This window comes from Monodon monoceros, unplaced genomic scaffold, assembly GCF_005190385.1.
Source record: "Monodon monoceros isolate NGI ecotype Baffin Bay Population unplaced genomic scaffold, NGI_Narwhal_1 Super_Scaffold_18, whole genome shotgun sequence".
NCBI lineage: Eukaryota > Metazoa > Chordata > Mammalia > Artiodactyla > Monodontidae > Monodon > Monodon monoceros.
The window spans coordinates 94,427,992-94,572,170 of NW_021703774.1; the positions used below are offsets into that span (position 1 = coordinate 94,427,992).

Below are 144,179 nucleotides of genomic sequence, written 5' to 3' on the forward strand. Positions count from 1 at the left end.
TTACTCATGACAATGACAGTCCTCATTTTGGTAACTGGTTACATGGCTATGGTTGTAGCTGGTATTTACAACTACCTTCTTCCATTACCCACTCTTTATTCCCTTTGCCTTCAGCAAGCACCTTAGCTGGTTGTGGTTCTTTACCTGGTGGGTGACCAAAACCTTCATTCTTAAAGGGTCAAGGCCATTGGAATCCCTCCCTGAACTGGGTTGTCATAGTTTTCCATTGACCTTAGTCACAGGGCATGGCAATATTAAGATGCCCTAATTCCAGACGTACTCTTACTTACCTACATTGTGGAATAGCAGTCCACTTTCCCCTTCATAGTCAGGATCAGCCAGCACAGTAACTCCCTTCTTTGCCTATCAAAGGCATGAGGAGCCCAAAGTGGTCAGGCAACAGTCTAAACTTGCAGTTCAATGGAATCGTTGTGTCTCCTGATGGAAATATTCCTCCCTTTGGAACTAATCCCTCTAAGCCAGTAGAGCATAAAGTCATGAGACCAGAAAGCAAAAATTTTGCTTGTGTTTCACTAGGAGTAATAGTGAGTGGTGCCATTCCCATTTCTGTCACTTGATTTTTGGACCTGTGAATCCTGGCTATGAGTGAAATAGCACCCTGTACTGGATACTAATTCAGAGCATATACAGCCTCCTGTGAGGCTGATCCTGACTGAGACCCTGCTTCACAATTTCTTCATAAACTCAGAGACTAAGTTAAATTATCCCCATTGTAACTTACAGCTTTTAGGGTCCTATATCATGACTGTATTATACTTCATGCTTCTTAGATTAAAAAGATTATAATGTTTACTTGTTATAGAAGAATTTTGGGATCTTTTTTCTTTAAAAGGAATTACCCCCAAATCTTCAAGTATTTGCAGCCTAGCCTTAAGAGGAGAAAAATATTGACTTCCTAAATGGGATTCTCAATGATTTTCATCACATTATTAATGGAACATTCAACTAATCTAACCTGTTACAGAGAAAGCATCAGTATAAGACCTTCAGAAAAAAAAAAAAGAAGAAGAAAATGCAGCTATTATATATTTTCAACCTTAATGTTTAGAAGTGGGTAATTATAGTTCTTTGGCTTGCATTTCCATTTTAGCTCTTTAAAGTTTACTGGAGGATGCAAATTATGCCATCAAGCCATCTTGTGCTCTTTAGGGCTTTGTGATAAAATAATTAAACAAAAAACGTTTCTCTCCAAAAACATATTGATTATGGCATAATTCTCCCTTCCTTCAAATGTTAGAATCTGAATTCCTTAGGTCAGAATGCATTCCAATATGACAGAAATACATGAACATGAAACTTCAAAAAAATAATGAGTGTAAGAAAGGATGATAATGAAGGGAAAAAGGAAGGAGGAAAGGGGAAAAGGTGAGTTACTATGATGTTACTCTAAGAAATATTTATATTTTATAATAATTTCAAAAAGCAAAATTGACTGCAATGATAATTTAGAGGAAACAAATAATGGGGAAAGAAACGATATGGCCTTCAAGAGTGGCTCTGGGCAAGGTTACTAAGTCTGGCATCAAGCTTGAAGACATCTCAGAACCCTCAGTCTTCCATCTGTTATCCATTGCAGCAGACTTGTGGTGATGGGAAATGGAATTTCTATACTGTTCACCCAGGGTTCTGACTTACTTCAGATACAGTTAGTTATTCACCCCATATCTAGCCTTCTCTTTTTCTTAGTAATGAAACTTTGATTTTATTCTATGGAAGCTGCATATACAAATAAATAGTAAATTCTCCAATCTTCCTTGAAGCTAAGTGTGGTACTTGACCAGCCACTGAATTGTGCTAAATTCTGGCCATTGAGTTATAAGCAGACCTGTTTGTTAGCATTAATTTCCTAATTGCCAAGTTCAGTAGGTCCATTTCCTATATGTTGGCTCTGAAGCGATTCACCTTATTTTGTTTTTTATTTATCCTGAAACTCTGTCCTTCCTTTGCTTTCAAAACAAAATTCTGTATTTTCTTCCCTAACATTTCAGCAACTCCTTTCAACTTCTACTGCCACTACTTTAGTTAAGATCTGAGTAATCGCTAATCTGTGCTATAGCAACAAATTCTTAATTAATCTTGCAGCCTCCAATTCAAATGTAACTTCAGTTTTTTATGCACAGAATCACCTTATTTTCTCTAATCACTTTAAATTAGCACAGTTTGAGGCTGAGACTATGAGGCAGAGAGCTAGAGAATAATTATTATTACTGTGACTGTATTCTCAGGATGACATAGACAAGTAGATTTCACGAACAGTGGGACATGACAAGAAATAAACATTTAAACTCATGCATATGTGGTCAATTAATTTGAAGTCAAATAGTCTCTCCAATATACGGTGTTGGGAAAACTGGAGAGCCACATGCAAAAGAATGACACTGGACCCCTATCTTATACCATACACAAAAATCAACTGAAAATAGATTAAAGAATTGAACATAAGACCTGAGACAATAAAACCCCTAGAAGAAAACATGAGGTGTAAGTTCCTTGCCATTGGTCTTGGCAATGATTTTTTTGGATCTGACATCAAAAGCAAAGACAACAAAAGCAAAAATAATCAAATGGGATTACATCAAACTAAAAAGCTTCTGCACAGCAAAAGAAAACACAAAATGACAACCTACAGAATAAGAGAAAATATTTGCAAGCCACATATCTGATAAATTGTTAATATCCCAAAATAGAAACTCATACAACACAATAGCCAAAATCCAAACAATCTGATTAAAAAAGGGGCAAAGGACCTGAATAGAAATTTTTCTAAAGAAGATATACAGATGGCCAACAGGTATATGAAAAGATGCTCAATCTCACTAATCATCAGGGAAATGCAAATCAAAACCACAATGAGGGGCTTCCCTGGTGGCGCAGTGGTTGAGAGTCCGCCTGCCGATGCAGGGGACATGGGTTCGTGCCCTGGTCTGGGAAGATCCCACATGCCGCGGAGCGGCTAGGCCCGTGAGCCATGGCCGCTGAGCCTGCGCGTCCAGAGCCTGTACTCCGCAACGGGAGAGGCCAAAACAGTGAGAGGCCCGCGTACCGCAAAAAAAAACCCAAAAAAACCACAAAACCAAAAACCACAATGAGATATCACTTCACACCTGTTAGGATGTCAAATCAAAAAGACAAGCAATAACTACTGCTGGCAAGGAGAAAAGTAAATGTCTGTACTGTTGGTGGGAACATAAACTGGTGCAGCCACTATGGAAAACAGTATGGAAGTTCCTCAAAAAATTAAAAATATAACTGTCATATGATCCAGCAATTCCACTTCTGGGTATATATCCATGAAAAGCAAAATCACTATCTGGAAGAGATATGTGTACCCCTATGTTCATTGCAGCATTACTCACAATAGCCAATATATGGAAACAAACTAAGTGTCCATCAACGACTGAATGAATATACAATAGAATATTACTCAGCCTTAAAAACAAAAAAGGAAATCCTGCCATTTGTGAAAACAAGGATGAATCTTGAGGGCAGTATGCTAAGTGAAGTAAGCCAGATAAAGAAAGATAAATACTGCATGGTATCACTTATACATGGAATCTAAAAAAGCTGAGCTCATAGAAACATAGAGTAGAAAGTTGTTGCTGAGCCTGAAGGGTGGGGGAAATAGAGAGAGGTTAATGAAAGGGTACAAACTTTCAGTTATAAGATGAATAAGGTTTGAGGATATAATGTAAAGTGTGGTGACTATAGTGATAACATTATATTGTATAACTGAAATTTGTTAAGAGAGTAGAACTTACATGTTCTCACCAAAAAAAAAAGGTAAATATGTGAGATGATGAATGTGTTAATTAACTTGACGGAGGGAATCCTTTCAAAGGTACACATATATCAAATCATCATGTACACTTTAAATATCTTACAAATATTATGTGTAAATTATATCTTAATAAAGCTGAAAAAATTTAAATGAATAAATAAACCTAGCTATAATGTGCCATGGGAGGATAGAGGGAAGAGTGACTCTTGGAGATGATAGGAAAATTCATCAAAGATTGAATAACGTTAAGGTCAGTCTTAAAGGATGCGTATGAGTTTGAAAGGCAGAAGGGAAGAACTCATCAGTAGAAAGAAAAACGAGCAAAATTGCAGAGGCATTAACGTGTACCAGTATTTGGAGAATGCCAAGCAAGTCCATGCGATTGGAATTTTCAGTGGGTAGGGAGAAAAGCACGGAAGGTCATATAGGCCACAGTCTTCAAACTAGCCTGTGGCTACAGAAGAAAATTTCCCAAAGGTGAACTGGCATGGGTGACCTTTTTGGTAATCAATTTTTAGATACTTTTTTGCTAACGTGTTTTTAATTACTTGCCGTTTTAGCCTAAGTATTTTTTTTTTTTTTTTTGGCCAAGTGACGTGACATATAGGATCCTAGTTCCCCAACCAGGGATCAAACTCACACCCCCTGCAGTGGGAATGCAGAGTCTTAACCATTGGACCTCCAAGGAAGTCCCAATTTCTAGATACTTTACTTAACTCCTAAACATACTCTTCTAAAACTCCTTCAGAATGTCTCTGTTGTTTAGAAATCATGCCTAATTTTCTTTCTCATCTTCCTTTTACAATAGACCTTCTACCACTTTACAAAGGAGAGGCATATCTCTTACACAGTTTACACAGTTTACTTCAGTTTACACAGTAAACTGAATTTTACTGTGGCTAACTTCCCAGGGGTACAAATCCACTGGTCACTGAACAAAGAGACTATATATATATGATGTGTGTGTGTAAATAAAAATGCTGTATTCTTGTCAATGCTGAGATGTTCAGCATTTTGGGTGAGGCAGGATTACTTAATTTTTATTTAATGACTTTATCTTATCCGTCTCTGGATGATTATGAAAGAAAGCATGGCTCCAGAGACTGTGTCTCATGAGAGTAAAGCAAAGATTTTATTATAAGAAATGCTGAAGGTTGTGATGCTTTATTTTATCCAAATGACACACTGGTAGCAAGACTGATCTATTTATCTATCTGTCCACTTATCCTTCCATTTATCACTTATCTCTCATGCAACTATCTTAGAATTCAGAAGGGAGATGATTACGGTAAAAATACAAATTTATATGTTTATTTGAATTGAAAAATAAAGACAGGATTTCTTACAGAAAGTCTGATTTGACAATGAGGGCTGGCTTTGCTAATTAGGTCATATGGTAGACATTTACCATAAACTGAATGAGCTAAGTCTGTAACTCCAAAGTTCTGACAAAGACATATTTAAGATACATCAGATTAAAGCACTTTATCAAAATTTATTGTAAGGGCCAAGTTTTATTAAAATTAGCAATAGCTAAAATTTCCCAAACCTTTCTGTTTAACTAAGTGCTTCTAAGTGAAAGAGTAAGAGAATTAGTAATTGTCACTGAATAAGTTTGGGTAAAATCTATTTTTCATATGTTCCAGAAACTGAAAAGTGAAGAAGGACTCTGTGTGATAGCCATGTAAACAGCAGCTAAGTGTGCCGTGTAGATCTCCTTCCAAGAGCGGACCTGCTGTGAGCAGTGTAGTTAGCAGATGCCTCCAGCTGCCACATCTCCAGTTCTACCGTGATGTTCACAAGAGGTCATGCTTTCCCTAGGCTGCTCACAGCCAGTGACTGAGCCTGGCAGAGTGACTAGAGCTGGGCCATTTCTGCCAACACCAGACTCTCCCAACAGTCATCTTTGCTCTGGGGATGCCTTCTGACCTAAGACTTTTTCAGGGCTGTTCTGTATCCTGAGGCCCTTCAAACCCAGTTTCCTTTCCTTCCACCTCTTAGGTTTAGATCTGCGTTGTAGTCTGAAGCCTTTCTCTGTTCCTCGCTCCTCTATCTCTTGTAGGTATATCCTATACAAATCTTTGACGTTTCTAATGTTGTCTTGGTGTCTGTGTCCTTATCTGACCAACTCTAATACTAGGGCATCAAATCCTTTTCAGATTCTTTGCTTTCAAAAAAATTTGAGAGAGGACCTAATCAAATTGCCCACTCCCCAATAAGTGAAAAATAAATTTTGTTAATAAATCTGGGATTGGGCTAATCGGCGTAAAGAGTAATCTCATATCCCATTTGGGATGAATTCAGACCAAGGCCAATTGTTGCATAACTAAACAGACACAGGGGTTGGTTCAAGATGGGCATACATTCCAATCTGGAGAAATGATACACAAGGAGAAGTTTGTTGGGTAGTCTGGGAAAGAGTTTTCCTGTTCTTAAAAATAGATAACTACTGGAAGACAGCATCCTCCGGATGCTCTGTATATGGATATGAAACCAAAAATCATCATTTTCACTCGGTGAGGAAAGCAAGCAGAGGAAAGGCCAGCAAGTGAAGTGCTCAACGAACAAGGGAACTGCAGGGGGGCAGAGGTGGGGTGATCTGAATAAGTAAGTTGATCCTAAAGCCCTCCCCTTCTTCTGGACCTCCTAATTAAGGGAGGATATATTTCTTCTCTGATTAAACCTCTTAGGGTCAATTTTCCTATGTATTATCATCAACGTGTCCTACTTCCTTTGTCAATGTTAGCCTCCCATTCCTCTACTTAACATCGGAACCTGTCCTGAATCCAATGTGGGCCAGTCCCCTCCCACGTGGAGTGGATCCTGTTCTGCATCCCCAGTTCCTTGGGCTGCTCTCCTGAAAATGGCATGCAGTTATTTTTCTAGCCTTTGGGCACTGCCTCTGTCTGAAGCCTCCCACTTCTAATCTTTTTCTAGAATGAGACCAATTTGGATGTGGATACCAGCCTGAATCAGAGCCAACTTAGTGACTGTTTGCTGCATTTTCTGCTGCAGAGTTCATTTCCCCAGCTACACCTGTCTCTAGCCTCCACAACTTCCAAATCAGCCAACACCTTGAGTTTCAGTGGATGGCTAAGATTTCAGAGATTATGGCTCCAACAGGAGTATAAAATAAGTAACTTTTAAGCTTATTCTCCTAGGTAATTTTCACAAATATATAGTTGTGTACAAACACATATTATGCAACCTCTCTCTATATGCACATAAATAAGTATCTCTCTATATTTATCATATGTGAACCTTTCTTACTAGGATATGCCCAGTACGTTATGGGTAGACCAATCAGAATGGAGAACAGTAAGTAACAGAGTGAATGCAGGTAACTTCCAGGCCCCAACCATCTCTTGAGCTAACACTTTCACTTCTGAAATTTGGGGGCAGTCTAGGAAAGGTTCCAGGAGAGAGGCCAGCAAGGTGATTGGAGGCCTATGGCAGGGGCTATTTACCAATTGTTATCAAAGTAATCAAATATTATAATGGTCAGTATGGCTGGATTAGTTCAAATCATCCTGAATATCAACACTGGTTATGACAATTTGCAGGCTTTTCTTCAAGTTGTGAACAATTCCACTGATGTTGTTATTTATATTCCAGCCTTTTCCTTCTCCCTGTTCTTCTGCTGTTCCTAGCTTGCAAATATCCTCCAGTGTCCTCACCTTTTTCACTTACTATCAAGGAAGTCATAAAACCATACTGATTACATCCTTAATAAGTTCATGCTATCTAACCTCAGTCTGTTCTGGTAATTACACAGTTCCTAAAAAACAAAAATTTGGATAAAGTTAAACTACTTATCTTGAGACCTTTTCTCTCATTCACTGCACTCCAGACACCCTGGCTGTCTTTAACTTCTTTTTGTGCATCAAGCTTTTTCCCACCTCAGGACCTTTGCATGTGCTGCTTCACTCAGCTGCATCTACTCCCCTTTGCCTACTTGGCTAATTCTTATTTTCTGGGTCCTCAGTAGTCCTTCCCTGTTTACTCAACTTAAAATAGAGGCTCCACGTTATTCTCTCTATTGGTGGTTAGACTACATCATAGCACTTGTCGCTGTTTGTAATTGTGCATTGTTATGGGTTGAATTTTGTCCCCCACCAAAGAAGGTATGTTGAAGTCCTAACCCCCACTACCTCAGACTGTGCTCTTATTTTAAAATAGGGTCATTATAGAGGTAATCAAATTAAAATGAAGTCATCAGGGTGGGCCCTAATCCATTACGACTAGTGTACTTGTGAAAAGAGGAAATTTGGACTCAGAGACACTAATGAGGGAAAACTATATGAAGACACACAGAAAGAAGATAGCCCAGTGACTGCAGTGGCATATCTACAATCCAAGAAACACCAAGGATGGCCAGCAAACAGGAGAAGCTAGAAGAGGCAAGGAAGGATCCTCACCTAGAGCCATCAGGGAGAGGACGGCCCTGGTGACACCTTGATTTCAGACTTCCACCCTCCAGAACTGAAAGACTAACAATTTCTATTGTTTTAAGCCACCTAGTTTTTGATACTTTATTATGGCAGCCCTAGAGCCTAACATATGCATTAAATGGAGATTTAATCTTTATTTATGTATGATGTCTACCTCCTCATTAGACTTTTAGCTTACTGAAGGCAGGTTATGTTTATTTTATTTAGCATTACCATTTACAACAGCACAGATGATGGTATCTGGCACCTATGAACAGTGGAATATTTGTGGAATTAGTGAATTACTGTTATGACTGGATGCACGGATGATGGATATTTGAATGCAAAGTGTTTCAAAAGATTTGAGAATCTCAGATTGCTTAAATAAACCACTTAGAAGCAATAATAATTTAACCTTAAAATCAGTAATCATAATACTTCAAGTAGGAAGAGAAAATTGTTTTTGCATAATTAACAAATGCCTAATTTAACCAGCTCTGATTAGCTCTTTAATTGCATGCTCTGGGATGATTTGCCTTAAAATGAGAAAGCATTGTTCTTCTGATCTTACCGAAACATTACCCTAACTGTCATGTTTAGAATAAAAAATACAAACAGTGTCTCCGATCTCCATGACTTACATTAAGACAAATATAAACAGGAACTGTGGACGTTCAATTTTTCTGTTTTGAACATATGTAATTATAGCCTTAAAGAACTGCACTAGCCAAAGTGGTGGTAAACACACACAAATACCTGTCCTATTTTAAAGGATCTCATCGCTCAAGAACATTTTGAACATGAACATAAATACATTTTCAAACCTGGGGAAAGTGTAATACATGAAAAGAAGGGAGGAAGATAAGCAATAGTATGCATGCAGTTGGCTTCTGCTCCAATGATTTTTAATCCATATGTCTTTCCACTAATTACCATACACATTCACACACTACACATGTGTATGCACACATCCACACACACACACACACATCCGTGTACATAAGTACGACCTTAAATATGTATCCATATCTATCTATATTCACACACATACATCATATTCTGAAACTTTCTTAATATACCTTAGTAACTATGACCATTAGCATGCTTTATCTCAGGATATCCTGAATTCGTGGATGGACTGAAAGTTTCAAGTATTTGGGCAAGTAACAAAGGAAAGCTGATGTAGAATTTAGTATTTTTTTAAAGTAAGTAGTCAAAGTCAGCTGTGTATGATTTATTCTAGTACTTCCCAGCAATGTAGATCTGGCACATTAATTCCCCCTTTCCACAGATGGGAAACTGGGGCCTAGAATACTTAACTAACAAGCTCAGAATTTTAAATGCTAAAATGCTTCTTCTTCTTCTTCTTTTTCTTTTTTACAGTATGCTCAGTACTTAATTCTACCTCTAACAACTCTAAGAGTTTATCCAAAGCCGTTATTAACACAAAAGAACATTATTTCTACATTTGTAAGCTAGACGTCAGAATTGGGTTGCCAGAAAAAAAATCTGTTTCCAGACAACTTCTATTTCTCTCTGAAGTTAGGCTGTTCATGGTTCACGTTGCTATACCCCTACATCTGATGTGTAAAAGCTAGAAATTAGGAAACTTTTCTTGATCGTTATATTATCTATGAGTTGATCAGTACCTAATTGTTGCATGTTTCTATTTCACATTATGTAGCGATCAAATTGATTCTTCCGTTTAGGAAAGAAGCCTATGCTGTAAGGTAGGTCTCTCTGGGAAAAGTCCTAAGATCCGGTTTCTATCTTTTATGTTTAACGTGCACACTTAATATATACAGACCTTTACATAAATTATTTTATGCAGTACTATATTAGTAAAGTACTATTATTAGTCTTTTTATAGAACAGGTAAAGCAGGGTGGATCAGGGCACAGATTCTGGACTTCTGGTTTTCACCAACCAGTGCAATTTCAAAAGAACTACGGGGAGACGAAATGATGGCCTATTAGTCAGGGCTCTCCAGAGAAACATAACCAATAGGATGTGTGTGTGTATAATTTATTATATATAATAAAGGTATCATAAAATTTATATTATATCATAAATATTATATATAATAAATATACAATTATTATAAGGAATTGGCTCACACAATTATGGAGGCTGACAAGTCCCAAGATCTTCAGTCAGCAACCTGGAGACCCAGAACTGTTGGTGTAGTTCCAGTTCGAAGGCCAGCAGGCTCAACTTCACCAGTCCCAAAATCTGGGAAAGCTACAGACCAAGGAAGAGTTAGTGTTTCAGTTCAAGTCCAAAGCCAGAAAAATAGCCAGTGTCCTAGTTCAAAGGCAATGAGGCAGCAGGAGTTTCCACTTTTTTGTTCTATCCAGGCATTCAGCTGATTGCATGAGGTCACTCACATTAGGAAGGGCAATCTGCTTTACTCAGTGTATGGATTTAAACGCTAATCTCATCTGAAACACCCTCATGAAAACACCCAGAATAATGTTTGACCAAATATCTATCTGGCCACCCTGTGGCCCAGTCAAGTTGACACATAAAATACAATTAAATTTTATTTTAATAAGTACGGACATTTCAATTATCATTACCTCATAAAGGAAGCATATTCATGACTTTAAAAATGACTTTAAATAGGACACAATTTCAAAACAATTCATAAAGAGAATTAAGTTTGGCTATATAAAAACTACAGTAATTATCTTTCATTTTCTCATTTTAATGTGGACCAAATAAAACTGCCAAGATGAAATGAGTCAGAAAATCGAGATTTGGAGGCTACAGGGAGTATGCAAGGGAGTGAAATATTGAGGGGGATGTCCACTGAAATCCAGGGCTGCTGTGACAAAGACCTGCTTTTCTGCAGTTGAGAGTACAAAAGGAGTGATGAAATGGAGAGCGCAACCAGCTAAGAGTCATTAGGCCCCTTTGAACTTTTCTTTTCTCACATGACAAAGGCTGACTGAGATACTGTTAAGAACTGGTTGTCAAATGCCCTGATTCTAGATGTTCAACCTAAGTAGATCTGTGAAATGACAGAAATAAAACAATTTGTCAAAGCTTAAACCTCAGAGATCTGGTGCAATATGGTGCTATGGACAGAAAATTTGGAAGTCATACTGTGCTTACCAGGTGGCTCTAGTCATTCTACAGTTGTATGAATTTCATGATTTGTTCCTTTCATTTTCAGAAGAAAAAAAGGACTAATCCTATTTAAAAACAAAGCAACATAAAATAAAACAGCAAATTAAATCCTTTGTAAAATACCTATGGAGAAGGGAACAAATGGGCCTAATTCTACTACTTTAACTGTGAATGCTTTTTCGGTACTGTTTGTATGTGAAAGTTTCACTTGAGATGTTATGAAAAAAGTAGCTGCCTTTCAAATGAACATTCTCTGTCACAGGTGTCAGAATTAAGAGGTGCACTGCTAAAGTGAGTCAGCATATAACATGGTAGAGGAGTCCAGGAACAGACTGATCAACTACAAGATCAATTAAGGGCATGTTGGCGTCCAGAGCATCTCCTTCAAGGCTGGTCTGGGAGCTGTGGGAAGATCAAGGTAGCCAGGCCCCAGGAGGCAGGGGTTGAAAAGCTTCTCCCCCAGTGCAGATTTATATATATATATATTTTCCTTCACTGTGTCAGGTGGAAACACAAATAAAATTGAAAAGAAAATACCGGGGACAAATGGATACATTAATATGATTCTGTTTGTGAAGATTAAAAACTTTCTAGTGACCTGTGTATCAGTTCTAAATAAATTACTGGGTAGCATTGTTTGGGGAGGGAAGTCCCTGCCATACTTGTTTAGTCTCTATTAAGGAAATCTGTGTCTTTTTAATATTCTTGTGATGTTTTAAGAGCTATAGGTCTCTTCTTGCATGTTCCACAGTAATGTGTTTGTGGGTTTTACTTTTGAACGCTTGCTTTTAGAGAGAAAAGGACATTACCCCTTACCCTTTTCCTCGATTCTCGACAACCCCAAGGGGGATGATTTAAAGGGAAGGGGTGATGAAACACCAAAAATGAATTTATTTTATCTAAGCTCTGTAGCAGGATTCATGTTGTCCCTCTGGCATTTCTTTCTTTTTCCTGTATATGCAACAGCAAGGTTTAAAAAAAAAATGATAAAGAAGCGAGACTATTAGACAAAGTATTTATGTAATTATTTGATAACTCTTGTAAATAGGTGGAATATGAATGCTCGGAATATTAAACTTTAATTTATTGACATTGTACATCGCTCTGTGTAAATAGGATTGCCACTGTCAGGTTTTGTGGGTTTGTTTTCCTATAGTCAGTTTTATTTCAGGGTCACAGGATCGCTTTTAAAAGTAGAAAACACACTTTCTGCACCGACATCAACACAATTTTCAAAAGAGTTGCCTGCAAAGAATTTTTTTTTTCTTTTTTAATGTCCAAAAGTGGGTAAAAGTGCTATTGCCTATTTTACCAAAACTTGGAGAGGTGGGGCTGGGAAGCAGCCCCACCTGAAATTTCTAAGAGTGGTTCTGAGATTGCTTGGGGGCGGAGGATGTGGAGTGCAGAGGCTGTGGTAGGACTTTCTAATTTTTCTTTTGTATTTGTATTTGCTAGTCTCTGATTTCTTCAAAACGAAGTGGAATTGACTACTTACTGTCTTCAGTATTGATGGTGTTTTGAATTGGTGCCTATAGAGATGTACATTCAGAGTTCGAAAGTCAGGTGCCGAGAGCTGGTTTAAAGACAAAAATTCATGAAGGTATATTTTGTGTTATAATTTTTGATGAGTTCTTTGGTTTTCTGTATTTTTGCCCCCTCTCTTTAAAATATCATTGAAATTTCAATAAATTTTTATTGAAATGTCAAAAAAAAATTACGGGCATGGGCACTTCAATTTAAATTAAAGGTGTTTAAATGCCATTTTTCACACGCTAACCTGGCTTAAGAGACCTGGAAATCTCCACATCATAGACTAAGTTCATTATTCTTAACTTCCAAATCTTCATGAAACAGTGAGAATACTGAACTTGATCTTTAATGAAACTGGGTGCAGCAGTCCCTCATTACTCCATTCACGTTACAGTATTCATATAGTTGGTTAAACATATTTGTAAAAGAAAGGATCACAGCTTTGTCATTCAATATATCCTTCACATCAGTGTGCTTTGATGGAATCTCAATGTAGTATTTCAATACAGGAATATATTTTATACACTGGGCTCAGTCAAATCTAATGTAAAGGTTGTATTTTCAGTACAGATGTGTGCACTGTCAACTCTAATTTCAGTCTTGTGCTATTTCTTAGCCAATAAAATTATGATTGACTTCCTATGTAATTATATGTGCTGGACTAATGGTTTATTTATACTTGTAATCTCTAATCCACGTTCCTTCAAGAGCTATTTTTACGTTGGTCCTTTCTTGTTGAAGAATTCTAGGCATAAGAACAGAATATTGTTAATTATATGTGTATAGAACTTATACCATCTAAATGAATAAAAATGTAAGCTTATTTTAAAATTATAGTGTGGACATAATTACTCTGTCTTCCCCCAACCTCTTCTTTCTTTTGCATAAAGCAGCTCTCTTTGTTTGGAGGATGAACATCTAACATGGGGTCTGAATGAAAGCTGCCATCTTCCTTTGGCAGTAACCTCCCTGCCTGCTGTAATTTGTATAAAAGTGAGAACCTGACCTAGAATATACTGATAATAGCACCCTGGCTCCATATACTGATAATAGCACTCTGGCTCCCAGCTGCGAAGATTGGCTTGGGGCAGGGATGTGGGGAAGAGGGAGTTGGCTGTATCCCAAACCACTTTCCTGGGGTTTTTCAAATGAATTGAAGCTGGAAGGGAAGAGCTTTTTCCTTCCTAGCAGCAGAGCTGGGGACTCGTGAGCCAGGAGTTGCTAGGAGACATTAATCTAGCCCATGATTCCCCAACTTCAGCGACCTTGCATTTTGGGTCAGACAGTCCTTTGTCGTGGGGGGCTGTCCTGTTTATTTTAAGATATTTAGCAGCAACCCTGATCTTTATCAACTAGATGCCAGTGGTACCTTTACCCATAATGTGGTTTCAAAAAATATCTCCAGACTCTATTAAATGGCCCCCATCTGAGAACCACAGAATGAGTCTCATGTACGAGCAGGACTAGGTGGAAGTGAGGTCAACCTATTCAAGCAAAGTAGGAGACAAAGACAGAAGCAGAAATAAACCTGTTCAGAACCAGGTATGCCCAAGTGTACCCTTTTCCTTTTTGGTTATATAAGTCCATCATTTCCCATTTTTCTAAAGTAGTTTCTTTCTTTTGTCAGGTGGAATAAGAATTCTGAAACAATATCAGAAAAAGAGATGGGAAAACTGGGCCAAAGGCAATAAAAATAATCAATCAATAATAGGGTTTGATCAAGGCATAGATTTAACTGTGAGTTTAAAAAAAAAAAAGAACTTATAAACCTGTTTAAAGCAAAGAAATTGATTATGAAACAGATGGTCAACAGCACAAGTAGAATCCTAAGAGTTCCAGAGTAATATAAAATTATCTTCAAGGTAGTAGTCTTGGGATGAGGCATAAGAAACGGGGAAAACACTTTTATTTGCATCTTCTTGAGATTATACACATGTCCAGTGATAATTTCCTATTTAAAGTGTGTGTCTGTGTGTGGTTCTCTAAAAAAGGAGCACATACTGTTTTCTAGTCAATCAACTGCCAATAATAAAAAGAGAGAAGGGAAAGTACAAACTGTGAACCAGACACGTTAAGTAACATCCCTCAAAATATCTTAAACCTGAACCCACTGACTCTAAAATTCACATGAGTCAACCTCTATGATGATGACTTTCACCCAAGTACAACACAGGAAATAAGTTTCTTTCTTCCTAGGACTTTAGGTCAAAACAACAGAGAAGTTCATCATTAATGTTTCCCCTTTGAATAGCCAGTTGAGGCAAAAAGATTTCAAATTCCCCTCCAGGTAACTGGAATGAAAGGAGGGAGTGGAATCCTTAGAAAGAAAGAAACGGTATTACCTGGTTAGAAGCAATTGTACAAGATGGACTTGAACCATTTTCAAAATGTGCCAACTCTATCACCAATTCCATATAGCAGCTACTGGCCTGTCTCACTTGAAATCCTTGTCTTTTTGTAAAGGCTATGTACCGGGGGAAAGGTAACTGAACAGCAGGAAATCTGGTTTTTTGGGAAGCAGTTATTGAAAGAAGGCACGTGTGGAATGAAAAGTACCTATAAACTTTAGGGTAGATCTTTCCTTTAAGTAAAAGTCAAATGTGTTATTTTGTTGTTAAATCTTTTTTTATGCTAAGGTATCCAGTAATCATATTTTCATATCACTAACAACCCAACCACCACCTCAGCACACATCACAACAACCAGTTCAAGAAAGCTACACCAGGAGTTCCACTTCCAGGATGACAATACAAGGAGCTCTGAGGACCCATTCCCCAGCAGTGAAAATTATAAAACATAGTCTCTTCAGCAAATATCCTCATGTAAAAGAATGAAATTGGGCCCTTTCCACACATCATATGCAGTAATTGACTGAAATTGGCATCAAAGGCCTACATCTAAAAGTTAAAACTCTCTTTAGAAGAAAACATAGATCTGCATAACCTCTGATTTGGCAATGGCTTCTTAGACATGATACCAAAAGGATAAGCAACAAAAGAAAAAATACACTAAACTTCACCAAAATTTAAAACTTCTATGCTTCAAAGTGCATTATCAAGAAAGTAAAAAGAAATATTTGCAAATCATAATCTGATAAAGGATTTGTATGTAGAACATATAAAAAACTTTTACAACTCAGTTATTAAAAATGGACAAAGGATCTGAACAGACATTTCTCCAAAGGATATATATAAATGGCCAACACACCCACAACAAAAGATGCAACAGGAAATGCAAATCAAAACAAGACACCTCTTCACCCATTAGGATGACTACAATAAAATAAAATAAAATAAAATTTAATTAAAAAAATAATAAGTGCTGGTGAGGATGTGAAGAAATTAGAACTCTCATACACTGCTGGTAGGAATGTAAAACAGTGCAGCCACTTTGGAAAACAGTCTGGCAGCTCCTTAAATGGTCAAATACAGTTGTGATATGGCTCAACAATTCCACTCCTAGGTATAGGCCCAAGAGAAATTAAAACATATGTTCACACAAAAATTTACATACCAATTTTTATAGCAGCATTATTTATAATAGCCATAGCTGAAAACAACCCAAATGTCTATCAGTGAAAGAATAAACAGATAAATGGACACATACACACACACACACACACACACACACACACACACACACCAGAATATTTTTGGCCATAAAAAAGAATAAAGTACTGACAAATGCTACAACAGGAATGAACCTTGAAAACATTATGTTAAGTGATAGAAGACAGTCACAAAAAATCACATATCATATGATTCCATTAACATGAACTACTATCTAGAATAGGCAAATCTATAGAGACAGAAAGCTGATTAGTGGTTCCTCAGGTCCGGGGACATGGGGGAAGGGGTTATGGATATGGAGTGTTAACCAAAAGGTATGGGGTTTCTTTATGAGGTGAGATGATGAAAAACCAGAAGCAAAGTAAGTAACTATAAACAAGAAAATGGCTGCACAAATCACTACAGATTCAGACTATGAAGTACTGTGCAGCCATTTAAAAAATGTATAAGAGCTATTCTTGGCTTTGAAGGATTTCCACAAGATATTGTGAAGTGAGGAAACAAAAGGCAAAATAGTATGTATAATATGACCTCATTTTTATAAAACAAAGCTAAAAACTGTGTGTGAGGGAGTGTGTATGTGTGTGTGTAAGTTTGTATAGGATACTATGAGCATAGAGCAATGTAAGAAAGGATACGTATTAGTTAACATGTGTAGCCTGTGTGTGCATGTGGTGTATACGGGGGATAGCAGTCGTGGATAGAAAGGGGGAGAGAAGGGAGGAAAGGCACACAAAGCTAAAGTTTTGTTGAGATATAATTGATACATAACATTTAAATGTTTAAGGTGTACAACATAACGATCTGGTTTACATATCGCAAAATGATTACCATAATAAGATTAGTTAACATCCATCACCTCACAGATACAACCAAAACCTTGACAAGAACTTTTAAGATCTATTCTCTTGTCAACTTCAAACACGCAACAGTATTAACTATCTTCATCATGTTGCACATTACACCCCCAGGCCTTATTTATAACTGGAAGTTTGTACCTTTTGACCACCTTCACCTAATTCCTCTACTCCCACCACCACTTCCCTCTGGCAGGTGTTCTAAGTTTCTGTATCATTTAACAACCTGTGAGTTGGAGATTATTATCTCTACTTATTATCTCCATTTGAGTTCAAGATTATCTCCGGATGCGGAAATGAAGTTTGGAGTGGTTAAATGGCTTGCAAAACAATACGGTTGGGGCCATCCTGATAGGAAGGACTCTCACCCAAAATTTGTTTTGTATGTTAAGACCGGTGATGCCATGAACACACCAACAGGGTATGAAAAGGTTTATCATTCATATAATGAGGCTTCCTGGGGAGAGCAGGGCTGGCCTCTCAGGCTGTTTGAAAATGTCTTGAGACCTGGGAAAGGAGACTGGCTTGGGGTTTTTATGATGGTTAGAGGGTGAGCCCCTGCATGCTGGGAGGAGGCTGTATGGTCTGAACTTCCTGTGAGTGCCGAAAGAGGGAGCACTCTTTTGGCCTTAGCAGCTTGTCCAGACACAGGGCAGGAGAGGAAAAGGGAGGTGAGGCTTAAAAGCTGTCAGCAGTCAAACACCAGAAAATGAAGCCAGGGCTTCCCTGGTGGCGTAGTGGTTGCGAGTCTGCCTGCCGATGCAGGGGACACGGGTTCGTGCCCCAGTCCGAGAAGATCCCACCTGCTGCGGAGCGGCTAGGCCCGTGAGCCATGGCCATGGAGCCTGCGTGTCTGGAGCCTGTGCTCCGCAACGGGAGAGGCCACAACAGTAAGAGGCCCGTGTACCGCAAAAAAGCGATTCTTTATCACAAATGGTTTAAAATTTGTACATGCCAGTATTTAAGAAAAATGTTTAGTTTTATATTTATATAGGCGTTTGTGTACCTCTTGTTTTAGTTAAGATCATCTAAATGTCTAGTTTGTGTGTGTGAGATACTTATTTAAGTGCTAATAACCAAACGGTACTTAAAAGTCATACATGTAAGGTAACAGGCATGACTAAATACCTCAAACTTTACTCAAAGTCTTGAGAAATATATATTTCCAAAAACTGCCAAATATTAGGATAACCAATACATTCAATTTTTAAATACAGCCATAAAATGAATATAAAATTACTCTATATGATAAATATTACTAGAATGTAAGCCTGGAGAATGAAGTGAGTGTAATGTGTCTTTAGCATTATCATCATAAGCACCTGCAATTGTGCCTTACAAAGAGTAGACCCTTAACAAATAAATTTGATAAACACTGTGTACATTAAAAAATAAAGCTAGATACGAATTGTGAAGGGTATGTAAAAAAAAAAAACCAAAAAAAAGAATAAATTTACTAGTGGGAAAATGACTGTATAAGGAATTCTAAATAGTAACTCAAAAAATAATTTAAATTTATCTTGGTCATCTTTAACCAGTTACTTAATTTTAATAAACCAACTTTTGAAGTTATCATTAATGTTTAATAATATTTAATCATTTTTGCATATTCACTTTGAATTCCTAATATCAAAGTAAATAGCATTTCAGAGAAAATTATGATGAAATAATGATGAATACATAGGACACTTGTTAACATACACTGGATTCATATTAGAATCTGCTTCAGAGGCTTGAGCTACTAGTAGAAAAAGAATACACACAAGTCATTTCATATTAAACTTTTTATTAAAACTGAGTCTTTACAGTATATTTAAAATGACATGTTCCACAGACAAATATTTAAGAAAAAAACTTTTTAATGTATAATTATTGGTATACAAATTTAAGAACATAGTTAAAACTAAGCTAAATATTTATATGTATATATATGTATATATATATCCAAATTCATATGAATGCTCTGGAACACCTGAGTTTTAAGTTGTTGGTTTTCCAGATAGTGTGAAACACTTTTCGTCCACTTTAGAAAGGACGCAGCCCATCCAGAAAGAATAACTTTGGTTAACCTTGGTTATCTCCCAAAGATCACAGAGAAGTCTTCAATGCGATTACGATTTATCTTCAGAGGCTTCTTCCAAGTGGAGATCTGTCTGTGATGTAAGGAAGGATTCCCATGTAGCAAGGCACTAAATAATGGAAACACACCATGAGGAGGTCAACAGTAGTTCACTTTTACTGTTAGAAGGATTAATAAATCCTTACGTATCTGTTCCTATAGCAATCTGCCCTACTCCTCTCTCCCACAGGCTTCCCAGGATCCCTGTCATTTTCTACATATTTTAATTCTTAATGAGGGAAACTGTTGCTAAATAACAGGAAAACATAAAAGGTGAAAAAATTAGCATGGATTAGTTTGCTGAAATAATCCACTATTCCCCCATTGTCAGGATAGAAAACAGATCTATAATAAACTGTAGAGGGAAAGATGGACCATTTGGATCTGAGGGGGCAAGCATTAAGCATCTAGACAGAAGAGTAGTGATACAAGCATGGCTTAATCAGATCTGAATCCTACTATATCAAGTGTGAGTTTGTGCAAATTGATTAATCTCTATTATAGTTTCTTCAGCTATAAATTAGGTTAATGACAATACTTACCAGTAAAGCAATCATGAAAATTAAATTTACATAACCTGTATAAATCTCTATGCAGAATGCCTGGCTCAAAGTAAGTATTCAAAAAATTAGCAATGATTATATTATGGTCTGCTGGTGGTGAGATAGTCATTAATGTGCCCAGGAAACGAATCAAGGTGACCTAATTGATATCTACAGTACAAAAGAGAATATGTTTTTTTTTCCATGTGCATATAAAACATTTACCAAAACACACCATATTCCAGGTTATACAAGACATCTCAATAAATTTAAAAAGAATCAAGTTATATGAGGTTTGTTCTCTGAACATAATGAAATTAACTTAGAAATCAGCAATTGAAAGATATCTGAAAAATCCCCAAATATTTGAGATCTAAACAGGACACTTATAAATAAGCCCTGTGTCAAAGAAGAAATCAAAAGGTAATCTAGAAAGTATTTTATTTTAAACTGAATGAAAATGAAAATACAATGTATAAAAAATTTTGGAATGCCACTGAAGTAGTACATAAAGAGAAATTTATACCACTAAACACCTTCATTAGAAAAGAAAAAAGGGTCTTAAATGACTTCAGTTTCCACCTTAAAAACTAAAAAAGAACAAATTATAACCGAAGTAAGCAGCAGAAGAAAAAAACCAGAAAAGACAGAAGTGTGACTCAATGAAAGAGAAAAACAATGAAACCAAACATTGAATCTTTGAGAAGATTAATAAAATTGATAAACTTTTAGCCAGACTGTTCATAAAAGAAGAAAGATGACACAAATTACCAACTGTTAGGAATGAGAGAGGTGACATCCCTTTAAATTCTACTGAAGGAAAAAAAGAAAATATTATTGAAAACTTTATACCTATACATTTGAGAACTTAAATGAAACCAATGAAAAGATACAAACTACCAAAACTCACTCTAGAAAAAATAGATAATTCAAATGAATTTGAATTTGTTGTTAAATATCTTTCCACAAAGAACACTTCAGGCCCAAATGGCTTCACCAGTGAATTCTACCAAAAACTTAAGGAAGAATCATATTAATTCTACATAAACTCTTCCAGAGAACTGAAGAGAAAGGAATGCTTTCCAACTTACCAAAGGCATTACCAAAGAACAAACTACAGACCACTATCCCTCATAAACATAGATGCCAAAATTATAAACAAAATTTTAGCAAATCAAATCCAGCAATCTATAGAAAGAATTATATTTCATGACCAAATGGAGTTTATCCCAGGAGTGTAAGATTGGATTAATGTTCAACTATCAATCAATGTAACTGACTGTATTAAATGTAATTTATTATCATCTCGACATGGAAAGACATTTGTCAAATTACAATAACCATTTCTTACTTAAAAAAAAATTCTCAACAAATTAGGAACAGATGAGAATTTCTACAACTTGAGGAAGAACATCTACGAAATACCTACAATTAACATCATATGGAGAAATGCATTAAATATTAGCAGTTATTAGTATTTTATTTCTTTTCAATGCCAAGAAAACAATTTTTAATTCAGCTTTACAGATACTCAAAAATCTCCTTCACCAAATTTTGACTATAAAAAAGAAGGAAATACAAAAATACCTAAATACAGATAATGTTTAAAAATCTATCCACAACATTTACAAAACAATGAAAACTATGAACTGGGATTGAAGGGCCGATAGAGAACCATGGTTCACCTTTGGAAAGAGCCCTGTTTTCCCTTGAGAACCTGATTTCTGGCCTCTTCTGCAAATCCATACGTTATCTACTATCTGGTAACCCTGCAGGGCAGGCCAAAGCAATTACTGCTTTCAGGAGATATCATATCTTTTTGATAACTCTGCCAAACTATCATTTAAAAAATCTTTGAACATATTCAAGGTAAAATTCAAAATAAAAATCTGAGCAGTCTACTCTATTTAGAATTCCTGTCAAATAAGGGATCCAAATTGCACCAAAGATGGTATTAATCCTAATGTAATGAAACTTCTATCATTGTCATATTTTTCAACTCTCCTAGTTTAGTGTCTAAGGAAGATCAGCCCTCCATGCGGATTAGTGTTGTGAATTAACATTTTCATTTCTAAAGCAAATCCTAAAAATGACAGTGAGACATGGTAAAAGAACTATCTCCCTACCATCCACCATACGAAAGGCAGAAAAACAATTTACGTATTTTGAAATACAGATTATAGAACACTAGCACAGAAAATCAAGAGAAGTATCATGACAACGGCTGAATATCTGTATGAATACTTGGTCAGGCATTGTAATGGTTGTTTTATCACATATTACCTTCTTTAAACCTCACAGTGACTACTATGAATCTTATTTTATAGATGAGAAAGCTGAGGATCAAACGGTTAAGTATGTCTGTGATATTACAAACCTGATAAGAGGTATAGCCATTCATTAGCAAATGGAAAATAACCAATCTCTTGAATGACCACCAGGATACATTTAATAAGTCACTGGCCCATCAAGATGAGACACCTTTTTTTTTTTTTTTTTTTTGAGACACCTTTCTTTTACATAGTGAAAGAAGGACCGTTTTGGAGGGCAGGTGAATAAAAAAAAATGCATAATTGCAGGGGGATCAACTTTGTTTTTAAAAATTTATTTGTTTATTTTGGTTGCATTGGGTCTTTGGTGCTGCGCGCAGGCTTTCTCTAATTGTGGCGGGCAGGGGCTACTCTTCGTTGAGGTGCGCGGGCTTCTCATTGCGGTGGCTTCTCTTGTTGCAAAGCACGGGCTCTAGGTGCATGGGCTTCAGTAGTTGTGGCGTGCGGGCTCAGTGGTTGTAGCGCACGGGCTTAGATGCTCCGCTGCATGTGGGATCTTCCCGGATCAGGGATCGAACCCGTGTCCCCTGCACTGGCAGGCAGATTCTTAACCACTGCGCCACTAGGGAAGTCCCAGGGGGATCAAGTTTTAGGAGAGAGTATATATGCAGGTTGAGTATGTAGAAATTGATTCCTTACATACCTCTTGGAAATTTTTATGTATTTCCAGGAGCATGTATACCCTTTGAAGATGACTGAGTTAATACATGCCAGGCATATAGTAAGTGCTCAGTAAATGCAGAGGCCATAGAGAAGAAATGTACTTTACTACTGATGCAAATATGCTGCTCATCATAAACACTGCATTTTTCAATCTGAATATTCATCAACTGACATCCTGGCTTCTACTGATCCCTAAATTTGTTAATGTTAAGTTTTGCTATAAAAGCCTGATCCCTACTCAGGCTGCTGACCATCAGATTTCTGGATCTACAAAACTGAGGACATGCTCTGAACTGTGTAGCTCCTGAAGCTACCAATCTTCTTTTGGAATTTTGATAGCAGATTTTTTTACTAACTAAATATGTTAACTGCCTCCTCCTGCCAATGTTTAATATTAACCTATTACCTGATATGTTGCTCATTTACCCAGTTAATGTACATAAATCTATTTTAAAATAATGAATGATAATCTCTACAACTCCTTAAATCTTTTTAGTCTTTCTTGCTTTTCTTTGATTTCTGAGTATGAAAAACTAAGTAAAAACTCAAGAAAGGGATTGTTTATACCACATAAATAGTTCAGTTCAGTATTCACTGCATCCAGGACTGTGATAATTGGAGGATATAAAGAATCATCAAAATGACAACAAAAAAAATCTCAAAATCTAGTGTGAAACTCCTTATAATTGTAAATTATATATATATATATATATATATTTTTTTTTTTTTTTTTTTTTTTTGCAGTACGCAGGCCTCTCACTGCTGTGGCCTCTCCCGTTGCGGAGCACAGGCTCTAGACGTGCAGGCTCAGCGGCCATGGCTCACGGGCCCAGCCGCTCCACGGCATGTGGGATCTTCCCGGACCAGGGCACGAACCCGTGTCCCCTGCATCGGCAGGCGGACTCTCAACCACTGCGCCACCAGGGAAGCCCGTAAATTATATTTTTAAAAAATGTATTTCTGCAGACTTCCCTGGTGGTGCAGTGGTTAAGAATCTGCCTGCCAATGAAGGGGACATGGGTTCAATCCCTGGTCTGGGAAGATCCCTCGTGCCATGGAGCAACTAAGTCTGTATGCCACAACTACTGAGCCTGCGCTCTAGAGCGCGTGAGCCATAACTACTGAGCCCACTTGCCACAACTACTGAAGCCCGTGTGCCTAGAGCCCGTGCTCTGCAACAAGAGAAGCCACCGCAATGAGAAGCCCACACACCACAACAAAGAGTAGCCCCGGCTCACTGCAACTAGAGAAAGCCCGTGTGCAGCAATGAAGACCCAACGCAGCCAAAAATAAATAAATAAAATAAATAAATTTATTTAAAAAAAAGAAGAAAAAGATGTTAAAACAATTATTTGAAAAAAATGTATTTCTGTTATTTGGCTTCTCACTGTTTTCTATCAAGAAATTGATTTTTTTCCCACTTTTAAATCATTAAAATTAGTAAAGCAAACTAATATCAAAATTAGAGTAACAATCAAAAATACCCAGTGTCACGGGTGGCCTGACCTTCAATCATACCCATCAGCTCATTCTAGTTTTAGATTCTCATATTGTCATAAGAGAATCAACAACTATTCCACTTCTAGTTGAATAATGTGTCATGATTTTCCATACACATTATTTTATTTGATACAACAATACTTTGACAAACTCAAGTAACTGCATCTTATAGTTAAGGGAACTGTGATCCACTGAGTCCAGCACTTTTTTCTAGTGCCCCACGCTTCCACTGCAGTAAAAGTAAGTCCATAAATATGTTGAACATATTTATTGGCAGGATGTTGGGTGACCAGAAAGCAAGTTGATCACAAATCCTCGTTAACTGAGAATGCAGTGCACACTTTTTTCCAGGTGGCTCCAGTTTTTAGACAAAGACCAAAAACTGTAGCTTCTCTATAAAGGGCAGGACTGGGAAAGAGGCTGTACCGTTAGAAAAGTGAGCCAGAACTAGGGCAAACAGGCCTGACAGGTAAACAAAAGCCCTTTTGTCCCAAAACACATTCTTAAATACTTCTCAAATACACAGACAGAATATTTAGAAAATAAGTTTTAATTCCAAAACTCTTCTTGAAAGTAAATCTCTTGCTACCCCAGTAAAGTAGTGATGACATTTTGCCATTAGAAAAGGTAAATGTCTCTTTAGTTCTCATAAGTAGGTAGTGATCACACAAGCAGATGTGATCAAGTGTTCTAAAGAATGAATGATAACAAAAATGGTGTTTCTGTAGATATAGCTTCCAATGAAAACTTCCACATTTAAGAATCAATATTTTCTCAAGATGGTGGGATATGAAGAGGTTCTGTTCCACAGTCTGACTTCAGGCAAATCTTTTCATTTCTCTGGGCCTATTCGCCCATTCATAGAATAGGGGGGTTGGACCATGTGTGTCCGTTAACTTTCATCCTAGAACCTAAAGTGGCCAACACAAAAATAAACAAATGCAACCTAATTATTAACTTAAAAGCTTTTGCACAGCAAAGGAAACCATAAACAAAACGAAAAGACAACCTACAGAATGGGAGAAAATATTTGCAAATGATGCAACCGACAAGGGAATAATCTCCAAAATATACAAACAGCTCATACAGCTCGATATCAACAAAACAAACAACCAATCAAAAAAGGGGCCGACTGAAGATCTAAATAGACATTTCTCTAAAGAAGACATACAGATGGCCAAAAGGCACATGAAAAGATGCTCATTATCACTAATTATAATTAGAGAAACGCAAATCGAAACTACAGTGAGGTATCACCTCACACTGGTCAGAATGGCCGTCATCAAAAAAGTCTACAAATAATAAATGCTGGAGAGGGTGTGGAGAAAAGGGAACCCTCTTACACTGTTGGTGGGAATGTAAATTGGTGTAGCCACTATGGAGAAGAGTATGGAGGTTCCTTAAAAAACTAAAAATAGAGCTACCATATGATCCTGCAATCCCACTCCTGGGCATATATTTGAAGGAAGCCATAATTCAAAAAGATACATGCACCCTAATGTTCACTGCAGCACTATTTACAAGAGCTAAGACATGGAAGCAACCTAAATGTCCACTGACAGACGAACAGATAAAGAAGATGTGGTATATATACACAATGGAATATTAGCCATAAAAAAGAATGAAATAATGCCATATGCAGCAACATGGATGGACCTAGAGGCTATCATACTAAGTGAAATAAGCCAGACAAAGACAAATATCATATGATATCCCTTATATATGCAATCTTAAAAAAAAAGATACAAATAAACTTATATACAAAACAGAAATAGACCCACAGACATAGAAGACCAACTTATGGTTACCAAAGGGGAAAGCGGTTGGGGGGTTGGATAAGTTAGGAGTTTGGGAATAACATACACACATTACCATATATAAAATAGATAACCAGCAAGGACCTACTGCATAGTACAGGGAACTAGACTCAGAATTTTGTAACGGCCTATAAGGGAAAAGAATCTGAAAAAAAAAAAATATATGTATGTATAACTGAATCACTTTGCTGTACACCTGACACTAACACAACATTGTAAATCAACTATACTTAAATAAAAATTTAAAAAATGAAAAAAAAAGTTGGCAAATGAGATCACATACAATTTGTAAATATGCCTTGTTCTATTTGGCTTGACACAGTGTGAAAAGGCATCAAACATAACATTTTACTTCTCCCCTCTGTATTTGATATTTATAAGGTAATTGTCACTATAAATAATTTCCAAAGGTAAGATTCAGAAATACATGAAAAATATTTTCAATTACTACTACTGCTACTATTACTACTAATAGTTTACATTTATCAAAACCTTACTATGTGCTAGGCACTGCATTAAGAACTTAACATATATTTTACTTATTTATTTACTTATCTATCCAGCAGCTTTCAAACATATTTTCTATATTGGCTATTTCGGGCTCAAGTAAAATAAATAGTGATTTAAGGGATAAACTAGTTGAGACTCCTGGAAAGGTATTTATGAGTATAAAAGCTTCAAAATGATTTACTTTTAGTGACTTACTGGGAATATTAAATTTTGCTTCTAAGACTTTCCTTTCATCTTTCTTTATTCCATTATATACATACATACATATGTGTACATATATATTTTAATACCAAATAAAGCTGATGTATATACTATTATTTTTAGCACTTTATAGATAAGGATGCTGAGGTCCACTGAAATAACGAAAAGTCTTCAAGGTCTCTGAGCTTAAAAGTCACAAGTTATGCCTGTCCAAAGCCCATGCTCTTAGCCACTAGATGATAATGCCAACATAAAGTCTGATATCTCCATAGGTAATGCTACCACACTGTTCATGGAACAGCTTAGTCTCATCCAAATTATCACATAAGTCAAATTAATAAAATATTATCTATATATCTCTGCTAATAAAGTAAAATAACCATATATTTGCCTAAAACAATAACAATGATATCTATTATTGTAAAATGTAATAAAAGCCAAACCTTACCATGTACCCCTTTTTAAACCAGAAATTTCCATATTAAGTCAAAGTTGTTGTGCTTCTAGTTTTCCTACTAATCTAAAAGTATCTTTTATACAGTGCCATAATAATTGCATCTCTCTTAATAAACTAAAACTGAGAAATATGACTGAGTGTCCTTTACGTACTTTAATGCTGTCTCAAATGATCTTGGGCACAGACGACATCACCTACATTTGAGGAAACACTGAAGCTCAAATATGTAAACATCTCCATACTAGGCCAATATCACTGCAAAATAAATTACATTATAAAAATTGTAGGCTATGCCTAAAATGAGGGCAATGGAGTGTGTAACATTTTAGTAATTGTTTTTTTTTATCATCTAAACCTAAGATCCAAACAGTAATGAAAACTTTCAGGAGCTGCATATTTAAACATTTTTCTGAAATGTAATCAATCCAGAAAGAAATTAGAGATTATGTTACAAATGGAAAGCAACTTCTATTATTTTGCAATGGCTCAAAATTATTCATTAAATTTCATTTTTGAAAACGTCTAAATTCAGAATAACCTGCCAACTTATAATTTGAGAAATGTCAATAACTTCAAAATAATAAGACTTGCATATTTTTTTCTAAAATTACTTTTACATATCTCTCAAGAACATAAGTAATAAGTTTGGATTTGTAAATACTGCAAATACTTCAATGACTGCAACAGAGTTAACACAAAAAACTCATTAGCTACAAACGCCATCTTGTGGTCCATTTAAAAACTAATTTTGTAGTATTAGTCTGTAGATCTCTAACTCAAGATCTGCTAAAGATAGAAAAAGCCTTAGATACGAATAACTCCACTTCTGTCATTGTTACATGTGGAAAAATTGGGGCTCCAAAAGATCTAATACATTGAAAATCTTTATAGAAAGAATATGAGAGCCAAATTTTCGTATCTTTTCAACTCATACTTTTCTATACCATATCATCATTGTTTTTTAGCAATAACAAACCAATTACATGAAGTTTGTCCAGTTTAGTACCCCAGGCACTTCAAACACCAAGCTTTTCTGTGTTTGCTTATCAAACATGGAAATACAACAAACTAAAAAAAAGAGCACATTTACTTTCGGATTACTGGAAAACTATCAAGGCACAGCTATGATGTTTAACTACATTATTTTAAAGCATTTCACACATGTCTTCTAATTTTATTCTCCTAAAGACCTGTGAGGGATGTGTGTGGATAGGGCGTGGAGGAAGAGGAGGACCATCAGTACCACTTTTTTTTTTTTTGCTGTACGCGGACCTCTCACTGTTGTGGCCTCTACCGCTGCGGAGCACAGGCTCCGGACGTGCAGGCTCATGGGCCCAGCTGCTCTGCGACATGTGGGATTTTCCCGGACCGGGGCACGAACCCGTGTCCCCTGCATCGGCAGGCGGACTCTCAACCACTGCGCCACCAGGGAAGCCCGGTACCACTTTTTGACAGATTAGAAAACTGGGTATAGAGAAGATATGATGAAGATTTTACAATTAGTGGCAGGCACTCTGATATACAATTTTAATTTTTTTCATTAGTAAACCCACCTTCTTTTTTCAAGATGTTACATCATGCAGTGTGTGCATGTGTGTTTTAAATCATTTCTTCCTTTTCTTTGCAGGAACTATATATTGGTCCATAGTATATAGTCTGCCATTTATGAAGAACAATAAGAAGAAAATTCTTGATTCAGAATCTAGATAATTTTAGAAATTATTTCATTATCATATATAATCGCCTATTCAAGTATTTGATAAACTTAACTACAGAAAAAGTTATCCAATCCAAAGGGTGGGAAGAGGCACAGACTGTCTATGCTATGGCATAACTGTCCCTTTTACATCTAAGCTCAAATTCGCTTGTACAGATAATTGAGAAATAACTATCTCACAGAATAAGACTGGTGAAAATGTTTTTAATACAAGTTTTTAAGAAAGCAGAAACCTGCAAAACAACAAAAGCTTTAAAATTACATGAACTATAATAAAAGATGTACACAGTTATGTGGAAACATGAGCTATAGCTATGGCTTTGGAATATGCAATTCAGAACAGAAATCATCACTTAATAAAACAGCAAAATAGTTAATTACATAATACTTTAGAATTCTAAAAATGATAAACACTCGATTTTTAAGATTTCCTTAGAAGTACATAAAAGTCAGAACCTGGTGCATTTAAACTGAATTCTATAATTAACTGTGCTTTATATACATTATAATACTTGAATATTAATCAGATTATAAATGTTTAAATGAGAAAAGACACTACCTATGTTAAGTGTAAGAGATGAACAGACTTTTAGAAAACAGAAGGAACTTTAGAGCAGCGCTTCTCAAACTATGTGCGATGATGAGTAAGTCTTTTTCTTTCAATCTGCTGAGGACCATTAAGTGAACCTACTGAGCTGACTAGTTTGCACTTCATGCCACAAGAAATCACCACAAAAGCTGGATAATACTCGAATTGGCCTATACCTTATTCAACAAAAGTCTAATAATCACCCACTTGGATGTCATGACAATGTCTAATTGCTATAGAAGATTTCAACTGATTACGTTTAGTTTCTGAATCTATCATGTTATAAATCTGTAATTAACAATTTATGAATTGGACATTAGTCCACAGTTTAAGTTGCATCACTTTAGAGATCAACATAATTACCTGAAGTTTCCTAAACTGTGTTCCATGACAGGCTAATCCTATAAGAAGAAATGCTGACCTAGTCAAAGAAATTATGTCTTCAGATTCATAAACCATATAAGCACATAAAAGACTCTGAGAACTTTAGTAAAAACGCCTGTTTAACTCAAACTTATTTGACTACAGAACCTATCTTTTCTTTCACGATTAACACCCATTAACATTACAAAAACTAATTTCCTATAAAATGCATTGAGAAATTCTAGTACAGACAGAATTTCTGATGTACATTATTCAACAATTGCTTAAAAACTCCCAGTGGCAGAGAACTTATTTCTTTGCATTGCAATTTAATGTAATTTAGAGAATTTTAATACATAGGAAATAATTCCTTCTGTGAATTCAAATTATACAATTTCCAAAAGTTGGTGCTAGATATGTTTTCTGAAGCAACAATAAAACATGTACTCCTTCCATGACTGCCCTCCAAATACCTTTCTTCTTTTCCAATTCCTTGAATGAAGATGCATTTCTTAGACCACTATCACCATGATAACCTTATTCTGACTACATCTTAGTTTGCTAATATTACTATCAAAATGCATCATCAAGTCTGAATTCAGTATTTTGAATAGCTACTAAATAATGGAGATCATTATTTTGTTCTAATTTTTCTTAAGTCAAAAGTGTCTTCTAATATAAAAAGACCTCAATATGCCTCTTATGAAAGTCAAGTTTTGAAAAAAGAAAATTTCAGTGTGGTCACCAAGATAAAGACCCAGTAAATTAAATGACTTAACGTCTGAAAAGTATACTGTCATTCTACATGCTGAAGATAATCTTATTGCAAAGTAATTTTGGCTTGAGTATAAGGATTCCTTGTGGTGGGTGGTGGTAGAAGTAGTTAGAAGTAGATTTACTACTTGGAATACGACCTTGTCATCAATGTAGAGGATAACAATTAACCTTATCTGCTATGACAGAGGAGCATTCATTTGTATCACTGAAAAGCTGCATCAAATTATTGAGGTGTAAGTTTAAAAGGTCAGTTGGCTACAACAGAACAGTGTTTTAAGCCAAGTGGAACTGAAATTTACTGTCAAGAGCTCATATTTACCTAAACTTCTTCAGATGGCTTTACAATAAAAGTTCTAATGAACATTTTTACCAGTTTCCTAAGTATTTTCTAGAGACTATTTCAGACATTAATTTCATAAATGACTTCGGTGAACAAATAAATCTGAGATCTTAAACAAAGGTGAACAGATGTTTTTCCTAGGGAGTTTCTTAGAAACTTTAATGTGCTAAGATGCATTGCCAAACTTCTCCGTAAAGTGAAACAGTATAACCTAAAAGGAAGACACTTGGCTATGAAGATGTCATATCCAATGACAGCCAAAGTAAAATCAATAGAAGCAAATGATTGTGTGATCAAGTATGTCCTTAAATATACAACAATTAGAGACCCAAAGAACTATGCCCTGGGACTTCCTCTGCCATTTGTAATAGCTGATTTAAAAAATTTATAAAATGTCTTTAATGTAGAGTTCCCTCAGCTCAATTTATAATTCTCACCTCTTCACTCATCCAGGATTCCTGGTACAATCTATCAAACTGAGAAGGCAGCTCTGCAGCCTCTGTGATAGCTATTCTCCATAGATGCCTCCCCCACAACCAATCAACCATAACAGAGGACCATAATAGCCTCCCATGAGCAATCCAAGCAAGTGTTTTATTGATGAGTTTGTTTCCATAATCGATGGTGAAGCTTCTTATCAGACAGTGAGAATAAAAGGTTTTAGCCTTAGGATGACACAAGGTTATTCCATCTGTCTCCATTGTTCTAGTCATTATTACCGTGTACCTTTAGATTCTATTTGAAATAGGAATTGATTGCTCCCCCCAAAAATGATCTCCATAGGATAAATGGTAAAGAGGACAAGATTAATCATTAAACAATCAATAGTGTTGGTCTCTTTACTCAAAATACAAAGGGAAAATCCCCTAGGTATTCAATGGATTGTCATTTAACAGCATTAAGAAGATGAAAACTTGGTGTTTTTCTTTTGATGAAGATGACCATCCCTAAATGAATTGGATGGTGCATAGAAGAGTAGTGTAATGCTGCCTGAATTTGCTAATCCAGACATTCAGGCTTCTAATGAGTGCCTCCCATTGAGTAAAAAAGTAAATAATGTGGACACAAGAACATAATGAATTGGAAAATTTAGCTGGCATAAAAATGGTCAGGTTGAGTAAATATCTAAGCATCTTAGCCTCTCAAGCTGGTGGTGTGTTTACTTTCCGGGAAATCTATCCTACCCATTAATGGAAATCTACTGAATCCCCTAGGGTATATAATGTAGTCCTGAAACATTCTTCAAATAGTTCCAAAGATAGACTGCTATTTTCTGAAGAGCTGTTTTAGCACCATCAGATCTGTCTTCCTCGGTCCTAGGGATTAGGTCAGGTACCAGCTTTAGTAAATGTTACGAGGCATGACTGTAAAAAGAAAAGTACCCTGATATGGATTCAAAAATCCCTGTCCTAGATAACTTTGAATTATTCCAGCTCTAGCTAAATTCTTTATTCTTATGATTTGGAAAGGGAGTTGAGACACATTAACCTTAAAGAAAGTATCTGTTTACTCTGTTTCATCCTAAGAGACTGTCAATATAAAAATATAATTGAAATGGTTCAACATAGACCAACTTTTATGCCTCTCTCCCAATATGTAAAAGGAAAACTCAAAAACTACAGGTCATTCCTTAGGACCAAAATGATACTAAACAACTACAGCTGGTTAAATCCTTACTCAGTTCCATCCTTCTCTTTACAAGAAAGGCTGTTACTAAGAGTTGAGCAGTATAAGGTGATTGTGTATGGTGTGTAGAAATTACAGAGGTTAACTATTTTGGAAACAGGTGTCATTGTTTCAGTATCTCCCAAAACCTTCTCTGGAGCTAATCTGAGTATTCACCTAGGAAAGAAAAGTAGCCTGCATTTCTCCTGGGTGAGCAGAAGTCTGTCGATCTTTCTTTGCGTAAATCAGTTTAAAATTAAAGGCTTCATCTAGGGCTTTGTAAGCACCGCTTTTGGGCGGATAAAGGAAAGGCTTTGCAAGGGTCATTGTAAAAAGAACACGCTAGCCTTCTCTTTTTGTGGCAATGGATAGCTAATGTTTTATTATCTCTTCAAATATACTGAATTTTAGTTACCTTTTATTTGTATTTGCCTAAATCTTGCAACTTACATTTTCATTCTCCTTGATGGAGAGAACAGGAGTGAAATAGAAATGAAGTAGTTCTGTTTTCTCAGTTTCCGTAACATGGTTTCCATTAGAGATTCACTTTATTAATTTTATTAGAGTTTATTAATTCCTAATTTTCTTGCTTCCAAAAGAGGCTCCTCACACCTACTTCCATTTGACTTTGGTACTATTTGTAAGTCATTCCATTTTTTTCCAAAACTTCACTTCTTCCTGAAATGTGCCCTTCCTGATACTGTTTCTCTGTATTCATCTCTGACTGTATCTCTCTCTTTACATCTTTGTCTTTCATATTTCATGGTCCACAGATGTAATCGTATCTGATTCTTTAACTGCTTCACTCCTTTTATGACTTTTTAGAATTGTTCATTCCTCTTATGTCATATTCTCTTTTTGAGTCTGTGATGTTGAAATTATACTTTTCTGTAATTTTTTCAAATCACTTTACTAAATTCTACGCAATATGACTGAAAATGGCCAGGGTTTCCTTCCTTTGCTTTCCTTTGACCTCCCAGATTTTGAAAATGGTACTTTCTCCCCAAGTTTCTGTCATGTTACATAACCGTTCCTCTTTGTTGGATGGAATTAGATCTAGAGAAGCTCTTCCCTCTAACTGTTCCTTTTAATTCATGTAGATGAACAGAAAGTCCATAATTTATCTGAGTCCCAATTTTTTAAAAAAGAATGAAATTTCAGACAGAAATCTAAATGCCACTCATCAAAATCTTGCTTAGCTGGCAGTTTTATAATCATTACCAATATAGATTAACCTCTTAAAGTCACAATGCTTGGGAGCTATCTTTACTTGGACCAGGGTGTTTTAAATATTCACAAAAATTTTAAAAATGTTCCAAAGCATGTAGTGCACCACTTAATTTAAAACAAGCAACTCTTTTGCTAGAGTTTATTTTACCATTCCCCAATGTAATAAGGAATACATTTCTAAATAAGAACAACTATACTTGAAGAACTTCTAGAACATTCAATGCTTATCTATTACTTACTTTGTAGAAGAACTGCTATGATACCTATTTTTTAAATTTTCTCTACTTTTTAAATGGTCCATATATAGCTGGACTTGGAATTTAGGAAAGCATTAGTTGTACTATTGATTTGGCTTGATGGTGAACGCTTGTAATGATTTTTTTTCTTCATTTATCTTAGAGAAAACGTCCTATACTATAATTGCTTTTCTGCTTCCTAGATGTCCATGTAGATACATATATTTTTATTATTCAGTAATGATAGAACCCTTCTATTAAGCCAGCTCATTACCATTCAAGTAAAAAAAAACTAATTTAAATATTCTTCCATTAAAAAAAGTAATACATTGTAAAGCTGTATAAATCAAGTGAAAAATACATATACTTATTATTCTTCCCTAAGGGCAAGATTTAATTTTGAATTTGAATGTTGCTTAGCATAGGGTTTTGACGTTAATTGAATCTTAAATGAATGATTTTACATGAGGCAATTGACATTCTTAAATAAGACTGATAGCATTTGAAATGAAGCGACCTCTAACCTGGTTATTTCTTGAAATTCTTATCAAAAAAGATTTTAAGTCTAGTGTTCATAATTATTTTTAATAGTATTATTTATGAGAGCAAAAAATTTACATAACTGCTTAATTATTAGTAGTTCTCTTCACTAATAAAGGTATGTTAACATAATGTACTAGAAGATTATGTCATTATATAGAGAAGTGTTTAAACAAATAAAAAATACGGAACTCAAAATAATACATATCCACTATAATCATCATGACACAAATAAGTAACATATGTTTTTATGTTGACACATTCGAAAAGAACCATGCAGAAATTTTAAAATATTTTTATCTGCATATAGCAAATTATTTTTCTATAATTGCATTTAAGTGTAGCCTTCTCTAGGAGATAAGGTTATGGGCATTCTTTATTTCTTCTTTATACATTTGTGTACTTAGCTCTTGTCATTTTTTTGTTTTTCATGTGCATGTACTAATTTTCAAACCAGAAAATGAGGCTCTGAAACGACTTCCATACATTAACTAATAATTCTAAAATAAGCTGTGCAAAGAAACACATGTTATAACTTCAAGTATTATATTCACTTAACTACAAACAGTTTTACTTGGCAAAAATTAACATTATGCGATCTTTCCATGATTATGATATTAAAATTAAACTTTCAAAGGGTATATTCTTTCAGTTTATAATACCTACCAAGGATTACTTCCTTTCAAATCTCTTCACCATCACCATAATCATCAGCATCAGTATCATCAACAATTGAAACTTACACTCTTTTGTACCTACTAAAGAACAATTAGAAAATGTCCATGTACTTTATCCAGCATGTCATAGTTTATGGTTTCAGCATCCCTTCACATTTTAGCAAGAAATAATTTTCTTTGGTTATCTGGATACCAAGATACTTTGAAATTATTCACCTATGTTCAACTGGATTTTTGTTTTATTGTTTCATTATTCTTGTTTTTATAAAAAGACTCAAATTTATTCTTAGTTATTGGTCATATAGAACAAAATTGGGAATAGCTTCATTTCACCTACTCAGAGTTTATTTGGAGATACCTGTTTTATATTCGGTGTCAACTGTCTCCAAGTAAGTTCACACATCTAAGTATAATATTTCAATATGACAATAACTGGTTTCTGATACAGACCTATATCTCATATTTACAAACTGATTTTCCTCTTTCATTTTAATATTTAAATTTTAAGTTGTAAACAAACTGTGACCATTTTACTTCATAAAAGTCCAAAGGCAAATGTTTATACCCCATTTCTTCTATCACACTAGGAACAAACCCCTTTGGTGATTTATTTTTACAAATATTGATGAAAACAGAAGTATTTCCATAATAATATGATTAAATTAAAAAGGGACTGGAAAGATTCTGCAATATTTCACTTCCTTGTATATCTGAGATATTCTGAAGTTAACAGATAACAGCAGACTGTTGCTGTTTCAAGCCACACAGTTTGTGTGTTAGTTAGGAAGCCGTGATTATGTAAGGGCCCCAATTTCCTGATTATGCTTGGACTGATGTGTCAAATCAGTTAAGAGTTATTCACTCTGGAAAAAAAACAATAAATAACTGGAGCTGTAGGGATCTTGTGAAGTTATAATAAAGAAAACCAGAGATTCCTCCAAATATATACATCTAAGATGCAGTACACTTGATATAATTTTAGCAACATGTAGAAATATAATTCATTTGGAGGAAAGGGTGAAAAACATACTGATATAAACTGCTGTGAAGAACAAAGTTTGCAATATGGCAATATGGCACAGTGATGCTAATTTAACTATTTCTAATAAAACTGTATTTTGTATAAACTGAGTGCAACCTATGAGCGTGACAAAAATATGTATTTATGTGACAGGTACAGTCAAAACTCAAACATTTCATTTGGAGTTCAATGGAATTGCCATGAACATTTTCTCTTAAAAAAATAAAAAAGCAAACTTAGAAAAGTTTTGCAGACTTTATCATTGAAAGGAAAACATAGTAGGTGCATTTGTCACATGACTTTTATAACTTAATATACTTATGTTTTATAATCACAATCACTTATAGTATATTGTATATCTTAATTTTCAAGGCATTATCTTAAAAATTGTTTCAATTAATTGTCATAACACTACTATAAGGTCAGTGTGGACAGGTTCTATTGTAAAGGAGAGATAAAGTTATTTCTGTGGATTTAAAGAGTTAAGTGGTTAAAAAAAGCCTATGTTGATAAATGTGTTTTATCCAACAGAAATATTTTAAATCATTTCAAAATCTGAGATTTACGAGGAATTCCTTTTAGAGACTTGAATTTACTTAAGGTTGTTAATGTAGAATAAAAAAATAGGAGAGGTAGAAAATGATCTTTCCAATCCCACCTGCTAAAAAGAAAATCACTTGAATCTGTCCACTAATCTCTAGCCCACTGCCATGAGACCTCTATGTCAGTTCACATCTCTGTCTTTGTTGCTACGTTTTCTAACTAGGCTCAACATGTTTAGTTTTGTTCCACTCTGACCCATATAGCCAGTGTGATCTTTCTAAAAGGCAAGTGCAATAGATATTGTCTCTTCCCTGCTGAAAAGTCTTCAATGGCATTCCCCATTTCCCTTAGAATGAAAAATAAAAGACAAAGCTTATAAGGCCCTCTTCAGCCTAATAGCGTTCAGGACATACTAATGTAAAATATGACATGTTGGCATATTAAGATGAATGAGTTTGAGAATATGGCAGAAGCAGAAAGGTCACTTTGACCTTCTTCCAACCCTTATCTCACGAAGCAGGTCATAAAACCCTCATACAAGAGGTGGCCTCCTTATGCCCAGAGGAAAAAAGAAGCATCTTTACCTCCAAAGACAAAGGGACACTGAGAAGACTCCTAACAAAAAGGACTTGCTAAATTCCCTCCAGTTTATTTCACTTAACTCATACTCCTTAACCTACCCTATTTCTACATGACAGCCCACTCTTCATCAAACTTAGCGTAGAAATACTCAGATCTGTTTCTTCTGGTCTAGATTTGCTCATGAAGGCTCCTGTACCACAAAGAACTTACATTAAATCAACATATATACATTTTTCCTGTTAATTTATCTTTGTCAGTTTCATTTTCAGACCCAGCCAGGAATCCTAAGAGGATCGAGGAAAATTGCTCTTCCTCTACAAGCCTCCTTTTTCAACTCAACATTACCTCCACTCCACCATCCTTCAAAGAGAACCTCAGTAATTTGAACATGTACTCTCTCACTTCTTGTCTTTTCTCTGCCTGGAACTCTCTTACTCACATCTTTATCTGGCTACCTCTCATTCATCATTCATTAAGGTCTCAGCTTAAACACATCCTCTGAGGAATCTTCCTCTTTCCCTGCAATGTCTTTCTATCCTGGAACTTATTATACTTTATTATCATAACGTTTTATTTTAATTGACTGTTTCTCTTATTGACTGTAACTACATGAGAAAGGGACCGTGTTTGTCCTGCATACTGTGGTCTCTCCAGGGCCCAGCACAGTGTCTGGTGGTAGTAGGGGCTCAAGTAATTCTTGTTGAATGAAAATATCAGTATTAGTTAGATAATCTTGCAAAATATAAAATATTTTAGTTTAAAGTACCTTTAAACTAGCAAGCACTATAGACTACAAAGGATAAAATAATTCTCTTAATGTATCAATTTTGTATAGTCATTAATTCAGTCAGAGATAAGGTTAAAGATGTATGTTTAAAATATACCTTCCAGGAAAAGTATGTTCAGAATACGCTAGATGAATGGGAACTTCCCTGGTGGTCCAGTGGGTAAGACTCCGCACTCTCAGTGCAGGGGCCCCGTCATCGACCCCTGGTCGGGGAACTAGATTCCGCGTGTATGCTGAACTGAGTCCGCATGCCGCAACCAAGACCCAGCGCAGCCAAAATAAATAAGTAAATATTAAAAAAAAGAAAAGAAAAAGAAAAAGAATGAAGTTGTACCCCTACCTCATACTATAATAAAAAAAAAATTAACTCAAAATGGGTCAGATACCTCAATGTAAGAATTAAAACTACAAAACTCTCAGAATATGCTAGATGAAGAAAGTGATAGCATAAAATTCATTTAAAATAATAACTACTTTGCGGAATTGTTAGTTGTTCAAAAAAGGTAATCATTTGAAAAGAAAAATGTTGACTAGGCTCTTTCCTGAATTAAAAAACAAACAAAAAAAACACAACTGAACTATAAACTAAACTGAACTAATGCTCCTTTTTTGATTTTTTTGAATAGCTACAGAAGGCATGGTAGGGGTGGCAGGGACATAACGTATAAGCCCTGAACTAATTTTCAAACCTTTGGTCCTTTCCTCATTTTGCAAACCCTTTTCAATACAAGAAAAAGAGAGGAAAAGGAAATAAGATAGGAGAATCATTAGGAAGCATGATCAAGTGCTTTTGAAGAATTCAAATCCTTCCAAAACAAGAAACTGAGGGGAAAACAGACACAATAAAATGGTAGCATAATTCTTTCTCACATCAAGCTCAGCTCAAATTAGGTACTTGGGCATGCTGTGTAGGAAGGAAAACTTATCACCCTCCCTCCACATATACACATTTGTGTCAGTGGGTGGGTACAGCGTTACTATATTAACTGGCAACTCCACTGGCACTGAGCCACCGAAGAGGCTTCTGAATGTGACACTTGGTTCCTGAACAGACTCTTTCAACACAAGACATATAGAAAGTAAGAGAGGATAACATTTTAAAAATGAAGCAACACCACATATCACTAATTACCTGTTCATAAGAGTGGATATTCTCCTCAGCCATATCTGTAAATGCTGACTTGATATCATTTTGCATGTTTTGTTTCCATCTTTCCCAATCTGCTTTCAAGGCATTATTAGCGCACTCCACTTTATCTTCCAGTTTTCCAATCTCTTCCGTAAGCTGAATTAGATCACAAAGAGATCAACTGATCTATGTATTCCTGCCACTAAGTGAATTCTTAAAGTCTAAGCTGAATATTATAAAAAACAGTTTAAGAAAAATACTTTTTTTGAAAAGTCACCAGTATTTACCCTGTATACTAACTAGTTAAAGTAAAGAGAACACTGGATTCAGAGATGTCAAGTAGAGTTCTAAGGTCTGCCACCAATTAGCACTTGACTTTACCTAAATCTCTCTAATCTTGGGCTTCAGTTACACTATTTATAAAGCAAAGGAAATTGGACTACAAGTTATTCCAAAATTTTTTTGCAATAACTCTCTAATTACCACTGATTGTGATGAAATATTTATGTTAAAAGATATGGTTGCGGGCTTCCCTGGTGGCGCAGTGGTTGAGAGTCTGCCTGCCGATGCAGGGGACACGGGTCTGAGCCCTGGTCTGGGAAGATCCCACATGCCACGGAGCAACTAGGCCCATGAGCCACAACTACTGAGCCTGCACGTCTGGAGCCTGTGCTCCGCAACAAGAGAGGCCACGATAATGAGCGGCCTGCGCACCGCGATGAAGAGTGGCCCCCGCTTGCCGCAACTGGAGAAAGCCCTCGCACAGAAACGAAGACCCAACACAGCCAAAAATAAATAAATAAATAATAATTAAAAGTGAATATCTGCTTATAAAAAAAAAAAGATATGGTTTCACATGTTCAGCTTCCCCTTCCTACTCCTTTTTCAGCTGTTTTTAGCAGAATGCTCAGTTAACTGACATGTTATAACATCCGTATAGATTATGTAGTCCAACCTGGAGGCCCAGGGGATTAACTTGTCACATTCCACTCAGCTGGTAACAGAGGCAGGTTTATATCACAAGACACCTGACACCTAGTCCACGCTCCATTAGACAGGCTGAGTGTGACAGTCATACCTCCTCCCCAACTTACCCACCAACCTTTGAGCATGGAACCCATCAATTTATTGCTTTATATTTAGCACATTTATATAAATTTTTATATATTTATGTATATTTTATACACATATATTTATTCATATATCAGCATACATTTATTTGTTAAGTTCCTTCCCCATACCAGGCATTATTCTAGGACTTGGAGATTCAACAGTGAAGACAATAGACAAAAATCCTTGTTTTTACTGGAGCTGATATTCAACTGGGGAGAGACAAACCATAAGCAAGATAAATGAAATATGAACTATCATTTGATAATAAGTGTCAAAAAGAAAAACGAAGCAGAAAGGTAGATAGGGAGTATAAGAATGATGCAATTTTAGATAAGATGGCTGGGGAAAGCCTAAATAAGAAACTGTCATTTGAATAAATATCTGAAGTTGATGTGAGAGTGAACCATGGGGTTCTTAATCAGAAAAGCATTCCTGGCTGAGGAAGAAACAGGACAATGGCCTAGAGGTGGAAGCATGCCCGGATGGTCCAAGAAGAATAAGGAGACCAGCATGGCTGTAGCAGGTGGCAGAGTTAAAAAAGAGGGAAGCTCTTAGGAGATGAGGTCAGAGAAGCAGTGGGTGACCAGATCTTACTGAGCCATGCAGTCCATGGTAAGGATCTTAGGTTTTATTGAGTGAGACCCAAAGCCAGAGAGATTCAAGCAGAAATGACACCACCTCTCCCATGTTTTAAAAGGGGCATATTATACGTTACCACTATTCCTTGGCTCCGAGTATTTGAAAGAGGCTATCATTTAAGAAGGTCCCCATTACAGACATGCTAAAATGTGAAAATGTATGTCTTAGAATCAAAAAAATGTTATTTTACTACCAATGCTTGTTTGAAATATTCTTTTTATTCATTTGTCAATATTTTGCTGTGAAATTTCACTGCTGACTTTATTTCATTGCAGCCATATTTGCTTTTGTTTCCCTAAGAATAGACATTTGGTATTATATAAATCTTTTATTACCTATGGGAGATCTATTTCAGTAGTAAGGTTGGTTTTCATGTTTTGTGTGTGGCGGGAAAATGTTTTTTTCACTTTCTTATTTTGTTTGTAAACTATCTCAGTGAGGCCATTTATTACTTTATGGGTATGTATGGCTCTTTGGGGGTAATTATTTTGCTTAATCACAGAGAATTTGTCTAAAAGGATGTTAATGGGATTTCTCATGGTGGACTGCGGATGCTGGAGAATAAGCTAAGGTAAAATTTTACTGACAGGCCAAACTCAAACAGGATCCGGAGAAAGCTCAGGGGCCGGTTACAAAACCTCACTCCTCTGGGCTGTTGGATGGAATCTTGCCATTTTCACAGCCAGATGGAGATGATTAGAAAAGTGTCTTTTTTTATAGCTAGGATGAAGAGGTACCTACACCAACTGTAACTGCACTGTTTTTCTCCTCTGCTTAGGTTTTGCAGTCTAAAAGTGCCATGCACTGGAGTGGAGTGGGATTACTGGCAAAGTTCTTTACTGAAAGTGGCTTTAGGAAACACAGTATCTAAATCATATATTCTATCTTCCTTCCCCTCCTGATGGAGCTTAAAATGGTGTTACTGCCGTAAGGGATTTAAACAGTCTTCCCCTTTTCAGTCTGCAACTCCCTCTTCTAAAAGCCCTTGTTAGTGGTAGTCAGGCTGGTTGGTGCTTCTGCTCTGGCCCAGAGCTACTGCATTCCTAAAGAAGTCCTGTCCTGTTCTCTGACTTCACTCCCACCTACAGAAAGAAGCTTTGTAGCCTGATCAGCATGGCACTGGGATTAAGATGACTAATGATAGGTTAGACTGATCGCAGACCCCACGTCTGTCTTTCACAAGCTGTGTGACACTGGGTAAGAGTACTTTTTGAAGCCCTAGTTTCTTCATCTGTAAAATGAATATAAAAATGACACTACCTATCTCGAAGGGATTTTTATTAAAAGTTGCCTGAGATAATGAACACGTTCATTGATGTGCACAGTGCCTGACAATTTTTCTACTAAACTGTATCTATTACTATCATCATTACCACCATTACCACCAGTACCACCACCATTACCACCAGTACCACCACCATTACCACCATTACCACCATCATCATCAGTTGGTGAAATGGAAATGGATTCCCTCTCCTCTTCCAGTATTTTGGTCTCTGGAAATATACCATTTCTTTGCCAGGGTCTAGGTCTTAATTTCTAGTGCTATTTCTTGATTTATTCTCACCAGCGTAGAAGAGGATACATATGTTCTAAATATACATGATCAATTCCTGTCATTTTTTTGGAGGCTATATATATATATACTGACCACTTTTTATTTCTTTGATGATTCCATCATTATTTTAGTTAGAAAAGGAAAAAAGAGACATTAGGTATTTCCTCACACTGAATCATCTTCCCCTAATTTTGACTTGAAGAAACTCTAACTGATAATAAGCACAAAACACTTAATTCAAAGTAGGAATGATCTGGACTATTATCTTTCCTACCAATTTACAAAGGCATATTATTAGATTTCCCTTCCCTTAGTTGACTGCACTTTTAGCAAGTTCTTTGGTACAAGGAACTGTGCATTTAGATGGTGCAATCCAGGCTCTCAACATAAACACTGAACAAAATTTCACTGAAGTGGGAGAGTAACGTGTTAGGCACCTGGCGGGCCAAAGAAGCCCGTCTAGTGCTTCAGCACCCCTCTAACCACAGAGCAGGTTTCAATAACTCTGAAAGTAGGGAATTATAGTTTCTACCGGAAAGCAGCATAGAAAAGACTGAGTTTAAAAGGATTAAGGCTTGAATCATTCATTTCACAAATACTGGAAACGACTTGGCCCTCTGTTGGTGGAAAAACTGAAGAAGGAAGCAATCCTTTTTGCCAGGAAAATGTTGTAATATCAGAATAAGTAATAAAAGATTATAATATAGTGAAAACTAAAGATTTAGATTTAACTGCAAGGCTAATGGGTAATCTCTAGCTTCAGTTATATTCAGCTAGAAATGAGCCATACAATTAAGTGAAAACCATTAATACTAAGAGCTCAGACAAACAAAAAAATATCCTTCTTCAATAGCGAGTACCTACTATAGCACCAGGAAAAGCAGCAATAATAATGACCACTTATTGTATTTCTGCCATGGGCCACTGTATTAAGCTATATACTTTACATATATTATTTCATTTAATCTGCATAATAATATTGCAAATTTGGTAATATTATCTTCCTTTTACAAGCTGGGAAACTGGGAGAAAGAAATAAAAGAGATCACACAGCTTTTTGTGGCATCATGGAGATTCAAGTGAAAATACATGCTCTTTCCATAGTGAGTGAATAGCCCCAGGCTAGCTTGCGTGTGGCTTTCAAGATTAAACTGATTCAGCTCTTACCTTAAGGAGTTTGTTATCTTTTAAAATGCAGATATGCAAAAATAAAACAAAAACCAAAGGCTATAATACAAAGCAGAATGTGATATATATCATAAATGGAGGAAAAAAATTAAAGTAGTATATAGAAAGATACAGCATGGAGGATTAATTCCAACTTTGGTAGGGGACATTCCAAGTGTTAATTTGCTAGGCAGTGAGTGGGGAAGAAGACATCTGGATGAGGGTATGACATAAATAAAACCACAGGGATGTTATGCTATAGAGTGTGACAAAACAATGGATAAGAGATAGTTTGGAGGCTGGAGGTGGGCAAGGAGAAACATGGGAAATGCAGCTGGACAGGCTGATTGAAGATTGACCACTAGAGGGTGTAAATGCTATTGAGCATGAAATGGATTCTGTAGGAAAAGGTAAGCTACCGAAAGTTTTTGACCAGGACTGAAGTATACTTCAGATAGATTCCTGAGTCAGAGATATGCAAGGATGCTTAAAAGAGAAAGGGGGGAGGAGGAGGGGAAGAAAAGAAACCAATTAACCTGCACTGGGACTATGGAGACAGCAATAAAAATGATGAAGATTTGGTTCATTCCCACTCATTCATCCTGCAGCATTCACTCAGCATCTATCTAGTCTCTGTTAGGAACTAAGATGAAGGGTGAAAAAACAGTCCTTGCCCTCAAGGACTCATGCCTAAGGGGAGAAATAAAAAAAACAACAACTGGATACAGAAAATGTGAAATGCAGTTCATGTGAAGCAAATAGGGTGTACAGTCCTAGAAGCATGTTTACTTTGAAGTTTCTAAAAATCGCAGGTGGTCTGTCAAGGTTGGTACCTAGAGTGTGAGTAGGGGAATAGCAAAAGAGGAAAGAGAGGCAGCTGCCAGGTACTAAAGGGATTTCCCTGGGGGGTGTTTGGATTTTCAAACCAGGACCAGGAAAGCAGCAGTAACAATGAGATTCCTGATACAGGGGATACAGAGAGGAGGAGATCCTGAGACACAGAATCAGTAGGGGCTGGCAACTGACTAAGTATGGATGGGCACTGGAAGAAAAGATAAGATTATCTGATATTTTTAACTGGATAGCATTCACTGGAAGAACAGGTGGGGTAGGGTGAGATAGGAAATGAAGGCCTAAAGGCAACAGTAATAGTCTTGCAGGGTGAGGTATACATCAAACAACTTTTGGAGGTCAACCCTGTGACATGTTTCACTAAAAATTCTTACTATAATTCTTACAAAGTGAAAAAAAAAAAGTACTTATCCCTGAGAAGGAACAGGGTCATGGAGAAAAAAAATAAAGGAAATAACAATGAAAAAAAGAGAAAAATATGATCATGCTAAAAATAGTCCACCATTAACATCAACATATTAAATGTTAAAGTAATTTTTAATTACTATGCTTCATTATTTCTCATCCATGAAAAGTACAGTCTAGGAGGTGGGTGTCAGATCAAAGAATAAAAGATGCATGAGGTTCACGTCATATCCCATCAACTTGGATGTACCCTAGATTCAGCTGAAGGGTGCCCCTTCCTTTACTTGTTAGATTGAGCTTGTTTTGTTTCTTTGATTCAGTTCAAGGTTATCTAGAGAATGGTCTGATGGCTAAAGGGCCAAGAACTGACATACTCATTCTGTCCACGTCAGTTATAGCTCTGAACCCTGGTTATATCATATTATGAATGTTTGTCACAGGTCATGTGGGAAAGTGGGTAAAATAATTTGGATGAATCCACACAGATCATTCATTACTGCTAGGAAATAAAGCCTACATTCTAATGAAATAGCCCTGTGGACCATTTCTACGATTATAGACCATTACACTATTTTTAACAGTTACTCAGTTTTTGAAGCACATGTCTGCTAAGACAACTACAGGTGCACTGAATCCCTCAAACCCATTTAACCACCTTGGAGGTTTTCCTCCTTATTCCCTCAAAGCTGACTTTAGAAAGCGAAACCAATCCAGAAACCCTATAACATTTTAATAGTTTTTATTAAAATAGGCTTTTTATAGATTTTAATTTTCTATGACTTTTATACATTTAAATTTGTAAGAACATATTTTCCCATAAGTACAACCATCAGAAATAGATGGATTTTTATAGAAAAGTTAGATAAATCCATGCAAATACAGTTTATTTATTACCTTTCTGTAAGCAAATGATTAACTAAAATATAAAAATTTCTTTCACAGAAAATTCGTATTTTATTAACAATAAAAAAGATATAAGTGATAGAACATTTTAGAATCCCATAATAAAGACAAGTTTCTTCCTTTGTGACAAAATGTTGTCTTGGAAATTATATCAGAAACATCTATTTATTTATAAATAAAATATTACAGATGTGAACTGTATAATCACAAAGTTAGGGTAGCAAATAAAATAGGGTAGCGAATAAAATATGAAAAATATTTTTAAAAAGAACATACTCCACAAATATACATCTCCAAAAATATTTTATAATAAATAAAGTTTGGAGACAAAAATGGGATTACCTGTATACTCATCAACTATTTAAGAGGTAAATACAATGTATCTAGAGTACGTATATTTGATCTAATACTAAACATTAAAAAATAATTGGGCTTTTCTTAGAGATTAAAGTGTGCTTAAAGATGATTAGGTAGGCCTTTTGCTCTTAAGATTTAAGGTTGATCTTTTGATGCTATTTCTCTCAATGTATTTTCAATACAGAGGCAAGAACTTTTATATTTACTAATAGAGACAAGAATTATTCCACTGGATTTGCTTGGCTATACTATGTCCTCCTGCAAATGGACTCTGAGAGCTCATCTGGACTTTCTGGCAGAGAAGTGCAGGTATTTAGGAATTACTTTAGAATAGCTTTAGATTTGGCAAGGACTATGAAAGACAGCAATTAACTTTTGGAGGGATGGCACAAGATATGGGTAACTACCTAGCCAGTCAGATGAGTGAAATCACCTTTACCACTAAGGAGGAGATGACAAACAGCCTGATTTCCTTTACATTCTTGCTGGATAGCCTTCTGATTATCTTTGCTTTCTTTGTCTCTAATGTTATCAAGAATGGTCTGATAGTAAGAAAAAGAGGAATTTACAATAGGTGTCTCGAAGCTATGGTGAGGGATAGAGTTAGGAAAAGGAGCTGTGTTTGTGCATGTATGTTGCACATTCTTAACATCTGCCTGCTCACCAGCAATGCTAAGTCCCTACTATGATCAGGTCCTGAGCTGCACGTCACACGTGGCGTCTCATTTAACTTTCTCCATAACTCTTAGAGGTAGCTTTCTTCCCCCCCGTCTAGCTGGTCCAAGTCTTACAAAGTAGACTTTGCACATGATGAATGTGGGTCTGTGTAACAGTGCACTTTCAACATCCTTCCACCAGCTCTCAATTATGCTTTTCTTCTCTTGAATTATTAGGCAAACTCAATCTAAGTTGATTTTTTTAAAAAAATATTTCCTGCCCCCCCCACTTTAATTTTATTTATTTGTGCTCCTTAAACCTCTATTCTCCTCCAAAATACAGTTTCTTATTACCTTCAATAAGATGAAAGAACAAATAAATTGAGAATAAAAGTAAACATTCATTCAACAAATCTTTAAGTGCTTACTGTGTCCCAGGCATTAGCCCAGGAACATGACCAAGAGCACAGGGGTGAATACGAGAGGGAAGGTCCCTGTTGCTGGGAGCTTACAACATAGTAGGGGTTTCAGATCCACACTGCATTGGGCATTCCATGTCACCTTACCAACTACCTTAGAGTCTATCAGTGAGCTTGTTCTTTTTGCATAAAAAAAAGGAAGTACCTCCCAAAGTAAATTTTAAGAAATCCAGAATATCTAGATTCAAAAATTTCCCCAGAAAAGGAAATGTATCTTTATATCTAATAAATATCCTTACTGCATCTTTCTCAGTTGCCTTACGGTATTAATAAGTATTGTATTTGGCTCCTCCTCTCTTTTATCCATGAATTTTAAAAATTTCATAATCACACACATTTATAGGACAGTGATCTAGAGCCTGCGCTCTGAAGTCCATGGGTGATAATCCTGACTATGTTGACCTTAGCTAACTAAATTCAGTTCTGTGATAGGCTGCCGTTTCCTCATCTGTAGAATGAGGAAAAAGAAAGTACCTACTTCACAGGATTGTTTTTGAACAACATGTTAGCAAAGTGCCTGAGACTTAAGCATTTAATACATGTTAGGGTTAGAGTGGCACTCCAGAGTGATTATGGAAGGACAATTGTTAGGGTCTCGGAAATGTCCTGACTGAATCTGCCAGCTCACTCACTTCTACTATGTTAGGGAATACTTACTGAGGACATGCATATAAAAGGAACAGCCACAGGGGAAACAAAGAGACATTAATAGCTCAGAAAGCTCCCCAAATGCTCCAATATGCCTGAGAGTATTTGTGGCTGAATGGACAATGTGGCCATGCCAAAAAGTCTATGTAAGGCCATTCCAATCAGGCCCTCCTCCAAATCAGATGGGCAAGGCCAAGAAGTCCAGAAATTATCTCCATTTTGAGGAACTAGGTTACCACATTACGTCAATAAATTATTCCACTCTAATACAAGAAATATCAGTATCTTGCTAATTTATGGAATGATAAAACCCTAAGACAAACAATGCAGATGGATCTTCCCACACTGATTCTGAAAGTTCCTTAAAATATACTTCCTAGTAACCAAAAAAACCTGTCCAGCAACTTAAGAAGACCCCCTATACTTCCAAACATTCTCTTATGCCTTTAGTTTTTCTTATTCACCAGAGATCAGTTTTTAGAAAACATATTAGTTCCTTCAAGAACTATTTGTTGAGCACGTACTATGTGCCAAGAGTACCACGCTAGACACAGTGCCCCTATGTGAAATATTTTCCTTCTTTTCTCACTCAATTTTTGGCACACTGATGTCATAGAGGTACATCTTTACTTAAATCAGAAAGTCCTCCTAATTCTGATAGTTTCGTGATGAGATCAGTACAGAATGACTTAATGTGTGTTTCTTACATTGGGATTTCTATATCCACATCAATACTCAGTGATAACATAAAGGATTGCCAATGTCATAAATAAATGTGGCATAATCTTGTCATAGATATTTTATGGAGATCAGAGAAAAATATTTTTAAATTAACATAAACATAAATATATTATGGAGTAGTGATATTCATATGAAACTTTAAAACAGGACACCTTAATGAAATTTTGATCTTGCACTGGCCACGAATGGGTCTCTCAGACTACTGAGGTATACATTCCAACTTTCCTATACCAAAGAAAGTAAACTCTTTTCATAAAAATGTTTGAACTATACACTGCATTACAATGTGTTAGAAGGAAATCTGCTTGACTGCTGAACTACATATTTAATAAAGATTAATACACTTTGGCATGATAATTCTAGGTGAGTTAATTGCCATGATTACCTAGTTTTATCGAAGTATCATTTATAAAAATTACAGATTGAGAAAGCAGCTTCCCCATAGTCTATTTCTCCAGGAATAGCTGCCAGGATGATAGAAGGAAAGTCAAACTTTTTTCAACGACTTTGATCTATCACTGCTAAACAGCAGTCTAGGGAAAATTTCACTTACCTCTCTAAGAAAGAACCACTGTCTCTGACTATTTAATCATCCCCATCCTTCATCACTTATCCCTGACATTATAATCTACAACTAGTGGCAAGTAAGCACCCCTTTTCCTCACCCTATGACTGTCTCTATTTACAAGTACAGCAGTAAGTTCATGTGGGCAGCATGATTAAAATTTAGAGTCTCTCCAATATCATGACTGAGCTAACATCTGAAGAACTTACAAAGGTCTGCTCCTAACGCATTATTGGAAGAGTTATTTTCCTAATGAATGATAGCAATCTCACACAAATTAGTCTAGCATGTAGAATTTATAAGGATAGCATGACCTGGATACAAAAACTGACATTTCTGGTACAAGCAATGGTAATTACAAATCACTCTCCCCCCTGCCCCCAGCTTTATCGAGGTATAATTGACAAAGAAAAAAAAATTGCATATGTTTGAAATATACAACATGATGACAAATCATTCTTATTCAGAAATATAAACATAAAAGTCCTAAAAGTTGAGGTAGCCAAATCCAGCAAGGGCCAAGTTGAATTTATCCCAGGGATCCAAGGATGGCTAAAATGAGAAAATCTCTCAGTGTAAATCACCACATTAAGTGAATGATGAAGAAAAATCATACACTTACAATGAGTCGGTACAGGAATCCACACAATAAATTTGAACACCCACTTACGAATCAACTTCTCATCACATAGGAGTAAATAAAAACTGCCTTAACCTGATTAAAATATATATACTTTAAAACGTTTAGCAAACATCAATACTAATGGAAAAAATCCTGAAAGCATTTACTTTAGCATCAGGGATAATACAAGGATGTCCCATCACTAACAACTTTACAATGCATTTTTTAGCCAGCTCAATAAGAAATGAAAAAATAAATACAAGGTCTAAAGATTGAATAAATGAGACAAAACTATCAATATATACCCATAAGGTTTTCTATATAGAAAATCCCAAAGAATGTACAAAGAAATTATTAAAACTAAAAATAATTTAGAAGATTGCTGGATATAAGATACATATGCTAAAGTGAATTATATTTCTATACTCTGGCTCAAAAAAAGTTAGAAAATAAAACATTTTAAATATATAATTTATGATAAATACAAACAAAACATAAGGTACTTAGGAATAAATTTATGGAAAGATATAGAAGACCGTTTTGGAAAAAAGCATTTTAAAACTTATTGAGAGATATCAAAGAAGACAAATAAATGGTGAGGTTTCTAAAAATTATTCCGTTTTAAATCTTGTAGCTAGTTCTCTTTCTTTTAATTTCAGTTTAAGTACCAGTTCCTCAGATAGTCCTTTTCAGACAGCATTTATGTTCAAAGTAGGTACTTTTTCACTACTCTCTCCATCTCAGTCCACTGTTCATCTCCTTAATATTCATTAGAACAATTATTTTTTGTATGTTTATGTACTTTCCTGTTAGAATATAAGTTCTAACATGGGCCATGTGTCTACCTTTTGGCCACTATATCCTCAGTACTTACTATGTAGAAATGTGATAAATATTTGTAGAATAAATGAATGATTTCAGAAAAGTAAAATATTAGTAATGAATCTAGGCTTGTTTTACTACTGCCTTTCCAAGGATTGTTTTACCACACTTTGAAATACCACAGAAACTTACAAGCTGCCTGTACCTAAACCTAAAGGTATATATCACCAAAATTTTTGAGCAAAACAATACAATTTGAGGATAACAGCTATTCTTACTTAAAAATATCTTCATTGTTTTCTTTTTAAAATGGCTTCTCTATTATTGCCTTTTATGAAATAATTAACCATTCAATCTATTTATTCAAGTGCTAAAACTTTCTCTTCATAATCAGAAAAGCTGAGAAATTATCATTTTAAAAGTTCTTGAAAATAATATACCTAAATAAAAAGATTTAGATTGCCACTCCATCATAAGACAATAGAAAATTCAAAAATTCAATTCTAATCTGACAGCTACTTCTTCTTAACAAGTATTAATTAAATTGCAGGGGAGAGAGAAGAGGGCTCTTAACAATAAAATTACATTATTTTCTGATTTGTGAGAGGGGTAAGATGTGTCTGAAAAATTAGATGCTTGATTATACAATGCTGCTCAGGCATCCATGTGATTACTACATGTGAATGCCTTTTTTATATACAATATATACTTTTCTTAAAAAGTAGAAACCTCTCTTTCTGAAATTCACTGCCAATTTTGTTATCCAAATGTAGCTTGTTCAGTAAAGCACAATGTATTTTCTAAAAATGACAAATTAAGTCATAAAACACCCACAAATATAGCTGATACATCACCTTTCAAGTCAGTACCTCCAACACCATTAATGTCCTTCGAATAAGGAATAATCATAATTTTCTTTGACACTGGAATCAACAGAAAGCCAATTATTTAAACAGCCCCATTTTAGGAAATGTAGTGATCCCTTTTGCATCCTTTGTACAACAGAGGCACAGTAAAAATGTATAGGATAGAAGAGGATTCATTTTTTCCAGGTGCTTCCATGAGTCCGATTAATATAAACCTTTTAAAAAGGAATGATGTGGCTCCTAAGAAAAAAAATTTTTTAATCAAGGTCTTTTAACTCTTTCGATATAATTTCCTATATTTGTTTCTGAAGAACATAATCCAAGCCTAGAAAAGCTATATGCTATACTATCATTAGGTTTTAATAAAGTTATAAAAATTATTTCAAAGCCAAATCTAAACATTTATTTTACAGACCTTCACAGGCCATACAATTTTCTGCCATTAAATATTTTTATTCACTATTTAACCAAACAATACCTCTAGTATTATCTCATTTAATTCTCACTATACACCTATAACGTAAATATTGTTTTACTAACAAGAAAAAGGAATGCTTACTGAGGTTTAAGTTACTTTTTTGTAACTTTTTTCCAGAATCCAGATTCTCTAATTTGTGATCCAACCCCACCATATTACACAATTCCATAATGTGGCCCATGAACCTCAAGACATATATAAGACATCTCACAGGCTGCATGAAGGAACTCCCATTTATATTTAACTCTTTTTAATTGACATAAAACATTATACTAGTTTCAAGTGTACAACAAAGTTATTTGATATAGTATATATGGAGAAATGATCACCACAATATGTCTAGTTAACATCCATCACCACACAGTTACAAATTTTTTTTTCTTGTGATGAGAACTATTGAACTTTTCAGATCTACTCTCTTAGCAACTCTCAAATATACAATACAGTGTTATGAACTACAGTCACCACCCTATACATTACAATCCCGTCACTTATAACTGAGAGTTTGTACCCTTTGATCACCTTATATTTAATTCTCATATAATGTTTTTAACTTATATGCATAGTTTATAACACAGATAAAATATATGCGTAAAGTAGTGCAAGTAGATAATTTGTAAATTTAAAATGTACACGTACTGGGAGGTGTGCTCAAAAATATTTAGGTGATAGAGTACGTTATCAAAAAGTCTGGTGACTGAAATGTTACCTTTGCTGAAGTACTGTGTACATCAGACTTTTAATTAAGTGATTTCGCTTGATGTTTTTTCAGACATTCATCTCTTTTCTATCTGAATCCCTACCAAAGCTAAAACCTTCAATAGATATGGTCTTTCCTCTTTGACTCAATCAAGCAAACTACCATACATAAAAAATACAGCTCTTAAAGTTGCAGCATATTCTAAAACAGAGCTAGCCAATAGAACTTTCTGGAATGAGAGAAATGTTCAACTTTGGAGTGCCCAAAATAGTAGCAATAGCCGCATGTGCCTTTGAAATGTGCTGGTCCAACTGAAGAACTGAAGTTTTCCTTGTATTTAATTTAAATTAATTCATATTTAAATGTAAATAGCCACATGTGGTTAGTGGGTACAATACTGAATAGCAAAGCTCTAGAGAGCTGTGATCAATATAACTGGAATAGCATATGTACTCAAGTATATAAATTTTAGGGCTTCCCCCCCAAAAAGATATCCTTTAGTAAACCTGCTTTTACATGGTTTCCCAGAAGTCCTCTAATATTAATGAATATTTTCTCAATTACTTCATTCTAAAGACATGACGGTATTTTAGAATATTATCTTGAAACAAATTCAATATTTGGTACTTTTGGATATATATAGTAGTTTACTAATAGAATTCGTTTAGTTTAGTATTTTTTTAAGGGAGACAACACACTAATTATTTTTAGGAAATAACTTCATAATTCAAGTGTTTATTATCATTACAAGTAAGTATTTTAAAATTTACTTTTAAAAGCACTGCAAATTGACAAATAAGAAGGATAGGTGGGGGTAGACAAGTTCCACCACATATAAAACATATTTTAAAACATCCATTACTGAAACAGTACAGTTCTGCTGCTTAATTAACAGGCCAATCAAGGGAACATACAGAAAGCCTTAAAACAGTTGCATGTGACAGCAAAAACTGAGTATACTTCCAAGGTAGAGTTGCAAAGTATTGGGGAAAACATGACTACTCAATAGATAGCTTTGGCACAGCAAGATAGTTACCTGAAAAAATATATAGTTGAATCCACACCTCACATTTATAAACAGAATTAATTCCAAATGGCTCAAAGATTCAAATGTAAAAAAGAAAACCCCAAAAGTTAATAAAAGAAGTGTGATACAATTCTTTTGTCATCCTAACTTGTACTTGAAAGTAAAATCCTTTAGAAAAAGATAGATAAATCTGACTTTATAAAAACTAAACTTTTCTGTACAGGAAAGATCACTATAAAGAAAATTAAAATACAGTACAAATGACAAAAAGGACTAATTTCTCAAACAAGAATTTCTTAAAAATCAGGAAAGATCAAGAATAGGTAAAATCTAATGAGCAAAAAACAGACAATTACAAAAAAAGACAAATTTTACTTAAACATAAAAAATGCTTACCCTTGTTCATCATAAGAAAAATAAAAATTAAAACTATGAAGCGATACTATCTTCACTTAATGGATGGCAACAATTCTACAGTTTGATAACACTGACAAGGCTGGGGTGGAGGGTACAGGAGTAAACAAGCAATCAAACATGTTGGTGAGATTGTAAATAGCTCTCCCAGCGGAAAGTAATTTGGTGGTAGTTCTAATAACATCAACAATAACATCAGCTAATTCTTTTAGCTTTTCCTTTGTACCAGGCACTATTCTAAGCACTTATGTGTGTTACACATTTAGCCCTATGAGCTAGGTACTATTATTTCTTCTATTCTACAAACTGTGAAACCTGACCAAGGTTGCACAATTAATAATGAGCTATCAAAACTGAATAGTCTCTGGTTTAGCAATTTCAATTCTAGGTATTTATTCTACAGATCTACTGGTACATTCACAAAATAATACACGTACAAGGTTATTCACTGAAGCATTGTTTATAGTAGCAAAAGGTTAGAAATAAATGTTCACCAGTTGGAGTCAGATTAAATAAATTCTGGTACATCCATACATCAGAAGACCATGCAGCTGTAAAAGACCAATAACTGGAAGGATCACCAAGATATGTTATTATATTAATAAAGCAAACTATAGAAAACTTTATAGCATATTACTACATTCACTAAAAAGTAAAATCAGAATGTATATTTGAATTTGTGGTACATCCATAAAGAAACCTGGAAGGCTACAAAAGTAACTAACAACAGTACGTACTTGTAAAGTGGGTGGTGGGAATTGGGAAGATAGGATATGGGGATGGGAAGGAGACTTTTCATTAAATGTGTGTTTTAAAATTTATGAATTTTGAATCATGTGACTATATTACATATTTAAATAAATTATTTTGGTTTTTTTTTAAAGCAACATGCTCATTGCTTACATTAGAGATCAAGAAATATATTTTTGGGGACAAATGAAATGTTGACATTCCTAATGTTCTATAAATGAGCACTGGTGGCTGGAGATAACATTTGAAGGGACATATCATATAGGGACTAAAAATGAGGCACAGACACAGAGACTCTGAGCTCCTTTTTCCTGGTTGTTGAACTGTATGAGTATATAACCTCTTCCAATGAAAAGAGAGTCAGATGACTCAAAAGAAGTGTTGAAGATGCATGTGGGAGTGCAAAAGGTGATATTTCTACATTAATATATTATTTAATGTGTATATTAAAGAACCACATATTCATATATGTGTATGATCTTAAATGTGCATGAGTAAGTTAATCTAAATATCATAACTAAAAATTTGACACTGGACAAAAACCTTGTTTTTTGGTGTGGAATCTTCTTTGGGAAACTTGTGTCAGGGTGTCCTTACATTTGCATTTCTACATGTGACAGTGAAGACCACACCTGGCATATGTGCATGCGCCTTTCGTATCCTCATTAGTGGAATATGCAGAATGTGTCCAGCATTTTCCTGGTGTGACGGTCTGTGACAGATCTTTTAATGCATTAAAGATTTGTTCTGAATGCATTTCTTTGTCCTTTCTCTTATTCATTTTAGATTAAAAGCTTCTATATCAGAGGGTGCCAGCAGCAACAGAACCTGCCTCCTGGGAAGCACAGAACCTCTGCAAGTTTGTAGTTTATTTTGAAAATGCACCTGGTGATCACCAGGTGTTGGATCACCAGGTGCATTTTCAAAATATTCTTCCCCTCTTCCCCAGCCACACAGCTGCTGAGAACTACTGACATACATCATGCCTCCTTAATTCATTTCACATTTTCTTTTTTACTGAGAGATAAGCAAGGCAGGTCAATTTACTCTAAAATTCATACTATTAAAACTGCCAGTTCACTGTCACAGAACATTTCAAATCATCAATAATGTTCTGTGGCAGGAATGGCAAAAAGAATTTATCAGGCGTGCCAACTCTAACTGATCGGTATCAGTCATATGAAGCATGTTGATATGTATCTTTTCAGATGTCACCCTAGAATACAGTTTTTAAGTTACTGGCACAATTTCTGGAGTCCTGCTTCGAAAACCTCTACATGTGCAATATTGAGCCAGTAACTTTTATTTCTCTGTACCTCAGTTTTCACATTCGTAAAATGAAGAAAATTATAGTACCTACCTCACTGTATTGTGTGAGACTTAAATGAGACAATACATGCAGAGCATTTAGAACTCTGCCTGGCACATGGTAAGTGCTTAAAGAATGTTAGCTGTTATTATTGTCATCATCATCAATTAGTTTTAGCATAACATACTGATCTGGTTAAAATAAAATTCTATATAGTAATTCCTTGAAAGAAGGCAAAAATTTCAACTTTCCCAGATCACAACTCTACATGTTCTAAAGTGTTTCCAAGTTGCAATTCCCAATTTACTGTGAATTCTAAATATATATATATTTGGAAGCGATTGAAAAAAAAAGCACTAAATTCTTAAAATTCCTTTTTTGTTTTGATCTTAGTAGAATATAATTGTTATCTATCTTCGAAGTCTCACACCCTTCTAGGCTTCAAACCCACCTATCAGGAAAAGAAAAAAAGGGTAAGAGACCAGGGAGTATAGTGCCAGGTTATAGTTCTGGTTCTACTATTTAACTAACTGTATAACTGTGGACAAATCACTTAACCTTTCTTATCAAAATCTCCACCACTACCACCTTAGTTTATGCCGCCATCATCTCCTTCCTACTGCACTGGACTCAACAGTCTTTTTGTTTCCCATGCAGGAAACAGAGTGAGCACTTGAAAGCAACTGTCAGTTCTTCCTTTTCCCTTTCTCTTCTTGAGCAATTCAGTCCTAAAGCTTATTTGGTAATGCAGAGAAAGGCTGGGTGTCCATTCTGGTGGAGGAAGGAAGGCAACGTCATGGTGGCCCAGAGCAGGATATGAAGGCATTAGCAAGATGATGAGGTCTTCCCTGCAAAGAGTGGTCCAGAATGGGAAGTAACAGCACAAGCAGGGTGAGAAGGGTGTGTATTGCGTGTGGGCAGCATGGGGGAGCTGAGGCTATGGCACAGAAAACAGACTCCTAGAGTGGTAAAGAGGATGCTCTTGCATGGGTGTGGTCCAGTGCAGGGTGTGGAAACTTGAGTGGGGTGAGGAGTACCTCCACTTAGGAAAGAGCTATGAGCTCTTGAGCTATGCAAGATTGTTTGCAAACAGGGAATCAATCAAATAAATAAATATGTAAAGGATAATGGGAGCCTGTTTCTCACTGTCAGAAAGAGAACCACAAATATTGAAAGAAAGAAAACTAGAATGAACCCTCATGATATTGGATTTAAGTTGGAGGCACTGGTATGAAATTGTTATTTTTAATATTTATAAACAGACAAATCAATATAGATATAAAAATGTGTGATTATACATTATATTCCTATCTATATATCCATAGATATGTTTCCTATCTATGTCCACTCAGATCTTGGAATAATGTTACCTAAATAGCAATGAACATATCTAATGCCAAGATACTATATTCTAAACATAATTTTTTCCACTAAAACTTGTTAGGAAAATGGCTGTTAGGAAAATGGCTGATTCCAGGGCTGGAGTAAGAAAAATACAAGAGCCTAGAAAGTCTTGTTGTACCAGAAAGAAGTAAAGAATGATGGGAACATGTTAAAAGGAGGGAAAAAAAGACAGCTTGAAGATGGTCCTACTAGCCAAATTGGAGGCAATTTGTATATCAAAATACATAGTGATAGTAATGGACTAAAACCCACTGACTAAAATAGAAAAGCACATGCGCGCACGCACACACACACACACACACACATACACACACACACACACACAAATCAATTTAAAGTTTAGGGCTTCCCTGGTGGCGCAGTGGTTGAGAGTCCGCCTGCCGATGCAGGGGACACAGGTTCGTGGCCCGGTCCGGGAAGATCCCACATGCCGCGGAGCCTGCGCGTCCGGAGCCTGTGCTCCGCAACAGGGGAGGCCACAACAGTGAGAGGCCCGCGTACCGCATAAAAATAAATAAATAAATAAAGTTTAAAGTAAGGTAAGGAATGATATAATTATAGTCTCAGAGTAGCACCCCACAAAATGTTTTTTAATTACAAAGGGAAAGGAGTGATTTTACAGTGGAGAAGCTTGGCAGACATCACCTTAATCGAGTGAGATCAAAGAGTATATCGTTAATGGGACAAATAAAAATCATGTGCTACCTAACAGGTAGATTGCAGCATCACTTGAGTAATATTCCTGTCAGAGATTGACAGTTTAAATCTAATCATAAGGAAGTATCAAACAAGTTCATATTGGAGGTATTCTACACAATACCTGGCCTGCAATCTTCAGTGTAATGGTCATAAAAGTCAAGGAAAGATGAAAAACTATTCTAGACTGAAGGAGACATCTAACCATTGTCAAGAACATTACAGAACACTGGCAAAATCATTCAGGGGTCTGTGTGTTAGATAATAGTATTGTTTCAATCATAACTGATTGATACTGATAGTTGTATTATGGTTATATGGGAGAATGTCCTTGTTTGTAGGAAACATACACCTTTAAGGGTTCATGAGCATAAGGTTTGCAGTTTACTTTCCAATGGTTCAAGGAAAAGAAAAGATTTTTAAGTTGTATTTGCAACTTTTCTACAGATTTGTCACTTCAAGATTAAAAAAAAATTTTTAAGCCTATAATATACCAAATCAGAATTCTTCCCTGCTTGAACTCTTCAGTAGCTCCCCACAGCAACTAGGATGGAACCCATGGCCTACATGTTCTCAACTGCTTGCTCAGTCCTCACGCCCCAGCTGCTAACGAAGGGGTACTTCATTCCCTATACTCTAGCTACACCAGATATAACTAAAGCTCCTGGAACACAGGAAGCTAACTCCCATTTCAGAGCTTTGCACGGATTCTTCTTAGAACACTTGTGCCAGATTTGGGAATGGCTGCTGCTTATCAGCACTCAGCTCTCCTCTCAATGTCACCTCCTCAGAAAGGCCTTCTCTTCCCCTCCTGGTGTTCTCCATCACATTACCCTGTTTTATTTTCTTCATAGCACTAAGCACTATCTAAAATTATCAGAGTCATTTATTATTTTTTTCCTTTATTTTCAGTATCCCCCCCCCCACCACACACACACACTAGACCATAATTTCCTTGGGGATAGGGGCTATGTCAGTCTTGGTCACTGCAATGTCCCCACCATGAAGTGCTTAGATGGGGAGGGAACTCATAACTCTTGGCTGACTGACAAGCTAGGCCTCAATTTTCTTATCTACAAAAGTGGGAATAAAGTATGCCTAACGTGTAGTATTATTCATTGGATAGTAAACGTAAATTATTAAAACAGTGCCTGGCATACAACAGGTACTATACAGATGCCAACTGTGCTTCAGAAAGGAAAGCACTAGTTTGGGTCTAGAACCTCTTTGAAAGTTGAACGGAGCTTTGATTGGGGCATTTCCCCTTAAGTCTGCTCCGCTATTGACTAAGCTTTAGTAGAGAGAAAAAGTTTACTCTCCAAAACCCAGAAATATAATAAATCAAAATGCAGTTAATTTGGTGATATGGCACTGTACTAGAAGAAAAACTACTGGTTCTGTTCTTTGTAGAAATATAATTTTTTATTTTTAGAAGTACTATTTAAAAACGATTCATACTTTAAATAATGTTTTATGATACCATTACATGTTTTCCAATATATTAGCCTTTTATACTTTCTTCTTCTAACTTACCAAAATTTTTACTGACACAAGCTCTAGATTTATAAACATTAATTCATCTTCAAAAAAAGTTTCTTCAAAGTAAGCATTATTTCTGCCTGTTCGTGGATAAAGAAGACTTAATATGTCTGATTAAGGTCACAAGTTAAGTTAAAGTGAATCAAAGCCCTCTCCAGGCTTCTGACTCCCAGCGTGTTCCTGCTCTAAGCATAATCATATATTTATTGAGTGCCCAGGCAGGGCCAGGAGTGAAAGAGATATGTAAGACAGACCCTTAGGACACATTTCTTATTAACGAAAAGTCTAAATTAAAAGGAAATTGAATCTATTTTGAGTTTCTATATGGGAAAGCTGTTTAAACTATTATATCTATGGTAGGCAGAGCTCCACAAACCAAACCACAAATCCACAAGGACACTATAAGTAGAATTTCTTAAATCCTGAGAAGAAATGACTGGAATTTTAAACTACCCCTTTTACTTAACCATCTGTTACTTTTTCTGTTGCAGTCAAGACAGTGGGGAAAAAATGTTCCTAGAGAAAGACACAGAGCTTACAATCTTCCCCTAGAAAATCACCTACACCGATGTTACACTGCCTCTTTTCTTCAGTATTTCATTGTCTCCCCCCTGCCCCTGTCCACCCTCACCCACCACAAACGTACACAGGCCTTATTCATCAGGACTGTAAGTTTATGTGTTCCTTTTTCAAATCAGTAAGCCTTAATATGCAGTAACTTCCCCAAGCAAATTTCATGGGTAAAAATTTTGGAAGTAGTACAATTTTTTTCACCTCACCCACAAACATCTCCTGACTAATTTTCTGGGTAACAGTTAACACGAGTAATTTGGTGTTCAAGTTTGTGCTCACATCAGATATGCTGGCCTTGGAGGATTCTGAAAGAAATAACTAAAAAACACGTTTTTTGTGTCAAAAATACATTATAAAAATGTGTTGATCTTTGAAATTATTTGGAATATTTTACCTCTAGTCATTTATTAATTTGTTCCTTGTTCCATATTAGATTTAAGATGGCTTCCAAAATTATACTCTACAACTAGTTTAAAGGTATTAAGTGGATAAAGACATTAGCACAAAGGAAAATAAGAATAGGGGGATAACAAGGTAAAGCCAGGGGTGAGTCTGACACATAAAAGACATTTGCCAAATAGAAGTGGATCAGAATTGGGGTTCTCAACAGTCTAGAAACTAATGTAAAGAGTGGTATAAAGAGTGGGATAGGAACAGGTATAAAACCCAAGATGTGTACACGCTGGAAACAAGCTAATGGCTCAGGAGAAATTAAATCCCATTGTTGGTGCTGAGACATAAATGAAACTTTTCTCAGGGGTCCTCATAAAGGAAAACCAGAATGTAGTCTGTGCTGTTGATGCTTATCATAAGGGATTTATGGTTCTCTTCCTTAAAATGTCCCTTATTACAAATCAATGGTACAAATCAATGGTACAAATCAATGGTCCAAGCATTGTTTAGTTAAAATAATTGTTTAGAGTCCAAAACATAACTTTTTTTTTTTTTTTTTTCAGTACGTGGGCCTCTCACTGTTGTGGCCTCTCCCGTTGCGGAGCACAGGCTCCAGACGCGAAGGCTCAGCGGCCATGGCTCACGGGCCCAGCCGCTCTGCGACATGTGGGATCCTCCCGGACCGGGGCACGAACCCGTGTCCCCTGCATCAGCAGGTGGACTCTCAACCACTGCGCCACCAGGGAGGCCCCAAAACATAACTTTTTAATAGTCAGTGTAAATTCATATACATTTTAAATTATCTATTCAATTGCCTAAAGTGACCAGCTGGGGCAAGTGGGAGTGGTCACTTGTCAACTCAAGATAATTGATGCCTCTTTTTTTTTTTTTTTTAACAATGTGAAAGTCTAACAACCAGGATTACAGTTATCATTTCCAAACCTTAATCTAGAAAAATGAGACATCCAATATATACTTCAAATACAAAATATTTACAATCTAACACTGTTTAGGTACTGCGCTAACAGTTTTCATAGGCTGATTTAACAACACTCTAAGGAAGATATTACCCACAACTTTTATAGTTGAGGAAACTAAAGCAAGGAGAATGTAAGTAACTTGTCCCAAACTACAAAGGCACACAATACTGTAGCTGAAATTACATGCAACTCTGCAATTGGGTTTAAGACCTTATATTAAATACTTTTCAGATACTGCTCTACTTGCAATGCCATGAGACAAATAACAGAGGGAAAAAGTAACCTGGTAAAATCCCAAATAAAGACCTCCCCCGACAAAAAAAAATAAATAAAAATAAACACTCCAGGCTCAACAGACTTATCATAAGGTAGACACGATTTTTTGCTATTTAATCAAATATTATCCTTTACAAGTTTATATAAATAGCAGCACATGGATCTTTTTTCCAACCACCTGAATGAATGATGCCCTGAATGAGAGGTCTGACTGTGACGGTACGGAGGGAGAGGAATGCTAGGCACCGCCTGGATCTTTGTTCTGGGACGAGAGACTGCTGAGGGCTTTGTTGATTAAGCGTCACTCATTCATCCAGATCCCCACCCAGTGTTGTGTCTACAGCTCCAATACACAGGTACACTGTGTATGTGAGGCACATATTTATTAGCTGTTTACCCAAAATCCATTCTCCACTCTCCTTCTTACTACATGAAAGAGCTCCAGTTTTTTTAGGTATTTGCATCAGAAGGCAGTTTGTAGCTGATCCAAGTCCATTCTGATGGTCACATTCCCACTCCAAGCAACTGGCTTGATCCATGGACTTTTCAGGACTCTGGCCAATGAGATGTGAAGAAAAGTCTGCTGATACCTTCTAAGATAAACTGATAAAAGGAAACATACAAGAAGAAAGTCCTTTCTCCTTCCACTGAATAGCAGCATGTCCTTCACTGCTGTGTGAGTGTGTGTATATGTACATGTGTGTATCTGTGTGTGTGAGAAATACATATAGATGCAAACAGGCAAAAAAGAAGCAGAGAAATAAAAACAGATACTAGAAAATGAGGCACATAGAAAGGAATAAATTTGTTAAAAAGGGGAGAGGTGAGACAACAAATATCTGAGAAAACGTAGAGCCAACCTCTGCTGCCACCACACACAAAAAAGCTGTGTCAATATTATCATTTCTTTAAAGCTTAAAGAGAAGGCACTCTTGCTCTATACATCATTTAGTACACTATCAAGAACATTTGAAGATTAATAACCACAATTTCAGGATGGGAGTAAAAAACTGGTTCAAAAATAGCAACTCACACAGAGCAAGGACCAGATTAAATAAATTTGGTATCTGTTTGTATCTTCTGAATGTGGCTATATGCAAATCCAGACTATAATGATCTTATGAAAATGCATTTTTTATTTTTGTTCCCATAAATATACTGTTGAACAGCTATGGCATTATATCTAGATCCAACTCTCAGATTCCATGCACATATTGCTAAATGTCAAATGTATTCATATTCATTTATATTTGAATGCTGCTTTGAGTGGCAAACTATAAATCATCCATTCAAAAATAAAAATACAAATAAAATGGATATGCAGCATTATTTAGCACCACAGATGAACTTTATTTATCTTACAGTTAAACAGTGAAGTGAATAAGCATTTTCAAACAGAAGCTCTGACTCTGAAAACTTATAACTAAACTGCAAAAACTACAAGTTCCTCCAAGTATCTGAGTTTTCCTCAAAATCTGTTATTGTTATACCTTCATCTCCACAGACAGAAAATTCCTTACTTTGAATATCTACTTTATTGAATCTCTTCTTTATCAGAGCATCTAATGCTCAATCTCTCTTAAAATGTTTTATTATCTACAGTTACCTTAATTATTCTGTATCAAGCTGTTTTTATAAATACCTCATAAATGGAGAGGTGGTTAAAAAATTTGAATGACCCTAAATAAATCAGTTTAGTTCATCTTATTGGTCCAATTATTTACCACCAGCCGAAGCTATATAAATTCTCTTTCCTTCTCCTCACTAGCCATCCCTTCTTAGATTTTTATTGTTGGAATATGCCAAGGCTCAGTCCTATTAAGTCCTGGGACCTCTTTTTTTCATCCTTTAGTGACCTCAACAAATGTCATGGCTTTAAATACAACCTATCTGCTAACAACTCCCACATATATATCTCCGGCTGGATCCCTTCCCTGACCTCTGGATTTTTATGTTCATTTTCATACGTGACTCCCTACTCAGCACCTCACTTGGGTATCTGATGGGCACATCAACATTATACAATCAAATCTGATTTCTTCACCTTCTCCATGTTCTTCCCAAACCTGTTCTTCCCAAAGTCTTTGGCATCTCAATGCCAACACTTAACTTCTAGTTTCTCAGTTCAAAAACCTTGGTATAATCCTTGTTCACTCACAATTCATAGTCCACCAAATAGCAAACAGCTCTCTGTCTTCAAAATATCCTCAGAATCTGACCACTCCACACCACTTCTGCCCTGGTCCAAACTATGATGCCTCACTGGGGTTGGAAGAGCTAGTCTCCAGCTCTGGCCTTCTCCCAGTCCATACACACTCCACATAGACATTATATTTTGTCCTTCCCAAGCAGAGTAATTGATTTAGAACAATTCTGAACATGTCACTCCTCTGTTCAACTGTCGTCTTCCTATCTCGCTGAGACCAAATCTTATAAGGCTCTACATGATCTGACCCCTGGCGACCTCTCCGACCTCATTCCATTCCAGCAACACTGGTCTCCTTGCTTTTCGTGAAACATGCAGGCATACTTCCACTTTGCACTTACTGTCCCCACTGCCTGAAATTTCTTCTGCCGGGTATTCATGTAGTTCAAGACCTCACCTTTTTGGGTTTTACATAATCACCTTCTTGGTAAGACCTTTCCTAACCCCTAATTTTAAATTGCATTGCTCCCCAACACTACCTCTTCTCCACACTTATCACTATATGACAATACACTATAAGTTTCAGTTGTTGCTTACTGTCTCTATCACTAGAATATAAGACTCGTGAGGGCCTTTCTTGACCACTGTCTCCCTAGTGCTTAGAATAGCGTCTTTTATATGTTAGGTACCTAAAAACATTTGTTAAAAGGTTTTCGTTGAATACTTCTACCTTAAATGCCATCTCATCATGACATAAAGTTGCACATCTCCAATTTTCTTCTTCCTCTTATATGCTATAGTTCAATTTGTAAAGCCACAATCTGCTTTCCTTACAATCTAGAAATGTCAAGGGTCACTAAGAACTTGAAACAAGGGCCACCCTCATTCTTTAAGTGCTTCAGATTCTATCTTCCACCTACATCTCTCTCAAATTTCTCTGCTCTGCAACTCCACTACCACCTCTTCAGTTCAGGCTCTCGCTGAATCCACACAGTCCAAAGGAAAAAGCCCATATTCCTCATCCTGACAATTAAGGCTCCTTTCCCATCTGACTGCGGCCCATCTTTAAAACCACATCCCTCAATTCTCCTGTACCCTGCTCTCTACACATCAACCAGGGTTCCTCAGTTTAGCACATTTTTTTGAGCCTTTACTACTTTTCATAATATCCACTCACTAGTCTTCAAGCAACAATTACTTACTCATTCTACAGGACCCATCTCAAGTATTACTTCTGTAAAGCCATCAAAATAACAACAGCTAACAACCACTGAGTGCTTTCTATAATCCAAATAATTGACTTGCATTGTATCATTTGATCCTTAAACAAGCCTATTAGAAAGGTACTAACAATGTCCCACTTTATACATGATAAAATGAGGCTTAAAAATATTAGGAAGGGCTTCCCTGGTAGCGCAGTGGTTGAGGGTCCGCCTGCCGATGCAGGGGACACGGGTTTGTGCCCCGGTCCGGGAGGATCCCACATGCCGCGGAGCGGCTGGGCCCATGGGCCATGGCTACTGAGCCTGCGCGTCCGGAGCCTGTGCTCTGCAATGGGAGAGGCCGCAACAGTAAGGGGTCCACGTACCGCAATAAAAAAAAAAAAAATGTTAGGAAATGTGCCTTAAGACTTAATAAACAGATAAGCTAAGATTTGATCCCAGGTCTATCTAATTCCAAAGCCTAAATGACAAAACTCTAAATCAACAGCTGAACTGACCTTCAAATGAGTATTCTACAAGTCTTTACTGAGTTTAGGTCACTTCGAAACAATTGATTTTATTGTTGTGAGATAAGAAGTATAAACCACAAACTCTAAGAAGCAGCCACTTTACAGCTACCCAGATAATAAATCAAGGAATTCGCTATAAAACATTATTTTCCTTTGCAGGAAAACACATAATTTTTGTGGGCATGTTTGTGTGATAAGAAAAAAGTAATAATAATGTCATAATTGCCAATTGACAGATATACAAAGTTACAGGCACGGTAAAAGACAAGAGCCTTGTATTTGCATGCCACGTAGCCCACCTGATAAAAATCACCTGATATGTCTAACATGACCTCTGGAATGTTACATCAGTGCTCTACTTCTACCCAATAATTATAACTACACTAGTGTATGACCTTCTTGGTAGAGCTTCATTTCACTGACCTTTGCATTATGAGTTGCTTTGCCCAGTTTGCATATAACTTCCCACCCAAAGGTGACTTTGATGGAGCTTCTGAAGGTAGCCCCAGCAGGTCTCCATAGAAATGGCCCCAGGGTTGTCTCCAAAGTGCCCTGCTTGAGTTGCCATGGTAAACAACCAGGCTAGATTGCTCTATTCAGTTCTCTGCCAGGGTCTCCATGGTGACTGCAAAGGAGGGCTCCTTAGAAGGACCTCAAAAGGGCACGTTTCCATGGTGACCCTATCCTGCATATTTCTAAGCAACTTCCCTTCAGTTGTTCTGCAACCAACCAGAGCAGGTTCATTTTGAGAGTAACCCTGGAAGGTTGCTCCCAAAGATATCATCGTAACACACAGGTATTTGGAAGTGAGGTCTGTAATCAAATAAACTGCTTGAAAATGTAAATGGTACTATTCACAAATCATTAAATTAGTTCCTATGCATTTTAGGATCTGTTTTTGATGGGAAACAAAAAAATACTTTCTCTGTTTCAAACCTTAATAAAAATTATCTTACAGAATATAATGCAGATAAAGTTTCAAATTTCTCCAATCTTACAACATAGCAGCTAACTAGGTAAAAAATACTTTATAGTGGACATGTCTCACACACACACACACACACACACACACACACACACAAAATGAAATCCAAAATACAGATGGATCATCAGGTTATAATGAGATATCAAGGAAATTTTTATAGAGCAAAAGACAAAATATTTGCAAGTCAAATGAAAAGAAAAAATGTGTTTTTTAGTTGAGTTGGGAAAGCCTAGCCATATTTGGGCCTAAACTATTTTTTCCTGTGTTTTTGTGGTTGGAACAATCCCAACTACTCTTCCTTTCAATTTAAAATACGAATATAAGCCATTCTGAACAGATGCTTGGTTTTCAAGCCATTTTACTATTCTCCTGAAACTTTAAAATACTGTACTTTTCCTAGTATTTAGTCAAGGGCAATATTTTATCTAATCACAAATTTCAATATCCCACAAATTTAAATATCTTTAGAAATTATTTAACAAATAAAAACATTCTACAGTTACAATGATACAATTATAATTGTTGTACATGTGCTCACCCATCTCTGTTCATTCCAGTTGACTTTTTAAATTAAAAAAATATATATATGTACATATATGTGTGTGTATATATATAATATAAATATAATATATATAAATGTGTATATATATTTATCCCTTACTGTATTGAGAAGGTTAATCTTGGATTTCCTCTTTTTTCTCCTCATCTTGAGGTAAAAGCAAGAGCTCCCCCTCGACCACTAGTTCCATTTGTTCTACATTTTCTGTTAGTCTCTCTCACAGATTCCATTCTCCTACTCTGTCCACAGCAGCCCACCACTCCCCACTCACACTCCATGCAGGAGAATAAATTTGAGTTTGAAAAATAAGCAGAGTTAAGAAAGGTGAGGATAATTCATAATCACGTTTTAGTGAAATCTCAACATTTTACACAAAGTCTGATTTTGTAGAGACTTATTGCTTCAAATGTTCAATATGTTTTTATGAAGCCAAGCAATCACTGCAAGTTTCATTCATTCACAATATTTATTGAGTGACCACCATGTACCAGGCACTGTTCTCTGGGCTGAGAATACTTCAGGAAATAATTAAAAAATTCCTACCCTCAAGGTATTTAGATTATGGACAGGGAGAGAAAGAGAAAGATAATACAAAGAAAACCAGTAAGAATTTCATCTTTTGTGTTAGAAAATTATTAAAGCTAGAGAGAAAATTAAAGAAGGGAGGATGGAGGTTAGCTCCCAAGCCAAGTTGGGATGGGCAGCAATAATACTATGGATTAACGGGGGACGGGGGGGTTGGGGGCTGGGGGGGTGTTTCAAGGACTCCCCCATTCACCGACATAAGTGTACTCTAAACCCTTAAATTAAAAATAAAATTAGGAAAGTCTCTTTCATAGAAAATGTAATAAAAGTTAAAGTAATGAGTGATTTCTCCAACTTTTATACTTGCTCTCTGAGAGGCAGCATGGTCTGAGGGAGGCAAGTGATACTCTTACCTCCAGTCCTACTTCTGTTTCAAGAACTATATAAATTTGGGCAAGTTACTCTACGTTTCAAGCCTCTTCCTCTGTTTTAAAATGATAACAATTCTGATCTGATAGTATCATGACAACATGCAAAGACAAGAAAATATAAATGCTAAACTATTGTGCGTGAAAATATAATGTCTGATATTTGCTTTAGAGTACTTCAGAAAAAACAAAAAGTGAGAAATAGGTGAAAAAAACTGGGCAAAATGCTGGGAATTAATGAAGCCCAGTGGTGGGTAAATGAGTTCATTATATTATTAGATCATTTTTTATGTTTGAAAATTTCCATGAAAAAAGTATTTTAAGAAAAGGATTAAACTTGAAAATGAAGATACTTCCTTTGTAAAGATTTTTACAATAACTAGAAAAATATGTATAGGAACACCAACTTACCTTGTACAAATTTCTTATAAAACTAGTAAAAAGTAGATTTATTTACTGAGTACTTACTAACCTTCTGGAACAATGTTAGGTACTTTTTTCCATACTTTCTGAATTCAAGCACTCTAATTTAAAAAAAATTAACTTCATACTTTACTCATTGTAAGAAAAAATATAAGACAGAAAGGCAGAAAAGCATTGTAAGCTTACAGACTCCCCTGGTACTCAATGTATAATCGATTTTTGGAAGAAATTTTAGTATCATTTACTGAATGCTTAAAAAAAAAGCACGTAATAGAGCTAATACAAATTTTAGACAATCAATTCTACGTGATTATAACAAGAAATTTAAAAACTTACCAGATCAGTATCTGCCTTTTTAGAGGTCAAAGCTTCAACTTTGGAATCCAGTTCTGCCTGTATTTGATCTCTTCTTTTCATGACACCCTTCATATTAAAACACAGGAATGAAACAGGTTGTATAGTTTTAATAATCTTTGTATAACAAAAATATACATTTGAGAATATAAATACCATCTCTTCCCCAAGCCATCAGTCATCTAGGGGTGTAATGACTTAAAAAAAAATTAATCTCTAAAAGCTAAACTGATAGCAAGTATTTAAAGGAAACTTTTTCATAATCTTTTATTAGTTTTCCCAATGTACACCTTACTGGTTTAAGTACTTTATGTACAAAAGACATGTTTTGATGGTGCACTCTAGGCATGTACAGTTCTTCAAAAAGAGCAAAGAACTAAAAAAGTCAACAGGAGCACTGAAAATACGTGCTATGGTGTAAACTGGTTGCAGTTGGGAGGGCACATGGGCTACACATCTGAAAGTATCTACAATCAGCCCTCTTATTGGACTCCAAAGGCATAGTTAATCAAAGTCAATTACAGTGGGGAATCAAAATTGAAGTGTGCATTCACATCTTAAGATTTTATTTTAGCTTAAAATATGTAAGTATTAACCGATTAGCCAAGACTGAGGAGAAAGCATGGCATCTGCTCTGAGAGGAGTTCCATCTTGGTTTCTTGAATAACCATGATTTCACGTTTCAGTTAATACACCCTGGTGAAGGAATTGGAGTGCAGAATTCATCTACATCTTTTATAATGTTTTCTAGTCTTTTTCAATGTCTTTCCCTTGGTGACTCACTTTTCTTCCAAGACAGTCTTTGTAGACACCAAGATTCTTTTTATTTGTACTCATCTTTCACTGGTTTCCATAGTATTAATTAAATAATGAAATCGTAATAATGAACACAAGTGGCCTAAACAGTTCAAGGCAAAAATAAAACTAACTCTGGGTAAGCAAACAGCTCAGCCAGGGAGAGCAGAGTTGCAGGACATATAAGAGAAGGGCCTTAGTGAAGTACAGGTCTTTTGGGTATTTTCAGAGGAAGGGAAGAACCTTAACCACAAATCAGTTAAATGGAACCAGATAAGCTGGCTCTACAGTATTTGAGAGAATATTGAGAGGCATTAAGGATAAAAATCATCCTGAAAATGACTCACCCTGGTTTTGTGCCTGGTGGAATCAATCTTAAAACGTTCAAAAGAGATGAACATTTCTCTTGTTTTCAAAAAAATGAATAGAAAATTCAACTAATTATCACAAATTCTTTTATATTTACTTCAATGTTTAATGGCCATTAATGTCAGGAACCCCTTCCTTTCTCTAACCCAAATGACACATACTATAATTTAGTCCCATTAATTTTATGTATGTTTCCATAAATATGAAATATTGTGCTTCATATAGATAGAAATATTTTAAGTAAGAGGTGACTTCAGAAGACAACTAGTAAAAACTGCACAAATTTAGTCAAGGCATGTATTTTTCATTATTTTAGCTCACATTGAAGAAAATATTCCAATATAAAACAGAAGCACAACTTCAATATAAGTGCTATTGATTATACCCTAGGAACCTACAAAATAATACAATCAAATGAGGACCTATAAAATAATTCAATTCCGGTTGCTATTATAATTTTTCCACACCTTTAGTAATACAGGACTTAAATTGCATAATTTCCATCCCGATATAAAGAGCAAAACATCTAATTAAGGGAAAAGAATATAATATTTTTAATGATAAAAATCAGATCTCTTTGAACAGCCACACAAGAGAGATCAATAATGAAGTAAACCAATGGAATGTAGCCAAGGAAATTGATGGAGGCAAGGAGGAAGCACCTCAGCAGTGAAACATTAGAGGACTTTGGGAAGCAGGGAGGGTGTGTTTATGGGAGGATCACAACAAAGTCAAGTAACAGCAGAAATCCGAAATACCTACAAAATATTTAATGATTCTGTGAAAGGAAAACCTAAACATGATAAATACGAAAGAGGCAGATATCATGCCGAAAGGCTAAGAGAACTTTTCTTAACAAGACAAAGTAAAAAAAATTTTTTAAGCCTCCCAAATCAAGAGTACATGAATACAGAAACCAGACATGGGTTCAAGTCTAAATGGCAGAAAAAATGGACTATAACTGAATGCAAGCTGACTCCTTCCCCCACTGTCACCCTACAACACCAGAAAGCTGAGGGTATCAGTTCAACTGTGCAAGGTATTGTGAGCAGAGAATAATACTGGATGAAAAACATTAGCTTTGCAGATAGCATTGCTAAATCCAAAATACCTGGAAACCTTAACTTGAACTGAGGAGGTTAAATGCAAAACTCTGATATAAGAGGAATAAAAGCCTTTTCAAATAGTGAAAGAAACATGTTAATTTGAAGGATCTCTTTTCAGAAGCACCCAGAAGACAGAACAAACATCAAGATCCTACTCAAGTACTTTCTACATAATGATACTAAATATATTGCTAAATCAAATGTACCTAGAAGCAAGAAAGCAACTCTTTCATGAAAAGAAATTTCTCAAGTGCTGAAAAATTTTAAAGTAAAATTTTAAAAGGCTGGAAAAACTAACCATACTCCCTATGTAAATCTTGACTGAGGATGCTTCAAATCTATCTTATAAACTGTTGTTGCTACTGTTGAAAATTCCTGTCTTTTATTAACATATTCTTCCACTCATCAATTCATTCATGCAGTGAACAAATATTTATGAGTATCTACACGCAAAGCATCCTTCTAGGATGGGAAGATAGTGGTGAACAAAAAGAAATAGAAACTGCCTTTATAAAGCATATAATCAGGTCAGGAACTAAGGTAGAAGTAGAATTAGGTGTTCTTACCATTAACATTTCGCTATAAAGCACATACTCATGTACGACAGGAAGCAGGGCCTCTGAGAGTCCAGACATCCGTTTTTCAGTGGCCTTACAGCATCTGTCAATGCAGCTTGCAACACCTTTTAGAGTATCAGCCAGATCTTCTTCTGATGCTGACCACAGAATATGAATTGGGCCATATTCTTTCATTTCATCAAAATATTCTAAAAAAACAATAAGTTCTTCAATTTACAGGAGTTTTCAAAATCCCTGTATTACAGACAATAAGAAAGGACCTTATTTTCTCATTGTGCACATGTTCTTGTACATGAACATAAGAATATGGATATCATCTTTCATTAAATTGACCTGTCATCCCAATCTGCTCAACTGGTCCTTGAATGAAAACTTTCCAAGTGTAATCGATAACATGCTTTTTCATTCCCAAAAGTGTCCTGGCTTGGGAGATAAATTATACGATCACTGTATCTATCACAGACTTCTGCCTACCAAACAAACTATACCTGAATACCTCATAGGCAACGTGACCTAAACAAAACATGTCTTCTTTTTCCTCTTATCCTGTTTATATATCCTCTTAATGGTAATTGCTTCCAAAAAATGTGGGGTCATCCTAGACCCTAGACTCACACCTGCACAGAGCCAGTCAGCAATTCCAATATTTCTAAATCTCTATCTATCTATCTATCTATCTATCTAACCATCCATCCATTTACCCACCCACTTACCTACCCACCCACCCACCTCTCCTCACTTCCACTGTCATCAGCACCTCTAACCTGCACTACTGCAAGGGACTTCTAACAATTCTCCCTCTTTCAATTTTTGTCACAGTATGTGAACAGTGAAGTTTCTTAGCTGAATTAGAAAGTCCTTTATGATCAGTCCCTACCTTGCCTCTCCAGGTCTAACTCCTCAGATTCTCCCCCAAAGATATTTTAATTCAAGCCAAAATAACTGCTCATTCATGAATATCTCATGATTTTTCCTAACTTAAACAATGCATGTATCTTTTAGTCTTGCCCTCTACCATTTCTATCATCTGACAAACTACTTCTAATCCTTTAAGTCCTAACACAAACAAATCTCTTCTGTTTCTGTTCCAAAGACTTCTTAGATGCTTTGTCCTCAATGAGTCTATTATAATTTTATACTTCTATTAAAGCCTATCATAATTTAATACTTCTATTATCCCACTTTACTATAACTGCTTGCATAACTCACACACGCCTAGGCCATATGCTCCAAGACTCAACTGGGCAGGGTCTTATTATTTTTTTAATCTCAAAGCCTAATACATAATATATTCAATATATATTTACATATCAATGAAAGAATGAATAACAAAAGACTATTCAATGCTTGATAAGCCAAAAATTTATCCAAAAATTTGGATTTCATTTTAAAATCTTAATGTTTTTATATGTTTGCTTTCACACTATCAACTTTTAATGACAGACGGCTTTTTATTGTAGAGAATGCATGAGTAGTGAGTGTTTTTGGTTTAATATCCATATAAATACAATTAAATTCTCTATATTTAATCATCTTACTAGTCACTGGGGTTAGTTGAAATATGTCATATTGCTCTAAATTAAACTTTTTACTAAACTATTAAAATTTCAAAAGTGTATATGATCAAGTAAACTAAAAAAGACTTTAAAAATTAAAAAAAACAGAAATATTAGTTGTCACCTAAGGAAGATATTCGGTTTAATGACCACTAGAGCCCTTCCAAATTGCATCCTGCTGATCTAGGCCTATCTTTTATTTTAAATAATCACCAAACTAAACTAATATTTCTAGAAAATATTCTACTTTATTTCTTTTCTCAATTTGTGTATATATCAAAGTGTGTCATTAACCCCGTGTAGTATTTATTTTTATATAGAGAGCTTCCCTGAAATTCTAAAACTGTGCTTATACAGCACTCAAATCGCATCTGTATGCAAACACTTAATGAGCTGCACTGTAATTTGTCCATTAATATATCTGTTTCCCCAACTAAACTGTGAGCTCAAGGACAGGTACTATCTTAACCCTCCCTCAATCTTTAGCACAAAGCAGCAGCACAACATGTGGTCAATACAAATTTGCCTAATAAATTGGGGAACACAAAACAAAATCACAGAAAAAAACTGAATAAAAGTAAATCATAAGAGAAATGACTCGTTGTGATCATAAAATTCTTTATGATTTAAATATGAATGAAACACCCTATATAGCTTAGACTCCCAGAACTACCAAAAAAAAAATCTATCATTTTGAATGAAATCTTGACAAGTGGGCTTCACATTCGAAAGACCAAGAAATCCCTCAAGTTTGGGTCAGTGTGCATTCACTCCTTGAAAATGAGAGCTCAGATTTATAAAGTCTACCACAAAACCCACTTTTCGTTTTGAGCATTTCACAAATATTAGAGTATATCAAAGATTTTAAAACTAGTCCCTTGTGCTGGCAAATATAAAGCATATTGATATTCTACAGAAATCTTAAGTGTCAAGAGTTTCCAAGCACCTCTTTGAATTGCTATACAACTTAACTATGCATCAAGAATCTACTTAATAGAATTGGAATCACAGAACCTAGTTAAAACAACTGGCTTCTTGACATTTAAAAAAAATGACAAATGGTAAATACAAAGGCAGACCAAGAGGCATAAAACAAATTATTAAACTATATTTAGTCACCACAATGACCTCACCAAGTCAATACATAGGAAAGGAAGTTAGAGAAAAGGCAATACACACTCAGATATAACAATTTTTTCTATATCTCTTTTAATAACCAATCAATTCTTGATAAAGCAGATTTTCATACCACCAAATCTTATGTTTATTCATTTATTTTTTCAATCATTGAATAGATTTTAATTGAGCATCTACAATGTGTTAGGCGCTATCTAGATACCAGAAATAAATCAATCCTTTTCCCTTTTTGTCCTGATGGAACTTACAGTTTAATGTGGGACATGGACAATAAAGAAATAAACCATCAATGTAGGGACTTTAAGTAGTTCATCTCTAAAACTGATTTATATTAGGAAATATATTTTCTGAATTAGTCATCTATTTTTAATGTAGGTAAATACAATCAGAAAATTAGCAAAAACTCATAGAATTAGAAAAAATCATAATGGAATAAATTATTATTTTTTAGTATTTATTTATTTGTTTGGCTGCATTGGGTCTTAGTTGCGGCATGCAGGATCTTTAGTTGCAGAATCTTGAGTTGCCGCATGTGGGATCTGATTCCCTGACCAGGGATTGAACCCAGGACCCCTGCATTGGGAGCGTGGAGTGTTAGCCACTAGACCACCAGGGAAGTTCCATCATGGAATAAATTCTAACTTGAAAATAGGAAACAGGACCTATTTTCCCACATATAAATCTCTGCCATTGGTTGGACAGGCCTAATGAGTACTTGTCCCCCCATACAAAAATCACTAGAAACTGTGAAAACCCTGTTTCCTGACACATCCCTTCTTTGATTAAAACTATAGCTTATGTTGAACATTTGAGACCAACTACATCCAAAATATTAAGCTCTTTATCACTATTATCTATAAATGAGAACAGGACAGCTAGTGATTAATTAAAGCAAATGGAAACCGGCCATGACTACATTCAAAATCATTTAGGAATCAGAAATTTTCACAATGGATCTGGGAATAAACCACACTTTGAAGGTGAAATTCTAACTTAATGTTGTGTGATTCCTCTGTAAGGAGCTTGGAAGTCGCCACTGGTCTTAACAAGAAAAATGCCGAGCAGACTGAAAAGCCAACATTTTTTTGGATCTGTGAGAGAGGGGAGGACACAGTACAAACCACTGCCTGCAAGACTGAAAAGACAGACACATGGATACAAGGAATCTTGTCTTCCTGGAGCAGACTCAAGAGGGGAAATCACTTCTGCAACCAGTGCCGGGGGGTAGGGAGACTGAAACTGTCAATGATGAATTGCTGGAGGCTCAGTGTGGACAATTCAAAGAGTTAAAAACTCCAGAGGAACCCAGTCACGAGGGGACCCCACAATGTTGTGAGATTTACCCGCAAAAGCTTACACAGTAAATATCAGATAAAAACTACTTCTGCTTCCTGCAGGGGGTGGGAAAATGAACCATTTTGAAATAGCCTTCTCAATAGCCATGAGGGCCTGCCCTCATGGGAAACTAGTTAACCAGAGCATAACCTGCTGGGGTATTATCAGAACCTAACTGACCTGGAAGGGAAATACCCAACTTGAGCCCACTCTGCCCATCCTGATCCAACTAAGAGGGGGAAGAAAAAAAACTGAACTTTTGTGAAGCTCACGGTCCAGAGGCACAGACTCACTAAAGGACTGAGACCTAATCACAGGCCTCTAGAATACTTCCTCTCCCCGACACCTCACTGCCACATTACTAAAGGTCTGTTTACTTTTATGAGTACATCATGTCCGGCTACCAATAAAAAAATTACAAGACATAGCAAAAGGCAAAAAACACAATTTGAAGAGAGAGCAAGCATCAGAACCAGATGTGGTAGAGATGTTGGAATTATCAGACCAGGATTTTAAAACAACCCATTAATATGTTAAGGGCTCTAATAGATAAAGTAAACAGCATGCAATAACAGACAGGCACTGTAAGCAGAGACAGAAATACTAAAAATGACCAAAAAGAAATGCTAAGTTGATGTTGCCTTACCACACCAGCAAATGTAAAGATCCATCAGAAATCAAACAACTTCGAAATCACATTTCAGTGATTCTACATACCCCTTTCTTCCTTGTAAATTCTCTGAGATATTTTATCTATCAAATTTATTTTCTGGCTAAATATTTCAATAAAGTTATTCATTTCCATGAACTCCTCGGGGCGGCTTTTAACTCCTCTCATTGATAATGCAACCGCTCTGACCGTCTGCCCCATCCTGCTGAGTAATCCAGGCCCTTGCTTCTTGTGAGAAGAGAGTTCCTAGACAAAAAAATAAAATATTCGTGATGAAGCAGACAATGATATTCCAAGTCCCAACAACAAAAAAGAAATCTAATTAGAAGAATAAAATAAAGATAATAAAAATGTTTCATATACGTCTTTTTTTTTTTCACGTTAATTTGAAGCAGATGAGTTTAGGGTACAGTTCTTTCTCTAAATCTCAGTCTCCTTGATAACATTCCTTTTCAAAGAGCTCATATAAAATATGTTTCCTCAGAGCATGGATCTTTCAAAGAACAAGGTTTAACAGAAGGAATCGCACTTAAGGAGATTACTGGAGAAGATAAGAAGGATGATATGAGATGAAATCCATATTTTATAACAGGAATTTAATAGAAAAATGATTGAGAAAAAGATTTCTTAGGGTCTAACTGTAACTACTCCCTGGGAAAAAATTGGAAAACTTCATTAATTCTTTAGTTATAATAATAGCTAGCATTTATTAAGAGCTTAATGTTGCAGGCACTATACCTGCATTCTTATATACATAACTCATAATAACACTATGAAGTAGGTTCTATTATTATCCTCATTGTACAGAAGAAAATAGAAGCAAAGGAAGGTTTGCTCAAGTTCCAAGAGCAATGAATTAGTGGATAAGGATTGGAGCCCTGGCAGTCTGACCCTAGGGGCTTCACTGCTAAGCACTAACCCGCTTTGTCTACTTAAAGTCACTAGAATAATTGGTAAACAGATACTCCCTGACCATAGCTCTGCAACTAACTTAACTGGATAAACTGTGACACTATCTCCATTGGCTGACTGTCTTTGGAGAAAGATTTTTAATAAAATATATAACTAGCTGTTTCTAATTCTAGTTAACTTAGGAGGGTCAGCTACAGACTTGCAAAGTAGAAATGCTATAAAAGGATACACTACAGTATTCCTTCAGAAGTATGGCATACTAAAAAAGAACACCAAGAAGGAGGACAAGGGATTCTGAGGATGGTTGTAGCACTTACTGAAACACAGGTTTGAGATCAAATAAAAGATGAAGAGTAACATACACACAAAAAAAAATCTATAACAATGCTGACTACCAAATCCACAGATAAAAATATTATGTATTATTTACCCAAATATTAAACAACATATTATCTTTCTCCAGATCTTCTTTCCTAAAGGTCTTACACAAAATAATATATAAACTTGTTTATTTCCATGTCAATATGATTTTGTGTGCAAATAATAACAGACGCTATTCTTGACCAGGCAACACGTCTATCGAGGAGTGCTACCACATCATTTGATAGAGTAAACATTATCAGAAACGGCACAAGTCACAACTGGCAAGCTGTTACTGCCACTGCTGACTGCAGATAATGTTTCTAACAGCTTCTAAGGGTCTGGAGTCAGGCCACAAATTCATCTCACATAAGTTACATAGGGCTTCCAGACAGCAAGTACCGTCAAGATTGAGATGAATCACTTTTTAGCTTCGATCACTTTGGCAACAACCGAGAGATAGAAAACTCAACACTGGTAAGTATTTAATACTGACCATTGTTCTACCTATCATCTTTCTTGGTGAGTTACATCTTCCTAGAATAAAAGAAAAGGAACATATAAGGTTTCTGTATTAGAAATTAGACCCCCTTCAATTAGGTAATTGAAGGGAAAGTAAGGAAATTATATTATTTACCTATCTCTCCATCCATCCATCCATCTATTTAATAAAATCTTTTATCCTAACTTGAAAAGCCCTGACCAATTACTACTCAAAACAGTGTCAATTTTTAAATGTTTATATATTTTCAGTATTGGCAATATATGCAAGGAGTACCCAGGCATTAAAAAAAAATTCAGCTACCAAGAGAAATATGAGGATGTATATGTGAGAAAGGTACAAGATTTTCATAATGTTTATACGTAGACGTGACACAGGGTTGTATCTGAAGGATCTCTCTCCAATGTTTAAAAACACATCTTAATTCGAGGCCACTCTTACCTGATTTATAAAGGTAAATAAGAGAAAGCATACAACCTACTACACGTATAGATACTAAAGGATTATATGAGTATAAATTAAAATCCTTTACCCAAGCTTGTGCAGTAAGAAAAACTTTAAAGTCTTCATTAAATGTTAGAGTTGGATGATCAGCAATTCGGTTCAAAAATTTATGCAATGCCTTCCTGCGTGTCTCAATGAAGTCATCGTTAAAGCGTTCCACCATTCCTTTCACTATAAACTTTTCTGGCAATGGCTAGGGCAAAAAAATTTAAAAAGGTATCTGAACATTATGTGGCACAGGATTAAAAGGAATTCTACACTTTTTCTTTTTGGAAGATTATTTGAACGTGTGATCATTTCTTATAAAAATAATTTTTCAAAATTCACAACGCTAGAGCCAAACACTAAAATCTTAACACATTACAATACTTTAAAAAAACAAATCTGTACATAGATTGAAAAGTTTAAAAACAAATGTTCCTAAGATAAATGAATTATACTGAATTAAAAGGTCTGAAATTGGGTGTTAGGCATTCTAACGATTCACAAGACAAAATGGCAGTTATTCTGTGAAAAAAAAATGTAAACTTACTGGAATAATCAGAGTGGGGTGTGCTTCTTCAAGTCTTTCTTTCAACCAAAGGAAATCTTGATAACGTCTCCTAACTTCAAATTCACTGGAGTCAAATTCCCCACGAGACGTCTGAAGAAAGTAGGAGAAAATAACAGCACATGCAATATAAGACAGAAGACATTTGCCTAATGTTATTTTAGACATTCTGAAATAAATGGGTCTCTAAGAAAAACTAACAAATTCTAATTATTCAGTGTTTGTCAGCCTGTCTTTTTTTTTTTTTTCTGCAGACATCAATTCATGTAGCAGATGAAACAAAGCAAACTTTCCAGTATTCCCAGAAAGAAAGCAAACATCATGCTCAAATTTAAAATCCAAACTGAAAAAATCTGTCTTAGAGCAACCATCTGTCTTCCACAAGATTTTAACTACTATTATCTTTGGCATGACTTTCTTGCTAACAAGAAAGTGTGTTCTGAATTTAGGTTTCAAATATATTTCATTTTTCAAGATGATCAGAATTCAGAATTTGAGGAAAGTCCTATTTTTGCAACTTGGAAAATAACCTGAACATAACTGAGAAAAAAATGTTTTCCTGGAATTTGCTCAAATGAATTGCTTTGATAAAATTTGCTTTTAGTATTTGAAAATTCTAACATTATACAGAGTGATTTTACTGCTTTTTAAAAATGTCATTAATGGAAATTTAACGTGAAAAGAAAATCTTCCTATCATTTCTCAAGGAATTCTGAGCTATATGCCTAAACTCCTAAAAACTAAGCAAATACATTAAAATATCTGTTCTTAACAAACTAAAAATCTATTCCAACACACATGACAAGAAGAACATGGGTAAAATATCAACCTCACTTCTATTACCTGAATCCCAAGCCAGATACAAAAATAGCTTAGATAATGCGCCCTCACCTATCATAAGAGAAAAAGTCATTTATATATTTCTTTTTAAAAATTATACACAGTAATATTAAGTTTGAGATTTTCCTGGAGAAGTAAACATGGAATAAATAACACATTACATATTTCACATTCACCAGAAATATCAATCACCCACACAGACGAACACAATTGTAAAATTAAGCAGTTCAAGTCAAAATAAGATGCAATCTTAATTGTCATAAAATAAGGCTCACAAAAGCTATACTTGACAAAGTTTATTCTTTTAAAATGAATGTTTAGAATATCATAAAATATATCTTAGCAAAACATTCCCTTTTTAGCGGGAAAAAGTGGAGGTAAATGAGATGCGGAAGTCTAAGGAACTACATGTTCAAAAAACACTACAAAATCTAACTATTATGCCAAATGGTACAAGTTGTGGAAATGGTAAAAATAGGCAAACTAAATCTAGTAGAAACAATTTAACAAATATATATACAAGTTGGTATGTGTATATATATATGCAAATACATAAACATGCATACATACATATGCACACAAAACATGTTTAGAGTCACTCATTAAACAACACTTACTGATACCTCCTCATACCTGGCACATACGTATAGGTTCACTACCCATTTCCAAGAAAATAAAATGGCATAACTAACAATAAAAACACTCAAACACTGGGAAGTTAAAGTAAGATAGAGCTTTACATGTCTTCAAGAATTCCCAAAACTTCAAGTAAACACAAAAGAAACTTGTATAAATTCCAGGAAGAGAAAGATATAAAATCAAGTCAAATAATTGGTTGATTCTGTCCTCATCACCCTGCCACTGACTTAAAAGAGGAGTTCCCTAACATACTACAATAACAGAAGAAAACAGAGGATAAGTACAAATCTTAAGGACAGTGCATTCTTTCTTCCTACTCTAAGACTTCACTGGGCTTCTAAAGGGTTATAAGTTATATATTATTTCTGCTCCAAAATAACTTTTTAGAACACAAGTTCTTTCTAAGTTGGAAATTTATCATCAAACGCTGTTATTCCTACTGTTTGGAAGTTTTATCTCTATCTTCTAATCTAGAATACAGTTTCCCATGGAAAGTAAATTGTAAATGGTGTTTCATGTCTGACCATAAGAGCTTGCATACTTGAAGTTTAGGACTAACGGACTCATGTGATCTATATCTCAAAATGCATTTATTTAACAAATACTGACCTTTGGTCAAGGGCAAACACTAAATTGGAGGATTTAGAAAATTGTTTTTGAGGGAAAATGAATCTCAGAATCAAGAATACACTTTAACCCGCAACTACATACTGGCAGGCATTGATGAGTTTGTCTTCATATTGAGGATGTGAGAGGACAGACCCTTATTAAACCTCTGAGTTCTTACTCCTACATGTCCTAGGTCAAGGCAAATCTCTAATTTCTGAAACAGAATGTACTTCTTTAGAGCACTCACCTCAGATATTCTAACCTGGAGAATAAAGGATAATTTCCCATAAGGGGAACAGATGCCAGGAATGTGGGCTTCCTGATATAATTATTTACAATCGGGTCACCCTTAAGTATTTCTAAGTAGGAGGTTGCCAGTGTACACGTAGGTATATGAGCATGTGCATTTATCCTTTTTTTATGAATGTGTATCTTTATTTTTTATTTTATTATTTTTAACATCTTTATTGGAGTATAATTGCTTTACAATGGTGTGTTGGTTTCTACTTTATAACAAAGTGTATCAGTTATAAATATACATATATCCCCACACCTCTTCCCTCTTGCATCTCCCTCCCTCCCACCCTCCCTATCCCACCCCTCTAGGTGGTCACAAAGCACTGAGCTGATCTCCCTGTGCTATGTGGCTGCTTCCCACTAGCTATCTATTCTACATTTGGTAGTGTATATATGTCCACGCCACTCTCTCACTTTGTGGCAGCTTACCCTTCCCCCTCCCCATATCCTCAAGTTCACTCTCCAGTAGGTCTGCACCTTTATTCCAGTCTTGCCCCTAGGTTCTTCATGACCATTGTTTTTTGTTTGTTTTTTAGATTCCATAGATATGTGTTAGCATATGCTATTTGTTTTTCTCTTTCTGACGTATTTCACTCTGTATGACAGACTCTATGTCCATCCACCTCACTACAAATAACTCAAATTCGTTCCTTTTATGGCTGAGTAATATTCCATTGTATATATGTGCCACATCTTCTTTATCCATTCATCTGTCAATGGATGCTTAGGTTGCTTCCATGTCCTGGCTATTATAAATAGAGCTGCAATGAACATTGTGGTACACGACTCTCTTTGAATTATGGTTTTCTCAGGGTATATGCCCAGTAGTAGGATTGCTGGGTTGTATGGCAGTTCTATTTTTAGTTATTTAAGTAAACTCCATACTGTTCTCCACAGTGCCTGTATCAATTTATATTCACACCAACAGTTCAAGAGGTTTCCCTTTTCTCCACACCCTCTCCAGCATTTATTGTTTGTAGATTTTTTGATGATGGCCATTCTGACCGGTGTGAGATGATATCTCATTGTAGTTTTGATTTGCATTTCTATACTGATTAATGATGTTGAGCATTCTTTCATGTGTTTGTTGGCAATCTGGATACCTTAGTTGGAGAAATATCTATTTAGGTCTTCTGCCCATTTTTGGATTGGGTTGTTTGTTTTTTTGACATTGAGCTGCATGAGCTGATTGTACATTTTGGAAACTGATCCTTTGTCAGTTGCTTCAAAATATTTTCTCCCATGCTGAGGGTTGTCTTTTCATCTTATTTATGGTTTCCTTTGCTGTGCAAAAGCTTTTAAGTTTCATTCGGTCCCATTTATTTATTTTTGTTTTTATTTCCATTTCTCTAGGAGGTGGGTCAAAAAGGATCTTGCTGTGATTCATGTCATAGAGTGTTCTGCCTATGTTTTCCTCTACGAGTTTTATAGTGTCTAGCCTTACATTTAGGTCTTTAATCCATTTTGAGTTTATTTTTGTGTATGGTGTTAGGGAGTGTTCTAATTTCATTCTTTTACATGTACCTGTCCAGTTTTCCCAGCAACACTTATTGAAGAGGCTGTCTTTTCTCCACTGTATATTCTTGCCTCCTTTATCAAAGATAAGGTGACCATATGTGCATGGGTTTATCTCTGGGCTTCCTATCCTGTTCCACTGATCTATATTTCTATTTTTGTGCCAGTACCACACTGTCTTGATTACTGTAGCTTTGTAGTATAGTCTGAAATCAGGGAGCCTGATTCCTGCAGCTTCATTTTTCTTTCTCAAGATTGCTTTGGCTATTTGGGGTCTTTTGTGTTTCCATACAAATTGTGAAATTTTTTGTTCTAGTTCTGTGAAAAATGCCAGTGGTAGTTTGATAGGGATTGCATTGAATCTGTACATTGCTTTGGGTAGTAGAGTCATTTTCACAATGTTGATTCTTCCAATCCAAGAACATGGTATATCTCTCCATCTGTTTGTATCATCTTTAATTTCTTTCATCAGTGTCTTATACTTTTCTACATATAGGTCTTTTCTCTCCTAAGGTACGTTTATTCCTAGGTATTTTATTCTTTTTGCTGCAGTGGTAAATGGGAGTGTTTTCTTTTTCTTTTTTCTTCTTTTTGCGGTACGCGGGCCTCTCACTGTTGTGGCCTCTCCCATTGCGGAGCACAGTCTCAAGACCCGCAGGCTCAGCGGCCATAGCTTACGGGCCTAGCCACTCCGCGGCATGTGGGATCCTTCCAGACCGGGGCATACACCCATGTCCCCTGCACCGGCAGGCGGACTCTCAACCACCGCGCCACCAGGGAAGCCCGGGAGTGTTTTCTTAGTTTTACGCTCAGATTTTTCATCATTAGTGTATAGGAATGGAAGAGATTTCTGTGCATTAATTTTGTATCCTGCTACTTTACCAAATTCATTGATTAGCTCTACTAGTTTTCTGGTAGCATCTTTAGGAATCTCTATGTGTAGTATCATGTCATCTGAAAACAGAGACAGCTTTACTTCTTCTTTTCTGATTTGGATTCCTTTTATTTCTTTTTCTTCTCTGATTGCTATGGCTAAGACTTCCAAAACTATTTTGAATAATAGTGGTGAGAGTGGGCAACCTTGTCTTCTTCCTGATCTTAGTGAAAATGGTTTCAGTTTTTCACCACTGAGGATGATGCTGGCTGTGGGTTTGTCATATATGGCCTTTATTATGTTGAGGTAAGTTCCCTCTATGCCTACTTTCTCGAGGGTTTTTATCATAAATGGGTGTTGAATTTTGTCGGAAGCTTTCTCTGCATTTACTGAGATGATCATATGGTTTTTCTCCTTCAATTTGTTAATATGGTGTATCACATTGATTGATTTATGTATACTGAAGAATCCTTGCATTGCTGGGAGAAACCCCACTTCATCATGGTGTATGATCCTTTTAATGTGCTCTTGGATTCTGTTTGTCAGTATTCTGTTGAGGATTTTTGCATCTATGTTCATCAGTGATATTAGCCTACAGTTTTCTTTCTTTGTGACATCTTTGTCTGTTTTTGGTATCCGAGTGATTGTGGCCTCGTAGAATGAGTCTGGGAGTGTTCCTCCCTCTGCTATATTTTGGAAGAGTTTGAGAAGGATAGGTGTTAACTCTTCTCTAAATGTTTGATAGGATTCACCTGTGAAGCCATCTGGTCCTGGGCTTTTGTTTGTTGGAAGATTTTAAATCACAGTTTCAACTTCAGTGATTGTGATTGGTCTGTTCATATTTTCTATTTCTTCCTGGTTCAGTCTCAGAAGGTTGTGCGTTTCTAAGAAATTTCCATTTCTTCCAGGTTGTCCATTTTATTGGCATATAGTTGCTTGTAGTAATCTCTCATGATCCTTTGTATTTCTGCAGTGTCAGTTGTTACATCTCCATTTTCATTTCTAATTCTATTGATCTGGGTCTTCTCCCTTTTTTTCTTAATGAGTCTGGCTAATGATTTATCAATTTTGTTTATCTTCTCAAAGAACCAGCTTTTAGTTTTATTGATCTTTGCTATCATTTCCTTCATTTCTCTTTCATTTATTTCTCATCTGATCTTTATGATTTCTTTCCTTCTGCTAACTTTGGGGATTTTATGTTCTTCTTTCTCTAATTGTTTTAGGTGCAAGGTTAGCTTCTTTATTTGAGATGTTTCTTGTTTCTTAAGGTAGGATTGTATTGCTATAAACTTCCCTCTTAGAACTGCTTTTGCTGCATCCCATAGGTTTTGGGTTGTCGTGTTTTCATTGTCATTTGTTTCTAGGTATTTTTTTATTTCTTCAGTGATCTCATGGTTATTAAGTAGTGTACTGTTTAGCCTCAATGTGTTTGTATTTTTTACAGATTTTTTTCCTGTAACTGATATCTAGTCTCATAGAGTTGTGGTTGGAAAAGGCATCTGATATGATTTCAGTTTTCTTAAATTTACCAAGGCTTGATTTGTGACCCAAGATATGATGTATCCTGGAGAATGTTCCATGAACACTTGAGAAGAAAGTGTATTCTGTTGTTTTTGGATGGAATGTCCTATAAATATCAATTAAGTACATCTTGTTTAATGTATCATTTAAAGCTTGTGTTTCCTTATTTATTTTCATTTTGGATGATCTGTCCATTGGTTAAACAGGGGTGTTAAAGTCTCCTACTATGATTGTGTTACTGTCAATTTCCCCTTTTATGGCTGTTAGTATTTTCCTTATGTATTGAGGTGCTCCTATGTTGGGTGCATAAATATTTACAATTGTTTTATCTTCTTCTTGGATTGATCCCTTGATCATTATGTAGTATGCTTCCTATCTATTGTAATAGTCTTTGTTTTAAAGTCTATTTTGTCTGATATGAGAATTGCTACTCCAGCTTTCTTTTGATTTCCATTTGCATGGAATATCTTTTTCCATCCCCTCACCCTCAGTCTGTATGTGTCCCTAGGTCTGAAGTGGGTCTCTTGTGGACAGCGTATATACGTGTCTTGTTTTTTTATCCATTCAGCCAGTCTATGTCTTTTGGTTGGAGCATTTAATCCATTTACATTTAAGGTGGTTATCGATATGCATGTTCCTATTACCATTTTCTTAATTGTTTTGGGTTTGTTATTGTAGGTCTTTTCCTTCTCTCGTGTTTCCTGCCTACAGAAGTTCCTTTAGCATTTGTTGTAAAGCTGGTTTGGTGGTGCTGAACCCTCTTAAGTTTTGCTTCTCTGTAAAGGTTTTAATTTCTCTGTCAAATCTGAATGAGATACTTGCTGGGTAGAGTAATCTTGGTTGTAGGTTTTTCCCCTTCATCACTTTAAATATGTCCTGCCACTCCCTTCTGGCTTGCAGAGTTTCTGCTGAAAGATCAGCTGTTAACCTTATGGGGATTCCCTTCTGAGTTATTTGCTGGTTTTCCCTTGCTGCTTTTAATATGTTTTCTTTTTATTTAATTTTTGATAGTTTGATTAATATGTGTCTTGGCATGTTTCTCCTTGGATTTATCCTGTATGGGATTCTCTGTGCTTCCTGGACTTGATTAACTATTTCCTTTACCATATTAGGAAAGTTTTCAACTATAATCTCTTCAAATATTTTCTCAGTCCCTTTCTTTTTCTCTTTTTCTTCTGGGACCCCTATAATTCAAATGTTGGTGTGCTTAATGTTGTCCCAGAGGTCTCTGAGACTTTCCTCAATTCTTTTCATTCCTCTTTCTTTATTCTGCTCCGCAGTAGTTATTTCCACTATTTTATCTTCCAGGTCATTTATCCATTCCTCTGCCTCAGTTATTCTGCTATTGATCCCTTCCAGAGAATTTTTAATTTCATTTATTGTGTTGTTCATACTGTTTGTTTGCTCTTTAGTTCTTCTAGGTCTTTGTTAAACGTTTCTTGTATTTTCTCCATTCTATTTCCAAGATTTTGGATCATCTTTACGATCATTATTCTGAATTCTTTTTCAGGTAGACTGCCTATTTCCTCTTCATTTGTTTGGTCTGGTGGGTTTTTGCCTTGCTCCTTCATCTGCTGTGTGTTTCTCTGTCTTCTCATTTTGCTTAACTTACTATGTTTGGGGTCTCCTTTTCACAGGCTGCAGGTTTGTAGTTCCTGTTGTTTTCCGGTTTTGCCCCTAGTGGCTAAGGTTGGTTCAGTGGGTTGTGTAGGCTTCCTGGTGGAGGGGACTAGTGCCTGTGTTCTGGTGGATGAGGCTGGATCTTGTCGTTCTGGTGGACAGGTCCACGTCTGGTGGTGTGTTTTGGGCTGTCTGTGGCCTTAATATTTTAGGCAGCCTCTCTGCTAATGGGTGGGGTTGTGTTCCTGTCTTGCTAGTTGTTTGGCATAGGGTATCCAGCACTGCAGCTTGCTGGTCATTGAGTGGAGCTGGGTCTTGGTGTTGAGATGGAGATCTCTGGGAGACTTTCACCGTTTGATATTACGTGGAGCTGGGAGGTCTCTTGTGGACCAGTGTCCTGAACTTGTCTCTTCCACCTCAGAGGCAGAGCCCTGATGCCTGGCTGGAGCACCAAAAGCCTGTCATCCACATGGCTCAGAATAAAAGGGAGAAAAAAAAGAAAGAAAGAAGAGGGTAAAATGAAATAAAATAAAATAAAGTTATTAAAATAAAAAATAATTTAAAATATTTTTAAAGTAATAAAAAAAAAAAAGAAAGAGGAGAGCAACCAAAGCAAAAAACAAATCTACCAATGATAACAGGAGCTAAAAACGATACTAAAAAAACCAAACAAACAAAAAACGGACAGCCAGAATCCTAGGACAAACGGTAAAAGCAAAGCTATACAGAAACATACACATACACACTCACAAAAAGAAAAAATGGAAAAAAAAAAAATATATATATATATATATATATCGTTGCTCCCAAAGTCCACCTCCTCAATTTGGGATAATTTGTTGTCTACTCAGGTATTCCACAGATGCACAGTACATCCAGTTGATTGTGGAGATTTAGTCTGCTGCTCCTGAGGCTGCTGGGAGAGATTTCCCTTTCTCTTCTTTGTTCTCATAGCTCCTGGGGTTCAGTTTTGGATTTGGCCCCGTCTCTGCGTGTAGGTCACCTGAGGGTGTCTGTTCTTCGCTCAGACAGAACAGAGTTAAAGGAGCAGCTGATTCATGGACTCTGGCTCACTCAGGCCAGGGGGAGGGAGGGGTACAGAGTGTGGGGTGAGCCTGCGGCGGCAGAGGCCAGTGTAACATTACAACAGCCTGAGGTGCCGTGTGTTCTCCCAGGGAAGTTGTCCCTGGGTCACGGGACCCTGCCAGTGGCAGGCTGCACAGGCTCCCGGGAGGGGAGGTGTGGATAGTGACCTGTGCTTGCACACAGGCTTCTTGGTGGCTGCAGCAGCAGACTTAGCGTCTCATGCCCGTCTCTGGGGTCCGCGTTGTTAGCTGTGGCTTGCGCCCATCTCTGGAGCTCGTTTAGGCAGTGCTCTTAATCCCCTCTCCTCATGCACCAGGAAACAAAGAGGCAAGAAAAAGTCTCTTGCCTCTTCGACAGCTCCAGACCTTTTCCCGGACTCCCTCCGGGCTAGCTGGGGCGCACTAGCCCCCTTCAGGCTGTGTTCACACAGCCAACCCCAGTCCTCTCCCTGGGATCTGACCTTCGAAGCCCGAGCCTCAGCTCCCAGTGCCTGCCCACCCCAGCGGGTGAACAGACAAGCCTCTCGGCCTGGTGAGTGCCGGTCGGCCCTGATCCTCTGTGCAGGAATCTCTCCGTTTTGCCCTCCGCACCCCTGTGGCTGCACTCTCCTCCATGGCTCCAAAGCTTCCCCCCTCCGCCACCCGCAGTCTCCGCCCACAAAGGGCCTCCCTAGTGTGGAAAGTGGAAACTTTTCCTCCTTCATAGCTCCCTCCCACTGGTGCAGGTCCCGTCCCTATTCTTTTGTCTCTGTTTTTTCTTTTTAATTTTGCCCTACCCAGGTAAGTGGGGAGTTTCTTGCCTTTTGGGAGTTCTGAGGTCTTCTGCCAGCATTCAGTAGGTGTTCTGTAGGAGTTGTTCCACATGTAGATGTATTTCTGGGGAGGAAGGTGATCTGCACGTCTTACTCCTCTGCCATCTTGAAGCTCCTCCTGCATTTATCCTTATAATCTTGGTGTCCATGAATGTAAAATTTTTTTAATATTTATTTATTTATTTATTTATGTTTGGCTGCATTGGGTCTTCGTTGCTGAACGCGGGCTTTCTCTAGTTGCGGCGAGCGGGGTCTACTCTTTGCTGCGGTGTGCAGGCTTCTCATTGCAATGGCTTCTCTTGTGGAGCACAGCCTCTAGGCACACGGGCTTCAGTACTCGTGGCATACGGGTACTGTGTGCCAATGACTGTGTTGTATAACCTTTGGCAAGTTTTGAGTTTCAGTGGGCTCATTCACAAAATGAGGGTAAATCATAAGATCCAGATTGTTGTGAGCTTCAGATGAGTTAAAACATATAAAGTGGTTAGAACATTGGCACAAATTAGTCCCACAATAAAAGTTAGTTTAACACACTATAATATTATCACTATCACTATTACTACTACTACTACAAGAGCAGTGCATTTAAAATATGATGTAATGTGGATAACTCATAAGAACTGTATGTCTATGATTAGAATGAAATCCATAGGGTGTTTTATAAAGTGTCTTTCTGAAAGAAACAAATGAGGGGAAAATAATTCAGTTTCACAAAATCTTTGCTAGAAAGGGTAATGAAAATGGATGATTATAATTATAACAGTAGTAACAGGAGAAATCTGGCTCTATTCTTAGCAGTGTGTCTGTATTAACACACTAAATATTCACAAAGACCATACGAGGTTAGTACTGTTATCTAATTTACAAATGAGGAAACTAAGCATAGAGAGGTTAATTAAATAGCAAGGAAGGGGGGCGATCAAGATTCAACTCCATGCTGCCTTGTTCTACAGCATCTTGATATGACTATGATACTATAAATTTCTTCACTCACTCACTCACCGAAAGGTTAAATTGCTAACTTGCTATATCCCAAGGATTGTGTTTAGAATTATGGATAACTTAAGATACAATTACCTTCCTTGAGAAGCTCACAGACTCATTGGGAATAAATACAAATAAACACACAGTTAGTGACCTACACACAGGTAGGTGTCAATTACTGAATACTTATTATATGTTAGGCACTTTGCTAAGTGTTTTACATTGATTAGTTATCCTAACTTAATTCTTACAGAACCAGGTTCTACTATCATTTCAGTCTTATAAATTAAAAAACAAAAAAAACCCTGAGGCTTAGAAGGACTAAATATAGGCTTTTGATTTCTTTGCTACACTGACTGTGGTATCTTATATTCTTTAAGAGTTCAGTTAGAACACTGTGAGCAAACAGAAGAAAGAGGACTCAGCATGTGGGGCAGAGGTGGTGGGCATCATTTTGAATTGTATCTTGAAAAACAAACAGTAACTCTTCTGTCTGAAAGTGGGAAGGGCATACCAGACAGAAGAAAAAGCATATGCAAAATCATGAGAGCAAGAAATAGCCTAGAATATTCAGATAAAAGAGGTAGTTCTATGCAAGTGGAGAGCAGGGGTATTACAAGTCGGGAGTAAGAGGTGAGTCATATACGGTACGCTGGCCCCAGACTGAGAAGTTCTCTATATATCATACAAAGGAGTCTGCACTTTGTTCTGTAGGAAGTGAGGAGCCAGGGAAGGATCTTAAGAATCTGAGTAAAGAGATCAGATATATACATCTTTATGCAACATAATTAGCAGCAGTGTGGAGGCTGCACTGGAAGAAGTGATTATATACACAGGGTCCAAAAGCTTTGCAGCTACAAAAGGGATGCACTACAAGAGATGTAGAGTGAGACTTCATAAACAAAATATTATAACTTATAAATAGAATTCTTGAAGGCTGCTATTACACAAAGGACCTTAAAAAAAGATTATACTATTTGTTTTTTTTTACTTTTTCAGAGTAAACTGTCTTTTTGCAGAGCCTTGTCCTAGGAGTCAGGAGACTCAGATTCTAGATCTGCCCTTGCATCATTAAACAACCAACAGTGTTTCATATATTGATATAAGATAAAGTGGCCATTTGCTCTTATTTGGAAAACAAATGAAATTATTTTTTTGGAATCTTCAGAAGAAATGTGAACACAAAATATTGTATCATGTTTTTAACTAGTTGTTTTCTTTATTAGCAAACTGAGGCTCTTCTTTTCCAAATATATTTCTTTATAATTTTTAAACTAAAAACCTAAAGTGTTCCTATTTTAATAAGCACAACTGCTAAAATACAAGTGACTGGTACTCAGGTTAATTCGAATTCATATAGAACAAGTGAAGGATAGATAAGATGCAATGTCTTACTCAAAATGGCTGAAAAACTAGAAGTCAATTCAGTTAAGATTCTCTAAGTTGAGTGTCAAAGTGAACAATTCAGTTAAGATTCTCTAAGTTGAGTGTCAAAGTGAACAAGAAGCAGTTCCAAGAGTTCAAAAAAGCAACTATATTCAAGAAAATGTTCATTAAATACTTACCTTAGTAATAATCCTATAAGTAATGAATGTTTCAATTGTAGTAACATGGCTTTCAGGTTCATCAACTGTAATGAAAAGATCTTTCAAATCTGGCTCATCTTCAAACTTGACTTGGTTTATCATTGATAAAGGGGATGTTGGCATCACAGGGCTGAAGGAATTCATGTCCATCAATGAGGCATCCTAGGAATAAAACAATCAAAAATTAATATCTATAAGGAATAAAAAGTTAAAATCCTCTTTTTCTTAGGCACGACAAATACTAATCAAATATGTCAAGAACAAAAAGGATAACTGGACTCCTGCTTAAATAAGGTATATGGAACATGTATTTTTATCTCTGCTTCTTCTCAAAATCCCACTTTAAAAATGACAGTAAAGAAACAAAGACAGAACAAGACAAAAAGTCATAAAAAGGCATAAACCCTCAAGGTAAAAAGAAGAGACTAAGCAAACAAAGTTAACTACTTTTTTGGAAACTGGAAATCTGATGGTTGAGTGGTAACTGAAAAGCAGTGCAGAAACAGCTAAAGTAAATGTAGGAGAGAATGGTAGACCAGGAAAAAGAAGGCACATTTATGACACAGGATCACAGCGACACTCAAGAATTATAGGTGCCAGGAACCTGTGGACATAGAATGCTGGAAGAGTTAAACCAGAGGATTGGTTAAAAAGCTCATAAAACAAAAAAGGAGTTAGTACCTCAGATTCCCTCACCTACCCCCATGCAATCAGGTGACTTTTCTTCCCCAATTTTGCAAAAAACCTGGAAATTTGCTTTCTGGAGTGTCTCTGAACTCAAGGGCACCAGGCAGGATGGAGGGAGAGAGAGGCCCTATGAAAATACAGGTATCAAGGGAAAGTCCTACATACTAGAGGAAACGATATCCAGCCCTTTCCCCTCATTTGGCCCCAAGAACGTGGGCAGCAAGATGTTGAATGTCTACTCAGCTTGTCAGTACCTGGTGCGGGAACTACCAAACATCTCAACATGTGGAAAGCCTCTGATGTGAAAGATTCACAAATAAAGAAACAAAGAGAATACAGGAAGCAGACAGAATAGAGAATATAATGCTTTAAAAATAGATGAACTCATTAGCGATAAGAATGATATCAAATTCATGAATAAAACAGGTGTTATTTTTCAAAAAAATTCAGAGAACAACAGGAAAACCAATAAAAAAGGAGGCTCATGAAAGTTGAAATATGATGGAAGGATAAAAACTCAACCAGAAGTTCAAAAGATTTAACTTGAGAACTAAGCTGAACCAAAAGAACATGGGATGGAAAAGGAGAGAGAAGTATTTTTAAAAATTAAAGGATCCAGGTAGATAGTACCTGAGTGAACAGAATTCCAGAAAATGAAGAAGGAAAATGTCCTCTGAATTGAAGTATTTCCAGGTTGACAGGGCCTAGCAGGCCTCCTCAAAATGAAGAGGACAGTAGTGGGGTGGGTAGTATCCCTACAAGCATCTATCACCATGCCATTTCATAACAGTAGGGATTTTCAATTCCTAAAAGCTTCCAGAGAGACTATAAACAGGTAAAATACAATAGGAATGGCTTCAGATTTCTCAGTGGTTAACACTGGTAACTAAATGATAATAAAATAGTATCTTCAAAATTTTTAGAGGAAAATATTTCCTACCTAGAATTATACATAGCCAAACTGTCATTCAAGTATGCAGGTAGAATGAAGCCATTTCAGATAGGAAAGATTTCAAAAACTGACTTTCCATGTACCCATTCTTACACATTCTTTGGAAGACTCTTCACTTTTCCAAAATAAGGGCATATACCAAGAAAGAAGAAATATGATCTGAAAGTAAGAGATTCAACATAGAAGAGAACTAAAGGAAATTCCTTGGATGACAGTGAAAGAACAGACTTAGAGAACAACCTATACAGACTAGAGCAGAAAGACTCCGGGGGGCAAGGAGATGAAGAGGGAAAGAATAAAGGAAGAGAGGGAGCAAGGAAAGAGAAAGAGCAAAAGAAAAAGGGAAAGAGAATGAGGGAAGGAGGGAGGGAGGGAGGGAGGGAGAAAGGAGGGAAGGGAGGAGGGAAGTGGGGAGGGAGGGAGGCTGACAGAATACCTGATACATTTAAGCATAATGAAAGGAAGCATGCTATATTAGATTTTGTAGATGAATTGGTGCAAAAAAGCCAAGAGGCAGAGAAAACAAGAGAGGGAGAAAGTGAGGGCCTAAAATAAAGGAATGAATGAATGATGAACTCTAAAGAAAACAAAAGGTACAAGAATGAAAAATGTAATCATAGTTCATTACATGGCTTAACTGAATAAAAATAAATTGTTCTTAATACTGAATTTAACTAAAAATGGTGATACAGTTATATTAAGATAATGGGGGAAAAAACATATGTATATGTTTGAAGGGAGGAGACATTGCCTATAAAACAGTTTCAAACATGCCAATACCATGAAGGAAAAGGAAGATGAGGAACTGTTCCAGACTGAAGCAGACCAAAGAGACACAAGAGCCAAAGCAACATATGATCTTGGATTGGATTCTGTTCCAAAGGAGAAGAGCCTTTGTTTTTTCTCTCTAAATGATATTATTGGGACAACTGAAAATTTTGAAAAGGTCTGTGGATTAGAATATAGTATTATGTCAATATTAATTTCCTGATTTGCATACTTATACTGTGATTATGCAGGAGAGTGTCCTTGTTTTCAAAAAATATACACAGATTTAATTAGGAGTAATAAAACATGTCTCTAATTTACTCAACTTGCACACACACAGAGAAAACAAATGTTGTGAAATGGTAATAACTGGGAAATCTAGATTCTTTGTGGTATTCTTGCAACACTTCTCCAAGTTTGCAATTATTTCAAAATAAAAAGTATATTTATAGTTTTCAAAAGTCAAATCATCTGACAAGGCTTAAAATAAAACGAAACAAATTAAAAACAAAAAAGCAGCATCACATGCTCCACTATTGCTATTACCAGTTCATGCTCCTCAGAAGCAAATTCAGAACTCTATTAGCTATTTTTGCTCCTTGTTACCTTCCTTATTTCAAAGTAACATATATTTTCTTTTTTTTAATTTTTCAATTTTCATATTATCAGTAGGTTTCCTACTAAGGAGGATGAAGAGTATTTATTTAAGCCAATTAATTATATGAGTATAGACTCAGAGTCCTATTTTACTCAATGGGTTATAATCCATTAATATAATTTATTTTGATGTTCTAAGTGTCCAAAATTTGCCTAGTAGGAGCTCCTTAAAGCTGGCATCTGTGTGTTTTTGATATGTCTTCATTATTCCTTGAGCACTTTATTTTCTGGCATAGCAAGATGTTTCAGATATATGTTATATTTTCCCTGCCCCAGTCATGGAATCAGACATTTCTCCAAGGAGCTCTGGTTTCTTTTAGAGGAGACTGGTATTTAGAAAACAAGATATAAATGCTAGAAAATATATGTATATTAGGCATGATTTAGACCAAGGAATAGAGGACAAATTACAGTTGAGTTGATCAGACACACAAAAACATGGAGACAATAAATGTCTTGCAACAGAAGTTTAGTGAGACAAATTATGGTATATACCTACAATAGGATACAATAAAGTCTATCCGTATACTAGAATACAATAAAGTGATTAATATTTTAAAAGAATATATAGTAACTTGGAAAAAGATTCCCAGTATGGTATTAAGAGAAAATATTAGCTTATAAAATTTGTATTCAACTAGATTCTAATGCATGTACGTGTATTTGTGTGTGTATGACAGAGGGGGATCAGAGGGTAGGAGAGAAAAAACAGCGCACTCACGATATGCGTGCACTCATGAACTTAGAAGCTATACCAAAAAGTTAACAGAAGTTATTCCAGGTGTTGGGATTGCTGTTGAGTTTAATATTTTCCTGTCTGAGTTGCTGTATTTCCAAATATTCTAAAATAAACGTGCATCATTTTGAAAAAAGGTTTTTAATTGTTTAGAGTCAACACTGTATCTAACGTGTTCAGAAACAGTAAGAACTACTGTAAAAAAAATACAGTAAAAACTACTGAAAAAACTACTGTAAAAAAAAAACCAGTAAGTTAAAAGAGCTGTCTAGGGCCATTTTGGCAGAAGACCTTGGATTACATATTTGATTATCTGTTATTTTTTCTTAATTCAAAGTTGTATAGTTAAATATGAAATTTAAAAATATGTCCGGAATCACATGAAAATGGGATTGTCAAAATAAATTATGGGATGCTAACACAATGGAATACTAAGCAGCCATTAAAACCAGAATTTAGAGGTTTCAAATAAATGTGCAATCAGCATGTACAAAAATCTCTCTCAATTATCATTTCATATAAACAGTAGTTTTTTAAGTTGATGGGCAAATGTGCTTTAAATTTCACTGACAATGCATACAACCATGTGCTTTGGCGTTCTTTGTAGTCACCCTCTTAACTCACCACAACCCACTTCTTTTACCTACTACATAATTTAGCATTCTATTTCTTCTGCTTAAAATGCATCCTTTTGTAGAGTGGAAAAGATCTGCCTGAATTTATAAAGGCTCACAATTCCAATGAGTGTAGTGTGGTGTCATAAAAATATGCTTCAATATCTAGCAAAGGAAGAAAATTACAGGCTGAAATTTAGCAACATCCAAGATTTCAGTAGAAGGATGTAAATTACTATGAATCACTCAAAAACATTCTTAAAACCTCAATAAAAGTGACTATCCAAAGAGTTTTATATTCGCTTCAAAAAAAGGAAAGAAAATATACTGACAATACTTAAAAGATTTACATTTGGACACGAATAAGCAAAGACAATAAGTGTTTGAGAAGATCCAAAGAAGTAACTGACCAAAAAGAACTTCACTTAACTTTTTGTGGTTGATGCTTTTCAGGAGAAATGGATCGTTAAAATTTGTTCTTTCCAAACAAAGTTCTTACCTCCACAATAACTCATGCCTCTTTCTCCTGCTAGTTCTGTCTTTCTCCCCGTCCTCAACCTCATTTATACATTCGTTCATTCTTAGCATTTGGATATACATCCATTATCTTATGATATTTCACACAATGAAAATACATCTTTTCATTTTTTTTCTTCAAGAGATTAAAGCAGAAGAGAAAGTATTTGCATGGTAAATCTCTACTTCTTAAATAACATTGAATACCTTTCTTATAGCTAGCATAGTGAAAACACACATTCACACAGGCGCACACCAAAAAATCTTGGGATGGTTTCAGGCTGAGATTTGAATATGTATAATACAGAAGTAAGCCAAATTGTCACAGGAAGTCATTGTCTTTTATCCTTACTGCAAACCAACACATTCACTGTAAGAGAAACCATTTAAGTGACTTTCCTGAAATGAATGGACATTAGCACTGTGCTAGCATAATACTGAAATTTATTGAAAAGTCACTTACAAATTAAGGGTAAGTTTTCTTTGTTCCTATTTTTGGTTTATTATAAGCATTTGTTGTGGGTTGAACCATGTCCTCCCAAAATTCATATGTTGAGGTCTCCCAGTATCTCAGAATGCGACCTTATTTGGTGACAGGGTCTTTACAGAGGTAATTAAGTTAAAATGAGGTCACTGGAGTGGGTCCTGATGCAATATGACTGGTATCTGTATAAAAAAGGGGAAATTTGGACATAGACATTCATAGAGGGAAAACATGAGACATAGGGAGAAGACAGCCATCTACAAGCCAAGTGGAGAGACTGGGAACAGATCCTTCCCTCGCTGCCCTCAGAAGGAACCAATCCTGCTGACACCTTAATTTCAGATTCTAGCTTCCAGAACTGTGAGAAAATAAATTTCCGGCTGTTTAAGACACCTAGTCTGTGGTACTTTGTTATGGTAGCCCTAGCAAATGAACAGCATTTCTGTATATAGAATGGTACATAATAAATATTTAAGGAAGGAAACAAGGATAAAAAGGAAGGAAGGAATTAAAATATTTCATCCTTGCTCCATTAATTTTTTTTACAGGTTAACAATCAACTTCAGTAATTTCTGAGAAATGTTTTTTGCCTCCCACTTTTAATGCTATTAGATGGTTCCAAAGTTCTACTATTGAAATAAATAAAATACAGAGCTGAAATTTAAAACAATGACTTGCCAATATTTGAGTGCTCAGGAAATAAACTCCAAAAGAAACAGGTTAAAAGGTGAGATATGATCTCTCTAAGAGGTGTCCTTCCTTAATATCCTTCACTAAGATGCTACTCGGGAACATCTCATAAATATAACATGAATTACTCTGATAATACTAAATTGCAACCACCATCTGTGCACAAACAGCTATTTTCTTTTTACAAGTAGAGGGAAAAAAATCAATGTGAGAAGTGTGATAAATCAGAATACTGGCATGAAAAGGCCATGCAAATAAAATTGCTGATGTACAAGAAACACGTACACCAAGAGACATCTGGTAAAAAGCAACTTAAAGTGGAAGGAGTTTGAGAAACCATGTTGTTATGAGGGACACTCATCTTGATGGGACTAAATTTAGACTTACCAGCTGTGTTTTGGTTTACAACTCCTTCCAATCTGCCTGCTTATAATAATAATAAAAAATTAGAAAGGCCTTCTGTGGAACACTGTTGAAAATGTGATTGGGGGAAAAGCCAGCCTATGTCGTGTTCTATAAAGGGGCATACAACACTCAATAATCTTGTTTGACATAATTTCCAGTGCTATGTAGTATATATACCCTTGTATGCATATATCATAATCTATTTATTCATTTTTCTGTTTCTATTTTCTAACAGTGTTGCTTTGAATATACTTGGACTTTTTCAGGTTTTGTGCACTATGAAGTTATATACTGACCACAGAAACGTTTCACATAATTTTGTTTGACATAATTTTCCACTCTGGCAAAAAAAAAAAAACTGGTATATTAAAAGAAAAAGTCTCTGTAGTTAGGCAGAACTAAACTTAATTCAAGTTTACATATATATACAGCTGTGTGAACCTGGTCAAGTCATGTTACTTTTCTGAGATTCAGTAACATCAGAGAGGTCATATCTCACCTTGGATCACAGAGGATAAAAAGAGATGAATAAATGTGGGGTATATATTGTCTCCTTGAAACCTTCATGTGAATTATATAAACCTTACCATGACCCCATAGAGTATGTTCTATTTCTTTCCCTTTTTTAAACCAGCTAGCAATACTGTTGAGTAGGTACTCTTTTACCTCTTGTTTTCCAATGAGGAAATAGGTTAAATCACTTGTTCAAACTCTTAACTGCTATTAAGTAGAGGAACCAGCATGTGACCACCACCTAACTGCCAGTAAGTCAAACGTACTGGGAGTTGTCACTGAATTCGATTTTCAGTTTCCCACAAAATTAAACAGAAATCTAAAGCAAGAATAAATCAATCTCTATGGTTAAAATATAGTCATGTAGTGGACAAAACCGAAGGAAGTACAAAAACATTCAAGGCAACCCATAAGAATGTATAGATAAATTGTGGTATATGCATACAAGGCTATATATATATATATATATATATATATATATATATATATATATATATATATATATATAAAACACAGCAATGAAAATCAATTACAACTTCATGTAAGGCCATTGATAAATATCACAAACTAAATATTAGAAGAAAAAAGATCAAATCAGAGAAGAATTCACACAGGACATCATTTTTAAAGTCCTAAAACATACAAGGTCCAAATTCACATAAATCCTTAACAAATAGTGCTTCAAGATACATATACAGATCTCCCTTGACTTACAATGGGTTTACATCCCAATAAACCCATTGTAAATTGAAAATATCATAAATCAAAAATTTATTTAATACACCTACCAAACATCATAGCTTAGTCTAGACTATCTTAAATGTGATCAGAACACTTACATTAGCCTACAGTTGGACAAAATTATCTAACACAAAGCCAGTTTTACAATATAGTGTTGAATATCTCATGTACTTTATTGAATGTTGTCTGAAAGTGAGAAACAAATGGTTTTATGGGTACAGACCGGCATCAAGTGTATCGGTTGCTTCCCCTCGTGATCGTGTGGCTGACATGGAGCTGTGGCTCACTGCTGCTGCCCAGCACCAGGAAAGCTTATCTACCACTGCTCGAGAACAGATCAAAATTCACAATTCAAAGTATCGTTTCTACTGAATGTGTATTGCTTTTGCACCATAAAGTCTAAATATCATTAGTCAAACCATTTTAAGTTCAGGACCATCACTTTTATGAAAACCAAATGAATGATAAAAACAAAATTCAAATTATTATTTTCTTTTAAGCAGGAGAGAGAGAGAGAATCTTGGAGAGGGCCACACAGGGAATGCAGGCATACCTCATTTTATCATGCTTCACTTTATTGCACTTCACAGATACCATGTTTTTTACAAGGTTTGTGGCAACTTGGCATTGAACAAGTCTATAGGTGCCATTTTTCCAACAGCATTTGCTCACTTCATGTCTCTGTGTCACATTCTGGTAATTTTTGCAATACGACTTCAAACTTTTTCATTATTACTATATTAGTTATGGTGATCTGTGATCAGTGATCTTTGATGTTACACTGTGATTGTTTTGGGACATCACGAACCACGCCCATATAAGATGGTGAACTTGATGTTTGTGTTCTGACTGCTCCACCCACTGGTTGTTCCCCCATCTCTCTCCCTCTTCTTGAGCCTTGCTATTCCCTGAGATACAACAATACTGAAATTAGGCCAAGTAATAACCTTACCATGGCCACTAAGTGTTCAAGTGAAAGGAAGAGTCTCAAGACTCTCACTTTAAATCAAAAGCTAGGAATGATTAAGCTTAATGAGGAAGGCATGCTAAAAGTCAAGATAGGCTGAAAGCTAGGTCTTTTGTGCCAAACAGTTAGCCAAGCTGTGAATGCAAACAAAAAGCTCTTGAAGGAAATTTAAAGTGCTACTCCAGTGAACACACAAATGATAAGAAGGTGAAACAGCCTTATTGCTGATATGGAGAAAGTGTTAGTGGTCTGGATAGAAGATCAAACCAGTCACAACATTCCCTTAAGCCAAAAACTAATGCAGAGCAAGGCTCTAACTCTCTTCAATTCTATGAAGTCTGAGAGAGGTGAGGAAGCTGCAGAAGAAAAGTCTGAAGTTTGCAGAGGCTGGTTTATGAGATTTAAGGAAAAAAGCCACCTCTATAACATAAAACTACAAGGTGAAGCAGCAACTGCTAATGTAGAAGCTGCAGCAAACTATCCAGAAGCTCCAGCTAAGATCATTAATGAAGGTTGCTACACTAAACAACAGATTTTCAATGAAGATGAAATAGCCTTATATTGGAAGAAGATGCCATCTAACATTTTCATAGCTAGAGAGGAGAAGTCAATATCTGGCTTCAAAGCTCTTCTTAGTGGCTAATGCTGCTGGTGACTTTGAGGTCAATGCTAATTTACTATTCTGAAAATCTTAGGGCCCTTAAGAATTATGCTAAATTGACTCTGCCTGTGCTCTATAAATGGAACCACAAAGCCTGGATGACAGCACATCTGTCTACAACATGGTTTACTGAATATTTTAAGCCCACTGTTGAGACCTACTGCTCAGAAAAAAAAAGAAAAATTCCTTTCAAAATACTACTGCTCTTTGACAATGCACCTGGTCACCCAAGAGCTCTGATGGAGATATACAGTGAGATTGATGTTTTCATGCTTACTAATACAACATCCATTCTGCAGCCCATGGATTAAGGACTTTCAAGACTTTCAAGACTTATTATTGAAGAAATACATTTCACAAGGCTATGACTGCCATGGACAGTGATTTCTCTGATGGATCCGGGCAAAGGAAATTGAAAATCTTCTGGAAGGATTTCACCAGTCTAGATGTCACTAAGAACATTTGTGATTCATGGGAAGAGGTGAAAATATCAACATTCACAGGAATTTGGAAGAAGCTGATTCCAACCCTCATGGATGACTTTGAAGGGTTCAAGACTTCAGTGGAGGAAGTAAATGCAAATGTGGTGGAAATAGCAAGAAAACTGGAATTAGAAGTGTGAAGATGAAGTGAACTGCTGCAATCTCATGATAAAACTTGAATGGATGAGAAGCAAACAAGTGGTTTCCTGAGATGGAATCTACTCCTGGTGAAAATGCTGTGAAGATTGTTGAAATGAAAACAAAGGATTTAGAATATTACATAAACTGATACACTTAGTTGATGAACCAGAGGGAGGGTTTGAGGACTCACTCCAACTTTGAAAGAAGTTCTACTGTTGGTAAAATGCTATCAAACAGCATTATACGCTACAGAGAAATCATCTGTAAAAGGAAGAGTCAACTGATGCTGAAAACCTCACTTTGTTGCCTTATTTTAAGAAACTGCCACAGCCGCTCCAACCTTCAGCAACCAACTCCCTGATCAGTTAGCAGCCACCAACATTTCTAAGTGCCAGGGATGCACCTTAGCACCATACACTTGCATTATTTCATTTAATCCTCTCAACAATCTGAAGAAAGAAAGCTCAATTATCATCACCTGAATTTTACAGATAAATAAGCTTGTACCATAGGGATAATAATGATTCTCCCCAAATCACTTATTTCTTAATTGGAAGAGCCAAGACTCAGTCACCACTACCATCACCACCACCCATGCACACACACCAAAAGCACCTTGTATAGCACCTTTATTTCACTTAACAAAAGTTCATTGAATGTCAACTATGTATCAAGCACTAGGCTGAGATACAACAGTGGCCAAGACTGGCTGGCATGGTGTCTTCTCTCATGAAGCTTACACGATAGTTAGGGGGGAGGGTAACAGATGATAACCGAATAAAAATATAGAAAAACAAGATAAGTCCAGATATAAATAAGTGTTGATAAACAGGGGAGCAAATTCCAGATAAAGTGGAATGAATTGCTGGAGTAAGTGGTTAAGGCAGGAAGTGAGAGGGATGCTTCTGAGAGAGCTGTCAGGGAAGGTGTCTGTAAGGAGGTGATGTGAGAAGAAGCCAGCCATGAAAAACACTGACGGAAGAGCATTCCAGTCAGGGGAACCAAAAATGCCTAAGGCAGGAAAGGACTTAGGACGTTGGGAGACCAGAAAGGAGGCAAATGGGAAGAACACAGGCTTTGATGAAGATATAACCAATGAAACTCATTTTGACGTTTACTGTGGCAGAATTTTAAGTATTCACATTTTTATCTTATAGGTCTTGAAAAAAGGGAAGGGAGAGCTCCACGATAAATGAACGTTGCACCTGAAATCCAAAGTAAGATATCTGTTGCACAGCTAGAGGTTTTTAAGGGTCTGTATGATCCTAATCAGACTATTCACGAGCATTAACCAGTAAGAGGTTATTAATCATGACTAATGCCTTTCCATTTATCTCAATTACGCTTGGGTAATTTCTTATCTAGTGGAAATTTTTCTTTTTTGTATTTAACACTCCATAGAAAAAAAATTAGTTTTCCTTACTCAGAAAGGTTCAACATGCCATTTGCGTATGATTTTGCCACAAAACCACTGTGGGAGCCGCTATGATTGTTCCCAATAACCCCTTGTCTTTCTATGAAAGGAAAACACCTCCTGGTCAGTTACCAGGTAACTTTCAGTGCCTCCTTATGGAAGGAAAATAAGTTTCCCACCCCAGTTAATTTGACCAGTGACTTGCTTTGGATGGTGTCATGTGTCTGGGCAGAAGATTTGGAGGCCATTGCCTGTTTCCACCGGTGCTCATATTCTTTTCCCTCTGCCGCAGGGATGACATGTCCCAATTAACATCACTCCTTTAATCTTGATCCCAAAATGAAGAAAACACAAGAAGCAGACTCAAAGCCTGGACCAGACTCTCAGTTCAGTCACAGTTGACAGGTACATACCTGAGAAAGAAGTCTTTATTGCAGGTAAGCCACTAAGATCTTGAGGCTGTTTGTACTACCGCATTATCTAGTGAAACCTAACAAAAAAATACCATTCAACTTTCAACCAGGTTAAATACATATAAATATATATGTACATATGTATTATGTATGTATGCACACGGATACACACACTTAACCTTCTCAGAGTTAATACAAAAGAACAAAATAGGAATTTTTTCCCCCCAGTTCTGAAAACTCACATACCAAGAGTTTGCCTTTAGTTTTTGGTCACATATAATAAGGTTTCCATTTTAACTGTAAACAGAATTTCTTTTCCTAATGTTTCATTGTAAATCAGTAATCTCTGTTTTTCATTTTAAAATGAAATTTTTATTTCTTATATCAAAAATTTTTAAACAATGATCTAAAAAAATAAAATATGCTAAATGAAAGAAGCTAGACACACAAAAAGTGCAATTCCATTTATATGAAGTGTCCTAAAAAGGCAAATTTATAAAGACAGAAAATCGATTAGTAGTTGTCTAAGGCTGGGAGTAAAAATGGATATTAACTGGAAATGGCATGATGGATTTGAGGTGGAAGATGAAAATGTTCTAAAACTGGTTAACAGTGATGGTTGTACAACTAAGTAAATTTACTTACAAAAAATCATCTACCCAAAATGGGTGAATTTTGTGGTATATAATTACACCTCAATAAAGTTAGTTAAACACAATTAAAAAGGGGTATGTTATACCAAAGCATTTCTCAAGGCCAAAAAAAATTATTTGTTTCAATTTTAGAAACTACTGATTTAACCTTCTGTTTTATCACAGATGTGTTTTACTGATTTTTATATCAGTATTTGCTAATAATTTTGATTGTCTAACTACACCCTTTTTTATTAATACTATAAGTAGCACTGCATTATCCAGCGTGATTGGATATATGAAGTGTCAGAGTTATTCAAATATTCTGTTTAAAATAGACAAAACTTTTAAGCACATAACTCTCCATTTGTTTACTGAGACAACTTTAAAGTATATTCTTAAAGTGACTAAAAATGCTTATTTTAACTTTTAGTCTAATATCCTCTTTGAAAAGTGTGGGATACAATTAAAAATACATGAATAAAATAAATTTGAACACTACAACTGCATAACTGTTGAATCTGTGTTTCCTTTTGATCACACTAGTCACTTGCAAAACTAGCAGGCTCTCAGAGTTATACTAGAGCATCCTATCAGAACCCCCAAAATGCAAAAATAAAACTCCACCTTCAAAACCCAATAGAATATATTTTATTAAGTTCAAATCTGAAGTCTTTTAACATTATTTTCCCAAAATACTTGTAATAATTTTCCCCATTGCCACTGACCAATAAATAAATAAAATACTGCTATCTGCACAAAAGAACTCTATAGTTCTTCTTCCTATAGGTTCTCATGGATTTTTTCTTCTTTTGGCTATACAACATCCAATCTTGTTTCCAACCATAACGCTGGGTATAGTTTCTGCTAGTGCCTGTCCCTTTCTGCATCTGCATTTCCAGCCTTCAAATCTACTTTGTGAGCTACTATTTCATTCCTTTCCTGCCAGAGTTGATTTCCATTGCTTGCAACCAAGCCCCCTGATTGAGACAGATGCTATTGGCTTCAAAGGATTTATTTTTCCCAAGTAAGAAGGTTTCTAAATGATTCCCTTGGGTTTTCTTATGCTTTGTGTTTATTTCTTCTAATGAAATCTAAATAGGAGCTTTTGTCCAGAATTGACGCTTAACATAGCTCTGTGTCATCCATCAATAATATTTACTCACCATTTGTCAAGACAAATTTGTTTTAAATTCTATTTGGTCTAGTAACCTGATTGGAAAGACCAATACAATACAAACTGAATTTACTGAAAACAGATGATTGGAAAATTACTGCAATAACTGTGTCCATATATATGAAAAAAGGCACAGGCCATATCATTCATTAATGTATTTATTCCATTAACATTTAGAGTTCCTACTCTTCTACCTTCAAGGAATTTAATTTATTGGAGATAGACAAGCAATTAAGATTTTAGAGACGAGAAACAAATACCTCTTTATAAGGCAAAATGTATTAAGTATTATAAGATTCAAAACACTATTATGGGGAGCACAGAGAAGAAATTATGGGAAGAAATTAATTCTAGCTGGAGAATGAAGAAGCTCTTAAGGAGGAAGCCGCTTTACAATGGGCCGTAAATAACAGAACGGATTTTGTTTTGTTGACCCAACAGTATATTGTAAGGTGCAAATAAATCATTGAGGAATGCTGTTAAAATACAGATTCTGATTCATTGCTTCTGGAGTGGATTCTGAAACTGCATTTCTAACAAGCTCCCAGGTGATCCAATAGATTCATGGAACATACTTTGAGTACTAAGGCGCGTGCGCATGCACACATGCAAAAGAGAGCAAGAGAGAGAGAGAGAGAGAGGTGAGGGGAGCCACGGTGTAGCCTAATCACCAAGAGTCTTGAATGACACAATGTGACAATATGTTCTTTATGTTCAGAGCTGGGTGCTCTGTAAACATCAGTTTTCTGTGAGCACACAGGACAGACTACAGGCAAAACATGAGAAGAAAGAAGACCTTGTGTCTTCTTGTGAACTATTTTAATGGTTCTCAAATGTAAACCCAATACTACTTGGGGTTGGAGCAGTGGGAACGAGAAGAAGGCACTAATTCTAGAGATACCAAGAAGATAAAACCAGCTGGGACATTTCAGATATGTAGGGGACAGGGAAAGTGAGTGAAAGGGATAAACAGAAGGTAAGACCTAGTATTTTATCCTAGATAACTAAGAAATCATCACATCATTAGCAGAGAATCAGATGGAAAAGATAACAGGTGTGGGAAGAGAAATATAAGAATTAGGGAATGGAGAAACATAGTTCAGTTTGGGAATGAAACTGTAGAGATGAGTTGAGGGGATGAGTAGGACCACCTAATTAAGGCTTTCCATTGCTCCTGTGGTTAAGTTTAGCATGCTAAAATTTCATTTCCCTTTTTTTTTTTTTTTTTTTTTTTTTTTGCGGTATGCAGGCCTCCCACTGCTGCGGCGTCTCCCGTTGTGGAGCACATGCTCCGGATGTGCAGGCTCAGCGGCCATGGCTCATGGGCCCAGCCGCTCTGCAGCATGTGGGATCTTCCCGGACCGGGGCACTAACCCGTGTCCCCCACATCGGCAGGCAGACTCTCAACCACTGCGCCACCAGGAAGCCCTTATTTCCCTCTTAATAGCGGGAAGGGACAGTGCAACTGTCACACCCTCTTCTCCTCTGGGACAGTCATCCAGCTTGTGCCAGAGCATTTTTAGTGACAAAATTTATGGCCTAGCTGAGTAATCCCTTTCATTTTGGAACCTTCAATTAGAAAACTATTCCATAAACTGACCTAAAGCTGATCTCCACATACTCTTGACCTAGTGGTTCTACTTTTGCCCTTCAAAACTATAAACATTTAATCCACCTAGATCATAACAACTCTTCATAAAGTTTGTTAAAAGAATCAGCCCAAGTCTTTTCCAAGCTAAACTACATTTTGTTCTTCCCAGCCTTTCTTCACAGTTGCCAGAACATATCATCAGTGAAACCCTTAGTTTATTCTCCTTCATGATAGCAAATGTATGGCGAGACTGTTACTACTGCAACCCTCCCCACTCCTTGTGCCAATGAAAGACAGTGCTGATGGATCCAAGCCCTCTTTCTGCTAAGCCCAGACTAGATCTAAGGTTCTATCTCAAAACAGCATTCCAAGGATCAGGGCACTGGTATCCATAGATGACATAATATACCTTTGCCATTTTCTGACATCAACTCCCCCTTTAAAATACAGAGAGTGGAATGGAACTTAAGTTGCATGAACAGTTCAAATTATAGTACAATTAATACTCCATATGACCTTGAAAATATGTTGTTTGTTCAGATTCAATAGGTACCTTGTCATTTGGGTATATTGATCATTCCGTCACTGAAAATCACTAGGAATGTTTGCACATAAAATGGTCTTATACAAGGTCTCTCCAAACTTATCCTGCAAGTTCCTTGTTGGTTTTAATTCTATTGTTGACCATATATGCTCATTCATCAGGAGAACTGAGGATTTTACATCTTCTTTCTACTTCACTCACCTACTCTTCCTCCTCTGGGAGGAATATAAGAGTACTTAACATCTAAGAGGACTGTGATGGTAGACAGTGGAGCTCCTAGTGGAAGGAACCCTGGATCAGCCCTAATTTCCTTTACTTTATTGGTTCCTCTTATTTTTTTTTTTTAATTTTATTTTTTTATTGGAGTATAATTGCTTTACAATGGTGTGTTAGTTTCTGCTTTATAACAAAGTGAATCAGTTATACATATACATATGTTCCCATATCTCTCCCCTCTTGCGTCTCCCTCCCTCCCACCCTCCCCATCCCACCCCTCCAGGCGGTCACAAAGCACCGAGCTGATCTCCCTGTGCTATGCGGCTGCTTCCCACTAGCTATCTACCTTACGTTTGATAGTGTATATATGTCCATGCCTCTCTCTCGCTTTGTCACAGCTTACCCTTCCCCCTCCCCATATCCTCAAGTCCATTCTCTAGTAGGTCTGTGTCTTTATTCCTGTCTTACCCCTAGGTTCTTCATGACAATTTTTTTTTCTTAAATTCCATATATATGTGTTAGCATACAGTATTTGTCTTTCTCTTTCTGAGTTACTTCACTCTGTATGACAGACTCTAGGTCTATCCACCTCATCACAAATAGCTCAATTTCGTTTCTTTTTATGGCTGAGTAACCATCGAAATGGTAAAACCCACTGAGGTAGGATCAGTATGAAGGTCAGAGAAATGGGAACACATGACTTGCCTGCTTTAATCGTGTATTCTAGGTTTTAAGTGAGACAATTGAGAATGCATACACACATACACTACATATATACATACATAGAAATATTCACTATGCTTACACACTCTACATGCACACACATACATATGTGTGTATATATACACATACACATTCATATATGCCCACACTACACACATGCATACATATGTAAATACTGTGTGTGTGTGTGTGTGTGTGTGTGTGTGTGTGTGTGTGTGTTTTATATATTTCTGTACAGATTACCAAGGTAGAAAACCACTCATTAATTCAAGGATATTTCTTGAGTAATCATAATCCAAGCTAGTAATAAAATATTAATTTGGTTAGACCTGTACTCCTCAAACTGGTAGCCACTAGCCACAGGTGGCTATTTAAATTTAAATGTAAATTAATTCAAATTAAACACAATTAAATGTTCAGTTCCTCAGATGTACTAGTTTACAATTCAAGTGCTCAAACGGCACATGTGGCCAGTGGCTGCCACATTAAACAGACAGAGCTGGAACATGTCCATCACTGTCGTTCTTTTTGGACAGCAGGATCCTACAGGGGCTGTGTATAACTGATCAATATTCAAGAGGGTTTACTAAGGGCCAGGTACTATTTATAAGCTCTTTACATTTAGTAAGTCATTTAATTCTCATATTTATTATTTGCCCTCATTTTACGGATGAAAAGTCTGAGGCTTTGAGAGGTTAAGTAACTTGCCAAAGGAAATAAAGCTAGTAAGCAGTGGAGACAGGATTTCACACACAGGCAGTGTAGCTACAGAGTCTCTGCTCCTAAATACTAAGTTTACGTCTTGCTATATTTTAATTTACAATGATGAGTAGAGCCTCCTTCAAGACTTTAATTTATCCCAATTAAATTTCATAGTCTGCTTTTAAACCCAGTATTCCAATTTATCAAAAATCTGGAAGACTGATTATGTTATACAGACTATTAGCTTTTGGTACAGTTTCCACTGCTGTATAACAAACCATCCCAAGACAATTTGTTTTTATATTTTATTATGCACATTGGTTTACAGGGTCAAGAATTCTGACAGGATACAGCAGAAATGGGTTGTTTCTCCTCCATTATATGTGGGGCCTCAGCTGAGATCTGATGTCTCAATGCTGGGGGCTGACGTCATGTTAGACATTTTCACTCACAAGTTAGTCATTTAATGCTGGATGGCACCTGAGACTTCAGCTGAGGCTGCTGATTGGAACATTTACATGTAGTCTCTCAATGTAGCCTGGGCTTCCTCACAATATGGAGGCCTTAGGTTGCATGTCTTACATGGCAAAAAGCACACTGTCCCACTGAAAAAAATCAGAGCCTTCATTTCCTTTTGTGATCTGGCCCTGGAAGTTGCACAGCATCATTTCCACCATACCCTACTGGTCAAAGCAGTCACAATCCTAGCCAGATTCAATAAGTGGGGCATAGATCCCACCTCTTGATAGGAAGGTGGCAGGTCACATTATAGAAGAGCATACAGGATGGGAGGTGGTGATGTGGCTGTCTTTATCCAGTTATTCTCCACACTTTTGTAGTATTATGTATTATGCTGGCTATTCTCTCTTTTCACCCCCACCCTTCCAGCTCTCATCCATCTATTCTCTGTCCCTTAGGAGACAGATCCCTATGGATGCCATCACCTGAGCAGCTTGCTTAGTGGGGGCCAGAAGCAGAGATCCAAGAACAGGAGAAGAGGAGCTCAGGGAATATACCCCCATTTCCTCCTTGCTTTGGTGCCACACTTCAGGCAGTGGCATATTTTTAGCTACATCTCCGTGTAAACACAGCTCATGTGGAAATGGCCACTTCTCCACAGCTCCAACTCTCATTGGGTTCCAGCAACACTATTTCCATCTCTCTTCCCTTTAGAACTAGGGGTGCTAAAGGCTTTTTGCTACTGCAAGTCTCTAAGTGCCTCAGTATCCTTTCTTTGTTCCTGAAACTTGCCCAAAATGCTATAAATAAATAGTCCTTGCATTAAACTCTCTTCATTTAAATCATGGAAGAGAATTCTGATTCTTATCCTGGCCATGAATAATAGATGCAAACAATAGGAACTGAATAAAGATGGTTCAGACAACAAATGTGAAAAATTAATAACCAGACTTCCAATATCTTCTTCTAAGTATTTGAGAGAATTGTTGAATAGTATAATTGTCCCTCCATCACTACACTGAATTTCCAGATTGATAGAGATCATATATATATATATATATATATATATATATATATATATATATACACATACACATATTGATATATATATATGAGCTGGTTGTCTCCACAACCATAGCTCATTATTCTTTCAAAAATATCCTTTTCCACAAAAATATGAGTGATTCCTTCAAAAGCTTGTTCAAATAAACATATACATTGTTATATTTCTGATTTACCTAAAAACAATCGTAGTTTTCCACCATTCTTATTAAAAATGATCACCTCCTTCTTTTCAAAGTGTTTATACTAAATATACTAAGTAGTTCTGTTGCTTTGATAGCTTTACCAGAGCTTGAAATTGTCTATACCTTCTTGTCTACCTACTTGTCTATACCTTCCAGAACTTCCTTTCTTCCCCCTTATTTTTGAAAAGAATTTTTACTTATTTCTAGCTTTTGAGTACCAAGCCTGCATACCATGACTTCTCGAAGTCGACTAGTGGTGATGACGATAATTACATCTGTAAATTCCCTGATTATCCTAAATGATATAGATCTCACTTTATGGTACTGAATACCATTTAAAAGACCAATAATAAGAGCTATAATTTACTGAGTAACAAATAAGCATCTCAGTGTTTCACTGTGACCTGTTTACCTACGCTCTGTTTCAACTGCTGTTTCTTCTACACATTACAGTATTTAATTTTAAAAAAGGCAATTTATTTTAATATATTATTTTTCCCCAAAAAGAACTTTTTCTTTTAAATGTAGACAAGTTTGCTCCTTTTCTCTAGGTAAATTTTTTGCAAGCCTCATCTCATTTTGGCCCAGTTCTAAAACAATTATTACACTATTGTTACACTTTTTATCCTTTTTCTTTTCCTTTTTTCGAATTATCAGTTATGTTCTCCTACCTTCCACATCTGTTCTTGTTCTTTTAAGTCAATATCCTCTGCATTCCCTGTGCTCTATTGAGAGTTGGCATCATTTTCTCTTAACTGGATTAGCTGAAAACTCAGAACAATAATTTGTTTTACTTTCCATCTCTCTTGATTTATACTGTCATTTAGAGTTTCTGTCACATCCTCCAACCGGACTCCAAGACTGTGATAACAAGAACTGAATCTTGCATTTCTTTTTTCCAAAGAATCCTTAGCACAGAATCTTACACAAAAATACTTAACATGTATTTACAAGGTACTTGTAATGTACTGTGAGAAAAAAAAGGAATAATTATAAGCCAAAGAGCCTACTCTTTAAAAAGCTTCTGACCTGCAAATGTATACTGATAAACCACATTAACAAAATGAAGGATAAAAATCATACGATCATCTCAAAAGATACAGAAAAAGCACGTGATAAAATTTAACATCCATTTATGATAAAAATTCAACAAAGTGGGTATAGAGGGAACATACCTCAACATAATAAAGGCCGTAACAAAGCCATAGCTAACATATACAGTGGTGAAAAACTGAAAGCTTTTCCTCTAGGATCAAGAACAACACAAGGTTGCCCTTATTCAACACAGTATTGAGAGTCTTAGCCATAGCAATCAGACAAAAAGAGGTAAAAGTCTTCCAAATTGAAAAGGAAGAAGTAAAACTATCACTGTTTGCAGATGACAGGATACTATATATAGAGAACCCTAAAGATGCCAAAAAAAAAAAAACTATTAGAATTAATAAATGAACTCATTAAAGTTGCAGGATACAAAAATCAACATACAGAAATCTGTTGTGTTTCTATATACTAATAATGAGCTATCAGAGAAATTAAGAAGATAATTTCACTTACAATTACTACAAAAAAAAAATACGTAGGAATAAATTTAACCAAAGAAATGAAAGAACTATACTTTGAAAAGTATAAGACACTGATCAAAGAAATTGAAGACAATACCATGCTCATGGGTTGGAAGAATTAATATTGTTAAAATTTCCATACTATCCAAAGCAATCTACAGGTTCAGGGCAAGCCCTATCAAAATACCAATGGCATTCTCCACAGAACTGGAACAAACAATCCTAAAATTTGTATGGAACCACAAAAGACCTTGAATAGGCAATTCAATCTTAAGAAAGAAGAACAAAGCTGGAAGTATCATGCTCCATGGTTTCAAACTATGCTACAAAGCTATAGTAATCAAAATAGTATGGTACTGGCACAAAAACAGACATATATATCAATGGAAAAGAACAGAAAGCCCAGGAATAAACCCATGCTTATATGGTCAATTAATTTATGAAAAGGGGGCCAAGAATATATAGTGGGGAAAAGAGAGTCTGTTCAATAGATGGTGATGGGAAAACTGGACAGCTACATGCAAAAGAATGAAACTGGACAACTTTCTTATACCAAAAAAAGAAGTAAACTCAAAATGGACTAAAGACTTAAATGTAAGACCTGAAACCATAAACTCCTAAAAGAAAACAAAAGCAGTTGCTCTTTGATATCGGTCTTAGCAATATTTTGGGGGATCTGTCTCCTCAGGCAAGCGCAACAAAAGCAAAACTAAACAAATTGGACTACATCAAACTAAGAAGCTTCTGCACAGTTGAAAGCCATCAACAAAATGAAAAGGCAACCTACTGAATGGGACAAGTTATTTGCAAGTGATACATCTGATAAGGGTGTTAATATCCAAAATATATAAAGAACTCATACAACTCAATAAAATAACAATCACGAAAAAGAAAATAAACAAAAAAGAACAAACAATCCAATTAAAAAATGGGTAGAAGAACTGAATAGATAATTTTCCAAGGAAGACATACAGATGGCCAGAAGACAAATGAAAAGAATGCTCAACATCACTAATCACTGGAAATGCGAATCAAAACCATAATACGATATCACCTCAAGCCTATCCAAATGGTATTATCAAATGAACAACAAAAAACAAGTGTTGGTGAAAATGTGGAGAAAAGGGAACCCTTGTGCGCTGCTGATGGGAATGTAAATTGGTACAGTCACTATGGAAAACAGTATGAAAGTTTCTCAAAAAATTAAGAATAGAACTGCCATATGATCCAGCAATCCCTCTTCTGAGTATTTATTTGAAGAAGTGAAAACACTAATTTGAAAAGACGTATGCACCCTATGTTCACTGCAGCATTATTTACAACAGCCAAGATATGGAAGCAACCTAAGTGTCCATTGATAGATGAATAGACAAAGAGATGTTGTATATATGTATACAATTGAATATTACTCAGCCGTAAAAAAGAATAAAATCTTGCCACCTGCAACCACATGGATGGACCCAAAGGATATTATGCTAAGTGAAATAAATCAAACAGAAAAAGACAAATACTTTATGATTTCATTTATTTGTAGGATCTAAAAAAACAGAACAAATGAACAAACAAAACAGAAGCAAAATTCATAGATACAAACTGGTAGTTTGGCGGAGGGAGGCGGAAATAGGTTGGGGGGATTAAGAAGTGCAAACTTCCAGTTATAAAACAACTAAGTCACAGGTATGTAATGTACAGTGTAGAGAATATAGTCAATAATATTGCAGTAACTTTATAATGGTGACAGATGGTTACTAGACTTATCATGGTGATCAATTCATAATGTATATAAATGTCAAATCACTATGTCATACACCTGAAACTAATATAATATAGTATATCAACTATATTTCCATTAAAAAAAGAGAAAAAGAAAGAGCTTCTGGACAGGGGCACGGTATATATATTCATAAATAATCTAAGGACATAAGAAACTACAATTGTAAATATAAACTGAATATGAAAATGGTCAATCTCAAAGTACTAAAGGGTAAAGTTAGTACACTTTGGTAGTAATGGTTGATAACATCTTAGGGTAGGCTGGACAGTGGCAGGGTTCTACAGAGGCGCAGGCTAAAAAGGGAGTAGTAGAGAGAGTAGGCCAAATGAAGACAACTTTCTTAAATTTGCTTGTCTATCTGTGGTTAATGGTTGAAAAATTCAACTTACTAAAATAGAAGCAGGCAAGGCCCATACACTTGGATCCACCCTGCTTGCTAGTGGTGTATAACTACATGTGTTGGACACTTAGAAAAAGTTAAGACCCTCTTCTATAGAAAGCAGCCATACAGATTAAGGTAAAGATACAATATTGCACATTATTATATGCCCTGCTTAATAAAGCAGAGGTTAAGTATGGTGCTGCAGCTTACATCCTTTTCAAACAGGACACAAAATTACAAACACAAAATTAGGTGGAAAAACAATTTTTTTATTTAGAATGAGAAAAAAAATCTCAACAACTGGTTGGAGCCATAGAGTTCTAGATTCCTTTCTTCTGAGGTAGCTTTAGGCAATTCACCAGAAACGCCAACTTAGAAATGCTTCTGGCTACAACCTGTCATTCCCTTTCCACCTAGAACCTGTACAACTCCCAGTAACTTACAACATTTTACAGAGGCCTAAGCCAACAACACAGCTAAATTTAAATTAAAGTTAAATTTCATTAACTTCACCTAAAATCCGCCTCTGACTACGGAGGCTCATTAAAACAGTGATTCTCAGTTGAGGCTGGGACACTGAGAATCTGGGGAAAGAGAAACCACATGACAAATTTAAACCATCCCAGATGATTCTGATATGCAATTGCCACTCCCTACATTCTCCCCGTACCCCCTGCCCCCAAAGATTCACAGTGCAGAGTCCCATACACTAATACCATAGCCTAATGGTATCTTAGAAGGCAATATAAACAAGAACTGGCCAATTGTCCTTGATCTGAACATAAAATATGTGTGGAACATAAAAGTGTAAACAATTCCATTATTTTAGAATTTAAACACATTGAAAGGTCAAGTGACTTCATCAAGGGTACAAAACTGATACTCTCTCTGAACCTCCCAAATACAACTGTTCCTACCATTTCATTTAATCCTGAAGGAAAAAAAAGGGGAGTTTTACATATTCCTCTTTGGGGTCAGAGTATGCTTGTTCACTTTCTAACTTCTTTCCCAGAATAAAGCAGCGGTGAAGTTCGTTGGCTTTTCTTAACAGCTCAAGGTAACATTTACCTACTGTACAGGCTTCTCAGTAATTAATACAATGTTCCCATCTCAAGTCTTCTGCCAACAGCAACGAGAGAAGATGCAGTGGCATTGAACGGCCCCGCAAGAATGGTATTTTTCTTCCCCCCCCCCCAAAAAAATATTACAACCACCAGCCTACACGCACAAGTCGGCCAGTAACCCTTGTCAATTTCTCTCCCACTATCCTACAAGTTCAGAGGGCCCTTTGGTCCTAGATTTCCCCGGGTAACCTTTAAAAACGAAAGCGCCGTCTGTGGGTTGGGTAGCAGGAGCTGACTATCTGAAAAATCCTGAGCTCCGCAGCGCAGGAGCTTCCCCGTTGGACACAAGAACCGTTTTCTCCTGAAGAGGGATTCCCTCACGCCTCTTCCCACTAGACTTGAGACTCACCTCCGGCGCCACCCAAGTCTCCAATCCACAACCAGCAACAACACTAAATCAAGAATAATTTCTCTAGACTCGGATGATTTCGCTCCCAGAGTTCAGGGCTCGCTGCGCCTGAAAAGAAGCTGCCAGGGGCGGGGGCAATTTTGGGCCACCGTCTCCCGGGTTCGGGCACTGTCACTGGAAATGTCCGCGTCAAAGAAGGGAAGAGGAGAAAAGGGGGAAACAGCACAACTTTGCAGACTCCACGAAGCCAAGGCCCTGCCAAACATAAGGTCAAAGTGCAGACGAGGGAGCGGCTGCTATTCGGGACCCGCCGGGACGCAGCCCCGGAGCCGGCGAGCCGCCAGGCGGGGTCGGGCAGCTGGGGGAGACCCACCCTGCCCCGGCTCCGAGTCTCCAGCGGGGCCGAGCGAGCGCGCTGGGGCGGCCGCCGCACGGCGGGGCCAACTCCGTGAGTTGACTTGGAACTTTCCCGGGACGAGCCGCCGCGCCGCCCTCACCTTACTGAACACCTCCAGGTCGTCCTCGTCTTCGTCCAGATCCAGCACCTCGGCCTGCAGGAAGGCGGAGGAGCCGCTGCTGCCGGGGAGGGGGGCATCGCCCCCCGGGCTCTCCCCGCCGCCGCCCCGAGCCGGGAGGCCCGAGGAGCGCGCCTGAGGTGCCCGGCACTCGCCCTCCATCCCGAGAGTGCGCGCCCCGCCGGCCGCCGCCGCCAGCCCGGCTCCCCCGAGCGTGCCCATTGGCTCCCGCGCATCCTGCGCCTCCCCGGCCAGCCCCGCTCCAGCCCCACGTCCGCTGCGCAGACGCGGAACTGCCAGGGCGAACACGGGGCCCAGGCTCATCCCCACTTGGCTTGGGGCCTGCAGGAGGCGAAGGGGTGGGACTCTCGGACTCTGGCTAGGGTGGGGCCAGGGACGCTGTCCCCTGAAGGTAGGAAGGGGGCGTCCTCGTGCGGACCTGGCTGCGGGGCTACCCTACGACAGCTTCCACGGGGGCGGGGGTCTGGGCAGAAGCGACGGAGCGAACCGTGAACTTCAGAGCATCCACAGCGGGGCTGGAAAGCAGCCGACCTATCTCGCCAAGAGAAAAAGCCAATACTGTATTTCCTGCATTTTAATGGTTGCCTTTTTTTCTTGGTTGTGGATTTCGAGTCCGTCTTTTACTAAGGCTAATGCAAAACCTCCTCTGATTTGTAATTGATTTTTGACCCAGTGACCGGACTGTGTGGTCATTTCACTGTTAAGCCAGGGAAGTTGGATTTAAAAACGATTTTCAGCCCCTTTCAAATGTATCTTTATTCCTGGAGGTCATCCTGAAGTTAATGAGCAAGAATGTTACTAAGAGTTGAGGACAGCGAGCAGGACTGGACATTGACACCAAGAAATAATCTGCAGTCTTTATAATGCCAGTGCAAAACTGTAATTATTTAGTTGTTCACTGCTTATTATTAAAAAAAAACAACTAACTTCCAAAAATAATGGATAATTGAATGCAAATTGATATATTTGGAACTATCTTCAGGTTTTATTACTTACTCGCGTCAGCCCCAGCTCTTTTCTCCCATCAGCCAGGAAAGAACATCTAAGAACTTTGCACATAGAGAAGAGGCTAATTCAGACTGATTTCCAAAACCTCTCTTGGCAAAGTGTTTAGCCTGATGTTTAAAACTATTAACTTTGGGGAAAAAAAACGTATGTAAGAGAATTTCTCTTTCCAGTTAGAGGACAAGGCCTTAATAATATGTTCCCTCTTAACCGTTCATACTGGTTTCAGTTCATGAACACACTTATTCAGTCAAGCTGGTCTCTCTAAGGGGTGAATATCCAGGCTCCTTCCTATGCTTTATAGTTCCTGTACCCAAAATGCCATCTCCTGCCTGTCCTGCAGGAATTAACTATAATCCCATGTCTTTCAGGAAGACTTTCTGATTGACACAGTCTGTTCCCAATTTAGCATTTAATTTTATTTCATGCTGTAGGTTGTATTTATTTCATGTAAATGCCTTACATTCCTTAGTAAATTATAACATTTTAAGCTTACGGATCACATTATTTATTAATAAACCACAGTAGTAGATGTACTCACTTAAAAAGGCTCTCTGCTAGGGTATACAAAAAATACAAGTTATTAAAAGGCTATTTTTTCTCTCTAAGCTCATTCTGGCTAGTCAGGAAGATTCAAGTTTTTCGAATTGCCATCTGAACCAGGAAATTCCGAAGGATACTGTGACACACAGAATTGCCAGAAAGCATAGAGACAGGCTCAGAAAATGGGCAGAACAAACCAAGACTACAGAGCTTGTATCATAGCCACACCCACGCCACAGAACTAATAGCGCAGACATTGCTGCCACCATTACTGAGCACCAGATGCCACACCCCTTCCACATACTGCCATTGACAGTGATGTCACTGGACTCCAGGTGCTGACACCAACATCAGTACCACAGCTGCCTCTGAGAACTGCCTTTGCTATAACTACCACAAAAGAACCCACAGTCCTGTTTCTCTGTTTTAATTATTCTAGTTTCAAAACCCTGAAGGGTAGATCTGCTTGACCCACCTGGCTAAGTCCCACAGAGATTTTGAAGGCAAATTAGATTTCTAAGCATAGAAAGGCCATATTGATACCGGTCAGCCAAAAAAAAAGGAAAAAAAAAAAAAACCTTACTATTATTCATTCCTTTGGCCGCCCAACATTAAAATCACATTTGTTCACATGCTTTTTTTTTCCCCATTCCTGCTAAATATAGTTCAGCTATGCCTCAAACACCTGGGAATATAGTCCTATAGTCCTCAGCTCCCCAAAGGAAGAAAATCCAAACATACTCATTATTGGTGCAGCTCCAAGTCTAATATGTCTATTCCTCCTGTAGTTCTGCTGCACTTAATGCTGTTAAGTGCTCTCTTACAGTCCCAGATTCCCATTAAATGGGATCATCACTGGCTTCTTTAATGGAAGCGTTCTTATTTGGGTGCTATATTCTCTCAATCGTCGTAGTCCAAAACTTTAAGTACAGGTATAATATTAAGAGAAGCCCTACCCAGTCCTGTCCCTTGGTTTTTGGACTCTTATTCTGATTAATGTCATATATTAATTTTTGGTTCTGAGCATATACATCTTGTCAAAAAGCTCCCTCTCTCCCACACTTTCCAGGTAGGATCTCCTGAGACCATAACAGTGTTTAATGTGCCAGTCAACTATCCATAAAGTCAGCTGTTTCTGGTAATGGGACTCATGATAAGACAAGTCACCCCATGGGCATTGCCCAATGGCTTTATTTCCTTTGCTGGAGGTGATTTAATTGATTAGAAAAAAAAAGTTATGTGCGAAATCTGATGGGAAATAAACCAGTCAGTAAGTTCATGGATGATGTGCTGGCAGAAACTTGTTGAGCAGGAAAAGCAAACCCAGTGTATCTTTTCCATTAAGGACAAATCATGACATCCTCCAGATTATGTGGCTGCAGAAGGACCAGGAGTAGTTGTGGCAAGCTGAGGTTTAATAACTTACCCAAGGTAAGTAGTAAGGGGTAAGTAATTTAAGGCTCTCTGAAAGAAAGTGTTATAGATGTTGCCTTAAAAAAATAGGAGAGGGCTTCCCTGGTGGCGCAGTGGTTGAGAGTCCGCCTGCCGATGCAGGGGACACAGGTTTGTGCCCCGGTCCGGGAAGATCCCACATGCCGCGGAGCATCCCAAAATCCTAACCATGGTTCAGGAAGTCACAATTCAAAAAAATACAAGTGACCCTGGTTGAACGATATATCCCTGGGACATCTGGCACAAGCAAATACAAAATCTCTTCAACCCACTTCTAGCAGAGCCACTACGGACAGAGCTATACTGCAGATTAGATCACAATCCAAATGAAAAACATTGAAGGAAATGACCTACCACGTGCCAGAATTACTATACAAAACTGTTAAAAGGATTAGAGCCTCAAAGAACTTTAAACAATATGCCAAAAGTATAAATTATTTAATAAATAAAAAGAATAAACATAACTATAAGATGCTACCAAAAAAAGAACCAAATATCCAAAAATGAAAAAGCACAATCATTGTGCTGATGGTTGATTTTTTTGCCTTTTCACTTCAAATTGCATCTTGTTGCCTGCTCTGTAATAGTTGTGCTGGGTCTTATAAATATTTCTCCTTTGCTACCCAGCATGATGTTAAGCCTTGTCAGTAGAAGGCCTGGAAGAACACTGGAGGAGGAAGGGTTTTCCTGTTTCGAATGTGCTCTCTTACTAGTGTCCTGCAGAAAGCTCTTTTCTTCTTCTTTGTTCAGCCCCTGCATAGTTTCTCTAGTGTAAGGTTCCCGCAGGGCACAACTTTTTATGATGTTTGAGCAAACTCATGCAGCTACGGAGGCATAGTCTAGAGACCCAGATATTGTGGGCCTGTCCCCGGCCCAGGTTGCTTCACCCCATATCCTCTCCTCGGTCCAGGACATGGACACACACCAGGGGCACTGGAGGTCAGCCATCCCCTAAACTTTGTCCTGAACAGCCAGCCCAGGGCTGACCCAATCTGAGCTGTTCATGGAAGTGCCTTAACCTCCTGGAGAGGGGGACCTCTCCAGCTCCTGGTTCCAACAGTGTCCAGTAGCTTCTCCTGGTACCTAACAAGTTCTGAGGCTCAACACCTCCCAGAGGGTAGATTTCCAGCAGGTCCCACTATTGAGCTACTTCATTGACTTCTCCAACATTCAGGAGGCCAAGGTGGTATTCTTTCCAATGACATCTGCATCTCAGTCATAGAAGGAAGGCTTTTCCTTGGGTACTTATCTCAGCCCTAGGGGTAGTGACCACATCTTATATCTGCTATTCCTGGATTCTTTAGAATTCTTTTTAACTCTCACTAGCCAATTCCTCCTTACTCCAAGCCCCTGTTAATAAAGCTTTATATTAAACTTTCCCTGTTCAAAAGACTATGTGGTCCTATCTCCTGACTGGACCCCAAACAATACAGAATTGGTACCAGGAATGGTCCCAGGAAAAAAACCCTGCAAAAATGGCATTCTGGAACTCTCCTTAGAACCAGTTGACTGAGGAAGAAAAATCCTGAGCCTGGTTTACAGAGTGGTCTTCATGATATGTTAGTATTGCTTGAAAGTAGCAGCTGCAGCTCTATAGCCCCCCCTCACTCAAGGGTAAACCTGAGGACAGTGGTAAAAGAAAATCTTCCTAGTGATCAGAACTTCAAGTGTGACATTTAGTCATCTACTATCTCTGGAGTGAGAAATGTCCAGAAATATAGGTCTATATTAACTTATGGGTAGTTGCAAATGGTTTGGTTGGAATAGTGAAGGATTTGAAAGGAGCCATATTAAAAAAGCTGATGAAAAGGGAGCTTAAGGAAGAAGTATGTGGATGGACTTTTCAGAATGGGCACAGACTGTGGAGATATTAGTGAATGCTAAATGTCTACCAGAGGACCATTACTGCAGAGGAGGTTCTTAATGATCAGGTGAATAAAACTACCAACTCTGGGGATGTCAGTCATCCTTTCTTCCTAGCCATCACATTCCTTGCTTACTGGGCCCATAAACTAAGTGACTATGGTAGCAGAGATGGAATCAATGCATGGGCTCAATAGTTTTACTAGGAAGCAGTTCTATGGAGCTCCTCATACTACCATTCTGGAAGTTGTCTCTAATGCTCACTTTCTATAAATAACAAATCGTCTAGAAAATTGCTCAGAGCTAGAGTAGTTTTTACTCCTTTTCATTATGATGCAGAATTTGGAAGATACGATTTTTGTAATGCAGTGTGATCCCAGGGAAAACTTTTATTTCTTTAATTTTTCTTAGTTAAAATTGCATTTTTGTTTCAAAAAGAAACTTGTCTCACAATCTCCTTAGGATTGGAACTTAGTATCAACACTTTGGCCTGGAGAAATATTTTAAATTATCTATGTTAGATACAGTTTATGGAAATTGAACAGTTCTTGTTTAAAAAATTAACTCTTTAAAATACCCGGGCTATAAATAACAATGATGCCAAATAAATACATAGAAGAGGGATAAATAAATAAGTGCATTAAAACTCCCACATTTAATATCTTTAGGAAAAAGAGAAAAAATTTGCAGTGAATTATTAATATACTTTAAGAACAGAGGCAACAGTGTTGAATATTTATAAGTATTAAACAGCAATTTTAACCTTGACCTTATCCTTTTAAAAATTGCAGTTATTATTATGAGACTGAATATTGCTCCAAACATGTTATGTAAATGTTTGATCTTATACAGTAGAATATTTTTTTAAAGATAAGATGTTAATATGTAGATGTCTCAGATAAAAATGTTTCTCTCTTTTTTGAATGGTTGGATCAAAAGAGTGGTTTAATAGTGACAATACTGATGAACGATCTGACCACGCACTCTTTGAAGGTAGAAACCTTGGCATATAGTCTTTCATAAGAATCTAGAGAGTATTTGTTAGCTGTGTGAACTTGCATATCAAATGCCATTGAGGCATATGGCACTGGGATAATAGCATACTCCTCCCATTCTTGCTAATGCCATCTACTTACTTCTCTATCACTCCCCTAAATACATAACCTTTTTGGCTTTAGGTCCAGAGTCTTTCCTTACATTCAAAATCCTATAATCATCCTGATTGAATCTGTTCTTCATAATGACTCCCACGTTCTTTATCTTCTTCAACACAAGGTTTTCTTGACCATTTCAACTCAGTCACTCATTTCTGTCAGAAAAAAATATATATATATGGATTTTAAGTATATAAAAAACACTCAAACGCAATAATAAATATAGATAAAATCCTCAAGTTCTAATTTCTATCTATGTAATTGTCTAAGATCTCAAAGTTTTTAAAATTTTTCAAATTTTGTTTCTTAGAGAATTTGATATATTTAGTTCAATTTGATAATAATTAGAAAAAAGCAATTCGTAAGTAATTAGCAAATAAAAATTTTACATACTTAGTATGGGCTGAATTGTGTCCCCCCCCAAATCCATACATTGAATAAGGAAATGACAAAATTAAGTATGATATATTCATGAAATGAAATGATGTGTGCTAGTTAAAGGAATGAACAGTAGCTCCATATATCAACAAAGTCAAATATGATTGTTAGATAAAGTAACAAATGAAAAAAGAAAGTAGCAGACTATGGATAAACAACAAATGTATACCTATATCTATATACACTTACACAAATCAATAATGTGTTTTCTGTGGTATGTATGTTTGTACATGAAATAGACATCAAACTATTATCATGGTTTACCTTTGCAGAGAGGGAGAGAATATGGGTGGCCCAAAGCAACTTTAGCTTTTACTCAAGTGCATCTAAGAATTTTGGCTTTTCTCTAAAATTTAAAGGAGAATGCATTCATGTTTTCATGCTTTATAAGGAATTAATTTTCTTCAAAACAAAACATTTTATTGAAGTATGTTTGATTTACAATTTTGTGTTAGTTTCAGGTATACAGCAAAGTGATTTGGTCATACATATATATGTGTGTATGTATATATATATATGTGTGTGTATATATATACACACACACACACACACACACACACATATTCTTTTACAGATTCTTTTCCATTATAGGTTATTACAAGATATTGACTGTAGCTCCCTGTGCTATACAGTAGGTCCTTGTTGGTTATCTATTTTGTATATAATAGCGTGTATCTGTTAATCCCAAACTCCTAATTTATCACTCCACCACTTTCCCCTTAAAGAATTAATTTTTTAATAAGCTGCTCTGCCACCAAAACACTAATTAAAACATTGTGCTTCCTGAGCACAATCTTCTATTATTCTAGCTTATTCTTTCAACTATTCCATGGCCATTCTTTTTTTTTTTTTTCGGTGCGTGGGCCTCTCACTGTTGTGGCCTCTCCCGTTGCAGAGCACAGGCTCCGGACATGCAGGCTCAGCGGCCATGGCTCACGGGCCCAGCCGCTCCGCGGCATGTGAGATCTTCCAGGACCAGGGCACAAACCCGCATCGGCAGGCGGACTCAATCACTGCGCCACCAGGGAAGCCCCATGACCATTCTCGTGTCTCACTCAGCCATCAGGTTAGTGCTGTCTTTACTTCTCTCTAATACAGCACCATTCAGCTTAGATTTCCTGGTCCTTCATTTCAGTCATTCTAGTAATCAGTCCTCTCACCCCTTTTTTCTTCTTTTGCATGTGCGTCTAATGCCCTCAATGTGGACAGTTACAACTGTTTATTTTCTCAGTATTCACACCTGAGTACTGATTGCTGTTGGAAGACAGAATTACTGAACATGACAAACTGTTCTCAGTAACTTCATAATCACTCACCTCAACTTGGTCCTCACCTCACAGTTATTCTACTGTGTTTCTTTATTTTTTTAGTTTATTTTTAAATTTTTTATTTTATATTGGAGTGTAGTTGATTAACAATGTTGTGTTAGTTTCAGGTGTACAGCAAAGTGATTCAGTTATACATATACAGGTATCTATTCTTTTTCAAATTCTTTTCCCATTTACTTTATTATAGGGTATTGAGCAGAGTTCCCTGTGCTATACAGTAGATCCTTGTTAGTTATGTATTTTAGATATAGCAGTTTGTACATGTCAATCCCAAACTCCCAATCTATTCCTCCCCCGCACCCTTCCCTCCTGGTAACTATAAGTTTGTTCTCTAAGTCTGTAAGTCTGTTTCTGTTTTGTAAATAAGTTTGTTTGTATCAGTTTTTTAGATTCCACATATAAGCTATATCATATGATGTTTGTCTTTCTCTGTCTGACTTACTTCACGTAGTATGATAATCTCCAGGTCCCTCCATGTTGCTGCAGATGGCAGTATTTCATTCTTTTTAATGGCTGAGTAATATTCCATTGCATATATGTACCACATCTTTTTTATCCATTCTTCTGTCAATGGACATTTAGGTTGCATTCATGTCTAGGCTATAGTCTACAGTGCTGCAGTGAACATTGGGGTACATGTATCCTTTCGAACCACGTTTTTATCTGGATATATGCCCAGGAGTGGGATTACTGGATCATATGGTAGTTCTATTTTTAGTTTCTTAAGGAAGCTCCATACTGTTCTCCATAGTGGCCCACCAACAGTTTTACTGTGTTTCTTTATTCAGCTTTTATTCCTACTCACTGCAATGGCTATTTCAAAAGTCAGATGTAACTCAAAAGTTCAGAGAAGACTCTGAACCTAGCTGGCATAAACTCCCTCCTCACATTCAGCAGGTGACTTAATCTCCTATTTTATAAAGCAAATGGAAGCTTCCAGGTGTCAGATATATAGACCCACACTTCTGTTTCCATGCAATTCTCCTTCCATTTGTAACGGAATACTTATCCCACTTCTGAAGACAGGGAAGTTGTCAATTCTGAATATGAACTCTGGAAATGTTGGGCCCATTTTGGAACTGCAGGAGGATTAATCCTGAAAACAAAACCAACACTCTGAAGTCAACAAACAGAAATGGGAAAATACTTAAATCCTCACTGACAGTATTAAGTATTTTACAAGCAAATTTCAAAGTGTCCTTATGAGAGATTCCATGGCTGTACATGCAGATTGAAATGATAAATATCTTCATCGTTTAAGTTACTTGATTCATCCTTTTCTTTTCTTGTTATTTACATTTCAAAACCCTCTATATTTTGAAAAAATTCTTAGTTCAGGAGGACTTGAAAATGGCTACATGGGGATTCTACTCAGTATATCCTTTCACTCTGATATGCAGCCCTTTGGGAATCCAGTTTATTGTGGAAGGTGGGATGGGTGCTCCTCTTAGACCCCCATATTATGTAGGGCATGGGATTTCTTATCTACTCCTATACGACTGGAAAGACTAAAATTCTATTTTTCTGGATTGCTAAATGCCTTCAGGACAAAAGCTCATTTCATATGTTTTGAATACTTAATTCGGTATTTTTTTTCTGATAGAGAGGTTAATCTTAAATATCTAATATACTCTTACTGCATATAGATGCTACCATAGCTTTTAAAACTTGAATCAGCTTTTCTGAGGTATAATTTACATTCAAGAAATTTCACCAAATTTGAATATACAATTTGATGAGTTTTGACAATATATACAATTGTGTAACCACAACCAAACTTATGATATAGAGTATTCCTATCAGTCAAAATAGTTCATTGGTAGCCATTTGTCATATGTAAAACCTGGATTCACAAAATTTGACTTAAAACCTTAATACATTTTTCATATTTACATATTCTTTAAATGTATTATATTTGTGAATAATTTTAAACAAATATTACTTCTTTTTTCCCTCTTCTGTGTACTTTACAAAGTTGTAGTAATTTTGTGATTGTTTAAGTGAGGGAATGAAAAGGGATTGTGTACAGAGGAGCACATTGAATTCACTATAAAGTTGAGTCCTTTAGATGAATGCACAAGCAAATGGGTGTTAACTGGAAGAGAAGCTGCATGTAAAGAGAGGAAGAGGACTAACAGTATTGAAAGTATACTATGGTAGACACTGCATATATCATCCCTTTCTGTACTCACAAATAACCCATAAGTTAGATAGTTTTAAATCAGTATACCAATTAATATAGAGGGGTTCCCCCAAGCCTTAGTGTTATAAGTGGTAAAACTGAAGTATGAATCCAGCTATAATTACACAATGTCTTCCCTTTATTATTTCACGTGACCTTCCAGCGTATTTGAAATTAAAAAGACAGTAAGTTCTTTAAAGATAGAAACTCTGCCCAAGGTACCATTTGTTGTTTGCATGTGTGTATGTGTGTATGTATGTATGTATGCTTATATATTTCCATTCATTCATTCCATAAGCATGTGTTCAGTGTATACTACGAGCCATACAATATACTTGATTTTCGGGATACAAAGGTGAACAAAACTGACAGGAAGCCTGCCCTTGAGGAGTTTACAGTCTAGACAGGGTTGCAGAAGAGTAAGCAGACAATGGCAATATAATGTGATCAGGATTGCGGAGCATAGGTAGAGGGTACTCGGGGAACACGTAGAGGAGGCGCCCATCTCACATATGGTAGTTCTGAGAAGGCTTCTTGGAGAAAGTAATGTCTAAGCTAAAACTTATGTAGAAGACAGGTTATCTAGGTGAGGTAAGTGAAGTGTAGAGGTGAGGAATGAGTTCTAGGAAGAGGAGATTGAATTTGTAAGGGCATGGAAATAAAGAGCAGCATTCTCCAGGAATTTGGGGGGGAAGAGATGATGAGAGAAAAAGCTAAAAAAGCAGGTTAGTCAAGTTGGGATTATGACAACAGATGCCACTTCCGTGAGTGTGTCTTTGGATATTCTGAGTCTGTTAAATTATGTTTGGGTGCATATTGTCTATAGTGGTTGCATAGTGTCTAGAGTAGCCTTAACAAGTAAGGAGTTACTGTTATTAATAATAATATTTTTAGACAATAAGTCCAAAGAAACACTCCAAATTTTAGGTCGCTGGTCAAGGTCAGATGATTCTTCTAGCTATCTGCTTGGCAGTCCTTAGCATGTAGCTTCTGCTTTCATGGTTTCATAATGGCAACTTTATTTCTATGTATTGAGTCTACATTCCAGTTAGGGAGAAGTGGGAAAGACAAAGGGTAAAATGTGAATATTGTCAGTCTATATTTTTTTATTTTAATCAGGAGAAGACATAGTGTTTTGGAAGCCCCAGTGAGCAGCCATCAACTTACATCTCATTGGCTAGATCTGTGTCACAGGGTCATCCCTAGCTGCAGAATAGTCCAGAAATTTGAGGTTTTTAATCAGGAAAAATCTGGATTGGTTGGGAAGATAGTGAATGAACAACTAGGGGTGTTCCCCATACTCACCATATGAACTCTTGAGTAAACGATTATTGAAAATTTCTTCAGAGATCACTGTAAAAATGTTAGTTTTAGGAAAATATGGGAAATGTGATATCCAGAGAAAGGATGGAGTAGATCTTACTCATGGTTACTGTTGGGTATTTGGGGGCTCCCTTGGCATAGACTATGGGGATGAGGTGTCATAACAAACTAACCCCAAGATCACTTGTATTACTGGATGGTAAGAAATAATCACCCATAAAAAGCAATTCAACCCAAAAGATGGATTTTCTAGTTGACTCAAGTTTCAGATTCCTGGTAGAGCATGTCTGGTCCATCATGTGCCACATTTTACAGGTCGCATAGGGAACCTGTAATAGTACTAGTGTGACGAGGAATAAGGATGGGGACAGATCATTCATTAATTCACTAAATATTTACTAAGTGGATGACGGGATCATGGCTGGTAGGCAGGATCATGGCTGTGGGCAGGAATGGACTATTCTCTATGGTCATTCTTCCCTTTGGTTGTACTCCTAACCATTGCAGTGTTTTGTTTGTTTTGCTTTAAAAGATAATGTTTGGTTCATTTTGTTAGTATCTGTGATCTCTACTGCAATTTTATTCAACTTTTTTATCCTACAAGTTCCCATCTCTGTTTCTTTCTTGAAAGGTCCTTTTTGCTTGGATTGTAAGGCACTTCTTCCTCAGCTCGTTCTTAAGTGTCAGTGCTCCTCAGAATTTTGTCTTTTACTCTCTTCTCTCCTTACATACTCTTCCTAGGTCACATTATGCATTCAAAGTGCTTCAGTTGCTTCTTCTATATGCCAGGAATTGTTAAACTTTATACTTTCAGATTTCTTTCTTTTAAGCTTCAGATTAATAAATCTAATTGCCTGTAGGACACCTTGTTGGTTTAAAACCTTGAAACCTTCCTGGGTGAAATCTGAAATGGACCCCAAATGCAGAGGGTAAGGAGAGACCCAAGAAAGAGGCAGACCACTCCAGTTTGGTAGGTGGCAGGTTTAATAAGCAAGGGAACTTATATAGGAGGTTTGTCTTGGGTGGCTGCAAGATGAGTAGATCTCTGCACCCACCCACCACAATCTTAAAAGTGTATATAGAGGCCTTAACTGGGTTCAGTCACATGTACTATCCAGATGTTCTCAACAACATGGTGCTCTCTCAAGGCTACATCCTTACAAACAGCTCCCACTGTGGTAATGGTGGGCAGAATGTACATTCCAAGGACAGGAGAAGGGGAGAGGAGTCTCTGATTGTCCAGGTCCAGTTCTGGTGTCAGCGGGAAGTCACGTCCTCTTGATGACCTCCTCCAATACATCTCCTGTTTCAGAATCCTCAAAGTTAACATTTCTAAAGTTGAATTCAGAGATACTTGCTGATCTGTGGTCAAAGCATTCTCATTGTTGCAAAAGCCCCTTCCCTTTATTGTAATAGTCATTTCCCCCACCTTGTAATAATCCTTTTGAATAAAATCTCTCTTTACTAAATCCAGACTTGTTTCTCATTTGACAATTAATGGTGCTGTGCTTCGGATGGAGTGCTGACTGCCCCTCGGGCCCCACTATCTTCACCGAGGTATTCATAGTGGCTTCTCAGACCCTCTGTGTCCTTTTCTAGTTGGAAAAATCAGGATTCATGGTGATGAATCACAACTCCTAATCTAATCCAATTGTCAGGACATTTGTCTGCTGTAGCATGGTAGCAAAGAGTTACTTTTACGTATTTTTTCTGGCAAAGAGATTTTTCTTCACCCCTTTTAGGGGGTGTCTTCTATTTTCCCTTGGATTCTCTAAACTGGGATTGGATGTGGGAATTCCCTCAGTTCTCAGAACCATGGAGATTTTGTGTGTGTGTGTGTGTGTGTGTGTGTGTTTGGAGGGGGAGGTGTTCCCTCAAACTCTGGTCCTGGCTTAACTGTCTGTTAATCCCATGTGTAACTCTCATTCTATAAGGCTTATTCTTTCCTCTTATTCTCTGTTGACAACATGAGACTCCATGCTTTCCATTCTGGCACGGAGTCAGTTTAATATCTTCAGAAGTAGCCACATTTCTCAAAAGGCAATTTAGAACTTCAATTGCCTTTGGGGGGAACTTGGCAACTCCTCAAACTGGCTTATCTAAGCCATCATCCCTGTCCCTCATTCCTCCTTTTTACCACCTTAGACTTTGAATATTCCTGATTTTCCCAGAAATTAATGAAACTGAACTTATTCTGAAAAAACTTTATTTCAACAGTAATTATTTTTTATATGTAGTGTGTCAACTTGAAGGTAGTTTCTAACGTCTTTTGGTAACTTAAAACCCTAGATTTATGCTAAATTAATTATGCAAAATATTGTGGTTGTGTTTCTGTTAAGGAAAAAGAAGAGTAATTTTGTCCTAAAGTAAAATGATTGGTTGTTTCAGAATGAGAAATAAGAAAGTATAGGACAAAGTCTGAATGAATATGGAAAGTTGTAGAAGGTTTATGGGAAAGGAATTTTATTTCTTGTGGTAAAATCCTGGCTAAGATTTATGGGCTTATTTATAAGATTTTAAAAAGAAACTTTAGTATCAGTTATTAAACTGATATAAAGCTAGATTTGGTTTTCTCTCTGTTAAAATGACAAAATTTTCTTAGATGATTGTTCTGCTCTTAATAAGAGGTTATAAATGTCTTTTCTTTACCTTCTAAGTATCTGCCCAGAAATATTGTGTCTTACTAAAATAATTTCCTGTGCTTTATGTTAACTTTAAATTTTAGTTCACTATTTTTCCCTGCTCTATTTTTCTCCAGTTACCTTATCACAGCCAACGGCGTGACCATCAAACTAGTTACCCATGTCAGAAATCCAGATGTAATGCCCTTTCTTCCCTCCCATCCCACCATCTGATATATCAAAAGATTTGATTGATTCTACCCTTAAATATATTTGGAGTCTGTCCCAAAATACACATTTTAGCATGGTCAGCAATTCTCTCCCTGCAGTGAAGCAACAGAAGATTCCAAATTATAATAAGATGCAACTGTTTTGACTTACCATAAGATATCACTCTCACAGCAATGAAAGACTATTCAGTGTGCAGTCTGTCTATGTTGGCAGAACAATATGGGTATCAGAAAGTGAGTTTTGAAGTTGAAGTTGGATTAAAGGAAGTTAGGGATAATTTGTTTAATGGCATTAGGCTAAGTAAGACACTCTCACGTAACCAGCTAATGATAGGGTGATCTTTCCCATGCAACTGAAAGATTTGCAGTCATTGACTATAATTTCACACATTCATCTCAACAAGGTTAGCTCACCGTTGAAATTTAACCTACTTGAAGTTCAGTGGCTGAGACTCTCTATTACCTAGGAAGTACTTGGGTAGTCATAGCTAATACTTGATTCGCTCGCTTAGATTTTTTTTTAATATAGTTGACCCATCTCTTCTGACCAACATGTAGCATTGCTGGCAAGGAGAATGTTTATAGTGATTTCAATTGAGCATGAATTGCAAAATGAACAGTTCAATTCTTAAAGAAAAATCTGTTTTCCTCATTTCCAAGAGATTAGAATTTTATAGTTTTTTCATTTTTAAAAGTTATTTTAAAAAGGTCCTTTTTAATCCAGACATTATGTTATTAGATACTAACACCTAATAAACTATGGTTACTTGTGACAGATTTGGGTTTTTTCATTTTTCCTATTTTTTAAATTAAAAATTCAAAAAGTTATATATTATGTAAGAACTAAAGTGAGACATTTTTATTTTCCAAAAATAAGTATTCAGCTAAATTAGGTGTCAAGTAATGACCCTTCTTGCTTTCCCATTCATCGAAGCAATTATTTCATGCCTTCCCTTTTCTTCTTAAATTTCTGATGCTGACAGCCCATCCTTTCCCTCAACAACAACAAAAAATGTACCTAGTAATTGGTATCATATTTCATTAAAAAAAATTGAAACTATCTGATGGGAACATAACCATCTTCCACTAGCAGATGCGTTGATGTTATATCTCGTGAAGAAGGGGCCTTCCTCTTATGAAAGGCCAGTTCTTCTCACATGCTCCTGTTCCCAAGCCTTCTCATGGTCTCACTGGCTTTGATTTATCATTATATTAGTTTGCAAGGGCTGCCATAACAAATACCACAGACTAGGTGGCTTAAAGAATAGAAATTTATTTTCTCACAGTTCTGGAGGCTAAATGTCTGAGATAGGATGTGAGCAGGGTTGACTTCATCCCGAGACCTCTCTCTTTTTTTTATAGATGGTCATCTTCTCCCTTTGTCTTGCCCATCATGACATCCACATGGTCACACTGATGAGTTTTTTCCCCGTGATCCCTGTAAGTGGTCTTCTCTTTCCCTCAGAAGTAAGTGGAGAAGCATGTAGCCTGTGTTCTGCTTAACTGCATTTTGTCATAGAAGTGACACAATCCTGTGGAAACAATACCACGTGGAAGAAGGCAATGATGAGAGAATTTCTGAGAAACAGAACCAGAGTCCTGATAGAACCATACCTGAGGCTTTCTGTATTTCTGGACTTTTAATTCAAGAGGGTCAATAAATTCTTCATTGTTGGTTAGTTTGAGCTAAGTTTTCCCTTCTAACTGAAAGCATAACTGAATCAACAGACTGAATCAACACCATTCTTGCCTGGTCGTCTCATCCATCTCTCTCTTCATTTCTCATTCTCGGTCTCAGTCTTCTCCTCAAGCTGGTCATGAAATATGTTAGTGTCAGTTCTCAAGGACATGGTTCTGGGCCTTGTTTCCTTCTTTACAAACACTCATGCAGAAGGGTGCAGACTGAGAAAGAGATTATGTGTGTAGTGGGCTCCAGTGGCAGTCTGGTGGGATGACAGGACAAAATAAAAAGAAGGGCTGTAGGGATCTCTCAGGGATAGGCTGTCTCTCAGGAATCAATAAAATTTTTGCTTGTGTGTGTTGAGGGAATAAAAAATGGAAAAATAGCTAAAGAACAAATGATTGAGTATAGCTAATTATTTAAAAGAATTTCCTTACTATAATTATATTGTTTATTGTATTGAATCAAAAGCAATTTCTATTCAAGTTCTGAATTCCAAATCTGGAGTTGAATCACCAAGGTGTTTTAGATTTTCACCTGTGCTTAATCTGTTTTCATGTGCACTTATGAGAAGTCTTAGAATTACTTAATTTAATTACTGATAATTAACAATTCTGAACAGAATTCTAATGTTCTAATATCAAAATTTTATCAAATTCAAATTTGGAAAGTTATTCAAGCATTGATTTTTTTCCCTTGGTAAGAAGGCAAATTTAAGACATAGAAATATTATTTTAGGTTTTGTTCAAGGTGATAACAAGGAAAAAGAACATTTCAAAATATCTCCATGGTAGCACTTGGTATGTTTTCAGTTGAAAATAAGAGAAAACCCAACAAATATTGATGAACAACAAAGGGGATTTATTAGCTCTCTTAACTGAAAAGAGTAGTAGTTCTTACTGTAGATGAAAGTTAACAATTCTTGCTTAATTAGTTTGATGGCCATGAAATACAGTGAGTCAAATATATGCCAATTTGTTAACTCTAAAATATGAACCATATTAAAATATTTCTGAGGAAGGCCCCCAAAATCTGCAGCTACAATGGCTATTTACCTTAAGTTAGCACTGTCTGCTGTGTTCCATAGAGCACTAGTTTCTTGCAAGGTCTTGAGGAAAAGAAATCCACAGTCAAATGCATCTTGGGATTATGGAGTGGTTAGCCACCTGGGCTTCAGAGGCAGAAATCTTGGTTTGGAACGCTGGCTCAGTCAGAGACATATTGCTCACCATCTCTAAGCTTCATTTTCCTCCTACACAAATAGAATGGATGTCGTGGAGATATAAGTATTACATGAGATAGTATACCACAGTATTTAGTACTTATGGAATGCAGACTCTGTACCAGGTGCTTCTCTGAGAACTTCATGCACATTCACTTGTTTAATTCTAGCAACAGCCCTAAGAGGTAGGTAATACTATTGCCTCCGTTTTACAGATGAGGAAGTTGAGGAACATAAAGATTAAATTACTGCCTAAGATCACCTAGCTAGTAAGCAGCAGAGTCAGGATTCATTCTAGGGCAGTATGTATCTAAAACCCCTGCTTTTAACAAACATGCTATACTTCTCATTTGATGGTAAAGAAATGTATTTTATTATATTAAACCTAGAATTTTCCTCAACACATTTGGTCACTAAACAGTTTATTTGTAATGCTTGTTAACATACTTACTTTAGAAAATATTGCTGTTATAAATGCACTTGGAGAGGTGAATAAGCAAAGGAAAGTATCTCAGCAGTCAGGTCCCAGTGCTTTCAGGACAGAAAGCAGAGCCAGCCTCAGGGAAAGCTGTATCAAGGGTCCATAACCATCCAGGAGAGAACAGGAGTTTTATTAGCTCAATAGCTCTGACCACTAACCTCTTCAACACTCTTTGAAGTTGTATGTTTGTTACCTATTTTTCACTCAAAGTGAATCTCAATTTCAGAATTTCCAAAAGAGATCTGTTTGGGATGATTTGCCAGTTTCTAGTATCAAGACATAGTTTCTTGATGAGTAAACCATAGGAGGATGACCTTCTTAATGTCAACTCTGTTTTTCCTTTATTCACTGTTTACCTTCAGCAGAATCCCTGGCCCAATCACTTGTGGCCTGGGAGAGAAAATCACGTGACCCAAGGCTTGACACTTTTGTTTGGAAGGAGTGGCTTGTGGTTGTTTCCTTCAGAAGAAAACTCTAGGCATGGCAGACACTTATTCATGAAATATTTAGTACTAAGCCTAAGAATAACTTCTTGCTAGTACTAAAATTATCATATGTATGTTTTGAAGTTTTAATCACTGATAACATTCGTTATATTAACATATATGAAAAATAAAATCAATATTACTTACTTTTAAATCATTACTTGGTGAGCATCTATAACTTGACAGACTAATTTTATGTCTAAGGTAGAGACAGAAAATCCCTACCTTTTTGCAACTTCCATTTCAGTAGATGGAATCAGACAATTAAAAAGAATAAATACAAAGTATATTATATGGTTAAATGCACAAGAAGAAAAATGAAGCTGGGTAAGGGAATTAGTGTGGGGGAAGTTATTGTTTTATAGGATGGTCATGGAAGGCCTTTCTGATAAAGTAATATTTGAGCAGAGACCCAAAAGAAGGGAGGAAATGATACACTTGGAGAATAGCATTCCCGGTGGAACGAACAGTAAGTACAAAGACCCTGTGGCAGTTTAATTCTAGGGGAGGTCATGGAGGTAAGTAAGGGGAAGAGTGATAAACATGAGATTAGGGAAGTGGCCAGGGATCAGATCAACTAGACCTCTGGCTTTTAATCTGGGGAGGATGGGAAAACATTGAGAAACTCATTTGAGCGAAAGAATCTCTCTTACATTTTTGAAGAATCACTCTGACTATTGTATGAAGAGCAGACTTTAGGAGGGCAAAGGTGGAAGCTGAAACACCAGGAAGAAGACTACTACAACAATCCAGGAAACAGATGATGGTGGCTCAGAACAGCAAGGAAGTGGTGGACTGCTGGATAAATCCTGAAGATTGAACCAACTGGATTTCCCATGCAATTAGGTGTTAGGACTTGGGTCATGTGGTCCTGCTTCCCAGACCACAATCAATTGGGCCAGGGATTCATACCTAAGAAAAAGGTGGCTATAAAAAAACCAGGATTGCCATAAGAAAAGCCAGTCTCCTTTAATTTAGTTTCCAGGAGATGAGGGGCCAAGGATGACTCCAAGCTTTTTGGCATAAGCAATACAAGGAAGGAATGACATTTCTATTTACTGAGAAGAGAAAAATTGTGTAATGAGTAGGTCTGAGGAAGGGTGGAAATCATGAGTTCAAATTAGGATGTGTTAAATTTGAGAGGACTATTAGCTATCCCAGTGGGAATGTTGAGTAGGCAGTTAGATATTATGACTGGAGTTTCAGGGAAAGTCTAGTCAGGAAATAAAAAATGTGTCATGAGTATATAGATGGCATTTAAAGCTCTAAGATTTAATGAGTGCACCAAAGGTGTAAACAGAAGAAATCTGAAGATTGAGTCTGTGGTATTCCCATGTTTAGAGTTTGAGAAGATGAAGGGGGACCAGCAAATAGAGAAAGAGCAACCAGTGACTTAAGAAATAGTAGGGGTTTTTTTTTGTTTTTGTTTTGTTTTGTTTTGTTTTGTTGCGGTACGTGGGCCTCTCACTGTTGTGGCCTCCCCCGTTGCGGAGCACAGGCTCCGGACGCGCAGGCTCAGTGGCCATGGCTCACGGGCCCAGCCGCTCCGCGGCATGTGGGATCTTCCTGGACCAGCACACGAACCCGCGTCGCCTGCATCAACAGGCAGACGCTCAACCACTGCGCCACCTGGGAAGCCCTAGAAATAGTAGTTTTTAAAAGGTTTACAATTTTTTCAAACATAGATATGCACTGTAAGGATAACTAATCTCTATGCTGAAATTATGCAATATTCAATATTAGAATCAGTAGAATAACAAGTATTTTAGTTTCATAAAAGGAAACATCTATTCTATATCTGTAACTTTGCTTCTGTAAAAGCAAAAAACAAGCTGATTGTTTTGGATAAGTTAATTAAATATGCTAAGTAGTTTTAAGGTAAATTTGAATAAGTCTTTCAAACTGACCTTAAAATAAAAGTCTCAAAGTCTAAAATGAAGTCTAAAATAAAATAAATGTAAAAGTCAGATAACCTAGTATTAAAATAAAGATTAACAGGGGCTTCCACATTTCCGTCTCTTGAGGGAAACTTGAGTTTCTCTAACTTTTCTGCTCAGTATATTCACTGAGGAAACATATGTGACCAGTTCCAGGTTCTCAGGTTTTTCAATTCTGATTTTACCTAGAAGTATTATCAGAATGATAGTGGAAACAGAAAAGAAACCATAATTGCAATCTTATACAAAACCAATTTGGTTTGGATTGTCACTTACAAAGATGTCTTTTATTTAAAGATAAAACATTAGAAACATTTCATCCCAGAAAATGAAAGTAGAATTGGGGTGTTTTGATGTCAGAGCTAGAAACAGGTTTTTTGAGTGCTGGGCAGAATTCTCATCTTCTCTTAAGTTTTAGAGTTAATGTAATATATACCCGGATGTGAATACACTGCCATCCACTCTATTCATGTTCTTTCAATGTGTTATTCTCTTTTTTTTTTTCAGTTTCAGAGTTAGTACACATAACCAAATATGTACATACCAGATTGGAATATTCTAAATGTCCCAAGATACTTATTGAACTGTATAAGCCTGTATTTGCCTTTGACAGAAATGTGTTTCATTTATTATCTATTGTGTGAATGCATTCTGTAATAGAGTAGACATAAAAATAAATAAATTGTGGAATGTCAAAGAAATCACTATTATTGAGAAAGACATATGGATTTACAGCATGATGTAAACATGTGATATTAGTAATAAAATTATAGCACTTGTAACTTCTATGGGTGCAGCAACTTTGCTGATATTCTCATCTCCCGCACTCTACCTGGCAATCAGCACATTTTTGTTGAATGCTTTAAGAAAGTATTGCCTGGTGGCAATGGAGAAAGTTCTAGTGGAGGTATAAGCTAGTTCTTAAACTTAAAGGACTTTTCTAAGTGGAGAAGTGGGGGCTGTGGCATCTGAGCAGAGACAACATGTTCTTAGAGAGGTTTGAAAGTGCAGAGCCCTCCTGAGAGCTGTGGGTCTGACATAGGGTTCTTCTCCAAAGATATAAAGAGTTGCTAGGGAGAAATGGGGGGCTAGGATGAATGCCGGTGCTTTAGGGTATTGCACCACCCCGCCCCCTTTTCTAGCATGTCTATCCACTTTCCCTGACCTGAAGGCCAGATCCCAACCTACTCATCATAATGTGAATGTTAACAGCCCAGCTTACAAACACAGAGCTCCGAAGTAAACCTATTCACAAGAGAGAATGTGTAGTAAAGAGTTCACTTAGAAGGCCTGGGACTGTTATCATTAGAAAGGCCTGTTTGCAGGGGTGGCCCTTGGCTGGCATCTGGGAAGTTGGCTCTCAGAGTGTTCTCAGTCAATAGTTACCTGATAAGGATGGTTCATTGTGCCTAGACTTTAAGAACAATATCGTTTATGCTAAACGTCTGATTTTTTTCTGAGAGTTTGGAATTGTGGCACAAGCAAGGCAGAGTATGCTATGTGACCAGACTCCAATAAAAATCTTAGGTGCTAAGTTTCTATTGAGCTTCCCCGGGAGACTTTGAAAATGTTGTCCCAACTCATTTTTGGAAAAATTCAACGTGTCCTGTGAGTCTCCTCTTGGAAGTTTGTGCCTGGTTTCCTCTAGACTTCTCCCCGGTGCCTTTTCCCTTTTCTGATTTTGCTTTGTATCCTTTTACTGTAGTAAACTGTACCTGTGTGTATGGCTATATGCTGAATTCTGTGAATAACTCTATTGAATCACCAAACCTGAGTGTAGTTTTAGGGACCCTCAACACAGGGACCTAAGAGAAAAGAACAAGCCTACAAATATAATCCACATCAGCTATGCAGAAAAGCCAACTGAATTTTGCCATATATACAAATGCTAAATTACTATGTTATACACCTGAAACTAATATAATGTTATATGTCAATTATACCTCAAAAAAAAAAACCAAGTCCTCCACTTTAAAAAATACATTCACTTGAAGTGAATGAAGTAATATTGATACAATAGCTTAAAAGAGAAGTAGAAGACATACTAAAAAAGCAAATCACTCAAGAAAAATATCCAGATAATGCAGAGAAAAATAAGAATATAAAAGTAAAAACAAAACAACTACACTAATTAACTTGTGAAATAGTTGAGAAGATATTTTATCAAACAAAATTCAAAATAGGCAAATCAGAGAAAAAGAAAAAAGCTCTTGGAAATTAAACATGTAATTGCATCATTTAAAATTGCTTTTAAGGCATTATTCTTTAAAATAGAAAAAACAACAAAGAAAGTTCGAGGAAGTAATCAGATATAGATAATAAATGTGGGTGGTTCTAAATCCTGAAAGTTCCAGAATGAGAGAGAGAGGAAAAATATAGAGGAATAAATTTTCAGAGAAAATGGAAGTAAAGTTCCCAGGGTTGAAAAGAGACATGGATCTTCAAATTAAAATATTCACTGTGAGCAGAACAAATGAAGAAAGATCCAGAGACAGACATATCATCATGAAATTTCAAAATGCCAAGGATGAAGAAATAGTGTTAAAATCTGACATAGATAGGGAAAAAAAGTCAGCTATACAAGAATGTGATTTAGACTGGTATCTGATACATCATCAGCAAAATTAAATTCTAGAAGGCAAAAAAGCAAATCTTCCAAACTTTTAATTAAAATTATTCTTAACCTTGAAGTCTATACCCAAACTGTTAATAAAATAGGTGGACAAATTATGTGTCTCCTGAAATGCAAGATCAATTACCTACTTGGGGATTACTCTGAACAAAAGGAGGAAGAAAAATAAGAAAAGGAAAATATTTACCAACAGAAATGATGAAACTAACCCAAGAATCCAGTGAAAAGGATCCCAGGGATGGCAGTTTTACAAGAGTACCTACCCTAATTAGATTAAAAAATCATTGGATTCTAAGAAAAAAGTGTGATCAGGGAGAACAATGAAGTAGATGACAAGGAACATACAGCATAAGTAAAACTTTAGGTACAGGTGTTATAAGTAGTAAGGCATATGTTTCATCTCCAAAGTAAAATTGTATAAGGTATTTATGGTACAGATAAGAAGAAAAGTAAAATATGGTGAACTGTTTGAAGATTAACAATATATAAGGAAAGAAAATCCTTTTGGTCTGGAGTGTCTTCTTTTATTGGAATTTTGATGGTTTCAGCATGCTAGCTTGCCTTGAGTTGAATCACATTTACATGGCCCTCGTAAGTGAATATTATTTATTGTTCTTCAAATTTTGGAATCAATGTAGAAACAAAGTATGGGAGATTTCAAAATGATTATAAGATATAACCATAGTGGGATTGCACAGTGAATCTGTTCACTGATGAATTTCGGGCATCACAATTCATTCTGGGCATATAATAGCTACACAATAAGTATTTTTGATTCAATGAATAAAACTAAATATAAACACAAAAGAAGTATACAAAAACCATAATTGCTTAGAAATTAGAAATACACTCTACAACATTTTGATAAAAGAAATTCAAAAGAAAACAGCAAACTATCTACAAAACAATTGCTATGAATTGAATGTTTGTGTACTCCCAAAATTCATATGTTGAAATTCTAACCCTCAATTTGATGGTAATAGGAGATGGGGCCTTTGGGAGGTGATTAGGTCGTGGAGGTGGAACCTTCGTAAATGCGATTTGTGCCTTCATAAGAAGAGACATGAAAGAGCTTGCTTGCTCTCTGTCTGCTCTCCACCAGGTTAGAATACAATGAATAGGCAGCCCTCTGTAAATCAGGAAGAAGACTCTCACCAGATATGTTGATCTTCGACTTCCCAGCATCCAGAGCTGTGAGAATAAATGTTTGTGGTTTAAGCCTCCCATTCTATGGTATATTTGTCATAGCATCCCAAACTGACTAAAACAACAATGAAAGAAGACATCACACCAAAGTCTACAGACCCAGGGAAATCTGTATTCATGAGGAAATGTTTGGCTTTGTTTACCTTTATCACTAAAGAAGAGAGATGAACTACAGAACAAAACAAAATAATTGAACACAAATATTAAGAAATTAGGTACACAATAAAAAGATAATAATATTATGAAATTATATAATAAAATCTGAAGTAGATAAAAGCAAAACAATAGGATAAAGTCAAAGTAAATACAAAGGCTACTTTTGTAATAAAAGACCAAGGAAAATAGATGCACTCCTCATCGGAATGGTAAAAGAGAAGAGAGAACCAAATCTACAAGATTAAGAGTGAGAGTAATAGCCAGAAATACAAAGGAGATTAAAATAATTATAAAAGAATGTTGCATAAACTTATGGCCAGACATTTGAAAAAACTGCAGAAAATAGATAGTTCCTGGCAAAATATAAATGATCAGTGTTTAGAAGAGAATGCCAAAGAAAACCAAAAAGACTAAAAACACTAGAGTAGTCAATACAATCTGAAAGTTGACTAAATAGCTACCAGTGAAAAAGCCCACAGGAAAAACACACTCTTTAACTCTGCTCATCCCTGAAACCTCAAGAAAATTAGAATAAAAGAATTTTTTTGAAGGCATAAACCTGCAAGAACAGAGAATGGACGAGCAGACAATCAAAAATTGGACAGGAAGCCAGATGGCACTGAAAAAATGGACCAGCAGCACCTGACTTAACATACCAAAGAAAGCAAGTCTTCAGGAGTCGGGGTGGGGGGGGTGGGGGGGGGGGGGGGCGGCGGGGAAGCGGGAAAAGTTACCTAATTTCCACTTCATAAACATTCAGGAATTGGAGGCCTCAAGTACCAATGGCTACAAAGGTGTGGGCTGAGGAATAGTTAGATGTGCAGATGACTCTCCTTGCCATGGAGCCTGGGGACTACTCTCCTCTACCCAGAAGAAGACTGGAAATTAACCAGTCCTACTGCTCTTGCAGATGCAGGTAGAAACTACTCTTCTAAATACCAATGGACAGATAAATTATTACCCCACTTTGGGAAAGCAATCACATGATATATACTAAAATATAAAGAATATCTATTAAAATATTTATTAAAATTTATAAACTGACTTCTATCCCTTTAAAGTAAGAGAACCAGTCTATAACAATTTTTAATTATAGCAGAGTATATAGTGGCTAAAACTGGAAAGGTTTTGAATGCCTATCTATAGTTGATTGGGTGAATAAATTATGAAATATTCATGCTCTAGAATATTATGCAGGTAACACAAGTAATGAATTCCAGCCATACATGTTCACTTGACTGAGTTTTCCAAAGTATTTCTATGTCTATAGGTAAACATATGCCTATAGACAAAAAATATAATTTACTTTATATAACAATGTTAATACAAACCTATACTTATATATACTTTATATTTAATATTGTAAATGTTTAGAAAACAATCATCTGATCATGACATGTTTAAAACTCAATTTGGGGGCTTCCCTGGTGGTGCAGTGGTTAAGAATCGCCTGCCAATGCAGGGGACACGGGTTCGAGCCCTGGTCCGGGAAGATCCTACATGCAGTGGAGCAACTAAGCCCGTGAGCCACAACTACTGAGCCTGCACTCTAGAGCCCATGAGCCACAACTACTGAAGCCCACGTGCCCAGAGCCCATACTCTGCAACAAGAGAAGCCACCGCAATGAGAAGCCCGTGCACCGCCATGAAAAGTAGCCCCTGCTCACCACAACTAGAGAAAGCCTGCGTGCAGCAACGAAGACCCAACACGGCCAAAAATAAAATAAATTAAATAAATTAAAAACAACAACAATGAAAGAGGGTACATATAAATATTTTTTAAGAAAACAAAACTGGGGCTTCCCTGGTGCCGCAGTGGTTGAGAGACTGCCTGCCGATGAAAGGGTTGCAGGTTCGAGCCCTGGTCTGGGAGGATCCCACATGCCGCGGAGCGGCTGGGCCCGTGAGCCATGGCCGCTGAGCCTGCGCCATTCGGGGCCTGTGCTCCGCAGCCGGAGAGGCCAGGGCAGTGAGAGGCCCGCGTACCGCAAAAAAAGCAAAAAACAAAAACAAAAAAACAAAAAACTGAATTTGGGGGACTAAAGGGCCAGAGTGATCTGCAGAGAATTGATTGGGAGTTGGTGAAGACACAGCTTTGCATTTGCTGAATACAGACTGTAAGCGTGTAAGATACAGAACTGGGGATGTCGTTCTAGAAATTCTGTCCTGATAGAAGACTAAGGAAAGAAGAAGCAAGACATAGCATGCAGAAAATGAAGCCAGAGAACTGGAGACTGAGGCAGGGCCTCTCCTGTGGTCCTGGGAAAGTTGGCAAAATGAGACATCTAAGAACCCTGGGCAGAAGAATCCAAAGCAGCCCAGCTGTCCTGTAGGAATTTGGGAAGGAACTGCCTGATTTAGCTGCTTGAGCTTTAGACTCTAGCTCAGAAACAGTGATGACAGTTTCCAAAACCTGCTGGTTTGTGGGGCTAACGCTACTAGGCTGAGCAGCTGCACTGCCACTGAGCTTAGAAGAAGAAAAGAGAGTTGATAGCACTAAATATGGTTTGGTCTAAAAGTCAGCATGCTGGACACATAAAATGAACACATTTTATCCTCATGCTCTGTAAGACCAATTTTTAAAGTTTTTCACATCAACATATGCCAAATATGACAATTTCCATTGTGACTATTAAAAAACTTTTATCAGAAACATTTCCATGACTTACATTGTTATTGGATGCAATTACTAGGCATTCATTTATATTTCAAAAAGAAATTTTCTATAAAAGTTTTTTTTATTAGTGTTTTAAAAAATCAATTTAAACTACAAAAGCAGTGACTCATATTTTACCTTGATTTTGTCAGTTCAGTTGACAATTGAGTAGATTTTTAAAAAGTAATTGATGTTACTGCTTTAGGAATTGAAATATTATGGACAGATCATGT

General features: G+C 36.6%; 1 protein-coding gene across 7 annotated transcripts; it reads right to left on the reverse strand.

Moving 5' to 3' along the window:
- Nucleotides 1–19,086: 19,086 nt before the first annotated feature.
- On the reverse strand, nucleotides 19,087–117,644 carry SNX7 (sorting nexin 7). Of its 7 annotated transcripts, XR_003794559.1 has the most exons (11): nucleotides 117,313–117,644; nucleotides 92,472–92,654; nucleotides 80,093–80,203; nucleotides 79,589–79,753; nucleotides 77,330–77,528; nucleotides 72,573–72,772; nucleotides 69,719–69,805; nucleotides 39,656–39,808; nucleotides 38,621–38,761; nucleotides 35,580–35,671; nucleotides 29,005–29,112 (listed from the first exon to the last, which is right to left on the reverse strand). XR_003794559.1 is itself a non-coding variant. In XM_029230030.1 (10 exons), exons 1-9 carry the CDS (start codon nucleotides 117,550–117,552, stop codon nucleotides 29,056–29,058), a joined length of 1,395 nt encoding a protein of 464 aa, XP_029085863.1. In that variant the 5' UTR covers nucleotides 117,553–117,644; the 3' UTR covers nucleotides 19,461–19,506; nucleotides 29,010–29,055. The 7 variants fall into 7 exon arrangements, 6 of the variants coding, with proteins under 6 accessions (XP_029085862.1, XP_029085867.1, XP_029085863.1 ...); XM_029230030.1 differs by lacking the exons at nucleotides 35,580–35,671; nucleotides 38,621–38,761 and adding an exon at nucleotides 19,461–19,506 and having other exon boundaries at nucleotides 29,010–29,112; XM_029230029.1 differs by lacking the exons at nucleotides 29,005–29,112; nucleotides 35,580–35,671; nucleotides 38,621–38,761 and adding an exon at nucleotides 19,087–19,506.
- Nucleotides 117,645–144,179: the final 26,535 nt, after the last annotated feature.

Coding starts and splice junctions, on each gene's coding strand:
- SNX7 (XM_029230029.1), bottom strand. CDS start 117,552: ATGGGCACGCTCGGGGGAGCCGGGCTGGCGGCGGCGGCCGGCGGGGCG. Junction 92,655..117,312: donor ACCTGGAGGTGTTCAGTAAG/GTGAGGGCGGCG, acceptor TTTTATTCCTAG/GATGCCTCATTGATGGACAT. Junction 72,773..77,329: donor AATTTACAAGGAAGAAAGGG/GTATGTAGAATC, acceptor TTGTTTTTTTAG/AATATTTTGATGAAATGAAA.